The 144,179-nt window shown below is 43.7% G+C and overlaps 2 protein-coding genes across 3 annotated transcripts in view; both read right to left on the bottom strand.

Annotated features, from left to right (window-relative positions):
* Positions 1-36,249: 36,249 nt before the first annotated feature.
* On the bottom strand, positions 36,250-116,166 carry LOC135526085 (protein quaking-A-like). The gene is given in 9 exon segments (XM_064954177.1): positions 36,250-39,841; positions 40,872-40,946; positions 44,910-45,129; positions 45,132-45,187; positions 46,807-46,894; positions 70,778-70,921; positions 79,288-79,404; positions 94,556-94,698; positions 115,730-116,166. Coding segments are annotated over 9 exon segments (1,005 nt in total). The 5' UTR covers positions 115,875-116,166; the 3' UTR covers positions 36,250-39,824.
* An 11,981-nt stretch (positions 116,167-128,147) lies between these two features.
* LOC135526084 (parkin coregulated gene protein) overlaps positions 128,148-144,179 on the bottom strand; it is a 239,007-nt gene continuing 222,975 nt past the window's right edge. For both annotated transcript variants that reach the window (XM_064954176.1, XM_064954175.1), the window contains one exon: positions 128,148-128,633. In XM_064954176.1, the coding sequence (XP_064810248.1) occupies positions 128,473-128,633 (161 nt within the window). In that variant the 3' untranslated portion in view covers positions 128,148-128,472. The remainder of the gene's footprint in view (positions 128,634-144,179) is intronic.

The following is a 144,179-nucleotide window of genomic DNA, read 5'->3' as shown; positions in this document are numbered from 1 at the left end:
AAAATCCTGCAGCGCACGCAAGGTCCCCTGCTCAAGCCAGCAAATGTCCAGGCCCGTCTGAAGTTTGCCAATGACCATCTGGATGATCCAGAGGAGGAATGGGAAAAGGTCATGTGGTCTGATGAGACAAAAATAGAGCTTTTTGGTCTAAACTCCAATCGCCGTGTTTGGAGGAAGAAGGAGGAGTACAACCCCAAGAACACCATCCCAACCGTGAAGCATGGAGGTGGAAACATCATTCTTTGGGGATGCTTTTCTGCAAAGGGTACAGGATGACTGCACTGTATTGAGGGGAGGATGGATGGGGCCATGTATCGCGAGATCTTTGCCAACAACCTCCTTCCCTCAGTAAGGGCATTGAAGATAGGTCGTGGCTGGGTCTTCCAGCATGACAATGACCCGAAACGCACAGCCAGGGCAACTAAGGAGTGGCTCCGTAAGAAGCATCTCAAGGTCCTGGAGTGGCCTAGCCTGTTTCCAGACCTGAACCCAATAGAAAATCTTTGGAGGGAGCTGAAAGTCCGTATTTCCCAGCGACAGCCCCGAAACCTGAAGGTCTGTATGAAGGAATGGGCCAAAATCCCTGCTGCAGTGTGCAAACCTGGTCAAGAACTACAGGAAATGTATGATCTCTGTAATTGCAAACAAAGGTTTCTGTACCAAATATTAAGTTCTGCTTTTCTGATGTAATCAAATACTTATGTCATGCAATAAAATGCAAATTAATTACTTAAAACCTCTTGATACTCCCCATCCCGGATCCGGGATCGTGAATAAAGCCTCAGGCTCATTAGCATAACGCAACTTTAACGATTTCTGAAAATCGCAAATAAAATGAAAATAATATGCCTGCTCTCAAGCTTAGCCTTTTCTTAACAACACAGTCATCTCAGATTTTCAAAATATGCTTTTGAACCATAGCAAATCACTAATTTGTGTAAGAGTATGCTAAGCTAGCTTAGCATTTTGAGTAGCATTTAGCACGCAACATTTTCACAAAAACCAGATAACCAAATAAATAAAATCATTTACCTTTGAAGAGCTTCCGATGTTTTCAATGAGGAGACTCTCAGTTACATAGCAAATGTTCAGTTTTTCCTGAAAGAATCTTTGTGTAGGAGAAATCGCTCCGTTTTGTACATCACATTTGGCTACCGAAACGAACCGAAAATTCAGTCACCAAAACGTCAAACTTTTTCCGAATTAACTCCATAATATCGACCGAAACATGGCAAACGTTGTTTGGAATCAATCCTCAAGGTGTTTTTTCACATATCTCTTCATTGATATGCAGTTCGTGGAAGCCTGCTTTCCCCTCAGAATCGCATGGAAAAATACCAGCAGCTGAAAAAGACGCACCAATTTCGACGGAGGACACCGGGCGGACACCTGGAAAATGTAGTCTCTTATGGTCAATCTTCCAATGATATGCCTACAAATACGTCACAATGCTACAGACACCTTGGGGAAACGACAGAAAGGGCAGGCTCATTCCTCTCGCATTCACAGCCATATAAGGAGACAATGGAAAACGGAGCCTCAAAAATCCTGTTGGTTTCCTGGTTGCCGTTTCATCTTGGTTTTGCCTGTAGCTCCCATTCTAGGGCACCCACAGAGAATATCTTTGCAGTTCTGGAAAATTCAGAGTGTTTTCTTTCCAAAGCTATCATTATATGCATAGTCAAGCATCTTTTTGTGACAAAATATCTTGTTAAAAACGGGAACGTTTTTCATCCAAAAATGAAATTGCGCCCCTAGAGTTTCAAGAGGTTAAAAATCATACAATGTGATTTTCTGGAGTTTTGTTTTAGATTCCGTCTCTCACAATTGAATTGTACCTATGATAAAAATTACAGACCTCTACATTCTTTGTAAGTAGGAAACACTGCCGAATTTGCAGGTTATCAAATACTTGTTGTTCCCACTGTATATATGTTGAATATTGATATTGCGTATATGAGGAATAGACTACATAAGAAATTAGGTTTGTAACTATTACTCATCACATTAGGGCCTAAGTGGTCCTAATATGGATATTGAATAATAATAATAATAATAATATTAATAAGGGACGCTATGGTGACACATAAGCAACATGGCTTGTATGCTCCTGGATATTTCAGAGGAACACACACCAAAATATGTGGTCAAAACCCCAGACAGCCCCTCTTCCCAGTTTCAAAGTGGAAAACAAGTGTTTTACAGGCACGCCACGCGCACAACCTGACTGACAGTAAATCATTCATAACCCCGAGAAGAAATGATGAGCAGTTGATTAAAGACAAGGAGGGAAGGCCTCCAATGTTAAATCAGTCAAAACCCAAAGACTGATTGCTCAACAATTTTCAATCATAGAATCATTGAAATGAATGAACGAACGTAACACTTTTACTGGCGCACAGCATTTTGTTCCTGTAAAGAATATTGTATGCTCTAACGTTATATATTATACGAACACTGATTTTAGCTCCCCTGCCCTGACTATCGTTGCAAAATGAATCCAAGATGTGGTAAGGAAAAAGTAGACCAACGACAACACCAACATACAATACACTGTACATACTGTATAAGTCGTTTCTAATAATGAGCTCCCCAAAACTCATTTAAAAAAAAAATGTAAGCCGGAATCTCTTTTATTGCAATACCATACAGGAACATTTCACTTTAAGCTCATGAATTCATAACACACTGTGTATGCCAAGCTAGGCGGTGTAACATGACAGCCGCTTTGACAGCTCCCATACACAGGCGTTATTTTCTATATATATTTGAAACTTATGAAAAAAAGGATACATGAATAAATAAAATCAAACATTCTCCGGCGGTGGTTTTGGCACTTTGAGTGGAGATATGGGGAGAGTGTCAGCCACATGGTTACAGGGTTTGACAACGGGGGCGCCACCACCGACAGACGCTGTCAGCCCGCAAGGTGATGATGCGTGAATTGGGGCCTAGTGAGGAGCTGCTACTCGGCACCCGAATTCATAGTTGCCGCAGGGGGCCGGTGATTGACGAAACTTTCGAGAAGGGGGTGGTTCACACACATACTGTCCACCTGTTAGAGCTTTGGCCAAGCTTCGGACACTCACACGTACACACATCGCTGGGAGCCAGGTCAGGCCTCGATATCAGTATGGATGTTGAAATTCAGATCAGCAATAGCAAAACAGAAACGGTTGTTGTTGGTGATGCTTTTGTTGTCTGGGCACCTGTTGTTGTCTTTTGACAGCGAATCTACATACTACTACATATGAAATGTTACATTTTTTATTTATTAGATTGTAATCTTTTTAACATCTTAGACTACTTAAGCCAATGTCAAATATCATATACCTCTTTGTGAAATTCCTTAATAATGGTCATGACGGGTTGACGAAAGCAATGCTCTACTGGCTATTCAGTTCCTCTAAGACTTTGGCTCTGTATACTGTATGTCTTTACCCATTGCAGTCTCCTCATCACTCCACATGTAAATGGCTCTGTGAATACCGAGACATATTTTGTCCGTTTCCTGTTCTTTGTGACCACTTGTTTACAGGCCCAAGTTGGGTTGAGGTTCTCTCTCTCTCTCTCTCTCTCTCTCTCTCTCTCTCCTCTCCTCTCCTCTCCCCTCTCCCCTCTCCCCTCTCCCTCTCCCTCTCCCTCTCCCCTCTCTCTCTCCCCTCTCTCTCTCCCCTCTCTCTCTCCCCTCTCTCTCTCCCCTCTCTAATTATGTCTGTCTGTGTCTCTTTGGATTTCCTGTGGGAAAAGGTGGACAGTGGGGAGAGTGTTTAGAAAGAGGAATGTGGCAGGCGAAGAAAAGCACCATTCAAAGCCCCCATAATACACTATTCATAACGTCCATGTGCTTTTATCATTTAAACATTCTCCCAAGAGCACAAAAATCTCCTCCATTATTGTGAAGTCATCTTCTGAAGAAGCCATTTCCCAGAAGCAGAAAATAGCCCTACTTATAAAATACTGCTTATCTGCAATGGAACCCTTGGCCAGTCAATGGAGTTAGATGTGTTTAGTGTGCAGTTATTCATATCCCAACTGGTGGGAGAAGGCTATTTCAGAGGGGTTGGGTTAAATGCGGAATTTCAGTTGAAGGCATTCAGTTGTATAACTGACTAGGTATCACCCTTTCCCTTTATTTTTGCTCTACTTACTCTGACTTCATTTAAGTCCTGGAGAACAACCTTCAGCGTAAATACTGTACGGGAGCCTTGGCTATAAACTGACAAAGAAAATACAGAATTGTCATTCCATTATCATCTTGCATATATAATTATGCAGAAATCCGAGAAGTGCTCAAGGCTAAACTGAGGTAATGTTTCTTATGTGAACGGTAATCTTGAGACATTCAGTGGTACTTGAAAGAACATGCAGATTTGCTGGTTTTGTCACCACTTTGCTCGAAAACCACCACATCGACGCAAAAACATGAAAAGCAGCCGGTTTAATTAATTTATGATTGTTTTTTTGTATCCATTGTTTGTTTCGCTAATTTTCTCCTCGTTCGCTAGTTTGCCACCCGGCCCTATTGTTGCAAAATCAGAACCACATCAAAGACGGTTTAATTGAACATGCGATGATCCGGCGTTCACAGTGAGCACCGCCCTCTGAAGTTCTCTCTTCGCAACCCCGGAACTGTCAGCACTTGCCATCAACCCGATGACTGGAGCGCCGCTTCTATTATAAATAGAATGCGAAGGCGCTTTCCAGGCACCACGCGAGCAATCAGTGATGGGAGAGAAATAGAGAGGGCTGTGGAGAGAGAAAATTATGAGAAATACCTGTCACGTGCTAGGCTGATCAAGGCAAAGTCGCTAAATACTGGCAATCAAGGCAAATTCATCCGTTTTTTTCTTCCTGGCTGGGAGAACGAAATGGGAGACGGCAGCACTGTAATTACAGAGACATCAGGCTCAGCGACAGGCACCCATGCTGTAATTTTGGCCAATTTAGGTAGGAGGCTTCGAGGGGCCTATCATTTTAATCCCTTCAGCTTTATGCAAATGCTTTGGCAATGATTGTGACACAACGACGCATGATGTGGTGGCTGGCGGGAGGAAGGTGGCCATATTTATTTGTCCTCATTTCTCTCCCAAATCTTTCTGCCCGCTAGATGCTTTAGAGTGTCGTCATGTTTGTACGGTCAGGTTGTTTAAGGTAAAGTCCAGTAGTTTGAGAAACTCAGAATAGCTCATAGTCATGGAAGGAGAGACTCTCAAGGTTGTCCAGTCTCACAAAGACATACATTATAGCTGTACCCAAGCTACTTGAGTTCTCAATCACTTATATACTTTCTCAATTAGCCAGTGAAAAATAGTGAGACTGTCTTTTTCTGTACGTGGGTAGTAGGAGTAAGTTCATGTTGTTGTTAACATGCCTGCTTGTCTGTGTGTCATTACTGAGTGTAACAACATCAAATCTCTCCGGTCAGAGGTCAAGAAGGCGCAGGTCACCAGCCTTAAAGAACCCTTTGAAATCCACACAATGGCTTACATTCACCGTCAAAGCAGGAAGTGAAACAACCAATCTGTGCGACCAAGACAACATGCTAAACCAGGTCAAAGGTTAGAAAGGTCAGTCAGCCTCACCATGCATCTGATGTGTAATGGCCGGGGATTAACGAGCCTAGCATCCTCTCTCTAAGGCTACCTCTTACTGACTAAAACATAATGGATTAGCATCGCTCCCTATTTCACACTACCATTTACACAGTCGTTTTCATCTTTGGCCGCCGATAAGTGTCGTCTTCTCCATTTTGGTCTCATCAAAGCCCTCATCTCTTTTCTCCCCAGTTTGCGCTCGTTAGGACATCTCAGTTAATCTCAGTAGAATCCTAATAAATGGAGCAGCCGAATGAGTATTGTTCCCTGGAGGGGCTGAGGTTAGATTAGACGTTGATTTGAAAGGCTAATTTGATGCCACATTACAGCTGTGAAATTCCAGTATGCATTGCGTCACTGGCCACACACTGGTTGAATCAACATGGTTTCCACATAATTTCAATGAAATTAGACATTGTATTGGTGTCTGTGCCCAGTGGGATGTTGCAGCCCAACCACTCAATCCTCTCAATCCAACTTGGGGAGAAAAAAAAATCCAGCAACAACACGGCTAACGGTTTGTGTGAGAGTGGTTCGAGTGACTGTGATTTGCTACAGCGTGCTACCACACTAGGCAGTATACTCCTGTGTACATACTGAAGTTGTTAATTACCTTTTATTGCCGTTCCGTCACCAGGGGAAATATAAGGAAACCAAACATGCCAATTGTTTTTAAGAACAGCTATTGAGTTGATCAGTCTTGCACATATCATCATTGTCAGATCTATATTTCAAGCGTAACACCAGCTTGTATACAATATTGTAACAGTCATCCACCTGATACAATGTAATAAATATGTAATAAGCATGCATTAGGCATTTTATAACCAGTCCGTTTATCTAGGGCTGTTATATACAGTCATGAACAGGGTTCTCTAATGGCAGTATTATGTGGAGGATTGTGGGTATTGTATTTTGCCCAAATATCAATCTGTAGCTGAAGCTTTAAGGCGTTTCCAAGGTTACTTTGCCCTAGTTGAACACTGAGAGAGATGCCGGTACAGTTATAAGACACTTCCCGTCTCTCTGATCCTGATCCATGGAACAGAGAACACACAATGGAGTGTGTGAGTGAAATCCCCCCCCCCCCCAAACACACACACACACGCGTGCACTCACTCCCGCAGGCGCCCGCCTACACACACACACACACCACACACACGCATCCATTGTAAAGTGCTCTCTGACTCTCTTGCATGCCCCAGCGATCTCTCTCTCTTTCTCTCTGATTCCCTCTTCCTCTCTCCCTCCCTCTCTTCCCCTCTTTCTGTTTGCGATTTATTCTCCAGGATTAGGCTAGGGGGCATGTGTGTGTGCCTCCATGGTTGGCTGTATTAAAGATAAGCAGCTTTTCTTGATAGGGCTCTGTCCAGCTTTAATTACCACAACTCAGAGTCTGTGGACAGCGCTAGCTCCCACCGTTTGCAAGAACAAAGGGGGAAAAGCCACTCTGCTGTAATCCCGGGACTAGTAGAGAGAGGAAGAGGGGAAGAGAGGCCTGTTTCCGACTGTAGGGAGAGAGTTGTCACTCAGAGTAAACCCTATACACTACTGCTACGGCTCCACTAGAGATGGGTATACTTGTAACATCCGTTACCATGAAAACAATTAAATAGTGTGTTAAGCAGTAACAACCTGCCATTCAGGGCAGAGCCCCACCCGTTTTGGATGTTATTTTGGCATTAATACGTGCCACATATCAGTTTGCAAACAATGTTTCAGCCTAGCTCAGTGGTGATGGTGCAGCCAGCGGAAAATATCGAGCATAGGGTTTAGTAATGTTCTCTAGTTGCGCCGTGATTGGCTCAGTGTTCTGTCACTCATGGGGACACTACGTCACCGCACGCAAAATCTACGGGGAGAGCTCAAAAATTCAAGCCCCCTGGGTGCTTCCACAGAGTTACATTAGAAGTGCCCATCCAAGAAGGCTCAGGGTCATTGGCCACAGATAAAATGATGTCAAATTATGTTATATCTACCACAGGTTTGATTGGACTGATCATGTCAACATCATACTTTCAAAATCTTCGCTAGATAGCTAGACAAGCAGTTATCATCATGAATCATGTCAACAATCTACTTGCAAATCCTTTTCAGTCCTTGTCATCTGAAGAGAAATTATAGATGAAACATATCGGTGCTCATCGGCCATTGGACATAAACATTACACAACAAGTTGGAAATTGCAAATTTAACAATGAGTGGTTTGGAAGGAATCAGTGGCTAACTCCAAGTGTCACAAAGCAATCACTAGCCTGCTATTCAGTGGAGTGGGTGTGTGGTCCAAGTCTGGGTTTAAGGGTCTCGTTTCCAAGCTTAAAAGGATAAACATTCAACACCATCATCCAGAAAAGGTTGAATACTTTGGCTATGCTGTCAATCCAGCATGACTTCTGCCGTGTTCAAAACAACTGGAAACTCGGAACTGGGAAATTCAGAATTCAGTGAGTTCAAGACAACTGGGAACTCTGAAACAAATGAGCTCCGACTGGGAAAACACGTTTTGAACGGACATCCAACTCAGAATTCCAAGTCGGGAACTCGGGCCTCTTCCTAGAGCTCTGACCTAAAGATGTCTTGATTCGACCTGTTGTCTTGAAATAAATCCATAGAATGCCAGACTGATGACCAAGTTTGATGACAATGTTCCCACAAGGACCGCCACACCACCTTCCTGTTCAAGTGAGCACAGCACAACAAGGTGAGTCCAAAAATGTCTTGTATGCTGCCGCATAAATGATGTATTATGCCATGGAGATATGTATACTGTAGCTAAGAAAGTAATACTAAGTGTACGTTGTGTAGTAAGCTGTTAGTAGCCCATGTGCCTCACCCTCCTAATAATTTGGTCCCTTTCCCCCTCATAACTTAGCCTACTGTTCACTTGGTGGTGCACATGAAGCCTATAGTCTTTTTTAGAGAAATGTAATCATTGAATATTGTAAGAGATTTCATTGTCTGCTTATATGGATGGTTCTGGCTTGGTGTACAGGGAGAATACTGTAAGAATGGCCCATGTTCTGAATTATGTCGCTGTAGACTTCAAAAGTGCTGAACAAATAGCTAAACTGACCACGTCCATCCTAGCTCGCTCATTAATGTCTTATCGAAATTACGGATGGCCTGTTATCCACTCGTCGTCCCCTTATACCATAGTTTGTACATCTCAATTGTCAGTAGAAAGCACATTTGTTTAAAACTTTTTGGGGACAGGGGCAGCATTTGGAATTTTAGATGAAAAGTGTGCCCAAAGTAAAGTACATGCTACTCAGGCCCAGAAGCTAGGATATTCATATAATTGATCGATTTGGATAGAAAACCCTCTAAAGTTTCCAAAACTGTTAAAATACTCTGTGAGTATAACAGAACTGAAATGGCAGGTGAAAACCTGAGGAAAATCCATCCAGGAAGTGCTATTATTTTGAAATGGGTGTTTTTCCATTGAAAGCATATCCACTATTTAAAGGGATAGGACCCAGATTCCGTTCCCTATGGCTTCCACTAGCTGTGAACAGTCGTTAGACATTGTTTCAGGCCTTTAGTCTGAAAAATGAGGGAGAATGAGCAGTTTCAATGAGAGGCCAGTGGAAAGTCCCCAACCTATTTGGTGCACAATCCCGAGAGCGTGTCTTTCTTGTTTTTCTTTTATATTGATGACGCTATATTCTGGTTGAAATATTATCGATTTATTTTGAGGATTGATTCTAAACATCGTTTGACATGTTTCTATGAACTTTACGGATACTATTTGGAATTTTTGTCTGCCTCTTGTGACCACATTTGAGCCATTGGATTACTGAACAAAATGTGTCAACAAAATTGAGGTTTCTGGATATAAAGAGGAACTGTATTGAACAAAACTAACATTTATTGTGTAACTGGGAGTCTTGTGAGTGCAACCATATGAAGATCATCAAAGATAAGAGATACATTTTATTGCTATTTCTGACTTTCGTGATTAATTTACTTTGCTGCTAACTGTTTGTAATGTTTTGTGTGCTGAGCGCTGTCCTCAGATAATCGCATCGTTTGCTTTCGCCATAAAGCCTTTTTGAAATCTGACACGGCAGCTGGATTAACAACAAGTTAAGTTAATACTTTGTAGCGCCACCTTTTGCTGCGATTACAGCTGTAAGTCGCTTGGGATATGTCTCTATCAGTTTTGCACATCGAGAGACTGAAATTTCTTCCCATTCCTCCTTGCAAAACAGCTCGAGCTCAGTGAGGTTGGTTGGAGAGCATTTATGAACAGCAGTTTTCAGTTCTTTCCACAGATTCTCGATTGGATTCAGGTCTGGACTTTGACTTGGCCATTCTAACACCTGGATATGCTTATTTTTGAACCATTCCATTGTAGATTTTGCTTTATGTTTTGGGTCATTGTCTTGTTGGAAGACAAATCTCCATCCCAGTCTCAGGTCTTTTGCAGACTCCATCAGGTTTTCTTCCAGAATGGTCCTGTATTTGGCTCCATCCATCTTCCCATCAATTTTAACCATCTTCCCTGTCCCTGCTGAAGAAAAGCAGGCCCAAACCATGATGCTGCCACCACCATGTTTGACAGTGGGTATGGTGTGTTCATGGTGATGAGCTGTGTTGCTTTTACGCCAAACATAACGTTTTGCATTGTTGCCAAAAAGTTCAATTTTGGTTTCATCTGACCAGACACCAAACATGTGGAAGAAGGTGCTGTCTCCCAGGTGGCTTGTGGCAAAACTTTAAACAACACTTTTTATGGATATCTTGAAGAAATGGCTTTCTTCTTGCCACTCTTCCATAAAGGCCAGATTTGTGCAATATACGACTGATTGTTGTCCTATGGACAGAGTCTCCCACCTCAGCTGTAGATCTCTGCAGTTCATCCAGAGTGATCATGGGCCTCTTGGCTGCATCTCTGATCAGTCTTCTCCTTGCACGAGCTGAAAGTTTAGAGGGATGGCCAGGTCTTGGTAGATTTGCAGTGGTCTGATACTCCTTCCATTTCAATATTATCGCTTGCATAGTGCTCCTTGTGATGTTTAAAGCTTGGGAAATCTTTTTGTATCCAAATCCGGCTTTAAACTTCTTCACAACAGTATCTCGGACCTGCCTGGTGTGTTCCTTGTTCTTCATGATGCTCTCTGCGCTTTTAACGGACCTCTGATAATAATAAATAATAATAATAATATATCCCATTTAGCAGACGCTTTTGTCCAAAGCGACTTACAAGTCGGCTGGGGCCACTACTTTTGCATATGGGTGGTCCCAGCGGGAATTGAACCCACGACGCTTGGCGTTGCAAGCGCCATGCTCTACCGACTGAGCCACACAGGACCCCTATCACAGTGCACGTGCATTTATACAGAGACTTGATTACACACAGGTGGATTGTATTTATCATCATTAGTCATTTAGGTCAACATTGGATCATTCAGAGATCCTCACTGAACTTCTGGAGAGAGTTTTCTGCACTGAAAGTAAAGGGGCTGAATAATTTTGCACGCCCAATTTTTCAGTTTTTGATTTGTTAAAAAAGTTTGAAATATCCAATAAATGTCGTTCCACTTCATGATTGTGTCCCACTTGTTGTTGACTCTTCACAAAAAAATACAGTTTTATATCTTTGTTTGAAGCCTGAAATGTGGCAAAAGGTCGCAAAGTTCAAGGGGGCCGAATACTTTCGCAAGGCACTGTATATACACACAGGAGTGTGCCTTTCCAAATCATGTCCAATCAACTGAATTTATCACAGGTCGATTCCAATCAAGTTGTAAAAACATCTCAAAGATGATCAATGGAAACAGGATGCACCTGAGCTCAATTTCAAGTCTAATTGCAAAGGGTCTGAAAACATATATAAATAAGGTATCTATATTATTTTCTTTTTTAAATACTTTTGCAAAAAATTCTAAAAACTTGTTTTCACTTTGTCATTATGGGCTATTGTGTGTCGATTGCTGAGGATGTTGTATTTTATTTATCAATTTTAGAATAAGGCTGCAACGTAACAAAATGTGAATACTTTCCAAAGGCACTGTATAACCCTTTCCACAGAGGGTTCTACATGGCACTAAAATAATACTTCAAAGAAATTGCCTAAGCAATTAACTTTTTGTAACGGCTTTCGTCTGGTGAAGGAGAAGCGGACCAAAATGCAGCGTGGTGGTTATTCATGTTCTTTAATAAAAAAGGAACTCGACATGAAATAACTAACAATACAATAAATGAACGAAAACCTAAACAATCCTATCTGGTGTAGACACAGAGACAGGAACAATCACCCACAAACACACATCGAAACCCAGGCTACCTAAATATGGTTCCCAATCAGAGACAATGACTAACACCTGCCTCTGATTGAGAACCATATCAGGCCAGACATAGAAATAGACAAACAAGACATCCAACATAGAATGCCCACTCAGATCACACCCTGACCAACCAAAACATATAAACATACAAAGCAAACTATGGTCAGGGTGTGACACTTTTGGTCCTGAATAGAAAGTGTTATGTTTGGGGCAAATCTAATACAACATATTACAGAGTACCAGTCTCCATATTTTCAAGCAGTGTGGTTGAAAAGTGGTGACTGCATCATGTTATGGGTATGCTTGTAATCGTTAAGAACTGGAGAGGTTCAGGATAAAAACTAAACGGAATGGAGCTAAGCACAGGCAAAATCCGAGAGAAAAACCTGGTTCCTTTCTACCAGATACAGAGACAGCAATTTTCAAGCCTTGCCATAGAGTTTCAAGCAGATTTAAGTCAAAACTATAACTTGGACACATTCACGGTCTTCTGGTAAGCAACTCCAGTTTAGATTTGGCCTTGTGTTGAAGATTATTGTCTTGCTGAAAGGTAAATTCCTCTCCCATTGTCTGGTGGAAAGTAGACTAAAGCAGGTTTTCCTGTAGGATTTTGCCTGTGCCCGTTTTGTTTTTGCCAATGTCTTTGCCGATGTCAAGCATACCCATACCATGATGCTGCAACCACCAACATGCTTGAAAATAAAGAGGCAGTTACTCAGTGATGTGTTGTGTTATATTTGCCCCAAACATAATTAGCATTTAGGCCAAAAATTGTATTCCTTTGCCGTGTTGTTGTTGTTGAATATGTGCTTGAAATTCAATACTTGACAGAGGAATGGATAGTCATTAAAAAAAGAATGTCAACTCCTATTTTTTTCCACACAAAGTGAGTCCATGTAACTTATGTGATTTATTAAGTACATTTTTATTCCTGACTTAATATGGTTGTTACTACATTTGTATTCATTTGTTAATCTATATAATTTTCTTTTAGCTTTGGCATTCTGGAATATTTTCTGTAGATCATTGGCAAAACAACACAACTCAATCCACTTCAATCCCACTTTGTCACGTCACAAAATGTGGAAAAAAATCCAAGGGGGGTCAATACTATTATAGGCCAAGACTTCTCTGTGGTTGTGAACCAATTCAATTGACAATTGCCTTTTCACAATTCCTATTTCACAGAGGTGAAATAACACACATATACACTGATATCGAAATGACAAATGTCTTCATATAAAGCATCGCACAAATAGGAAAATGGAGTGAGAATTGAATTGGAATGAATTTGGATGGCAATATCAGGCTATATCATTAAAGAGGCAGTGCAGTTTAAAACGTATATATATATATATATATGCGAGGTGAAAATAAAACTCTGAAATTGTGAAAATTATAATAACGCCCTTTTTTTGTGAAAGAGCTGTTTAATAAAAAAATGCCTGGAATTTCAGCCTGTTCAGGTGGGATGACCCAGATCATGATATAATAATGTGTTCTGATTATAACAATTTGTTATCAATAAAACTTCATAATAAGGTGCAGAGCATTCGATTTGCCTAATGTGGGGCAAGGAGACCCCCAGCTCCGCTAAAACATGACAGGCTACATTGATTGATGGACCCCGTCAAATTGCCTAGCTAGCGAATAACGGATCATGTCAATATGGCTAGTTAACAAGCTAACTTTCAGTGGGTAAACAAGATGTCTATATCCAAATATTTGATTTGCTTGCCATCTATAGTGCTGAAGACAGTAGTCTGACTGACAACTTTTACCAGGACAATGTCAAGCTCTTTCCATGATCGAGCTAAATGGAATAATCAGAAATGTGTAGTTCTAACTATTCTCTTCAAGAGGTGATGATATTAAACCAAATAGTGAAACATTTATTTAAAAATCCATTAAAAACACCATGTAGTTTATGGTTTTAGCGGAGCTGGGTGTCTCCTTGCCCCCTAGCTGCCAAATCGAACGCTATTGTGACATGTTATTGATAGCGACCAAATGACCAGGGATGGCCAACTCCAGTCTTCGGGGGCCTGAGTCCTCCCCCAGCCCTATTGTTAGCACACCTGAATAAACTAATTGCATGTACACATTAGGAGCTATTTTTTATGAAATAAAACACAGTGATTTATATAGTGAGGATTTGAAAATGAAAAAGACTGCATGGGAGGGGGGGGGGGGCTTTAACCAATTGGGGGCTTTAACCAAACTGTTACAGACCTATATCCATCCTGCCCTGCCTATCTAAGGTCTTCGAAAGCCAAGTCAACAAACAGGTCACTGACCATCTCGAATCCCACCGTACCTTCTCCGCTGTGCAAACTGGTTTCCGAGCCGGTCACGGGTGCACCTCAGCCACACTCAAGGTACTAAACGATATCATAACCGCCATCGATAAAAGACAGTACTGTGCAGCAGTCTTCATCGACCTTGCCAAGGCTTTCGACTCTGTCAATCACCAGACTCAGTAGCCTCGGTTTTTCGGATGACTGCCTTGCCTGGTTCATCAATTACTTTGCAGACAGAGTTCAGTGTGTCAAATCGGAGGGCATGCTGTCCGGTCCTCTGGCAGTCTCTATGGGGGTGCCACAGGGTTCAATTCTCGGGCCGACTCTTTTCTCTGTATATATCAATGATGTTGCTCTTGCTGCTGGCGATTCCCTGATCCACTTCTACGCAGACGACACCATTCTATATACTTCCGGCCCGTCCTTGGACACTGTGCTATCTAACCTCCAAACGAGCTTCAATGCCATACAACACTCCTTCCGTGGCCTCCAACTGCTCTTAAACGCTAGTAAAACCAAATGCATACTTTTCAACCGATCGCTGCCTGCACCCGCATGCCCGACGAGCATCACCACCCTGGATGGTTCCGACCTTGAATATGTGGACACCTATAAGTACCTAGGTGTCTGGCTAGACTGTAAACTCTCCTTCCAGACTCATATCAAACATCTCCAATCGAAAATCAAATCAAGAGTCGGCTTTCTATTCCGCAACAAAGCCTCCTTCACTCAAGCCGCCAAACTTACCCTAGTAAAACTGACTATCCTACCGATCCTCGACTTCGGCGACGTCATCTACAAAATTGCTTCCAACACTCTACTCAGCAAACTGGATGCAGTTTATCACAGTGCCATCCGTTTTGTCACTAAAGCACCTTATACCACCCACCACTGCGACTTGTATGCTCTAGTCGGCTGGCCCTCGCTACATATTCGTCGCCAGACCCACTGGCTCCAGGTCATCTACAAGTCCATGCTAGGTAAAGCTCCGCCTTATCTCAGTTCACTGGTCACGATGGCAACACCCATCCGTAGCACGCGCTCCAGCAGGTGTATCTCACTGATCATCCCTAAAGCCAACACCTCATTTGGCCGCCTTTCGTTCCAGTACTCTGCTGCCTGTGACTGGAACGAATTGCAAAAATCCCTGAAGTTGGAGACTTTTATCTCCCTCACCAACTTCAAACATGTGCTATCTGAGCAGCTAACCGATTGCTGCAGCTGTACATAGTCTATTGGTAAATAGCCCACGCATTTTCACCTACCTCATCCCCACACTGTTTTTATTTATTTACTTTTCTGCTCTTTTGCACACCAGTATCTCTACCTGTACATGACCATCTGATCATTTATCACTCCCGTGCTAATCTGCAAAATTGTAATTATTCGCCTACCTCCTCATGCCTTTTGCACACAATGTATATAGGCTCTTTTTTTTCTTTTTTATCTACTGTGTTATTGACTTGTTAATTGTTTACTCCATGTGTAACTCTGTGTTGTCTGTTCACACTGCTATGCTTTATCTTGGCCAGGTCGCTGTTGCAAATGAGAACTTGTTCTCAACTAGCCTACCTGGTTAAATAAAGGTGAAATAAAAAATATAAAAAATAAAAAAAAATTTAAGAACTAGACGAGTGTGTGTGGTTTTCTACCAGCAGACTATTCTAGACTGGCAGAATATAGTCATATATGTATTATGCATATCTGTTGCAGCCATTGTTGCATGTATATTGGATGAATGGGCAGGAGTCAGGACTGGGAAGAGACATTTGCAGGCCAGCAGCATTTAAAGTGCTCTGGTGGTGTTATGTCTTAAAGCCTCTCCCTCATTTACCAATCCTCATCTCTTATCCATGGACTCTACATCAAATGAAATAATCCCATCTTGGCCTGAGTAAAGGAAGTACACTTGGAACTTGGGCTGCTGCTGTGACCATATTACCGCCACACCGGCGGTCACGAGTCATGAAGGCAGTCAAATGCCATGTGACCATTTAGTCACCGGTAATTAGGCTTCGCCAAGCCCTGATGTTGCTGCTGGTCATTAGTAGCCTACCAAACTTGCTAACTGCTTGGTACTCAGCACTCGATTATCACTCTGACATCAAGGCAAATGTATTTGAAAATCAAATCAAACAATTATTGAGAGCACATGAGCTCATGTTGCGCAACATTTCAAAAGGCTATGCAATTGCGTGAGACAACAGTGTGATGGTCTCGACTGAAAAGACATGTTCATACAAATATTTACACAACAAGATTCAACAACTGAGACATAAACTGAACAAGTTCCACAGACGTGTGACTAACGGAATTGGAATAATGTGTCCATGAACAAAGGGGGGGTCAAAATCTAAATTAACAGTCAGTATCTGGTTTAAGAACTACAGTGCATCTCCTCCTCATGGACTGCACCAGATTTGCTGTGAGATGTTACCCCATTCTTCCACCAAGGCACCTGCAAGTTCCCGGACATTTCTGGTGGGAATGGCCCGAGCCCTCACCCTCCGATCCAACAGGTCCCAGACGTGTTCAATGTGATTGAGATCTGGGCTCTTTGCTGGTCAATGCAGAACACTGACATTCCTGCCAAATCGATCCCGCACTGAGTACAGGACTCAGTGTAACGCTCATTCCTTCAACGATAAACGCGAATCTGACCATCACCCCTGGTGAGACAAAACTGCGACTCGTCAGTGAAGAGCACTTTTAGCCAGTCCTGTCTGGTCTCGCGACGGTGGGTTTGTGCCCATAGGTGATGTGGTTGCCGGTGATGTCTGGTGAGGACCTGCCTTACAACAGGCCTACAAGCCTCAGTCCAGCCTCTCTCGGCCTATTGCGGACAGTCTGAGCACTGATGGATGGATTGGGCATTCCTGGTGTAACTCGGGCAGCTGTTGTTGCCATCCTGTACCTGTCCCACAGGTGTGATGTTCGGATGTATCGATACTGTGCACCTCTTCTGCCACTGTGAGGATGATCACCTGTCGGTCTTATCTCCCTGTAGTGCTGTCTTAGGCGCCTCACAGTATGGACATTGCAATTTATTGCCCTTGCCACATCTGCAGTCCTCATGCCTCCTTGCAGCATGCCTAAGGCACGTTCAAGCAGATGAGCAGGGACCCTGGGCATCTTTCTTTTGGTGTTTTTCAGTAGAAAGGCCTCTTTAGCGTCCTAAGTTTTCATAACTGTGGCCTTAATTGCCTACCGTCTGTAAGCTGTTAGTGTCTTAACGACCGTTCCACGGGTGCATGTTCATTAATGGTTTAAGGTTCATTGATCAAGCATGGAAAACAGTGTTTAAACCCTTTACAATGAAGATCTGTGAAGTTATTTGGATTTTTATTAATTATCTTCAAAAGACAAGGTCCTGAAAAAGGGATGTTTCTTTTTTTGCTGAGTTTACTAAGCACATTGCTTATATTTACAACATGAGTATAGCCTACCTCGCTGGCATGAAAATGAACCACAGGAAAAGCGTCCTCCATTTGCTATTTAAGTGCATAGATGACATGTATATTTTCCCGCTGCCCCCGTTTCAATACACGTGCATGATAATGGTCCATTCTAAATCAAAACAAATTTGACACATACATTATTTAGCATATGTAAAGACTAGATTAAATCAAGAATAGTCTGATGGGTGACAATATTAGCCAACACTTATCTCCCTCACTAGCTTTAAGCACCAACCTTCAGAGCAGCTCACAGATTACTGCACCTGTACATAGCCCACCTATAATTTAGCCCAAACAACTACCTCTTTCCCTACTGTATTTAATGTATTTATTTATTTTGCTCCTTTGCACCCCACTATTTCTACTTTGCACATTCTTCCATTGCAAATCTACCATTCCAGTGTTTTACTTGCTATATTGTATTTACTTTGCCACCATGGCCTTTTTTTGCCTTTACCTCCCTTATCTCACCTCATTTGCTCACATCGTATATAGACTTGTTTATACTGCATTATTGACTGTATGTTTGTTTTACTCCATGTGCAACTCTGTGTCGTTGTATGTGTCGAACTGCTTTGCTTTATCTTGGCCAGGTCGCAATTGTAAATGAGAACTTGTTCTCAACTTGCCTACCTGGTTAAATAAAGGTGAAATAAAAATAAAATAATGATATATTATCACTTGTGAATGATGCCCAGCATAAGAAACAAAGCCTTTTTTTGGGCGAATTTTATAGAATCATAGTTGTTTTAATAAGATTTGTATCACAATTAAAGTGGCCAAATAACTTAATTAATCAGCACATTACAGTGCCTTGCGAAAGTATTCGCCCCCCTTGAACTTTGCGACCTTTTGCCACATTTCAGGCTTCAAACATAAAAATATAAAACTGTATTTTTTTGTGAAGAATCAACAACAAGTGGGACACAATCATAAAGTGGAACGACATTTATTGGATATTTCAAACTTTTTTAACAAATCAAAAACTGAAAAATTGGGCGTGCAAAATTATTCAGCCCCTTTACTTTCAGTGCAGCAAAATCTCTCCAGAAGTTCAGTGAGGATCTCCGAATGATCCAATGTTGACCTAAATGACTAATGATGATAAATACAATCCACCTGTGTGTAATCAAGTCTCCGTATAAATGCACGTGCACTGTGATAGTCTCAGAGGTCCGTTAAAAGCGCAGAGAGCATCATGAAGAACAAGGAACACACCAGGCAGGACCGAGATACTGTTGTGAAGAAGTTTAAAGCCGGATTTGGATACAAAAAGATTTCCCAAGCTTTAAACATCCCAAGGAGCACTGTGCAAGCGATAATATTGAAATGGAAGGAGTATCAGACCACTGCAAATCTACCAAGACCTGGCCGTCCTTCTAAACTTTCAGCTCATACAAGGAGCAGACTGATCAGAGATGCAGCCAAGAGGCCCATGATCACTCTGGATGAACTGCAGAGATCTACAGCTGAGGTGGGAGACTCTGTCCATAGGACAACAATCAGTCATATATTGCACAAATCTGGCCTTTATGGAAGAGTGGCAAGAAGAAAGCCATTTCTTAAAGATATCCATAAAAAGTGTCATTTAAAGTTTGCCACAAGCCACCTGGGAGACACACCAAACATGTGGAAGAAGGTGCTCTAGTCAGATGAAACCAAAATTGAACTTTTTGGCAACAATGCAAAACGTTATGTTTGGCGTAAAAGCAACACAGCTCATCACCCTGAACACACCATCCCCACTGTCAAACATGGTGGTGGCAGCATCATGGTTAGGGCCTGCTTTTCTCCAGCAGGGACAGGGAAGATGGTTCAAATTGATGGGAAGATGGATGGAGCCAAATACAGGACCATTCTGGAAGAAAACCTGATGGAGTCTGCAAAAGACCTGAGACTGGGACAGAGATTTGTCTTCCAAAAAGACAATGATCCAAAACATAAAGCAAAATCTACAATGGAATGGTTCAAAAATAAACATATCCAGGTGTTAGAATGGCCAAGTCAAAGTCCGGACCTGAATCCAATCGAGAATCTGTGGAAAGAACTGAAAACTGCTGTTCACAAATGCTCTCCATCCAACCTCACTGAGCTCGAGCTGTTTTGCGAGGAAGAATGGGAAAAAATTTCAGTCTCTCGATGTGCAAAACTGATAGAGACATACCCCAAGCAACTTACAGCTGTAATCACAGCAAAAGGTGGCGCTACAAAGTATTAACTTAAGGGGGCTGAATAATTTTGCACGCCCAATTTTTCAGTTTTTGATTTGTTAAAAAAGTTTGAAATATGCAATAAATGTCGTTCCACTTCATGATTGTGTCCCACTTGTTGTTGATTCTTCACAAAAAAATACAGTTTTATATCTTTTTGTTTGAAACCTGAAATGTGGTAAAAGGTCGCAAAGTTCATGGGGGCCGAATACTTTCGCAAGGCACTGTAATCAGCTTTACAAGGGGCATATATACATGTAAGCAGCACGTGAGTTTCAAGTTTGGGGAAGAGAATTTACCATAAAATGCACTTTTATAATAAAAGCATTGCATGGATAATTGCATTTGTGGTCACTTTTGATAATGGTGTTTTCCTGCTAATGGAACAAACACACTTATAGTGTGAGCATTGCTGTGCTTATAATTTGAAGAAATAGCCTAATGGTTTATCAACATTTTAAGCTAAAAGCTTGGATCTGTTGCATCAGTCTCATTGCGTAAAAACATTTTTTTGGCACTAGTGGTTGTATTAATTTGGGATCTATCACATCCCACAGCTGTCCCAGACTATGTTTGGAATACTTATTTCTTGCACAGAAATGTCTTGCAACTTTTGTACTATGGGGGATAGTAGGTTGACATAGGCTTGTGCTTTTGTTGTTCGTTAGACCTACTCATCTTGTTGGCTGACGAAAAGTAAATGTGGACGGTTCTTCCAATATCTTGGACACGTGCAGTTGCGTCCCGGATGTGTCCGTCTTCACTTGTGGCCTTTGAGAAAGACCCGATCAAGTGATGGAGGACTGCCTGAGTGAGATGAGAGGTGCTTCAGAGCGGGCAGCATTTAGAGGAAAGGGCTGCAAAAGGAATGGGCACACAAAGGGGATGCCGCCCTGGAAATTCAAGGTATTATCAAGTGCTTCTCAAATTGTGAATGAGAGACTGATGAAGTGGGTACAGCCTGAGCAAAAAAAAACAAAGCAGAGCTAATGCCTTTCAAGCAACTATTTTCAAATCATCATTAGAGTTGGATCATGTAGCCTTACAATGTATAAAACAAAATCTAAATATATAGCCCAACGTTTGTAGAACAACTAAAGTTACATTAATAACTCTAAATGAAGCATATAGGAGTACCTATTTATTTGTTAACCGCTCAACACAGAATAGCTGCATGTGCGCACTCCCTCAAATGATTTGGAGAAAATATCCTTTCCATTTTATTCAGCTTTGTTCAATTGTGTTCTTCATACTATAAAATAATATAAAATAATGCCACGGAATTCTAAGCAAATCTTGTCTGCTAAATTAACTAGTGTAGCCCACAGCCATTTGGCATAGCCAGATCAGGACCAAACCTAAGGACAACTCACAGTATGCTATTCTGTTCTTCTGAATAGACTACATTTTCTTCATATCATGCTTCTTTAGACCTGTCTAAAATAATGGATTTATTGTGAACGTGTAGGCTATATTACATGGATTTATACAATTTTTTTCAACTGTAGATGTTCCAAAGGTCAGCATCAGTGGCTAAATGTGTTTATGTTCATTAATGGTCAATTACCGTTAGACCAACAGTTATTTTCTTGACAATCACCGGCTGACGAAATTTCCTGACCGCCACAGCTCTACTTGGAACTCCTGAAATAAGCGTGGGAATCAGAGGAGAGGGACACTGCCTTTATCGTCGCCTATTAAGTTGAGAAATCACTCTTATATTATGCCTCCTCTTTCACATGCTCTTATTGGTCATCAATGCAACACAACACATGCACCAACGTGCACACACAGAGCATCCATACCTTCTTAGCATGTCAGACAGCCTGCATGATGAGAAGGCTAATAGCTGTTCTGAATGATAAATTGATCAGATCTTGGGCGTCACACCGCGGAAATAGATGAGCTGGGGAGAAAAGAGACAACAATGGCGTCTGATGATGATAACTTGATGTTTGTTTTGCACAGACCTCTGGTGGCTTCAAAAAGGACTGAGGTCAAAACTATAGACAAGATAGCCAATTGGAATCAGTGACTCTAATTCTGTGTAGGGTGAAAAGTTAAAACGGCTTATTTTTAAATGGGTAACAGTAACAACAAAAGGGAATAATGAACATCTGAACGGGTAGGGGGACGGATTGGAGGTGTGAGGTTGGGGAGAGGGGGGGGCTTGGCAGCTTTAAATTAGACGGGACTTTGCGGCACAGTTCAATAATTTTATTAAGACTCTTTATATCTTCCGCCTTAATCTGCTGCGATCAGCATAATCCCCGCCCAAACAACAGATAATGAATATTCTCTTTTGGCGAAGAAGATACATTGAGAAAGGCATGACGCTGATCTGGGGAGGGAGATGTGAGCAAATTATTGGATTGAGATTAAGAGGAGCTTTTTTTAATGGGTTTAATGGGTTTAGGAGGAGGCTTCTGATGTTGACATTCAAGAAACCAAGATTTTTTCAATCATAGAAGTCAACAATTGAGGGTGCCTGGAGACGCGCAGAGCCTGGGTTTACCTCCACATCACCCGAGGAACAGAGGGGCAGTAGGATGAGGGTTCGACTTATAACCCAACACAACTCCACCAATCAGAGATGAGAGTGAAATACCATGAACTGTTACTGCTTCTACGGTGAGTGCTGAGTATATAGAAACTTGCCAGTGTAGAAAATGCACAATGGACATTTAGTGTTTTAAATTTTAGCAAATGTATAACAAATAAAAACACATAAATACCTTATTTACATAAGTATTCAGACCCCTTGCTATGAGACTCGAAATTGTGCTCGGGTGCATCCTTGCATTTCCATTGATAATCCTTGAGATGTTTCTACAACTTGATTGGAGTCCACATGTGGTAAATTAAATACATTGGACATGATTTGGGAAGGAACACAGTTGACAGTGCATGTCAGAGCAAAAACCAAGCCATGAGGTCGAAGGAATTGTCTGTAGTACTCCGAGGCAGGATTGTGTCAAGGCACAGATCTGGGGAAGGGTACCAAAAAAATTCTGCAGAATTGAAGGTCCCCCAAAACACAGTGGCCTTCATCATTATTAAATGGAAGTAGTTTGGAACCACCAATACTCTTCCTAGAGCTGTCCGCCTGCCCAAACTAAGCAATCGAGGAGAAGGGTCATCGTCAGGGAGGTGACTAAGAAGGACAACCATCTCTGCAGCACTCCACCAATCAGGCCTTTATGGTAGACAGGCCCAACGGAAGCCACTCCTCAGTAAAAGGCACATGACAGTCAGCTCAGCTCAAGGTTTGCCAAAGGCACCTAAAGGACTCTCATACCATGAGAAACAAGATTCTCTGGTCTGATGAAACCAAGATTGAACTATTTGACCTGAATGCCAAGTGTCACAACTGTAGGAAACCTGGCACCCTCCCTATGGTGAAGCATGGTGGTGGTAGCATCATGCTCTGGGGATGTTATTCTGTGGCAGGGACTGGGAAACTAGTCAGGATTGATGGAAAGACGAACGGAGCAAAGTACAGAGAGATACATGATGAAAAACTGCTCCAGAGAAATCAGGACGTCAGACTGGGGCGAAGCTTCACCTTCCAACAGGACAATGACCACAGTCTCACAGCCAAGACAACGCAAGAGTGGCTTGGGGATAAGTCTCTGAATGTCCTTGAGCGGCCCAGCCAGAGCCCGGAATTGAACCCGATCGAACATCTCTGAAGAGACCTAAAAATAGCTGTGCAGCGATGCTCCCCATCCAACCTGACAGAGCATGAGAGGATCTACAGAGAAGAATGGGAGAAATTCCCCAAATACAAGTGTGCCAAGCTTGTAGCATCATACACAAGAAGACATGAGACTTTAACCACTGCCATAAGTACTGAGTAAAGGGTCTGAATACTTCTGTAAATGTGATATTTCATTTTATACATTTGCAACAATTAAAAAACAACATTTCTTTGCTTGGTCATTATGGGATATTGTGTGTACAGTAGATTTATGAGAGGAAAAAACAATTTAATCCATTTCAGAGTAAGGCTGTAACGTAACAAAATGTGGAAAGAGTCGAGGGGTCTGAATACTTGCCAAATGCTTTGTACAGTGCCTTCAAAAAGTATTCATACCCCTTGACTTATTACACATTTTGTTGTGTTACAGCCTGAATTCAAAATGTATTATATATTTTTTTCTATTCACCCAACTACACACAATACTCCATAATGACAGTGAAAACATGTTTTGGATTTTTTTGTTAATAAAAAAAAAATGAAATACAGAAATATACTTTGTAGAAACACCTTTGGCAGCGATTACAGTTAAGTCTTTCTGGGTAAGTCTCTAAGAGCTTTCCACACTTGGATTGCCCATTATTCCTTTCCAAATTCTTCAAGCTCTCTCAAATAGGTTGTTGATCATGGAAAACCAGTTGTTGATCATTGCTAGACAACCATTTTCAGGTCTTGCCATAAAAGTCAAAAGTGTAACTCGCCACTCAGGAACATTCACGGTTTTCTTGTTAAGCAACTAAAAAGTGTAGATTTGGCCTTGTGTTTTAGGTTGTCTTGCTGAAAAGGGGAATTCATCTCTGTGTCTGGGGAAAGCAGACTGAACCAGACTGAAGAGGTTTTCCTCTAGGATTTTGCCTGTACACAGCTCCATTCAGTTTTGTTGTCATCCTGAAAAACTCCCCAGTCTTGAAAAATGACAAGCATACCCATGACATGATGCAGCGACTACTATGCTTGAAAATAGGAGAAGTACTCAGAAATGTGTGGATTTTTTGGATTTGCCACAAACATAACACATTGTATTCAGGACAAATGTAAATTGCTTTGCAGTATTATTTTAGTGCCTTGTTGCAAACAGGACGCACGTCTTGAAATGTTTTATTATGTACACTTAGAAAGAAAGGGTTCTAAATGGGATCTTCGACTGTCCCAAACTTCTTCGGTTGTCCTCTGTGGAAAGGGTTTTACATGGAACCAAAAATGATCAATTTTCATGTTAAACACGATTATTGCTATCCATGCAACTTATGTGACTTGATAAAACAATAAAGAGGTTGAATAATTGACTCAAGACATTTCAGCTTTGAATTTTTAATTAATTTGTAAACATTTCAAAAAACATAATTCCACTTTGACATTAAAGGGTATTATGTTTAAGCCAGTAACAAAAAAATATGTCTGTAACACAACAAAATGTGGAAAATATCAAAGGACACATGTATGGCATACTGCATAATGGAATAACAGACTGGTTAAATTATCTTCCATCTCCCCACTGCTACACCTATACCCCTTTCACAGTATCAGGCGAATCTGGGATGTTTCTACGTCCCACCACTGACTGAGAAACTCCCCTTTCCGCTGTCCCCACCTTGAATTTCCAATAGGATGCCTGACGGGGCCCTGGAGAAAGAGTGAGCTGAGCTATGGCAATAGGATGGGGAGAAAGCCCTCAGCAGTTTTGGGTGAGAGAACTCTAAACTACTTATTCCTCATTCCGTGTCGTAGGCCTACTGACCTTAAAACATTTTCCAGAAATCACAAAAATAGGACTCAATCCAAAACTTCTTACTTCCCTTGGTTTCCCTCAGGAACTTAGACAGTTTTACTATAAAATATCTCTCACCTCACTGCTGTATGCTGAGTTGAGCAGTCTGACAAAGAGGCCTCTTCATCCTCCTCCCCCTCTGACTCCCCTTCCTCCTCCATTGGCACGGTAACCTCCTCCCTCTCCCTCGTACACTTCCCCCGTGCCAACCCCCCCCCCCCGAAATTTGACGTTTGAAACATGGATGAACATCTAATTCTGACAAAGCTAGTTGCTGTGAGTGGGTGACGGTGCTGGAAGGTCAAAGTTTAATTCATTAAATCGGGGTGTGGTATGTTATATATCTTAAAATGTATGCCTTCATTCAGATATAGATCTGTTCAATATTACTTACCCTTCCATTTCTTTACCAGTTGTCTGGGACTGGAGGTTGTTTCGATGTGCCAATTTGTAGGCAAGTTCAGGGCCGGCGTTATGGAAAGAGGGAGGTGTTAAAGTTCCAGGGTCCCGAGCTTGGTGACGAGCTTGGAAATGACTATGGTGTTGAAAGCTGAGCTATATTCTATGAACAGCATTCTCAGTTATTTCCCCTGTTGTCCAGGTGGGAGAGGGCAGTGTCAAGTGCAATTGAGATTGCGTCATCAGTGGATCTATAGGGGCGTTATGCGAATTGCAGTGGGTTCAGGGTGTCTTGGATGATGTGTGTCCCCAGCTAGCATATTTGGTTTCTTGGATGTTGTAGGAACGTCCATTTTTGGTTTCCCAATGCTTCTTAAAACAAAGCCATAAGTTTCCTGGGAACATTCATTTAAGTCTATTCAAGCAGACCCCATTTCAAAGGAAACAAGCACTCATTAAGATCAGGTCTGGCCAATTAGTGGGCACGGCCCACACACCTGAACACACTTAGCAAGATGGAGAATGGAGAGTTTAGTTGATGCTGCGAACGAAAGTATATAAGAACATGACTATAAATACAACATTGAGGAAACGTTATGCTTAAGTACTGAAATTCCCACAGAAGAATGTTGTTTCTTAACATTCTCCAAATGGTCTGAGAACATGACTTTAAATAGAACCATGAGGAAACCCTTTAAAAAAACGTTACACTGAAGTATTGAAATTCCCACCGAATATTGTTCTCGGAACAATTTGAGAACATTACTTTAAATAGAACCATGGAAACGTTATTTTGAAGTACTAAAATCCCCACCGACGAAACATATGGTTCTCAGAAGAGTATGTGCTATCTGGGCTATGACCACCCTTTCAAATCACTTCATAATTACATATATGAGTGCTACATGGTGATAGTCATCTAGGCAGGTTACCTTGGAGTTCTTGGGAACAGGGACAATGGTGGTCAGCTTGAAACATGTTAGGATTACCAACTGGGACAAGGAGAGATTGAAAATGTCTGTGAAGACACTTGCCAGCTGGTCTGCGCATGCTCTGAAAACACTCCCTGGTATTCCATCTGGCCTGGCACATCGGCCACGGGGAGTGAGATCACACAGTCATCTGAAACAGTGGCTTTCATGCAGGACTTGTTTTCCTCAACGCAAGCATAAAAGGCATTTAACTCATTTGGGAGTTATGCGTCACTGGGCGTCTATGCACTTACTGAAGCCTGTGACTGATGTGGTAAACTTCTCAATTAACATATCCCAGTCTATACTAGCAAAACAGTCTTGTAGCCTTACGTCTGCTTTATCAGACCACTCCGGTCTTGAGCGTGTCACTGGTACTCCCTGTTTGAGCTTGCGTTTGTAAACAGGAAGCAGGAAGATAGTCATGGTCTTATTTGCCGAAAGGAGGATGGGGGCGGAACTTGTATGTGTTCAGTGGGTAGAATTAAAGTTAGCCCCACCCCTGTGGCGCAGGAGACGTGTTTGTAGAAGTGAAGTAGAACGGTTATGTCTCCCTGCTTTAAATCTCCACCCATCAAAAACGCTGCCTCTGGGTGTGCGTTCTCATGTTTATGGTCCCATACAGTTTGGCACTCAACAAAGTGTTGTTGGCTTGTGGAGGGATGTAGACAGCCGTGATAATTATGGAGAAGAACTTTCTTGGTAGATAAAAAGGTCTGCAGCTTACCATGGGGTATTCTATATCAGGTGAACAAAAGCTCAAGATTTCCTTCACACTTGAAGCAGAGCACCAGTTGTTGTTTATGAAGAGGCACACACCTCCCCCTTTGGACTTGCCTGAGGCTGCTATTGTCCGATCGTGCCGCTTCATGGAGAAACCACTGAGTTCTATCTTCATAGATTGAGCCAGCCAAGTTTCTGCAAGTCATATAATATTGCAGTTTTTCCAAGTCTCTCCGATAGGTGACTCTCGAACGAAGCTCATCCATCTTATTCTCGAGTGACTGGACCTTTTCCAATAAAACGTAGGGGAGTGCTGGTCGATTTTCTCCACGTCTCGGTCTCACAAGGAAGCCAGACCGTCTACCGCATCTACGCCTGTAGCGTTTTGGTAGCCCATAAAACAAAAAAACAGTGTCCGGTGTGAAGGGAACAGCTGAGTTGGAGTTGAAGTCGAGGTTAGTAACTATTGATCTGATGTCCAAAAGTGCTTGGTAGTCATATGTAATAACAGTATTTCTGTACAAAAAAAGTAAAAGATAAACATGAAAAAAAGTTGGGTGGGAACTCATAAAATTTCGGCCTTCTCCGTTGGCGCCAGGCTTTTATTGTCCAGATGGCATGACTGGTCCAACGTTAAGCTATATTCGGAATAGGGTGTTATTTCCGACATGCCCCAAGTTGTTCTGTCTAGCGGCTAGTCTATCTTATGGCCTGGCCTAGCTGAAGTGTGAGCGATGGGACAGGTTTTTCCTCTGTTACTGGGTGTCGGCAACGTCAGCGGCTGAGCTCTCCGTGTTATCGTGTGTCTCTCTGCTGACTGCAGCAATGACTCAGAGGGACCCCGCCGCACTACGTCGTGATTTAGCACGGGATGTAAATCTGACAGGAAAGATTTATCGGAGACAAAAGCGCGTCTTAATGTTTACACCCGCTGCGCCAAGATTAATTACACCCAAAGAAGAAGTACACATCCAGGGAAAATGTAGGGTTGGAAGGAAAACAAAAGGGTTGTACACATCCACGCTAATGCGGAAACTAGGGCCTTTTCTAATTTGGGCAAAAGTCTGTCCTCTACCCTCTCTCCTCCTTTACCTGGAAACCAATAAGTGGTGGAGGAGTGTTAATTTGTTTTTATAATTGTATACATTTATTTTGGGATTCCGGCCTGTAAACTCCATTTGCCTGATGACTCCTCCAATTGCGCGTCATTTCATATAAGCACATTGTCGTTCACCTTCCCTCGCCGCCCCTTCTCGATTAACCTTTGACCTCTTTCAAAAGGATGCCAGGGTGGATGGAGGATGCAGGAGTTGAGCAAATCCAATTGAGAAAAGGCTCATCTCCATTTGATGTGACACGGTGTTAATTGTGGAGAAGCGGATTAGCACCGCACTGCCCTTTTCGCCATGGCAACCCACTTTATCCTAGCCAAGCCAAAATCCCCCCTGGATATGTCACTGGAGCCTCAGATGTCATGGAAGATGTACTATAACTCTCATGATTCACCTGAATGTGGGATGCTAAATCTTAGTAAGAAATATTGGAGTAAATATTACTTGAGTGAAATTGGTAACACAACAAATGCGTAGGTGTGATTGTCAAATAAACAAAAGAACATTTGTGATCTTCATACTCCATGTGGAATCTACTTTTAGACTGCTGTGGAGGGCTGTTCTCCTATATACTGTAGATGGTGTGAAATGTGTGTGAATGAGAGAGGGGCAGAGTGCATGGAGACAGGTGTATTAAATTGGATCAGCTCTCTCGCACTCACTGAGATCAGCCATTCAGTTACTGTGTAGACAAGCAGTAAGTATAAAGGTCACTCAGCTGGCATCTAGACAAGGTTGAAATGAACAGAGCAGCAAAATAAAATGGGAGGGGGTGAGGTGATTGCGGAGTTGCATTGGGCTGGTCTCATCTGAAGTAACTGAGCTTGATTAAAGTGTCGCTCCTGTGAGGGACAAAGCCCTCCACCCACCTGCTCGGGTTAACTATCGCTCACTAGTTAGCATTAGCACACAGTCGGCCTATCCTTTCTACAGCTTCCCCAATCAGTCAACCCCTGGAACAATGAGCATTTGTGAGCAGACCCAACCCATGACGACATTGGATCATCATGGAAAACTGATTAACAAGGGCTTTTTTTTTTTTTTAAGTCTGTGTTCGCCGTTTGTCTTTGTAAATCGCTGTTGTTCCATCAACTGATAACAGTAAAATGTGATTGTTTGATTGGTTAGCATTACCATCACATATAGGTGTCATTCAGAAGTGATGCATAAATACATTGATCTTATCTGAAAATATCAATTGTATATTATTTACTCTAACCATCACAAAGCAGTGGTACTTTTTAAAGGTTGGACAAAACAAAGCATGGTATTAATAAAGGAAGTTGGCTACATCTAAATGATACTTTTGGTCATGTAGAGTATGTGGACACCTGCTCGAACATCTCATTCCAAAATCATGGGTATTAATATGGAGTTGTCCTCCTTTTTTCAACTCTTCTGGGATGGATTTCCACTAGGATGTTGGAACATTGCTGCGGGGACTTGCTTGCTTCCATTCAGCCACGAGAGCATTAGTGAGGTTGGCACTGACGTTGGGCGATAAGGCCTGGCTTGTAGTCGGCGTTCCAATTAATCACAAAGGTGTTCGATGGGGTTGAGGTCAGGGCTCTGTGCAGACCAGTTCTTCCACACCGATCTCGTCAAACCATGCTGAAACAGGAAAGGGCCTTCTCCAAACTGTTGCAACAAAGTTGGAAGAATGTCATTGTATGCTGTAGCATTAAGATTTCCCTTCACTGGAACTAAGAGGCCTAGCCTGAACCATGAAAAACAGCCCCAGGCCATTATTCCTCCTACACCAAACTTTACAGTTGGCACTATGCAGGTAGTGTTCTCCTGGCATCTGCCAAACACAGATTAGTCCGTCGGACTGCCAGATGGTGAAGCGTGATTCATCACTTCAGAGAACGCGTTTCTACTACTCCAGAGTCTTAAGATCATCGTGCACAATGTTAGCTCGAGTGATGTAAAGCTAGCCGCCATTGTGCATGGTGATCTTAAACTTGTGTGCGTGCGGCTGCTCAGCCATAGAAACCCATTTCATGAAGTTCCCGACAAACAGTTCTTGTTCCACCGATGACAGAAGCGCGCGACGCACTTCAGTACTCGGCAGCCTCGTTTTGTGAGCTTGTGTGGCCTTCCACTTTGCGGCTGAGCCATTGATGCTTCCAGATGTTTCCACTTCACAATAACAGCACTTACAGTTGACGGGGGCAGCTCCAGCTGGGCAGAAATTTGACAAACTGACTTGTTGGAAAGATGGCATCCTATGATGGTGCCACATTGAAAGTCACTGAGCTCTTCAGTAAGGCCATTCTACTGCCATTGTCTATGGAGATTGCATGGCTGTGTGTTCGTCAGCAACGGGTGTGGCTGAAATAGACAAATCCACTCATTTGAAGGGGTGGCCACATACTTTTGTACATATAGTGTTTCACATACATGATACAAAAGTTACGTTACAGGCCGACATGATTCTGCGTGAATGAAACTCATAGCTTTGACAGTTTTCTCAGTAACAATTGAAACACAGACCTACATACACTCACACTCCAGCTGCTAGATTGTGTCACAAGGCCCACATTCCCAGAGAACTAGAGGGCTTCATTCATCAAACTGGACTTGAAACCCACAACAACTGTGTACTCAACAACTGTGAAACAACTCTCTCACAGCTAAAAAAAACAGCTGCACTGTTGATGAATGCCCCACATTCATTCCACAGAAACTGGGATCATCTGTCACTCCTGACGCAACCCTTCCCCTCTACCCCCTTCCCTCTCTGATTGTACTCCCAGCTGGTCCTGACAACTGCTTCTTTGATGCATCTTACCAGCAACCAACCCCCACCCCCCTTTCTGCAAGACACATAAGTCACTTCAACAAGCCCCGCCATGAGACAACTCCCCACTGCCCTATTAAAGAGCTCCATCTCCATCCTTTTCTACAGAGATGGCTTCGAGCTCTAATCCTTTAAATTTGGCCCTTATACATACTTACTTCCCATTGTCCATTTGTCTGAATGAGTCTAATTGAGTGGCCTTTAAAAAAAAAAGTTGTCTAATGAAGGTTAAAAGGAACACCACACTGTTTTAATTGACTTTACAATAGTACAAGGCTGCTGCCAGCATGATAAGCAATGGGCCCTGATAACCTGCTAGCACATAGTAATGACTAATCAAAAGCCTCATGGGGACACACACCAACTCTATGTCAATGGGCTGTACTTGCAATGTTTCATAAAGGTGCTCAACACAATATGTTAATTACCCAGACAGGTAGAAATAGCATCATGAACTCCAAAGGCTTACGGCACATTTAGTCTAAATGCCCATCTCAACCAGTAGCAAGTGGGTTGCTATGCTTTTAGTCAGTGGTCAGGGTGGGATCACTGATTTCTGTACTGATGATGATTAATTCATGGCACAGAAAATACAACTCAGTAAAATATATGTATGATTGGAATTGCCGTTGTGTTGGACTTGATAACTATCGAAAGTCGGAACAAATTAGGGTTATGAGAAGATGAGTATCCATTTTTCGATGTTATATTCTGTCATGAAACACATTCAGAAGAAAAGATATTAAACCCGAGTCGCACCACACAGTAGAGGCAGCTAAAATGTAAAAACTACCCCTGTCGGAAAGGATTTTTGATCGATTGATTTGACCTTCAAAATGCCATCTATGGAATTTACTGTAAATTGACCCTTTCCAAATGTCAACCACTTCCATTTCCAGACTTCTTGCTTCGAGAGATTATACTTTTGTATGTCATTTGTGTTCCTTTGTGCTAAACGTACCTTGAAATGCTGGCCCAGAATTCCAGGATGACATCGACAGAGCAGAAAGAAGGCAGACGGCCAGGTAGAGCAGTCAAAAAGGCCATTTGTAAATGCGGTACTTTATTACACACATGACATCTTCCATTTTTGGTGTGAGCAACATAACTGCCAATACATGTTTTATATCCTACTTAGATTCCCATTAGTCCTCAAAAACAAAGTAACAAAAACTACTTCACAAAATCGTACATCACAAAACAAAATCTTAGATTTAGTGCACCCTTATTTGTCCAAGAAACATCTATGGTAGATCACTTTGAATTTTTTATATATTTTATTTTTTATTCTTAGTTTTCAATGCACAGTGGTGACAAACAAAGAAGAAAAAACTCCAGTGGGGCTGTCATTACAATTCTTGGTAGCATTGCCCTTTAATCCCAAATGCTACATCATTGAGAACACGTTAATTGGTTGACTTGCCATCGGAATGTAAAAAAAAAAAAAAAAAAAAAAAGATACTTGACAATACAGGCAAAGGGTAGTACTTAGATACCAGGTCGAACACAGGGCATTACAATTCAGACCACATATGACTACTTCCCTTCACAGCTATTATATGAATATTGTAGTCCAATTACATAACAGAGAAAGGGAAGGGTTAGAACGATGTAGGCCTTTACTTCGTACAAACTAATCCAGAGTTGCAGCCATTAAAACATGATTTAAATGGGGGAGAAATATATTTTAAAAAACAAAATAGGTAAGTCAAATATTCTAGTTAAAAAAATAAAAATAGCAATCTACAGTGTGCAGGAATTTAAATTTTTAGTGCTCAACAAAAAGGCATTGGGCTAGAGAGATAGTAGTAATTGGTACTTCAAAGTAGAAGTGCATACATACATACATACATACATACATAGGCACTTATTTCCAGGTGCAATCTGCCAGGCAGTGTTTGCAATGCATTGTGCACCAGACAAATAACATGCCACTTGCCAAATTCTTTTCATCCGCTCAACTCCGGAAACAAGCCAATACAAGAGAAAAATAAAAGCATCACTTACACTTCAGACAGCATAAAGATACCCACAGGTAAAATATAGATTCCAGTTATGGCAATTTTTTCGTGGCACAGAGTAAGGTTCTAAGACCCAACACAAGAACTACTTAAACATTGCTCCTAATAGAAATATGCCACATTCTTCGATTGAAAATCTCTTTACTCGCCTGTTTGGTATGCCGAAATTATGGAATTAGGTGGATAATGCCGAAGTTGTTTGTGCAGAAACACTTTGAAATCTTGGAGGCAACAAAGTGGGTTAAAGTATAGTCATCAAAAGATATTAATAAAGTTAATCTTGGCTCGTGTGTCAGTCTGAACATCTAAAATTAGTGAAGAGCACAAAAACAAGAGGAAAGAACTGCGGGAGAACACCCAGACAGAAATGAGACGTTAGTACTGTGCGTAGTCGGATTTCAAAGCGACAAATAAAAGCTAACACATCTATTCCTGAAGAATTCATCAAATTTAACCCCAAAGTGTTTGCATTGTCAACACCCAAGATTACACTTTTGGGAAAAGGCAGAATACTTTGTATCAGCATTACGGGTACTCCCTTCTAGTATTACGTCATGTCTGATCTAGTCTATGAATCTACAATTCACACTGGTAATACCCAACAATGGTCAAAAGGCACAATGACCCTAATAAAGCAAACTAATGAGTTTACCCTATGGAGAATGGCTGGTGCCGAGTGAAACAGCCCTATGCAAGCATTAGAATCAATAGAATAATTATAGTATAGAAACCCTGTTATTTTTATATTAATGCATAGCCTTTTCCAAGGATTGTATAGTGACTCTGCATCAGATGACAGTCCAATTAAACAGTCGCATGCAGGAACAGTTCAGATTGAATGGGTTGTAATAACACGTTTTAAGTTTTATGAATATGTGCATTCGTATCTCCTGCTCTACAGTGTGTATATATAAATATATACACACAGTACATATAAATATACACACACACAGTAACAGTCTGAACACCCCTACTCATTAAAGGGCTTCTTTATTTTTACTATTTTCTACATTGTAGAATAGTGAAGATATCAAGTGTTTTAAAGTGTTAAATAAATATATATTTTACATTTGAGATCCTTCAAAGTTGCCACACTTTGCCTTGACTGCTTTGCACACTTGGCATTCTCTCAACCAGCTTCAACTGGAATGCTTTTCCAACAGTCTTGCAGGAGTTCCCACATATACTGAGCACTTGCTGGCTGCTTTTCCTTTGTTCTGTGGTCCAACTCACCCCAAACCATCTCAATTGGGTTGAGGTCAGGTGATTGTGGAGGCCAGGTGATTGTGGAGGCCAGATCTGATGCAGCACTCCATCACGCTCCTTGGTCAAATAGCCCTTACACAGCCTGGAGGTGTGTTGGGTCATTGTCCTGTTGGAAAACAAATGACAGTGGGACTAAGCACAAACCAGATGGGATGCCGTATAGCTGCAGAATGCTGTGGTAGCCATGCTGGTTAAGTGTGCTTTGAATTCTAAATGAGTCACCAGCAAAGCTCCATCACACCTCCTCCATGCTTCATGATGGGAACCACACATGCAGAGATCCGTTCACCTACTCAGCATCACAAAGACATGGCGTTTGGAACCAAAAATCTCAAATTTGGACTCCTCAGATTTCCACTGGTCTAATGTCCATTGCTCATGTTTCTTGGCCCTTCTTATTGGTGTCATTTTGTGGTGGTTTCTTTGCAGCAAATCGACAGTGAAGGCCTGATTCACGCAGTCTCTGAACAGTTGATGTTGAGATGTGTCTGTTACTTGAACTCTGAAGAATTTTTTGAGCTGCAATTTCTGAGGCTGGTTACTCCTCTGCAGCAGAGGCGACTCAGACTTCATTTCCTGTGGCGGTCCTCATGAGAGCCAGTTTCATCATAGTGCTTGGTTTTTGTGACTGCGCTTGACAAAACAGTCTTATTTTCCAGATGGACTGACCTTCATGACTGTTTCTCTTGGCTTATTTGAGCTGTTCTTGCCATATGGCCCAAATAGGGCTCTCCTCTGTATCCCATCCTTTCCTTGTCACAACATAACAGATTGGCTAAAATGCATTAAGGACATTTTTGGATTAATTTAAGGCACACCTGTTAATTTAAAAGAATTCCAGGTGACTACCTCTTGAAGCTGTCAAGGAAAAGGGTGGCTACTTTGAAGAATAACAAAAAAAAAATAGACGTTTGACTTTTTTGGTTACTACATTATTCCATGTGTTATTTCGTAGTTGTCACCACCATTATACTACGACGTAGAAATTAGTATATATATATATAAAAAAAAAAAATCACTGGCAGGAGTAGCTGCGTCCAAACCTGACTGGTGCTGTATACCTCCATCGCTGATGTAGGGTGATCATTTTACAGACCACATTGGTAGTGAATCAGATGAGCGACTCCTTGACAAGGCATAGTACTGTATGATGAGCTGCCTACTAGGTTGGAGTTGTACCTTTGTTTTGGACCCTAGTGTTTCACCTGCAGCCGGCCCTTCCAGTTACACCTACAGAAGGCTGCTCCCGGGGTTCTCCAACACCACGCGTAACCACAACAAGAGTAGCGATAAACAGAAAGGACGGACGAGACAGAGCAGCAGTGTTGGAATTGTGAGCATGAAGAGTATAGCAGGTGCACAGGTTCCAGTTAGACAGTGTTTTTTGGATGAGTATTCACCTTGTGTATGTGCGTGCAAATATGAATGCTGCAGTGTACAAATATGCATGTGTGCACGTGTTGTGGCCAGACACCAGTTTTAATTGTGTTAGTCCGTGAACCAGACCAAGGTAGTACATTCATAAAACTGGTTAAAAACAAGACAACAAAACAAAAAAATCAGCAAGTTAGTAAAATTCTTACTAAGAATGTTTTATTAAAATAAATGCCAAGGGGTTAATAAGAAAAATAACAGCATACACCATCAAAACTAAATGCAAGCATGTAAAAATACTTATGACAAGAAAAACGAATAGTCGCTAATGAGTTAAACAAGCTAGGATTTGGCAAGAAAACCAAACTTAACTCTAGTAAAGTCAACACTCCCCACTAGAGACAGATTTCAAGATGGGGGGGTGGGGGGGTGGGGGTGGGGGTTAAAAAACAAGTTGCAGTGGGCGTCAAAAGAAAAAGTCAGAAAAAAGATTGTATAATATACATATAAAATGAGATTAGAAAAATACATTATAAACCTGTAACAATGGCTGTAAATTACATTATCATACATGTAGTAGGCAGGCCAGAGTGAATACGGTACAGTTCACCATACATATGATGGACTAAACCAACCTTACACGATGACACAGCGTAACATTGCAGAGGGAATATGTCTTAATACTGTCAAAATTCTGAATTGTCATCTCTTGCTCCACTTTAATATTGCATTTTTTAATAGAAGAATTCATAACACTGAAAACAAATGCATTAACATGTTCTGTGTGACAGCATGTATGAGAAAAATAAAGTGTGCCAGGGAAGGTGAAATATTTAATAATCCATAATGTCTCGATTTTATATACTTTATTTTCTTTGTAATTAGATATACCCCGTTTAGTTTGAGTAACTGAAAACTGCTTAGTTGTGAAGTCAAATGTGTTAGCCATAAAGGCCCCTTTTCTAGTCTGTATACTGCATGCATGTTGATCACTTCCAGAATTGGCACGGACGCACATTGTGGCGGGAACATTTGACTAAGACCTAATAAAAAATAAACTTCACCCACTCAAGCCCCATCATCATCAGTGCCTCCTCTTCCAATACAAAACACCTCTGGACTACTATCTGGAAAAAGCATCTTGAGGATTGAAGTCATGACTTTGCTTCATTACCGAACTGTAGTGGGAAAGCATTAGCATGTTTTGTGTGTTTTTTTTTTTAAAACAAATTGGTATACACGCAAATGCCTCTTCTCCTGTTACTCACTCATTTTATATGTCCCTCATTTATTTCGCATTAATAAGATGTCCTGGCAGACTTCTGCATTGCTATTGGCAGTTTGTTCTTGGTAGAATAATCACAGTAACCAGAAATCAATGCAACAATAGCGATAACTTAATTCAAAACGAAGAGAAATAAGAAATACAACTTGTTCGGATGGCAGAAGGTAAAAAATTATCATAAAACAAAAACCTTAACTTATACTTGGGAAGACGAACCATGGCACATATTTTAGCTGGTCATATACGACTGCTATTCTTTTTGCATAGAATAACTTCAGTAGCTCAGCAATAATGACAGGAGCTACCCTGCGCAACTCTTAAGAGCTCATCACAGAAGCCGTTCCTCTCTGCGCATTCCTCGTTGGTGCTGGATATTATCGAACAGAATGTTAACACTCGGAAAAAGAAACGACCGTCGATAAGGCACTTTTTCTATCTTCTCTGAATGTCTCTCCCTCGCTTCGTAACCCTTACATCCTTGCAACGTTTGTAGGTATGACTATTTTGGTCTTTATTTTCCTAGCCAATAATATCCAAAGTAACAGCATCTTCATCACCACCTTTTTTCTCTACACTATTTTTTGTTGCATTTTTTATATTTTGTAACTGCAAGTGAAGTATAAAAAGCTAAAATCGCCAAAAATATATTTCTCTTCTCCAGCACCCTGTAAAAGTATCCAATTGTGTTCTCTATCTTTAATATGCAATGACAGGTATCTACATATATAACAGGTATGTAAATAAAGCAATCTGAACAGGCAGGCATGGCTTTCACATCCTATTTTTTTTTTCTTCTCTTGAGAAAGAATGAGAAACTGTCATGGGCTAAGGATCTGGACCATACCTTTATGGAGACACATTGTGGATGTGCTAATTGGGGGACTTCAAAATGGTATGGTGAGAGTTAGAAATAAATACACCCCCCTCCCCTAATCAAATAGATACTTATTTGCATGAGAGCAAGTATCATGACCCCATAAAGAATTGATTGGTATCAAATTTGAAAGAGATTAAAGAAAACTACAAAATATTCTAGCAAAGAGAATTGGCCAAATGCTGATACACAATATGAAAATGTTTTTTTTTTTTGGCAGGGGTGTAAATATAACCAAAAATAAAAGGCAAAATCAAAGAAATTGAAAACTTCATTGATTTTTTTTAAATTACAAAACTTCACTATAAAGGACCCCCCCCCCCCCAACCAGAAGCCCTCTTTAGTGTCAATCGGCTTCTCTTCATGGGAAACTAGAGCTTTGTGTGATAAACAACCGTGATCTTTTTTGATTGGCTGTCAACTCGCACTTAAACATGCACGAAATCACATCCTTTCAAGCTCTAAAATTACAGCACGCTCTCTGCAGTTAGATACATATTTATATAGATATAATTCAACTGGAACCCCTTTGGCTAATTACACAAAACACACTTAATACTTTTTTTTTGTCTTTTAGATCACAGCTCGTATAATTCAATGGGATTCTCCAAATGCATCAGGCACTGTACATACACAAGTGTAGAGGAGCATAGTTAAGGTCAGTAGCTAGTTAACTATACATCCATTGCTCCACTGTGCCCTAACCCTCAACACATCCTACTTTCATTATAGTAATACAAAAGACCTCTCCTCATCCCAATTCCTCCCCAGCACCCCTCCTAGCTTCCGCTAACTGCCCATGATAGGCCTGCCACCACAAAAGCGGCATTTTGAGTTCTTACACCCTGCTTCGTCTGGCTAGTTCTTCAGAGCTAATAAGTGTATTAACGAGAAAACAAAATCAAGTAAAATCCAAATCAAATAAACAAAATTATAATAAGCTCAATTCGCAATCAATGTAGCCATGGTTTTAACAGAGAGCTGTTCAGGGCACACCCAGAATGTGTCAGCATACCATTAAGTCTCAGTTTCAAAATACAGGACTACATGAACAAGTTGGAGTGTAGCTTCTCTTTCCTTTCATGTCTTTCATTGCCAGCAAGTAGGTGTGGAATGGGTGGGTGGGGTTAAGGGAATGAGGGACTTGGCATTGCATGTTGGATGGAGAATGAGGCCATGTTTTGGAGAGACAGCCTGGGTTCAGTTCCCATTTAGCGTCGTTTAGTGAATACTAGTGAGATCACCGAATCAGAGCAGGTATGGGTGGGGTTGTGGACACGGAAGGTGGGATCTTTATTGCTATATAAATTCAGTGCAGATTCATTAGTAACAATACATACACATCCACCCAGTTTGTGATTCATGAAGAAAAAGAAATGGGAATTCAACTCAATGAACAGAAAGAAATAAAAACCAACTGTTGGGTTTGTTTGATAGATAGTTAAAAACCAAATGGTTTTTATCAAAAACATGTTAGGGTAACTGTACGGATAGGAGCCCCTCTCACTGCATCCGAGAAGCTAGCAAAAGGCAATTACCAGTTAACTGATCAGCAGGCAGGCTTGGGGCGGCTCGTCATTGGGTGAAGAGTTCAGAGGTCAGAAGGTCATGTGTTAGTTGCCGGTGGCGGCTAGGTGGTTAGAAACAAAAAACAAAAGAAAAAAAAAAGATAGAAAGGATATTAGTGTCAGCAAGAAGAGACTAATGACATCATTTTAACAATAAAATGAATGCAATCTTTTATTCCCCCTAATTTCCCGCCAAGAAACCCAGCTAATGTTGTTATAATCATGACGTTGTTACATCATGATCACAACTACTAAGCCCCCAACCTAAATCAAAACGCAACATTGACCCCAGTCCCCACAAACAGAAGCAAAGAAAACATACGCTTACAAAGTAAACAAATAAAATAAGTGTTTTAGTTTTCACAGTTGGAATGCAAGTTAAACAGTGTGATTAGTGGTAAGAAGACTTAACACTAGTTTATGTAATGAATCGATGAATCACTGTTTCCGATCCCTTCTCTTTATTTATATACAGCAGCCATAAACACATTTGTTATATAAAAATAATATAAAATTACAGTACCTCGTGTACAACTGAAATTTTATTTTTTAAATTTTATTTCAATAATTAAAATACACTGGAGAAAGAACGTAAACTAGCTTAGATTAAGGTCAGTGTTACATAAACAAGATAAATCAAGACAATTCAAGAGGGAAAAAAATGGTGCATGGTAGCAACGAGGATACTTGTAGTGTTGTCTACTTTTCCCAGTTACCGTTTAGTCACTTTCCACTGTTCCTCACAAGTAGAACATAAATTGGTATGTATGGAACAAGTCTGACCGATTTTAGGATCTAATCTCAGAGGAATGTTAAGAAAATGTAACTTGAACACTGCGTGTACTACTTGTTCTGTCACCAAGGGTCACAGTTCATGTAAACCAAAGCAATCAAGATCGCTTTTGCCTGAGCATTGAAATAGTTCTCACAGTACTCCATAACTATGTAAACAATGTGCATACCACAGTCAACCATTTAGGTGGTGTGTGTACGTGTGTAGTAAGGAAAGTGGTGGAAAAAAAACAAAAAAAAACAACTCAATTTCAGCAATGCAATCAACAGTCAAAGTTAAGTATCTTAGACTAAACTAACCTCTGTCTGCGGTCACAATCCTTTGGTAAGGACGGACCCGCGAGTCATGCCGTCTCACTTTAGTAGCCATTGCACCTAGATTGCAACAGGTCCACAAGGTTAGAAAACAAGTCTTACAGTAACACATATACATATATATAAAATATACAGACATGTATAAAAAAATACATTTGCTTTAACTTGATATCTATAAAAAAGTACAACTTAGGTAATACAATTCCATAGCACACAGTGTTAGAGGATTCTTTGAAACCGATAGGCAGGGGGACAGGGGACTAAGGCTATCTAGAAGATAATCCACCTCCTGGGCCATGTTTGAGAAAAATGGAGTGATTTTTGTCAGGTGTGAAAATCCAAAGCAGCTCAGATCCTAACTGGATAGTGCTAGACACTACCTGGCTCTCTCACGTCACAAATGAAGACAGACCTTTCAATTATCCCAGTGCATGGTTGGTCTGGATATCATGCATGGAAATATAGTAAAATAATATGTCTCAGTAAGGTTGTTGTATGGTTGCATAGGAACTGTGACCGTGCATAAAGATCATTTTGTGTGTGAAAGGTAAATCCTTATGTTGCTATAAAAGCCTAGCTAGAGCGAGGTGCAGTCAGCAAAACACAATTTCAGGACTCAGGGGTCGTATTTCTTGGGCTTTTATCTGACTGTCAATATTTCTGATTTAGTTTGAGCCGGGGAAGGATGGCCTCCCAGATTTCAGGGGCGAGAGAGAAACAGCGTGATGCTGGGGTGGCCATATTTCTCTGCTCTTCATTACCCAGAGAGCGTTTAAAGAGATTTGTGACAGAGGCCTTCATTGGCTAAATGGTGGCCGTCCCCACAGAATGGGTCACCATGACAACCACCTGGGCATCCAGTCAAATCGCATACTACTAAACGCTCTTAGCCGCAGTCATCAAGTGAACACTAAAGGAGACTTAACTCAGAATGTTATCTCTAGGATCAGAAGGCTTGGGGAGGTTTCGATGCTGGAATGGGCCAGTGATGGTTACATCACATTTGAAAACAGCCAAACAGCCCTGGCAGGTAGGAAAACGGCAATGGTTCACAGGGATGGTTGATGGCTATGCCAGCCCGCCCACATTCCAATCTGTAGCACCAGATGTTCTGAGGTTTCCTAACGCTAAGGCCTGAGCAGCGCTTGTAGAGAGAATTGGTGGTGTTCCAATGGGTCTCCTTTGAAGGCACCGATCAATACGGCAAGTAAATAAAAACACACTAAGCTGCTGTGTCCTCCAAGTTAAAGAAAAGCCAGTATCCCTTATTTACCCCTTATAGTCAAATTTAAGATGCATTAAAAATCCAACAAAATCAGTCAGTTGAAGCGAAATATATATTTTTCGGCATTAAATACGTTGCACTTCCGCATCAGCCAGTGTCGCACTTCCACATCTGGAAAAGGTGTGCGTGTCAGACCATGAGACATCCCGAAAATAAGTGTTCTTACGTCTGTAGCTTCCGAATGGTTTGACTATTATGATCACTATGGAAAGGGGAGAGATTATACATTTTGCTTTACGGCCTCCACAATTGTCACAGGACTTGTCTGAAGTTAACCGGTACCAGTTTTTTTTTAATTAATGGAAGTATGAAGGTATTTTTTAAACACATCTTGTTGATTTAGGGCAGACAATTTATTTATTATTTTTTCTATGGACTTAGTTATGGCCAAAAATCCATATTTTATCAAATAATTAAATTGATACCTAAAGGGGGTCCTGAAATCCTAAATTAAATAGCTAAATAATCCATGGTATGACCATCTTAAAATAATTCCAGATGTCCGTTTAGCACCTCCCCCGACATCTTAGATTAATGAATTAAAGCAGCGGCACAAACGGGAAAGTCCTGTCGAAACTCAATGATGTACTCATTATTTGGACGAATTCAGAGTTTAACGGCCTCCATAAAATATGACTTCAGGAAACTAGGCGTATGTCGCACGTCACTACTTCACAGGAGAGGCATTTTAACGTCAACTAAAATACATGTTTGTGCAGAAATGCATTCTGGGGAATGTGAACTTTCACGTGCCTTAATAAAAAACGATATATATATATATTTTTTAATTGTTAAATTATGAGCAAGTTAATGGTTTGTCTGCCGTGAAGCGTTCATCCATGTATACGGGTAAGAGTCTAGCTAGATTGATGACTTTGACCAAATTAGAAACTTGTTTCTTGAAAAATGTGATCTGTGTAATAATATTATTCTAATCAGAAATCCATGTGCATTCTTAGTTATAGCCTAATGTTCGCTAGCTAACATCAAACCTGGTAAGCTACCTGTAGATTTATACTACAGCTATGATAATGTTTGTATTGGTTGGTAGTTTGAGTTGGGATTATAGCTGTTCATTGTATAGCCAGCTAGCGAGAGAGAATAATAATAATAATAATAATAAATATATATACACACATACACTTCGCCAGATGTGTGCATTACATGACCCAGCAAGTTAGCCAGGTGTGTCTGGAGGTGATTACGGCCACCAATCGTACTTCATGAACATGTCTAGACAATAGTGACCCATTTAATTAGCGAGATGTAGCTGGGGGTTGGTCATAGCATTTCATTCACATGACCCAATTTAGACTAATCTAACAATTAAAAATATTTTGTATCTGAATTCTTTGTCGATTAGGGCAGCCCCCCGCACCTCCGATTCAGATGGGTTGGGTTAATTGCGGAAGACATTTCAGTTGAAGGCATTCAGTTGTTCAACTGACTAGGTATCCCGTTTGTCTATTTTTTATAATATTGTTACTTGTAACCATTTCACTAATGTTTACACCTGTATCCTGTGCATGTGACAAAAATCAACATTGATATAGCGTGTGTATACCACACATGGTAATGTGAAGAATATTACCTGCACCAAAGTCAGATTAGTATATAGGCCAAGGACTAGTTAGTGTATTTCTACCTGCACTTTTCCCTTATTGTAGGCTACTACTTTCATCACTGTCTTGAAATCTTTGGTTGTTTACTAAACTAAATCACTCTGTTCAGCTAATGCCTCATGTAAATCCCTAAAAGAGATGTGTGGGGCTAAGGCTTAAGAGGGTGTGAACAACACAATGGGTGTAGACAAAGAACTCTCCAGTAGGTATACCGCAATATTCAAAGACCATTTTCTCAAAAGGTGGGATTACAAGTTAGTCAACTTTCAAAGCAGAATTACTCTCTCATTGTTCTTCAACTGATGATATACAATGTTCTAGCTCTGAGTCTACTTTTATACAATGTAAGAATAATAATTTTAAAAAGTTTTAAAAAATTGCTACATAAGACCGAATCAAGGCGGTTAGTTACAAATGTTAGTCATTATCGTCTATTTTGTTGAAAATGTTTCTTTGGCAGCATATTGCATACACACCCGCACCTACAGAATGTAATTCCCACAGCTGACGTAATGACTGGGGAATGTCTGTGGCTTGTACTAAATTGAAGTTCAAGAAGGTGAAAACAGACAAATGGAAAAATGAGAACAGTAAATTTAATGAACTTCCCCGCCGGGACAAAGGGGACTTTCTACTGGCATCAAGGCCAGAGCTGCAGAGTTAGCTGGGGAAAAACTGAATTATTTCAAAAGCTGTTGAAATCCAGGGGGAGCCACCGCCAGACTGAATCTGCCTCTTGCGAGTGCGTAAAAAGGCAAGAACGCGGGTGTGTGCAATCATGCATGTCCCTGTCAGAGAGTGTGTGTGTGTGTGTGTGGTGTATTCTCAGACAAGGCAACAAAACTTGAGCCAGGAAAAGGATTGTGGAGAGATATGAAAAATGTCTAACTGGAAAAAAATCCCTGTCCCCCTTGCCCTTTAATTAGCCGTGTACAGCCATTAGGTCATAAGGTCACACCAATAACAACCCTATTTTCTTTCAGCTGGATACGACATATTTACCTTTTAAGTCCTGACTGTGGCTCATCGAAGCCGCGTCCAAAAACCCAGGGTAAAACAAGCTGCCTTCCTGTCCGGGGCTAAAGGGGCCGCCGCCCAGGCCCCAGGGTCGCTTACCTAGAACCCCACTGTGGTCGATAGGGTACTCCAGCAGGGAGGTGGGTGCCAGGGCGTACGGGTAGTCGTACGGGGAGGCGTAGATGATGCCGCCGTCCGGTGAGGGAGGCACCAGGGTGGGGGTGCCATTGTGCAACATGCCCTGCATTTGGGGTTGTCGGATGATGTTCATGATGGGGGTGCCTCCCGGTGTGGGGGGCCTCATTTGCTGATGGGGGCCATCATATGCCCCTGGGGTGCCTGTATTAGGCGGGGGCCCTGAGCGGCGGCTGCCGCCGCTGCAAGAGAGAACGCAAGGGGGTCTGCCATAAGCAAAAAGAGTGAAAGACAGAAAGATAGAGAGATAGAGATACAAGACAAGGGGGTAAAGATGTGGTGTGGGTGACCAATCACAGGTCGAGAAGCAGGTTGGAAAATATAAAACAGCAGGAAAAGGGGGTAGGGGGGGAGGAGGGGAGGGGCAAAAAAAAGGAAAATTAGTCCATGCAATGATCAGGGTGAACCAGCACACCAAAAATTGAGTAAAGAAAATAAGAAACCCATAACAAAATAAAAAGATACGCTGCTAAAATGATGCCATTACCCCAATGCACAGAGCATATTAAGCATACCAATCACCATGACAACCACAAATTAATGTACTGCGGACAGCACAAGTGATCAAAACAAACACACAAAGCAACAGAAATTAAGCCACTGGCAACAGAGGAGACTAGGCGTGCCAGTTTCTGATATGGACCAATAGGATTAGGTCAATCACCAGAAAAGACAATTGAGACTATTGGACGACTCTGGGTCTATGAGGCCTTGAGTGGGACCGACGAGTTGATATTGGCCAATACTGGATATATAAGTACAGTTCAGATTCACTCCACTCCTCTACATGACCCTGAGACCATTTTGGTTGGCTGACAAAACCAATAAAAGAGTGTCCAAATGGCTTGGCATATGTTCAAACGTCATACCACACAACCGTTAAATCACTGGGGCGACTGAATGACGGCTGGGGCGACTGAATCAATGTTTTACATGTAGCTCTTTGGCCCGTGATTTGGTGGCTGTCTAGGCTAATTCACACTAAGTAGCACTAGTCTGGTTATTTCCATTGGTTTAACAAACCAATGTCAAATGCCAGGTCAAATGTATATATATATATTTTTCAACACTTCAAGCCTTTTGGACTGACCAAATGTGCAAAACAAACACATGTATCGCCATTACTAATATCATTCAGTAACAAATGATAATGTAAACAGTAAATGGTCAATTGAAAGCAGCCCCCCCCCCCCCCAACTTAAAAAGTAAATAAAAACATTGCAATGCATTTATTTAAAATCACAGGCATGAAAGTGCAGAAACTGCAAGAGCACTGGGTGGGATGAACTCCACAGAAAGTAACACTGGTGATTGGAAATCAAAACTGTAACAGACGCGTGAACTTCATCATGCAGAGATGACTGAGTGATTTCTGTGATGCGCTGAAGGCATATAGAAACCACCTCGAGATTGCAACAAATTGTGATTGCATCCATATTGGGAGGGAGGGAAAGGAGCACAGAGGGGGGAGCGGCGAGAGGGAGGGGTGGAGGGGACATTGCTCTACTTTGATACAGGTGGTTTGTGAGGTAGGTAGACACTGGTTGGACAACACTTCAGAGGAAAAGTGCAGTCTACAAAAGAAATTTGGTCAAGACCCATGACACTGCAATGACAACATACGTGAACCTAGTAGAGGCACACAGTATATCATGAGCATGTTACATTTCTTCTTCACCGTGGTCATTAAGAGATTCTTACACGCCAATAAAATAAAGATTGATTATGATCAACTTTGCGTGTCACGTTAGTCAATGTGGATCAAAACAGGACCTTTAGTGAATGTGGTTGTAACGCTTACGTGTCTTGATGTTGGTGTCACGGTACGTCCCGTTGAGAATGGCCAGCTCCATCAGCTGCATCTTCTTCAGATTATCCTCTCCTTCCGCCTGGAACAAACAAATCGAGTCATTTCAAGTGACAAGTCACTTCACTGTGCCACTATTGCAAGAGGGACATGGGGACAGAAAAACCACTTGGGTCACAAAATCATTAGTGCACACTGTAGCAATCTGTAAAAGTAACACTGGTTTGCAATGAAAACGAGTTATTGGACAAACTCAGGCAGGTCCCTTCCTGTTTTGTTTGCTTCCTAGTGAATTACGCCCCAGTTCGTTCTCCATAAGCACAAGTTGCATGGGGTGGAAGGCACAGATGAGCTACAACACCATTGTGACGTTGCTGCATCTCACACTTTACTTAAAATCGCTGACAGACATTAGGCAGGGAAAACGTACGCATAAACCACCACCCTATCAGCAAGATAATTACTGGATTTTTTGGGGTTCTCGTGCGCACTCAAATGCACAATAACAGCCCAGTTAATGTCAGTCCTGTCAATTAATGTTTGGATAAATAAATACAAAAGCGCTGCCTCTGTCATTATCACCCAAATTAGTCAAGTGAAATTATTCATGTAGAGCAATTAAGTTAGCGCACCCCCCCCCCCTCCCCGAGCCTGCCATTTCCCCCCTGAAGTGACTAAACCCTTCATAACCATGAAAATGCAGTGATTCACCAGGTAGTGGGGTGTAATAAAAGTAGGACCAGTGTGATTTCAGCAGACAGACAAGATATCTAAGGCTGCAGACAGGAAAGCCCCCCCCCCCCAGACTTCACATCTGCTCTACACTTTAGAAAGACAGGTGCTTCATGGATGCACCTGTACCGGAATACTCGAGACCCGATCTCAGACCCGTGCTGGTCCGGATCCAGAACTAAATGTCACGGGTCTGGGTCGGATCTGATTGGCATGGTTGTGTAATTAACGGACTTGTCCGAAAGGAACATTTCAGATGCAACCGTGACTGCTGCAGTAGAGAAATTGTATAAGTTATGCTGCTGTGCTTGCTTTCACAAGAGTGGGGTGTGTAGCTTGTTGGCCAATCATAAGTCAAAGTGGCAATAGGCTACAGTTGGAGACACCATGTGTGGCCAAAGTTAATATAATAAAAAATATATCCCATTTAGCAGACGCTTTTGTCCAAAGCGACTTACAAGTCGGCTGGGGCCACTACTTTTACATATGGGTGGCCCCAGCGGGAATCGAACCCACGACGCTTGGCGTTGCAAGCGCCATGCTCTACCGACTGAGCCACACAGGACTTGTTAAGATACCAAATCAATGGAAGATAGAATGAAAAAAGAGGATAGGTTACAATGACCAAGAGACAACAGGTAGGCTGCTACTTAAAATTTTAATGGAGTTGTTTGGCAGCAGGTAGCCCAGTGGTTAGAGCATTGGGCCAGTAACTGAAAGGTTGGTGGATCGAATCCCTGGGCTGCTGAGGTCAAAAATCTGTACTTCTGCCCATGAAGACAGTTTAATCCACTGTTTCTAGGCAGTCATTGTAATTAAGAACTTGTTCTTAACCGACTTGCCTATTTAAATACATTTTTTTTTAAAAGTTTAAAGTGTAGGACGAGAAAGTGCATGCCTAGAGTAGCCTAGCTAGCTTCTCCCAGTTTGACGCAGTCAAGACCGGTACTACGTAATCATATTGGATGATAAACGAGCTGTTAATCTACTATAGCGTGAGCCGGCTTGGTTGGTTGCCGTCTCTCCTTCACCATGTCACTTGCTCACACTAGCCCACAGACAGCCCCTGCTAGAACGTCACTTCTCTACCTCCCCTCCCACAAGCTTTATCAGCTCCGGTTAATAAAGTAGCTTAAACACGCATTTCTGCTGCTTCCCTCACTCGGATCGGGTCTGGATACAACCAGGTCTATACGGAATGGGTCTAGTTGTCCTCTGGTCCGTTTGGAACGGGTCTATTTAAAAAAAAAAAGTATTTACGCATATTGGGTCCGGGTGGGATAGCCCCATGTCCCTTTTGGAACAGGTCCAACTTTGACCCGCGAAGCCCTCTACTTCTCAGAAAGCAGACTCGAGAGCTCCATTGTCATGACAGGATTACATTTTGGCCGGGTTGTTCAGAATCGATAAAAGGAGGACAAGGCTGTTAACGGCAGAGCAATAAAGACGGGGGCCTGACTGACATGTACCATTCAATATCACACGCTTTTTTTTTGGAGTAAATAGCCAGTTGAAAAATCAGGCTACGGTGGGGAGAGGAAGTCTTTCTCCCTTTGTGCCTCGTTCTCTTCCACTCGCTCTGACAGTGGAGTGGTGAACTGGGAGTGCCAGAGTACCAATTCAGTCCTGGAAAGCCATAGTGCTGATGTCAGATTGAACTGCTGTACATAAATATAATTTGTACAATATCTGATTATACTATTACACATCAGAAAGGGAACTGGAGCTCATAAATGAGAAAATGTGACAATGCAACAGCTTTTCGCCAACAGGCACATTTTCATGGAAGGTGGACAAATAACACGACGAGTACCATGTATAAGGGCGGCAGGTAGCCTTGTGGTTAGAGCGTTGGGCCAGTAACCAAAAGGTTGCTAGATCGAATCCCCGAGCAGACAAGGTAAAAATCTGTCGTTCAGGGCAGTTAACCCACTGTTCCTAGGCCGTCATTGTAAATAAGAGTGTTCTTAATTGACTTCCCTAAATAAATAAAAAATCAATTGGTGAATAGGCCTACAGTGCATTTGGAAAGTATTCAGACCTCTTCACTTTACACGTTTTGTTACGTTACAGCCTTATTTTAAAATGGATAAAAAATATCCTCGATCTACACAATGAAAGTAAAAAACAGGTTAAAAATGGCATTACATATACAAAACTGAAATGCCTTATTTACATAGGTATTCAGACACTGCTATGAAACTCGAAATTGAGCTCTGGTGCTTCCGGTTTCCAGAGATGTTTCTACAACTTGGAGTCCACCTGTGGTAATTTCAATTGTTTGGACATGATTTGGAAAGGCACACCTGACTATATAAAGGTCCAACAGTTGACAGTGCATGTCAGAGCAAAAACCCAGCAGAGGTTGAATAAATTGTCAGTAGAGTGTCGAGACAGGATTGAGTCGAGGCACAGATTTGGGGAAGGGTACCAATAACTGTCTGCAGCATTGAAGGTCCCCAAGAACACAGTGGCCTTCATTCTTAAATGGAAGAAATTTGGAACCACCAAGACTCCCAAATATGGCCGCCCGGCCAAACTACGCATGTGGGGGAGGAGGGCCTGGTCAGGGAGGTGTGACCAAGAACCCGATGGTGACTGACAGAGCACCAGAACTCATCTGTGGAGATGGGAGAGCCTTCCAGAAGAACAACTATCAGGCCTTTATGGTAGAGTTGCCAGACAGAAGCCACTCCTTAGTAAGTCACGACAGGCCAATTGGAGGAGTTTGCCAGAAGTCACCTAAAGGACTCTCAAGCCATAAGAAACAAGATTCTCTGGTCTGATGAAACCAAGATTGAACTATTTTGCCTGAATGCCAAGCGTCACGTCTGGAGGAAACCTGGCACCATCCCTATGTATTTCAGCGGCAGGGAGAGGGAGACTAGTCAGGATCGGGGGAAATATGAAAGGAGAAAAGTACATAGAGATCCTTGCTGAAAACCTGCTCCAGAGCCTCGCCCTTATGGGGTATTGGATGTAGATTGATGAGGGGGGGGGGGGAACTCATTTAATTCATTTTAGAATAAGGCTGAAACATGTTGAAAAGTCAAGGGGTCCAAATACTTTCCCGAACGCACTGCATATCATTCCCAACCTTCTGTACTGTATATTTCTAAAACATAAGAGGGAGCAGCTAGCGCTAAACAAGAACATTCTAGGCAACTGAAAGCATAAAAAAGGCACAAGAACCACATTGAGCCTAGAAGGATCCGAGCCCATTTCAACAACCTCAGAGTGGGGGAGCGAGAGGCTACTTCACATTTTCTACACCAGGCCTGCTGGCCTAATTAGACACATTCACATGGAATGGCTAACGCTAACCCTTCAACCTGGAAATTACCTAAAATCACTGCTAAATAGCTGTTAAATCACCACAGTGCCCAGTCAGAGGGCCCAGTTTGCCCATTTTTAGTTGCCAATCAAAGGTGGTTGCGGTAGCGTGGACATCTTTATCTACCCATTCTGTTAAGATTCTCCGTCGTCTGCCTCCTTTCCCTTTTTACCATCACAGATTAAATCAAGCTGTGACCCCCGCTGACCTTCTACACAGCTTCTCCAATCCGGAAGAATTTTCATAAATGAGTCCCAGGAACGAGACAGCTCGTTTTCTTTCTCTGCTCCTTTTTTGGCCTCAAACTGTGTCAGCCTGTTTGGATCTGAGCCAATGGTGATTAAGACAAAACTAAATGAGCCCTCCCCCAAAAAACTGAGAAGCAGTCATGGCGAGGTTGAGTGTGTTCAGTTGCACATGTGGTTTTCGGTGACAAAAACGTGGCATGAATCAAGATGGCTCTTCTGATTCTCTTTTGAGAGAAAAATAGTTCAAAAGCCTTTACACAGAGCAAGACTGGCAGTAGACTCTGACCGTGGTTAGAGAACGGAGTCAGTGTTGAGACCGACAAAAGTCTCCGCCTCAGGTGTCTGCAAGGTCACTAAGTCTTTACTCTACCCTCTGTCCCAAACATAAAGTCCTACTGTGAGTTGCCAGTAACGCATTTGGAACACTGCTACAATGTTCTGTTTAATGTGCAAACTGGAGAGCGGACAGATGTTGGAGCGTGAGATTGAATAACCATTGGGTGGTTTCCCCTCACAGCACACCTGAATGCTCGCTGACGCGGTTAACCTTTTAAAATGCAGGGCGACATAATGAGCGTTAGAAAGTCGTTTTCCCTTTCAGGGGGGGCCTGGCTGGTTTTAGGCGTGTGTAGTTGGGAGGGGGGTGTGAAAGTTTCAGGCAGACAGGGACAGGAAAGAGCCAACGGATGATTGATCTGAAGGTTGGGAGAGTTAAAAAGGCTACCGGGGCAGGGGTGTCACCATCCTCATCCATCCAGCTCTGCATAGCATTGCAGGTGGAGGTGCTGTTTTGAGGGGCGCAAAGGAAAATAGAGGGCAGCAGAGGCAAGGGTATACAGATCCTGCTTGGGAAGGGTGTGTGTGCATGTGTGGCAGAGAGGAAAACGAAGTATGCATAGTGTGTGTGCGCGCCGAGAGCAGAGGCAAACAGAATGTAAAAAACTCTGGACGGGCGGGCACACCTCAGGAATCCTGCTGGCACAGCTTTCGTCATACCACAGCAGGCTGTTACTAAAAATGCCCTAATGGCCACAAGGAAACAGATACATGTACGCCACTGCATTAGTCAACATAACAAGGCTATTATAAATATGACTTACTACTATAACACTGGTTGTATGGAGTGATTTGTGAGTTGGAACTTGGTCACACTAAAGCTACAGAAAGTGGGTGTCTACTGGCTGCTCCTATCTAGCAGTGGGTCGACTAAGAAAGCACTCAGTTTCCTGAATGAATGTTTCATGTGCCAGGCTGAAGGACTATGTGTTTGCTGTCCTTGTGACCGTAGTGCCGTCACAATACACGCTCTTGAGTGGGCACTCCACACTCCTGTCTCCTCAAACATTCAGGACAGGAGATGCAGAGTGTGGGGGAAATCTCGGAGAGGCAATGGGCTGCCAATTCCTGGGAGAAATGTGGCCTGGATTACAAGCCTTGAGGACAAGGAGTGAAGGTTTCCCCCTTTACCGTCACACAGTCTGTCAGCGAAAGCCACTCAATAAAACTGCTCTATCCATAGGAATCAGATTCAATCAATAAGACCTGTTTGTGAAATCAGTGGAGCAGTAATAGCTATCAGAGGGGAAGGGTGGTGGTGGGGGAAGCAAAGAGGTTGTCCCTCTGCCTACCTGACAGCCCTACGGATGAGGTCACACGAGGCATCTGCCGTGCTGATGCGAAAATGTTTGCTCAAGTCTGGCAGGGGCCCCTGCTTTTGTACCATAGAGGAGGGGGGGAGCGAGAGGGGAGAGCGAGACACAGGGAATGTAGGGAGAACAATCCCCAGTGGCCTGACATGCTGTTTCCTCTGTTTTTCTTCACTGGTCTAAGCTGCCAGTCATAACAAGAGGGGAGGGGCTGGGAGCAGGTCAGGTTGCTTTCCAAATGACTCAGACTGGTCGGCACAGCCATGAGGCAGAGAATGTAAGGGGTGAGGAATGAAAGGGGAAATAAAGTAGAGGAACAGTAAAGGGTGTGGTAAAAGACTGATGACTTCACGTTGAGCAACAAGGGGGTGGGGGTGCCTGAATACAGCCAGCTGTTGTTCTCATCACTCTCCTCCCTTAGTTTAGGAGGGAAACTAACATCTGGAGAAAAGTGATTACCCGCCACCGTGCCAAGACGTATGAAGAACTCGCCAGGGAGAGAGTGGGGGAGGATGTGAAAATTACATGTTAAAAGTTGAACACCCAAAAAGTATCTACACTGAACAAAAAACAAACATGCAACAATTTCAAAGATTTTACAGAGTTACAGTTCATACGGAAATCAGTCACTTAAAATAAATTAACTAGACCTAAACTATAGATTTCACATGACTAGGAACACAGACTGGGGCGGCAGGGTAGCCTAGTGGTTAGAGCGTTGGACTAGTAACCGGAAGGTTGCAAGTTCAAATCCCCCAGCTGACAAGGTACAAATCTGTCATTCTGCCCCTGAACAGGTAGTTAAACCCACTGTTTGAAAATAAGAATTTGTTCTTAACTGACTTGCCTAGTTAAATAAAAAGGTAAAATAAAATACAAATAAATCTGTTAGTTAGTCACAGGGCCTGGATCAGAAAACCATTAAGTATCTGGTGTGCAGCACAACCAGGGCTGTGGCGGCCATGACATTTTGTCAGCTGGTGATCAGTGCGCTATGCATCATTCACAAGTGAATGCGTCTCGCGGAAATTGACCGTTAATTAACAAACACGTTTAGCATCTGTGGGCTACACTAGTTCAATTAGCAGGGAAGCTTTGCGAATAAATACCGTGGAATTTTGTATGTTATAGTAAGAACAATACAATTTAACATAGCTGTTTTCGCCAAATGATTTGAGTGGCCACATGCGGCTTAACAAAAAAATGTATGCTATTGTACAGTTATTTACGCAACTTTGTGATAAACGTTAGAATATTGCAAATCAAAATACATATGACGCAACGAATAATGATTTGAAAAACGTTACATGAAAAGGGAAGCACTCTGCTCCGTTTCTTGCGCAGGCTGCACATACTTCAGTCTCATTCACAATTTGACAAGCACTTGATAATATTCTCACGCAGTATTCCCAATTTAATCTGGTCTTTACATCGCCTGCTAACGTGTTAATTTAACAGTTTTTAGAATGGCCCACAATGTTTGGTTTATATAATCCCATAGCCTGCACTGGAATAGCGAATCGAGGTTCCGTGCAGTTACTTTGTTTAAATGCCAGGTAGGCTACAGCGGATGTGCTTCATTTTTAAGAATTGAACAATAAGAGGCATGAGAAAGCTGGGATCGTCTTTTAAAGTGGCAAGTAAAACACTTTTCTCACACGCAATTGTGCAATGACTGGGCTTATAAGAACACGTTTCACTAGGCTTTGTCGGCCAAGATTTCCCTAACTCAGCCATGGGGCCCTCCCTGGGTGAACTTTGTTTTGCCTTAGCACCACACAGCAGATTCAAATAATCAATGCATCAAGAATTGATTTGAATCCGCTGTGTGGTGCTAGGGAAAAAACAAAATGTGTAGTTTGTGGGGAACCCTGCTGTAGGCTATGGGCTTTCCAACCACGTTCCAGGAGTCTTGGGCCTATAGGCTACATTGAGTTATTTGGCTACTTTTGTGATGCAAAACATATCGGCATGTCATTTGAAAATGTTGCAAAGAAAAATGCATGAACTATGCATCATTCACAAGTGATTATGTTCACACCATTCAGACAATTTTCTATTTAATCACATCTTTACCAGTGCTTAATTTGAGCCAGATCCCACCGGAACAGGACCTGACACCTCTCCCGTTTCGGACTTTCATTCCAGGCCCTATTTGGCCGGATCCGGTACCTCATGGCATGAAAAATATTCACATTTTACAATACAGAATTCCTAATAAAAGCGATTAAAGTTCCTTTGACTTGCCTCTTTGTTAACTTCCTCCCAGGGCACACTGCCTCAATGCTAACAATATAACATTGGTTCATAAGCACATGATTACTGCATAAAATAGCTGTAACAGAGGCATTCAGGGAAGGACATACCAAATTTGTCACAATCATGAAGTTCAGCCCCCTTTAAAACTTCTACTTCCAATTCTTTGAAAGCATAGTAGAGAGCAAGTGCAGTAGTCATTTCAAATCTCGCCACACTTTGCGAAGGCAACTGTCTTTTGTTTTCACCGTCTGGAGAATCAGCAGCAGCCTCCACCAAGCACTGTTCATCTCCCAGTAGACTTAAAAACGCAATCTCCTGCAACACTACACAAGCCTGTCTAAACCAAACCCTCCCTTCACTCCCAGAAAGCTCCCTCACTTAAGACATGTCAGTTAACTAGCCTAGCGTTATCCTCATTAGCCATGCTAAACCCCCTCAGACATCAGCGTCGACCCAAACCAGCCACAGTCAGATTAGGAACTCAAACCAGAGGTGTTCCACCCCTCGGCTGACAATGCAGACTCCAGTCACATATTTTGGCATAGGTTACAGTGGTGACTAACTTTGTAGGGAAAGTTGTGGTGGAGTAGAATTAGCATAGCAGGGCCTGACACTGTGCTGGCTGGCTGTATGGGGCTTGTTAGGAGCTTTTATTGGGCCTGAGTGGGCAGCCTTGGTGCTCAGCAGTAGCCCTATCAATATTCTGCCGTGCTCAGGGCTGCCAGAAAGACAGCGGGTCATTACTGAGGAAGAATTTGATGCGAGAAAATGTGTTTCTCCCTTTACTGTCCTTCCTAAACTCACGAGACAGCATTTCTCACATGGCCTCGGCCACTAGCAACACTCCCAATGTGGGTACCATTAAAGTACACACTGGATAGGAAACAAAAGTTTGGCTATGTCCGAATACACAGCATGTGTTAATTAAAAGGGAACATAAAAGAAAAACAAAACTAGGAAAACAGATTTAATACGGGGCAATTGAATGTATGTGTATTTGCCTGTGCTAGCCTTGACGAACAAGATATTACCGCCTAACAGCAGGATGTATTGAAAAAGATACCTAAAAACAAGAACAGAGCGAACATTAAAGCGATCTACAGTTGTCACTGGCATAACATGCTGTAAACCCCCTTGAGACAGCTGGCAGAGTATGATTCTCTCGCTCTTCCCATTAACAGGCGTTGTATTGTTCTGTCCCTGTGATCCTTTAATGCTGTCCAATCGAGCCCGGACTATCTTGAAGGGATTTGGCCACGGCTGATTTGGGGAGGTTTAAATAATGTCGGATTTGCATCAGATTCCGAGATTGAGTCAAAGCTGATCAGAGCCCTCCCCTAACCCGCAACCCCATGACAGGCTTCTGCCCTCTCAACTGGGGAAGATGGGGCAGATGCTTCAGTGGGGGGGAATTGTGATGGTGGATCGGGGTGAACAGTGGTCACATGACAAGGGTGGAAAAGACATCAGCAACTGTTTGATCTGTTGGGCTGAGCCTCGACCATGAGCCAAAGGGGATCAGCTGGTAGCACACGTTTCAGCAGGGAGGCTGGTTGCCAGGCAAAATCCCCCCATCAAAGGAATGACTCAGGAACGAACCACCGAGGCAGGGATCCCTCAACAGTCAAGGGGGAAGGCTGTGAGTCAATGTATTGAACATTACCACAGTCAGTCACTGTTTCAATGGCTGATGCTAATGTTTACACCGGATTCTCCTCCTGAAATGCTAAGAGTCACTCAGACCAAAATAAATGGTGTAAAACAGCTTGAGACAACGAGAAGTGGAACACTTGGTTTATTACCCAGAGGAGCGGGATTTGCAGAATATATTACGCAGTTACAATTAGAGGTCGACCGATTAATCGGAATGGACGATTAATTAGGGCTGATTTCAAGTTTCCATAACAATCGGAAATCGGTATTTTTGGACACCGTTATTTAACTAGGCAAGTCAGTGAAGAACACATTTTCAATGACTGCCTAGGAATGGTGGGTTAACTGTCTTGTTCAGGGGCAGAACGACAGATTTTCACCTTGTCAGCTCAGGGATTCAATCGAGCAAACTTACAGTTAACTGTTCCAACACTAACCACCTGCCTTGCACTCCGCGGGGAGCCTGCCTGTTACACGAATGCAGTAAGAAGTCAAGTTGGTAGCTAGCATTAAACTTATCTTATAAAAAAAATCAATCATAATCACTAGTTAACCACTCATGGTTGATGATATTACTAGTTTATGTAGCGTGTCCGGCGTTGCATATAATCGATGGGGTGCACATTCGCGAAAAAGAATGTGTGCCTAACCATAATGCCTTTCTTAAAATCAATATACAAGTATATATTTTTAAACCTGCATATTTAGTTAGGGAAATGGTGTCACTTCTCTTGCAACAGTCAGGGTATATGCAGCAGTTTGGGCCACCTGGCTCGTTGCGAACTAATTTGACGTAATTATGAATTAACATTGAAGGTTGTGCAATGTAACAGGAATATTTAGATTTATGGATGCCACCCGTTAGATAAAATACAGAACGGTTCTGTATTTAAGTGAAAGAATAAACTGTTTGAGATGATAGTTTCCGGATTCGACCATATTAATGACCCAAGGCTCGTATTTCTGTGTGTCATGTTAGAATTAAGTTTATGATTTGATAGAGCAGTCTGACTAAGCGATGGAAGGCACCAGCAGGCATTCATTCAAACAGCACTTCCGTGCGTGTTGCCAGCAGCTCTTCGCAATGCTTCAAGCATTGCGCTGTTAATGACTTCAAGCCTATCAACTCCTGAGTTTAGGCTGGTGTAACCGATGTGAAATGGCTAGCTAGTTAGCGGGGTGCGCGCTAATAGCGTTTCAATCGATGACGTCACTCGCTCTGAGACTGGTAGTTGTTCCCCTTGCTCTGCATGGGTAATGCTGCTTCGAGGGTGGCTGTTGATGGGTTGCTGGTTCGAGCCCAGGTAGGAGCGAGGAGAGGGACGGAAGCTATACTGTTACACTGGCACTACTAAAGTGCCTATAAGAACATCCAATAGTCAAAGGTATATGAAATACAAATGGTAGAGAGAGAAATAGTCCTATAACAACAACCTGAAACTTTTTACCTGAGAATATTGAAGACTCATGTTAAAAGGAACCACCAGCTTTCATACGTTTCATGTTCTGAGCAAGGAACTGAAACGTTAGCTTTCTTACATGGCACATATTGCACTTCTACTTTCTACTCCAACACTTCGTTTTTGCATTATTTAAACCAAATTGAACATGTTTCATTATTTATTTGAGGCTAAATTGATTTTATTGATGTAATATATTAAATTCAAATAAGTTCATTCAGTATTGTTGTAATTGTCATTAAAAATAAATAGGCCGAATAATTGGTATCGGCTTTTTTTGGTCATCCAATTGGTATCGGCGTTGAAAAATCATAATCGGGCGACCTCAAGTCACAATACCAAGCCAAATTTTCAAATGGGCAGCGCAACATGATGCATTGCCAGGCATCGATGTGAACGAGGGGGAGAGAGCTCGAGACTGAAGGGGAGGATGAGAGGGACTGCGCTGGGAAGCTGCATGGTGTTGAAGCGGTTGTGAAGCGTAAGCTGGCAAAGTGAGGCGTCATGTATGGTGGATGAAATTTAGGAAACGGGGGAACACGCCAAACCCTGCAACACAACCCCAAAGGATGTGGTACGCAATCAGATTGATTAAGAAAGCCTTTTTTTTTTAGGTCAATGGGGTTCATGTGGGACCAAACTTCTCACTAGACCTAAATGCAAAGGGTACAGTTGGTGACCTGTAGACAAATTGGGCCGGTGCATGCTAACTTTTCAAAGTTGCAGTTTGTGATTTTTATACCGTTTCCATCAGACTGGGGACTGAGTGACTGGGGACGGAGCCTGGACTGGGGCCTTTCAGTCACTTTCAAGCCTTTCCAGTTGGCCCGGCGGCAGCACCGCCTCACGCTTAATTGACTACAGAGCTGCCTTTTCACTGCACTCCATCCCTCAGTTTTAGCAGGTTGGTGGAACGCTCACATGAAAGACACCGCAAAGCCACGTTATTATTGCGATATGAATCTTTCCCCAACGTTGCATTCTTTTCCTCTCTCCCTTTCACTCAGAGTTCGTGACCAGAATCCCAACAATGCGGGAACAGCGGGGAGGGTGGAAATGAAGGCTGCTCTGTCTCTTCCATTGCATAAAATGTCTCAGATTCACAGGCTCAATCATGTAAATACCAGCAGCTCCTCAAACACCTTGTCTGCAGTTTAGAAAATCTCCAGTAAGAGAAGGAACCATCACAACACTGATACGGGTAGAAAAACAGGTTATGCTCATAACCGATGCCTCAGAATAATAAAAAAAAAAATCAGAATTAAATCTGGACTGGGTCAAATAATGCTGTGTACATTTCCAATCTGGCCATTATCGGAATATTTGCGGAAAGAAAAAGACACTACTACTCCATCCCCCCCCAAAAAATAGACTCCACACAAGCACACTCCGGGATACCGAGGAAAATTTGGCTGTTAGCCCCAGAAACGTCAACCCTATGACCGTACCGCACCATATGCCAATGTCTGGGTCAATGAGACACGAAGTATGTGGACCCCAGCTCGTCGATCTCCTCATTCCAAAATCCTGGGCATTAATATGATGTTGGTCTCCCCTTTGCTGCTATAACAGCCTCCACTCATCTGGGAAGGCTTTCCATTATATATTGGAACATTGCTGCGAGGACTTTCTTCCATTGAGAAACAAGAGCATTAGTGAGGTTGGGCAATGAGGTTGGGCGATTAGGCCTGGCCCACAGTCGGCTTTCCAATTCATTCCAACGGTGTTCTATGGGATTGAGGTCAGGGCTCTGTAGAGGCCAGTCAAGTTCCTCCATACCGATCTCAAACCATTTCAGTATGGACCTCGCTTTGTGCACGGGGACATTGCCATGCTGAAACTGGAAAGGGTTTTCCCCAAACTGTTGCCACAAAGTTGAAAGCACAGAATCATCGAGAATGTCATTTTATGCTGTGGCGTTAAGATTTCCCTTCACTGGTACTAAAGGGTCCTAGACTGAACCATAAAAATAAAGTTAAAAGTTTAAACCAACCCCAGAACATTATTCTCTCCTCCAGCAAACTGTACAGTTGGCACCATACATTGGGGCAGGTAGTGTTCTTCTGGCATCCTCCAACCCCAGATTAGTCCGTTGGACTGCCAGATGGTGAAGCGAAATTTATCACTCCAGAGAACGCATTTCCACTGCTACAGTCCAATGGGGAGAGCTTTAAAACACTCCAGCTGACGCTTGGCATAGCGCATGGTGAGCTAAGGCTCGTGTGTGGCTGCTCAGCCATGGAATCCCACTTCATGAAGTCGCCGACAAACAGTCTTTGTGCTGACGTTGCGCTCAGAGGCAGTTTGAACTCGGTAGCAACCGGGGACAGACAATTTTTATGAGCTACGTGCTTCAATACTTGGCAGTGATGTTCTGAGCTTCTGTGGCCTATCACTTTGCGGTTGAGCTGTTGCTTCTAGAGGTTTACGCTCCACAATAACAGCACTTAGTTGACCGTGGCCGATAAAGCAGGGCAGAAATGTTACAAAAACTGGCTTGAAAAGGTGGCATCTTGTCACACATTGAAAGTCACAGCTCTTCACTCAGACCATTCTGACAATGTTGGTCTATAGAGATGGCATGGCAGTGTGACGCCACCTACACCGTTTCTTGCGATATGTAACAAGTTGCATAGCGTTAGTAATGTTATCCATGCTCCAATAAGGTTAGACAAAGGTTAGGCTAAATTTCACATGGAAATCAAATTTAACCCTAACCGATAAAGAGGATCATAAAAATCTTCGAGGACCTCGTGTGGTATCAAAGGTGTGATGAACTGAAAGCTGAAGTGTCTGGGCCACAGAGACAAGGTACTTCAATGGAGGATACAGTGGTGAAAGGCAGGCTTTTTAAACCCCAGAGAGTGAGATGGAACGTTGAGTGAACGAGCAGGCATGTTTGCCAGCCAAGATAAGTCCCATTAAAACCAAAGCACAGTAAACAAACAAAGAGAAGTCTGTCGTTATACATTATGCATCGACATTGTACAAATGTTATCCTGGCACCCTAGCTAACGTGATAAAATGGAGCTGCACGGGAATATATATATTTTCCTCTATGCTCCGCTTGGAGAGGCAATACTAATTAAGGTCGGAAAAAAACACACGTGCAAATTTGAGAGAAAGGAGCGCAACATATGCTACTCCCCTATTTTAGTTTAGACCAGTGATCAACTGATCGATCTTCAATGCATTCCTATGTCTCGTGCTGTTGGTATTAGGTGCACCAGATTCAGCTGCCCTGTGTGCCGGGTAGGCGATGTGTTCCCATTTTGAACCATTTCATGTGTCTGAAGGTTCAAACTGACTTCCCAGCAGGCCCGGAGAGCAAATCAAGTGCACTATAGGCCTACCGCTGTCCAATCGGATGGCATAGACTACCGTGTCTGCAGTAACATAGCAGGGTTAAAAAGCAAGCTAAAGCAAAATTGATACTGAGAAGCTTTTAAAACAATGACTAGAGACTTAAAATACAGCAGAGAGATACTGTAAAATAAAATGATTTAAACATATGCTCACTCGGCTGTGCCTCAAGTAATACAACTGATTTAATATCAGTGTGATCAAGTAAATGTAAACTAAAATTTGCTTGAATTGGCAGGGCAATTCAAACCAAGCCAAGATGCAGTGGTGATGTATAGGGACTATAGCCAACTGCACAAAACTCATTGCTACAGTACTATTTTTATCAGGTTAACATTGCATAGGCTGAGCGGTACTGATCTAGAGTTTAAAAAAAAAGGTTGGTGACCGATTTAGACCCACAGAAGGGAGGTTGTGTCTATTCTGTAGTGATAAATGCTGCACATTCGTGATAAGCAGAGATCATCAACACAGTTCCTCCCTCTTCCCTGCCATCTACCAATCCCAGTGAACGGAAGCAGAGGGCCAGGTAAAGTGTGGACAGAATCCCTGGCTAATCGGGGAACGCATTTTTCACGCTGTTCTCTCTCTCTCTCTACTGGTGTGAAGAGACTCCAAACAGGGGCCTTGAGCCGGCGTCCATCGTGCGTTTGAAGTCTCTGCCAGCAAGCGACAGATTAGCATCTAGTCCAGAGAAATGGGCTCTTTCAATTGTTACCTCCTTTTGTTTGCTTTAGGGCTGCAGTGCCAGAAATCTCTATAATAAGGTTGGGCAGAGTGTGAGAGTTGAACAGCTGCTGGGGATAAATGGCAGAGCCCACTGGGGGAAATTAGAGATTTAAAGGGTAACTACTCACCTGATGTGATTGACCACTGTTTACCATTACTCAAGAAACTCAGATCCACAGTCAATGATATTGGCAGACTTGTCAAAAGGGGCCAGCGGTTTCCTCTGGTAAAATGGAAAACAATCCATTCCTATTACCCTAGTGGTTAGAGTTAATTAACAAGGATGTTTCATACTTCAAACAGCTACTTAGTGGAATGTGCTTAATGCCAAGTGTGGCACGGTAAGTCTCGAATTGCTAACTAGGACTAGTGAGCAGGGTGCAAGAACTGATAAACTGCTGGAACCAGCAGGATGATAACGGGATCCAGAGAGTCAGTGGAGGAGAGGGCAGGCCTTTCCCCAGGGCAGCTCTGTCCAGTCACAGATGTCAGTTTTTAGAACCTTGTTTGATGCTTCAACTGTGACTTGGGGCCGAATGAGGGAATTGAGGTAGGCGTATGGCAGATTGCCACGAGCTCGTGACGCACGGTCATGTGAAAGTTAGCTTGCATAAATGTAAATGTAATTCCATTGCTTTTATACAGACAAAGGAATTCTGGTTGGAACTTTATTGAAGATTTATGATAAAAGCATCCTAAAGATTAATTCTATACTTCGTTTGACATGTTTCTACGGCCTGTAATATAACTTCTTGTCCGACCTTTCGGCTGGACTTGCACGCGCGTTTGGATTTGTTTACCAAACGCCCTAACAAAAAAGGAGGTATTTGGACAAATGAACTTTATCGAACAAATCAAAAATTTGTGAAATTGGGATTCCTAGGAGTGCATTGTGATGAAGATCAAAGGTAAGTGAATATTTATAATACTATTTCTGACGAATGTTGACTCCACAATATGGCGGATATCTCTTTGGCTGTTTTGGTCTCTGAGCGCCGTACTCAGATTATTGCCTGGTATGCTTTTTCCATAAAGTCTTTTTGAAATCTGACACAGCGGTTGCATTAAGAGCCAGGGTGGAAGGTGGAATTGAAAATCTACTTGGCAATAGAGCTTTAAGCCACACTTGAGACATATACACTGTGTCCCCTTATACAAGATGTTGTCATGGGCAGACCTGGAGAAAACACATTTAGCTGCTTCCTTCGGTCAGGCGAATATCGTGTCATCAGCCACTAAGTGGGGGCTTACAGGCTGGGGAACTAGAAGGCTCTCATTTCCCATGATCCTTTTTCTCCAAGCCCTGAGGCAGCAGTTTGAGTCGGGGTGACACGCCGCTCTAAAACTGGGGTGGTTTTGACCTGTGCTCCGGCCAGTTACCAGGAGAGGCCAGACGGGTACATTACTGGGCCTTCTCAAACCATTATAGTTCCAAACACACAAATAAACACCACTAGACTATGCGTACCGCATGAATGCCAGCCGCCATGTTCTTGCGGGCTACATCCCATACAAGGCAGGGAATTATTTTTATTTGACCCAAAAGACAATACTTTTATGCAAGTAAACATCATTAATAGGAGAGGCACAGTGGATTGGAAACAGCCAGATGGCATTTGATACTCATTTGTCATACAATGGCTTATGTGGAGGTGCGAACAATGATGCACTAGAAGGAAGAAAAGGTGTTTATTCGATCACGGAGAACTGAGCTGGCCGTGAACAGGCTCCACTAGACCGACCTGTGCTGCGTGTTCCTGGCCGAGCTGCTGGAGGCGAGAACTTGGCGGACGTGGCACACGACAACCCGCTGACCACACCGCCTGGCGTACATTACAGACCATCTGTCACCCAAGCAATACGTCCCCGATCTTTCCTCAATGGAAAGACTGAAGGCAGACTCAAATCTGGCACTGGGGTCTGGAGCTAGTGCGACTGTGCAATTCTCAGTCTCCTACTGTGAAGAGAAACTGCAGAAGCGTGCTATCACGCAAGACAACATGGCCTCTGAAGATAGCGGTTAACAATAAAATAATCTGACACAAAACAATGTACAAGGCCAAAAGACCAACAAAGAGGGGGACAGAGAAGAGGCAGCAAGAAGACAGTCACTGCCATGAAGCAAATGTAGAATAAGGTTGGGGCTGCTCTGTTCAAGTTGCTAATACAGTCACTTTGTTCAGGGAGCGACGCCGCAAGCTTTGTGGGGGCGCAGTGCATTGTCTCCCTCTCCTCCACCCCTCCTTTCCTGGCCTTTCATGGTTTTCCAGAGGATCCAGGAGGACAGGGGAGAGAGTGCAGCCGGCTGACTCTCTTAAAACTTGTGCCTCCGAGCAGCGGCAGAATTGAAACAAAAAACAACGAGGCGCTAACAATGATGGCAGCTAACCGCGCCTACGCAATGGATTGAACTTTGCTGAGCTCCCAAGTCACAACTTCAAATGAAAACTCCTAACCCTCTCGTGCTTTATCTCAAATGCCCGAGGACAAGGGTCCTCACAACAAACAGACAAATAAACTGAAATGCAAATGAGGATGCAAAATAACTATCCCAGACGCTTCCCTTCAAGCTCAAAGACACTGAACAATGCAGTGCAATGTGCTAACAAGTGTAGCCCATTTCTCTCTTAATACCATACAAGTAGGTAGGGCAGCGAGGGTTGCCTACAGTTGCACCGACTTTGAGGTATGATAAATAAATGACATACTAGCAAACATTTCTTTATGGGAAAATTATCTGTGGTGTGCTAAGCTATGAAGAGAAGCCCTTCAAATAGACACCAGCGGTTTGGGGAGCCAATGAGGATTAATTAGACCCATAACAATGTCCAGCAGACAGCTCTGTCAATCACTCAACCCGCCGCCTGTGCCAGTGTCTCCTTGGCTTCCATCATCTGCCAACCCTTCCTTTCCAGTAAAAGAGGATCTACAATAGATCTAAATGAGTTGCCTGTCAACCAACACAGTAAACACCACTACTGCTGTTTGCGAGTGGCTAAGGGGAAGGGGTGTTGGTTTGTACTGTATGATGGGGTTGATGGCACAGAGGACAGAAGAAAAAAAGAAGAAAAGTTTCCCGCAACGTATCAGGTTATTAACAGATGTTACTATTACTGTGCTGGAAAGAATCCGAGACGCTACCTATTCTCTCCCTCCATCTCGGTCTCTGGAATATTCAGACCAACATGGGCTCCTGGATTCAATTAGCAAGAAGTCGTTTAGACTCATCTCCCACAGCCATCGTTACTACCGGAGATTAACCAAGTGTGTTGCCAGTGGCACCAAAGTAATCGACACGGGGCTTTGGCCTTTGCCGCAGTTAGACTCACGCAATATTCAAAAAAGCCCAGGGACCATCTTCAGTTGGGCGATGGCCACACTGACAGCCGTGGCCATTTCTGAACATACAACAAAACAGAAACAGGAAAATGACACTACGCCACCCCTACCTATGCTGTATTAAACATGAAGGTCCTGCTGAAAGAAACATCAGAAACTGTGTGTGTGTGTGGGGGGGTGTAACTAAAATAGACCATTGTAGTCAAAAATCACCAGTCTAGAAATAGACAAGCTCAGCTTTAGCCCAAAAATGTGTAAACCTACGAATCATTGCCGTCCCTGAGCGGTAAGAAAATAACCTCTGCTAATATCCAATACTGGGGAGCTGATTTTCCATGGGACATTACGTGCGTGGGTCTTACCATGGGAGGCAGATGGCCAGAGTGCTGGGGGACCGGGAGAAACATTAATTGATCGTCACGGTCGGGCATCTGAGCAGACGATTTGAGAGCGAAGCCTCCAGTCTTTTACAGCGAGGGTACAGCGAGGAGAGGGTCGTTAAGGGGCTGAGCGCCATCCATCAATTAAGCAAACAAATATAACAGTCAAGTAAAGCAAACTGATAAAATTAGGCCATTACATGGCAGTAGCTTAATGTGAATGCATGCATTCTTCTGTACTGCCCTCCAATTCAAACCATAGCTTTTCAATGTGGTTCAAGTCCAGAGACCGAGATTACCATTGCAAAATGCTAATTTTGCAGTCAATTAACAATTTCTTTGTGGATTTTGATGTCCTCTGGGTTATTTTCTTGCTGGAAAATCCACATGCGGCCAACTGTCAGCCTCCTGGGCTGGCACAAGTTTAGCACATCCGGTCGGAGTGCAGAGGCATCTGCGGTCCTGCCCTCGATTGCGCTCTGAACCCTCAGCAGATACAACCTCGTATTGGCATCTCGCTATAAATCTAATCTTTAACCTGAACACGAGTTGGCAGCCAGCGGGCGACAATGTTTAAAGACCCCTCCGCAAGAAAACACCATGGCCAATAAATTCTGCACAATGCATTCGTATAAAAACAAAACCTGTGTAAGTGCAACCCAATTAGAATGCATTGGATTGCAGGCCCTGTGTTTAACCTGCTGAGGACCGATCTGAAAAGGCGCTGCATCTGCATTGGCCGTGCAGCATTTGCGGTGATACCTCTGCAGAAATCAGCTGTCGCCAAGGGAGGAAATTTGTGTTTATACAGGACCTCCCACCCTCAACCGTCGCTCGGTGAGGCGGAAACGGAGCACGAGTCGGCCTCTGCAGTTGAGTCACACCCTCCATATAAAGCCACCGACCACATTTCTGGATCAAGCTAAAAAAAAAAAAAAAAATTGGCTTTAGGTTCTCTCTCAGCGAATGGAGAATCTGTTTCTCTGATCTCTTTTGGGCAACAGTGCTTTGATCATCCCCTGCCCGCTTTTAGGTACTCACCCCAACCTTCATCCCGAGTGCCAATTAATCTATTCCTCGGTCACTGGGGCAGGAGGATCACAGTGAATCTAACCAGGTAGCCTTCGACTAGGGTGGCACACAGGACTAGCGCTGAAGCTCTGCAGGGTTAGCAAGTGCAGCAGGCAGTGTTTATGGCCTTATACCCAGTAGTCATGACATGAAAGCAAGGCTCTGTGGCACTTCAGCATCAATATGGGGTGGAGGGGAGAGACGGGGGGGGGGGGGGGGGGCTGGATCAGTGGTATAAATCCACACTTGAAAGAGCAGCTCAATGAAGCTCCACCTCCCATCGTTTGTAGTCTCATCTCCTCAGAGTTTGCAGGATGTTGAAAAGTTCTCAGGATCAGGGAGCTGCCGCAAGGCAGAATCACTGAACCTTTGCCACTTCCCATCAGCACCCTCTCCTTGCCATTAGGCAAGGTATCTGGCGCGTGGGGTGGTCTAGAGACAAGGGACGGGGTCATAAGAGACATACACCCGTAACACCTTTTCAATATCAGCCAACTAGAAGTGGGGTTTGGATATCATTTAAATGTAAAACTACCATAAAAAAAATATATAGCATACATTTCACCACTAACAAGACAAGGCTAAAATAGCTATTGGCTCAAGGTCAAACTGACAACTGTGGTCTGCGTCTCATCCTTCTGTCAGGACAAGGACCCCAGGCCGGCCTGATGTGGAGCGAAAAGCTTTTCCTTAAAGGAGGACGTCAAAAAGATTGTGACCCCATTTGTTTCCCAAGCGATTTAATAAAGACAATTTCACACTGTCAAATGTGGAGAAGTTGCCGTTCATTAAAAAGTGAGTCGCAGGATTGAGATTGCCATAGCTTTAATCCAATTAAGGGTAGCACGATAAAGGGAATTTACTGCCAGCCAAGGCTGCCCACCCACCCACAGTAACAATGACAACACTAGAGAGGAGGAGAGCGCGAGCCCCTGGGAGACTTCATGGGGAGATAAACCCCAATGAGCCTGGGAAGCCAGAAGGGGCTATAAAACCTGCTACTAGAACTTTGCTCGCTTACACATGAGAGCATAACGTAGGATACATTTCTGTAGAATCATATTTCTGGTGACACTCTGCTAGACTATAAGCGTGGCTCTTCGCAGCTGATGACTTCAGAGGGGAAGTTAGGGGTGAGCAGCGCATGCAGGTGTTTATTAATCTGCCTCAAACTTTGGCTGACCGTGACTTATGCTGAATCACCCATATCACAGTTAGTGCCATCACTCGCCGCAATATCCTCTGGTGGCGTATGCTGGGGAGAGAGGTTTAAAAGCCCCTTCGAAACAGAAACAACTGGAGGATAAAGGATTAATCTCAAAACAAGGGAGAAAGTTATTGAGCCGAGGCTTTATTCGCTGTTGCCATTTTGGACTGAAGCGATTCAAGTGATGCCAGGGCTCTGGTAGAGAGTGCAATCAAACTGCACCAGAGGGCCCCTGCGTGGTGGCGTGTCCATCCTCTGAAATAAACCAGATTACGATTGAGCAGGCCAGGCCTTCTCAGCCTTGGCCCAGTTTCAGGGGGTCAGCGCCCCAGCCACCTCGCCTCCTGACCAGGGGGAAATCGGGAGGTGCAGCTGTCCGGCCGGTCTGTTCACCGCAGGCAACCAGGCACTGCGGCCACGCAGTCCCCACCTCCCTGACGGCCATCTCCGGACACATGGGAGGAAGTGAACACGGGGAAATATGGTGCTCACACTCACAGGTCACTTTCTGTTGTCTGTTTTTACTACTGGTTTGAGATTAAGTGACACGCCTTGTTCTAGTCATATCCAGGCAAACCGGCTATAAAAGACACGCTTCAGTTTGTTCTAAGTTAATGTTTACAGCTACCTCATTGTAATACAGACCATACATACAATGAACACAAATATAAAAAAGCAACATGTAAAGTGGTTGTCCCATGTTTCATGAGGGGGAAGGAAAAAAACGATAGCAGCTTATTTTGCAACAATTTTGCACACAAATTGTTTACATCCCCGCTAGTGAGCATTTCTTCTTTGCCAAGATCATCCATCCACCTGACTCGTGTGGCATATCAAGAGGCTGATTAAACAGCATGATCCTTACAGGTGAACCGTGTGCTGGGGAAGATCGAAGGCCACTAAAATTTGCAATTTTGTCACAACTATGCCACAGATGTCACAAGTTGAGGGAGCGCGCAATTGTTAACCGCAAGAATATCCACCAGAGCTGTTACCTTAGAATTTAAATGTTAATTTCTCTACCATAAGCCACCTCAAGTCATTTTATAGAATTTGGCAGTATTTGGCTTCTCAACCGCAGAGCACGAATAACCACTGCAGCGTAAGACCTCCATATCCGGCTTCTTCACCTGCAGAATCGTCTGAGACCAGCCACACGGACAGCGGCTGAAACTGCGGGTTTGCACAATCGAAGAATTTCTGTACAAACTGTCAGAAACAGTTTCAAGGGAAGCTCATCTGCATGTTCACCAGAGTCTTAACTGGACTGCAGTTCAACATTTGCCCTCCCAAATTGGTTGTTGATCATTGCTAGACAACCATTTTCAGATCTTGCCATAGATTTAAGTCAAAAGTAACTCGGCCACTCAGGAACATTAAGTCTTCTTGGTAAGCAAAACCAGTGTAGATTTGGCCTTGTGTTTTAGGTTATTGTCCTGCTGAAAAGGTGAATTTAACTCCTCCCAGTGTCTGGTGGAAAGCAGACAACTATGTTCTCCTCCCAGATTTTGCCTGTGCTTAGCTTCAATCCGTTTATTTTTTAGCCTGAAGCTCCCTAGTCCTTAAAGATTACAAGCCACCACCACGTTTGAAATGGATATTTGTGATATTCAGTAATGTGATGAATTGCATTTTCTCCAAACATAACACTCTGCGTTGAGGACAAAAAGTTAATTCCTCTGCCACATTTTTTTGCAGTATTACTTTAGTGCCTTGTTGCAAACAGGATGCCCATCTCTATTAGGTTACGATTGCACAGTAACTACAATTTAGTTACCATCCTCAGCTCTAGCAAAGCCAATACATTCTGTAATGTTTTAGCCTCGGTGAAATCCATGCGAGATTGCCTCTCCGGCAACTGAACTGGGAAGGATGCCTGTATCTTTGTGGTGACTTGGTGTATCCAAAGTGTAATTAATAACTTCACCATGATCAAAGGGACATTCAATGTCTGCTTTTCAAATTATTACCCATCTACCAATAGGTGCCCTTCTTTGGGAGGCAATTGGAAAATCTCCTTTGTCTTTGAATCAGTGTTTTAAATTCACTACGCGACTGAGGGACCTTACAATTATCAGTATGTGTGGAGTACAGATATAAGTATTATATCAGGCAGTAATTCAAAAATCATGTTACTCGGTGAGCAATCAGTGTTTGAGTCCATGAAACTTATTAAGCACATTTTCCCTGAACGTATTTATGCTTGCATTGACAAAGCGGTTGAATACTTGACAAGACATTTCAGCTTTTACTTAAAATGTCAACATAATTTTTTTTATCAATTTTGACATTATGGGGTATTGTTTGTAGGCCAGTGGGGGGGGGGGGGAAATATACAAATTTAATCCATAAATTCAGGCTGTAACAACAAAAAGTAGAATAAGTCAAAGGGTGCGAATACTTTCCGTAGGGACTGTATAGACATATGAAAATATATTGCATCCTTTCCCCTTTTGGAGAAAGCTAGGACTATTCAAATCATGTACACACTGACTGTGGGTGGAGGTCAGTCAACTGATTAACCCTCGTGGCAGTACTACTCACCGCGGGTACCAGAAGCTTCTTGACCTCCTCCAAGGCTCTCTTCATCTTGATCTCGGAGCGAGTCTGTGTGTCCTCCACCGTGATCAGGACGTGAAGCTCCTCGTTTAGATGCTCCCAGTTGGGCTTGCCTCTGTTCTGTTCCTCCTGTGAAACAAAGAGAAGAGGGAGAGAAGAGCGACATGAGTGGATGTGACAAGCTCGGTTAGAGCACTGCCGTTTTACATGACATAAAATTTTGCATGCGTTGAAGAAACCGACATGGCGGGACACTAGGCAGCAGCGACATGCCCTTTTTTCCAGGACAACCCCCTTTATTTGATGCCGACGTCCCTGTAGCAATTAATATCCGATGATTATGTACAGTTGAAGTCGGAAGTTTACATACCCCAGTTTCACAATTCGACATTTAATCACAGTAAAGATACCCCATCTTAGGTCAGTTAGGATCACCACTTTATTTTAAGTTTTGATTTTATTTTGGTTGAAAGATGAGTTAATGACTCCAATCTAAAGTGTATGTAAACTTCTGACATCAACTGTATGTACACAGCAGGAGTTAATCTGACCAACCTACCCAAAAGGAGACCTACCGTGCTATCAAACAAAAAAATAACATGGTTTTAACAAAGGGCCCGAGAGAGCCATTTTACCCCTCTCCGAAAGGGGGCCGCTAAGCACTTTGAGGTGCTAAATTGAGACGCTGGTGAGCTTAGAAATGTCAGAATGGCCTTTATTCAAAAACCGCCGATCAAGTCGCGAGGAGACCTTCAACACGGCTAAATAGAGGGCCATTTTAAAGTGCACACAATGGGGCCCAGTATGACTGGCGAGGCCGAGTGGGGAAATGGAATAGGTCAATTCAAAATGTAAGTCTTCAGACCTGGCTCAAAACCCCCGCACACCTAGCATTTTGAGAGAAGGGAGAGTGGAATATGTCGGAGTAAAATGCAAGGCTCTCCATTCTGACACGCTCTCCCCCATTACCTGGCTTCTTTTGAGACGTTTTCCGACAGCACTGCACCGCACGGAGGGCTCTTAAAAGCTTTGGGTCACACCACCATGGCAGCTTACTGTCGTGTGTGCTTATATGTAGACGTGTCTGAGCTCACCATTTCCTCTGTGGCTATGAATTGAGGTTCACAATTCGATTCAAACAAAGACTAGACTAACCTCAAACCGCAGACAATAGAGCCTCAGTAGGAATATGAAACACTATAGCTTCAAATCATGTTATGACAAAAGCAGCAGCAGTCTTAAGCTCTCAGAGAACCATCTCTCCCCGAGCTCTATCATGACAACACATGTCAGCATTAAAACACCACCGCCAAATCTCCAAGGCATTTAGGTCACGGTACAAGGAAAAGGGAAAAATCTAGCTTCCAGCTTTGCTTTTCTCTGACTAAAAGCTTAAATTAGGCAGTGTGTTTTAATGCTGTGTCGTCAGTTTCCCCCCTCCAACACACACGTTACGTTTTCCCTGGTGCTCCTCCGATCACTGCTCATTTGTGAACTAGGCATGGTAATTGAGGTGTCTAATTGCTACCCATGCATTGTGAGGCACTGCAGGAGGTCCACCTGACACTTACTAAGATGGGGCTCGGCGCGCGCCGTGCCAAGCCAGAGTCGAGTGGCTTGCCGCCGCTTGCCCGCCTCCTCTGCCGAGAGAGACGTTGCCATGACTTTCCCACACAATCTTTTGTCTCTCAAACAAACAGTGGGAAAATTAAGTTTATATTCCTCTCGTGTCCTTCAATTTCACAAGAGAAGAAGGGCATAGTTTTAACAGGCAGTGGCCAAAATTATTTCACAATGGGCTGTTTACTTGTGGCCTATTTTGCAGGCAGCGTGGAGGTGAGTGAAGAGTTTGTGGAGAAACAGACAGGAGCTAACTGTCAGTTGAACCGCCACAACCTCCTCAGAACACCCTGTGGAACTGCACCTGCCACAAACATAATCACCCATTTCTGAGCACTGGTCATTTTGAGGAGCGTGTGTGTGACTGTGGCAGAGAGGAGATGGTGAGCAAGTGAACACTACACAGAGAGACAGCCAGAGAGAGCTCCAGTACCGTGGGGATTCACAGTCACACCTCAGGAAGGGCGGAAGCAAGGAAGGCTGGGAGCGGTGCGGAGTGCCACTCTCCCACTGTGGCTTGCTCTGAACAAGGTCACAGTGTCCTCAAGAGGAAAAAGTGACAGCATGACAAACGGGGGAGGAAGAGTGGTGGGACGGAGGGGGCAGGGCATGTTGGGAAGGCCTTGAAAGGTGACTATGTTTACTGACATCGGAAACCGGCTGAGAGAACGGCCAAGTAATCGAGTTGGCCAAAATATTAATGTTAAAAGGGAATGAAAAAAACAATTACTTGCTTGTGTGGTGCCCCGAACCTCAAGCTTAGCGGGGCTAAGCTTGAACTCAATAAATCCTCGACCAAGGTTATACTCTCAACACTGAAAACGCCACATGGAAAAAAGGCCACAGAAATAGCTGACCATATGTCCAGTGTAATTCGACCTGCCCCTTCTTGTTTGTTATATTGGAAGAGGAAAGTTCCACAGCCCTCGACAGGGGTAGCTCGCGTGGTCAGCTGGTGCTAGAGTTAAATCGGGGCGAGTCTACAATTACTATTTATATCAACACTGTGCCAGAATGCACATTTCACTGCTAAGCGACTGTCTCAAACCAGCTGTCCCTCTCTCGCCCAGTCCCCAAGGGCTCCTCGATGGCACCTCTTAGCCATAGGGTGGATGCACTTCAGTCGCAAATGCCACCGGGCCAAAAGGGACTTGGAAACAGGGGGCAAGACAGAAGAAAGTAAGGCTAGCTATGCCTGGAACAAATGAGTTGGGTTGTTCCACGAAATGGGATATTACATTTTAAGTACAAATTGTGCACCAATACTGAATTTTAAAAGTCTGTTAAATAAAATGACATTTAATATAGACCACATGGAGAATTCTATAAACTTTTTTTATATGAATAAAGGCTTAGTAAGTGCCAACTTTCTGCATTTTGTCATCCCTCTCACTTCTAGGTCATTTTCACCCATTTAATCCCAACATTTCTTCAAGTTTCACCACCATTTAGTGTTGTGCTGTATACTGAAACTTCTTCCGATACTCGAGCATGAAAAACTGCTTGGTACAAGAATGCGTGTCTCAAAGATCAAGTCTCAGCCCAGCCGATGTCCCCCTTTATAGCATGAGTGGACCGTGCCCGCCTCACTTAGCCTGCACGGGGAGCCTGGGTCTGGGCTGCATCATGTTCACTCCCCATTCATGCTGAACGTGTTAAAACACTAATAATGAGACATGGCATGTAGAATCTGCTCGCTAAACAAAATATCCATACAGGCTAGAACACTAAATGTAAGAAGGTACCAGTAGCTTCCAGATTTGTATGCCACCTTTTCCATGCTCGCTTACAGCTGAAGCTTGATTCAATTCACTACCCTAGAACTTTGTTAAAGAAACAAAATTAATGCAGTTTTGGTGACCGTCTCACGTCTCTCCCCTCAGCGAACTTTGCTCATGTACTACATCCTTACTGGTTAACTTCTTTGGGATAGAGGGCAGTATTTATCACGCCCGGATGAAAAGCGTGCCCAGAGTAAACTGCCTGTTACTCGGGCCCAGAAGCTGGGACATGCATATTATTAAAATATTTGGATAGAAAACTCTGAAGTTTCTAAAACTGGTTGAATAATGTCTGAGTATAAGATAAATCATATGGCAGGTGAAAACATGAGAAAAATCCAACCAGGAAGTGGGAAATCTGAGGTTTGTAGTTTAAGTGATTGCCTATAAAATATACAGTGTGAATGGGGTCAGATTGCACTTCATATGGCTTCCACTAGATGTCAACAGTCTTTAGAACATTGTTTCAGGCTTCTATTGTGAAGGGGGGGCCGAACAATACCAGTCACGGTAGATGCCTCAGCTGAAAGCCTTTAGTTGACCGCGTGCGGCCGTGAGCTCCGTTCCCGTTCCTTTCTAAACAAAGGAATTGTCCGGTTGGAATATTGAAGGTTTGATAAAAACATCCCAAAGTTTGATTATATACATTGTTTGACATGTTTCCACAAACTGTGCTGGAACTATTTTGACTTTGTCTGGACTTAGTGCATGTGGATTGGTGAACGAAACACGCAAACAAAAAGTAGGTATTTGGACATAAATATGGACTTTAATCGAACAAAACATTTGTGGAACTGGGATTCCATTCCGATGAAGATCAAAGGTAAGTGAATATTTATAATGCTATTTCTGACTTTTGTTTACTCCACAACATGGCGGGTATCTGTATGGCTTGTTTTGGTGGCTGAGCGCTGTACTCAGATTAATAGCATGGTGTGCTTTTGCCGTAAAGCTTTCTTGAAATCCGACAAAGCAGTTGCATTAAGGAGAAGTTTCTTTAACTTCTTGGTGACAGGGGGCAGTATTTTCCCATCCGGATGAAATGCACGCCCAAATTCAACTGCCTGCTTCTCATTCCCAGAAGATTACGATTTTGTATTTCGCTCTGCAATTCCACTGGATGTTGTCGTAGGCGAGGTCAGTACAGGTGCATCAAAGCTGGGACCGAGAGACTGAAAAACAGCTTCCATCTCACGGCCATCAGACTGTTAAACAGCAACCACTAACATTGAGTGGCTGCTGCCAACACACTGACACTGACTCAACTCCAGCCACTTTAATAATGGGAATTGATGGGAAATGTAAAATATATCACTAGCCACTTTAAACAATGCTACCTAATATAATGTTTACATACCCTACATTATTCATCTCATATGTATACGTATATACTGTACTCTATATCATCGGCTGCATCTTTACGTAATACATGTATCACTAGCCACTTTAACTATGCCACTTTGTTTACATACTCATCTCATATGTATATACTGTACTCAATACCATCTACTGTATCTTGCCTATGCTGCTCTGTACCATCACTCATTCATATATCTTTATGTACATATTCTTTATCCCCCTTATACACACAAGTGTAAGACAGTAGTTTTGGAATTGTTAGCGAGATTACTTGTTGGTTATTACTGCATTGTCGGAACTAGAAGCACAAGCATTTCGCTACACTCGCATTAACATCTGCTAACCATGTGTATGTGACAAATAAAATTTGATTTGAGGTGTCCCGCTAGCGGTTCATGCGCCCTAACAGGTTTAAGGAGCCCTCTTAAATACCTGTCAAAAGGGGAACTAAGTTGAAGCACTTATAAATTATATCACAGTCCCAACTGCTTTTGCCATGTCCAAGTACTTTGAATTCCACCTCCATCTTTTCCAAGATGGACATTTCTCCACAGTTCCTAAAGCACTAGAAGGAACTGCAGTCTAAAAGCTCTCATACAAGCTTCATAAAGCATGAGCAAGCATTGGTTGAATCAAGATGTATCTGGGAAGAGTCACCTCAAAGTCTGTACAACAATCCAAGTGTGCTTGCAGTGCCAAATGTCCAATCATATCAATTGCCAACCCAGGCGTTGAAATTCTGCCAATGAAATTCTGGGCATTGCACTGACGTTTTTCCCAACTTCGAACTCAATAGCATTCTGCTGAGAATTGCAACACCTCCTACAAAAAGGCCATTGCAGTGAGCCGCATCTGAAGACATGGTTAAAGGCAATTACAAACGAAACACCTGAAATTTTATTTTGAACACAAAGTTGGTATTTTCACAACCACCTTCAAAAAAGGCACAGTTCTTCAGGAGTTGGGTTGTGATCATAGTAGCGTGAACACATTGTCTCCAGTGGTTGATGTCTCCGGCGCATAAGATCTTTTTTTCACTGTGTTTGCAGAGGTCCCCCGTGATTTAGGCCTTGTTTGATCAGAGGACAGAGCGTCGCCCGAGGGACAGGTTATTATCCTGTGTCTCCCCTGTCTGCACTGCCACATCAAGGCTCAGAGACATGGAGGTGGGGGGGGGGACGACAGGGTTGTGACTTAAGACGGCTGACAGAGGCGTCTCATTATTGTGAATGGGCGATAAACTTTGCATTGCCTTTTTAAAAGGTTTGAGCTATCAAGTGCACAATTACCCAATCTGTACAATTTCTAACATCAGAGGCCTGTGTGTTTGGACCGAACAGAGTGGAAGTCAATATGCATGGAGCTCAGAATTTTGGATAGTTGGTGCACATGTCTAATTGACTTTAGTGGTATTTATGTGGTATTGTAGTGGTTGTCATTTGAACAACTTTAAATAGATGTTGACCTATGTGCATAGGCATCCACCAGAACCGGAGTTTCTTGAATAAGCCCCAGCGACAACCTGCCACCTCAAACAGCCCAGCGGCATCTCTGGGGCTCCAGTCTCCTGCATCCATGGCTCAATTTCTTTCACATTAACACACACACACACACACACACAGCTCTGTCACATACTGCCCCCCATTGCTCCAGCCACTGGTGGGCTGGGCCTGCCCCTGGAGGAAGCTGCAAACTGAATTATTGAGAGCTGAAAATGGCAGAGGTAATGGCTCCTGAATAAACAGACTGCATTATCCCCTGCTGCCTCTGTTTCCAGGGAAGTTTGGGAGAACACAGGGCAGTTCAGGGAGGGGATACTACAGCTGGCTGACAGAGGGAAGGTGTCCTTGGTTATGAGGGAAGAATGCTCTCCCGTGTGGTACTGTTAGTGGTAGTGCTAGGGGTGACAAGAGATGGAGATGGTCTAATTAATTTAAACACTTATTATCAGGTAAGTTGATTGAAAACACATTCATATAGTTAAACCAAGGGGAAGTGTTGCCTTCTCTGCCTCACATACCTACTACCCCATCCCCACCCGTGTGAGCCCCAGTCAATTTTTACCTCTGAAATTGTCCATTTCTGGGGGACAGAAATAAAATCAAACTTACGAGGTATAATCTATATTAATATTTTGTTACTCCATTTTATATTACACTCTTAAAAGCATCACCCTTGTCTTTTCCAGAAACATATTTATTAGAGGCAGTTAAAACTGCTGGTCGTTTATAGGCCTGTAATTGCAGCGAGCATCACAGGTCTCAGGGCCATAGAAAGACAAATGAAGTGAGATAAGGTTTGATGACCCATGGTAGCTTAAGATTATAAAAGTAATCAGATGAGCTGCGAGGAGCAGTCATCTAAATGAGGTGTGCGTTGGCATTTGCGTGTAAAACCTCTAATGCACAAATCGAATTCTGAAAAAAGATCAGAATTAGCACACAAAAACTAACCAGCGCTGTGATAATGAACAGACGCCAAGGGAGATTAAAATAAATGGAAAACAAGCCAAGAATGAGGGGGGTGTTAAAGAAAGATGCAAGTTAACCACCCCTAGAGCTGTAAACTGGAGCTTCTAGGAGTGAGGCTCCAGTGGGAATCCTTGTGCATTCTCCCTTTGTTGCTTTCTGCTGCTGCCCCTCTTCTAGCGAAGCGGCAGAGCCCCGAGGCAGGCAAGGGGGGGGGGTTCCTTTGTGGAGGGGATAAAGGACACTTCTCCCACCTTACTTATGCAAATGCATGTAATGTAGCACTGCTGCCTAACAAATTAACTACACTGAGGTGGCAGATGAAGAGCGGGGGGAAAGGAACCAAACCAGCCAAAAGAACACATCTGGCTACAAAATAATGTGCTGTTGCATTGTCAATGTTGTGAAAGGTGTCATAGAAATGTTTGGTATTTGCTTTCAAAATATCTCAGAAAAGTCTCAGACTATAAGGAGGTAGCTAAGTCAAGTCACGTATGAAAAGTGAAGAATTCCACAGTGGTTATATCAAAACTAAGTAGTAACCGTGAGATCAGTCTAACGTTGTGTTTGACCCCTCTAGTTGGGTTGCCGCCATATAGCCATGATATAGCAGATCAACTATATTCAGGCGAGGGCCAAATTCGCAAGTGGATGATCAGGGGGCAGAAACAAAACAGATATATTTGACAAATATTTTTAAACCTTGCTTACATTTGTTTACGGTCACCTCTTGTGCGCAGGAATACTTTAGAACAGATTTCCACAACAAAGCCAATTTACTGGTGTTTTTACAGTCTTAAGTCCAACAAATTAAAAAATATGATTTTGTTTGTCAGAAAACTTGCGGGAGGTGGGTAAATAAAATCAGTTGGGCAAACCTGGTTTTTGAGAAGAGGACACATGACGTTGGTGCCCTTTCAGAAATCCAAACAGCTCTGAACCACACCATGGCCAAGCCCAGAATAGACCCAGCACTTTGCCCGGGCCTACCCTCGTCACTTTAGAGGGCACTTTCAATCGAGAAGCCTTTCCATAACCTAGAGTCAAGTATCTTTTACGCTTTATGTAGGCTGTATCGTTAGCTTGAGGGCTATAGCTTAAAATTACTGGGGGGGCATGGCTAACCACCGCACGCGTTGAGTAACTAATCAAAATCGCTGTTCTACAACAAGCCGGTTGGAAGTGAGTCTTAAATCCGAGTCTGTTCTTGCAAAAAAAAAAGTTAAGTGGGGAAAGGGGGGGAGCAAATAAACCAATGAGAGCTCACCTTCTTTCTGTCTCTCATGGAGCTCTTTCCTCGCACCATGATTTTGCATCCAGTTTCTGCTTCCAGTTGTTTGGCGGTGAGTCCGCGAGGCCCCAGGATTCTGCCCACAAAGTTGTACTGCAGAGAGGGGGAAGAAAAAACGTTACAGGTACAAAGAGTATTTCACATTTAGACTGCAGTGTAGATAATCACTTGCGCACTATAAATCATGTGTCATGTGACAGCCTACTTATCTGAAATCATGTGATACTTAGGACTCATAGGCCGCAGAGTAAAAATGTTTTACCCCCTCAGCCCTTGCACTATCCACTTTCCCTTGGGGGAATCCCTGTCGAAAACGGTGCAGTTTTCTTGGCATCTTAAGTGGAGGTTCAATTCACCAATGTTGCCCCCCTCAGCCCACAATTACGCTTAAAGGAGCGAACAACTTGTCACTTGCGGGGCAGATATGACCCACAATTCAATGCAAACTGTAGTGACATGTCAAACACAGGGCTGCATTTTCAGCATGTCAGAAAAGTATGAAGCTAGCTTCCTAAACAAAAAATTAAAATCTACAGATTTTAGCATTGGCAAATTGGCTTAGTCTCGTAGTGAAGAGCCTATACAACATTGCTAGGTTCATAAACATTTTTTGCAATAAATCACCAAACTATCAAGCTAACTGACAGGAGTGCTAGCTAGATACTTTAGCTTACTAGGTACATTAATAGCTTTTGGTTGGTTGTTTTTAAGCTCAGATTCAAGATTTCCACCAAGGACGTTTCCTCTCCGATCACTCCCCCTCGCTCGGGCAAGGATGTGACTATGTAAAACGTCATTCATGGGCTGAGGGTTTATGGCCAAGGGTCATCTACTTTCGAGTTGGAAACGCAGACAGAATTGTTCAAACCTTCATTTAATAAGCTTCAGTCAATCTCTTTTGCTCTGCTCTTCCAGAGCACTCAACATGTGATATCAGTTCATTGCTACCATGACAGCAGTTTCCAGACAACAAGTAAACAGTGTGACCATAAGGGGCCCCTTCTTTTCCTGGCCTAATATAAAAACTGAATAAATTCAAGAGCACAGGTACAAGTCTTACGTTCCCGATGGTGCGCCCTGCTGCCTCGCAAATATTACGGAACCACACTGGGCTCGCCAGAAAGCAGGCTGAAAATGAATTATTTGAGGGGAAAATAGAAATGAAACTACTTTCAGGGAATTAGGGGGGGGGGGTGAAGGCTCTGCTCGACAATTTTCTTATCGAGGCCCTTTCACTCGTGAGTGGCTTTGCGGCTTTGTACCAAAGGGAGCGTATTTACAGACGTAATCCTCTCCACTTGAAACTGGTTTCCACTAGGATAAAGGAACAATGTCAAAAATAATCCACAACAATTTTTTGCCGAAACAAAAACAGAATGGGTAGAGCAGGCAAGACAGTTGAAAAGGTAAACAAACTGGGCATGTTTACCACATGCAGTGCTAAGCTGAGAAAGTGACGGGTATGAGATCCATAACTCTATTCATAGGGGCATTTATCAAACAAAAGTCCTAGATCTGTTCAATGGTCCTATCAGCACTAAGTTATGGTTGGCACAATTTTATTAGGTATGAAATCCATGCTTACTAATTCCTAAAATCAAATGAAGTCCACAAGGCCAGCATTGTGCACATACGAGAGACATGTTGTAGTCATTCTAGGAGTTGCTTACTAACAAAGGCCCAACCTTTCCTTACCAGACCCTTTGCTTCCCTGTGGATTACGTTACTGTGGAGCTGACGAAGACAAGCGGGCAGGCTAGGCCAAAGTCTGTTTGTCAACTCTAGTCACTAGACTGGTGGGGGTGGTGACGGCAGGGCACCGGTTCTCCTGCTCCCTCTAGTCACCCAGTAAAGAATATAGCGATAGACTCTGGCTGTGTTCCGATCCCCCTGCCCCTTTAGGCAGCGGAGGAGCGAAATGTCGGTCTGCATCACGCGGGAAGCAGAAGGCGACAAGAGGACTAGCACCCAGGCACAGCCTCGACCCACGGTCGACCACCAACGGCCTTCCGCCATCAGTCTAGCATCAGGAGCACACGCTCATAGACAAGAGGCGACAGGACCAAGGTCCCTGGGTGAAGCATAACCTTTAAAAGCTAGCTAGTGCGCCCAAGCTTACTCTGTCATAAGATAAGAAAATAACTAGAGCTAATGTCTTTGACAGTGCACACTGCATGATAATTCACACCGCCTGTCAGCATGGCTATGGATATTTAAGGTCAGACGAGCTCTGTGTTTATCAAACCCCAGCCAGTGACACAAATAATGCTTGCGTGGTATACTATAAATTACTGGCCAATTACTCTGCTATATGTTTATTTGAAGACATAGCCAGAGAAACCCACACGAGCAGCTCTAATCCCCATGTGAGGAGAGTCGGTTATGAAAGGAGTTCCTATACTGATAGGAAATATCCTTTTTGCCATGGATCGCTCTGCAACTGCTCTCAAGATAGAAGTGAATTCTCCCTTGCTATGAATATGTTGATGCTGATTCTACATGACAGAGCAGGGGCTTGCTGGAAAGTGGCGGAATTGCTCACTTTGAATACTGGGACAAGACAGAAATTACCACAAGGGGCAGGGCAGGTCCCAGCCAAAGTTGAGCCAGTTTATCTAATGGCTTTAAAAAATAAAATAGACACCCCTTTGACATGCATGATAAGTGGTTCAAGGACATAGGGTTGTGGAGGGGGTTGGGGGACAGATCTATTCTTGAGGGATGGGGTCTTTTCAGTATCCCCCCAGCAGCAGCCATGTTTGGTGATGGCAACCGTTGTGACCGAGAAAGGAGGGAGCAGGCGTCTGGCCAAGCTGTTAACGCACCCTCCACTCCAGGTAAATTCAGCACTGCACATAAACACAGGGCCACAAACGTCTAGGACAGAAATACGATACGCAGCACATAATTCAACAGCAGCGAGGAAAAAGCAGTGCTTTGACAAACAGGGGACTTGATATCAAAAGTCCACATGTGCAAGAATTGTCCCCATATGGCATTGTAAACAACCCTCTTTTTAAATCACCCCTTATTGCTCATCGTGGAACAGATTCTATGCTGCAGCAAAGATTTGACATTTTCCCCTCAGGTGGTAACATTTAAAAATGTCGTCATTTTGCAGACTTATCCAGAGCGACTTACAATAATGAATGCATACATCTTTATATTGGTCCCCCGTGGGAATCGAACCCATTGCAAGTGCCACGCTCTACCAACTGAGGTAACCACCCTCATAAGCCATTGGAATGTATAAAATACAAAAAGCTAAATGTGTGACCTATCAGAGAGGCGGTTACAGTTCCAAGACCTGCCAGGAAGTCACTAACCGCCCTTCCCTTCTAAAATAAAGCGGTTGTGTTCTAAAATGAGTCAGAGGCTGTGCCAGGAAATCTGTCCATTCTAAACCAAAAGACACATGCGAGTGAGCATGTATGTGGGGGAGGGGGGGGGGTCATGTTGGCTAAAGGTCACGCTACCAGCTTCATCCCCCTGTCCGCTTGAATTATGAGAAAGGGGCACTTAACTCTGGTGAAGGTTTGGTGGCATGTAAGGAACGTTTGGCTAAACAAGTTAGTATGTGTGCAGGTGTCACGTCATCCCTTTCAACAATCAAACATGGCTGACAACTGGTAGCTATGGCCACAGGGCGGTACTATAACAAGACAACGTCCATCTAGTTAAAACCTGTTAAGGCTAGGCATAATTACTGCCCCCTTTGGATAAATTGCGTGCCCATAGTAAACTGAAAAAAAATCTGTCCAAAATTGCTAATATATGCATATAATAATTATTGGATAGAAAACTCTAAAGCTTCTAAAACCGTTTGAATTATGTCTGTAAGTATAGCAGAACTCACAGGGCAGGCAATCTCCCAAACTAGTTTTGGCATCCAGAAAGTTGGGGCAACTTTGACGTCATCGCCCCCACCCTTCCCAACCAGCTATGAATCTGGAAAACCTTTGTCTTCCACTAGATGCCCTCATTCAGTAGAGCGTTTAATTGTGCAAATCCCACGAACTTTGACCCTTTGAGACGAAAAAGAGTGGGTGTCGCGAGAAAATACATGTGCATTAGGGCGCGAATTGGACACAGACCTTCCTGTTCCAGCTTGCCTGAGATGAAGTACGATTGGCATTACAACCAGACAATCGTTTTGTACGTTTATAACATCCTAAAGCTTGATTCTGCACTTAGTTTGACCAGTCAAGTCGACATATAATATGTAATTTTAAAGTTGATGCGCAACTGTTCTGGACCAGAAGTCATTTTTGGTGCATTTGAGCTGAAAGTGGTAGCATATGCTACTATATGGACACCCGAACTGAAACGATGTATTGGGTAAGTATGACTCCTTCCACTACATTCTGATCGAAGACCAAAAGGTAAGGGAATATGTATGTTGTACTTTTGCATTTCTGTTGACTCCAACATAGCGCAGAAATATTGCTAAAGTCTGGACGCCGTCTCAGATTATTGCATAGTGAACTAATTCCGTAACGTTAAAAATAAATGTGACACAGCGGTTGCATTAAGAAGCAGTGTATCTTTCTAACTATATGTAGAACATGTATATTTAGTCAAAGTTTATGATGTGTATTTCAGTTGTCTATAATTTCTCCTGACATTTGAGCATTTTCTGAACATGGCCTCAATGTAAACTGAGATTTATGGATATAAATAGCATATTATTGAGAAAAAAAACAAATGTACTGTGTAACATGTCCTATTACTGTCATCTGATGAAGATTTTCAAAAGGTTGGTGAATTATTATTTTTTTATCCTGCGTTTGTGATTGCATCTTTTGTTTGACAAAATGGCTGCATATCGTCTGTCTGTGGTGGTTTGACATAAATGTGTGCTGTTTTCGCCGTAAAGCATTTTGGAAATCTGACACGCTGGGTAGATGAACAAGGTGTTTCTTTCATTTGAGCTATTGGACTTGTTAATGTGTGGAGGTTAAATATTTCTAAGAATATTTTTGCATTCTGTGCACCACCGTTTGAGTTGAGCGGGGGCGTGGTTCCCGCTGGGGAACCTGTACCGTTAACAAGTTAATATGAGCAGCTCCAACAGCCAGGCTGACTAACCAACCATATGATCAGCATCCATCAATTCTGTCAATCACTGGAGAGAAACCGATTTGATTTCCAGCAGTGACTGTACAAATTGCAAATGCAGGCTATGAACCTCCATCCCGCCACCTCCTCATCTCTTTTTTGTATCTGTTGAATGAAATGCATGCATAAGCAATCTATTTATTTTGCAAACTCAACAAGAACTCCGCTGGCTCTCTGCGGAGGCCGTTCTCAGAGCAGCCAATTCCCTTCCCTAATTTAAGGCATTAGGAGATTAGAGACACTGGGACCTTTCGCCACCAGTTTCTCTCCCTGACTTTCATCTCAGTCTCCTCCAGCCCCTGCGAATCAACACTCACAAGGCCCCTGCCTGGGCCCCCACTTACGAGGGCCTCCCAGGACAGGGGCTTAGAGTGACATTAAAAGGGGCTTTGTTTACCCCACCTTATCGGCACTCGGCAGGCGGAGGGGGTGACCGGGGGCGAGGAGAGAAACTCCTTGCCTACGCCCCGCTCTTCAGTTGTCTGGCTCCCCCGGGCCCCAAAGCAGGGAGCAGGCGGGTTACCAATTTATGGACGTATACAATGTAAAAAATATTTGCCAGCCTCAACCGCAGCTCTGGATAAGGAAGTTTAAAATTATCATTTTATTTTTTTACTTGTTAGTGGCGATGTGACTCACTGAGTTTATTTGGGGGGGGGGGGGTTAGCAAGGATGAGAACAAATAATTATCTTAGGCCAATTGTGTAAATGAGCGACGCTTTTTATACAGTGAGTGCAACAAGAATGCCTACCTAAGGCGCCGCACAGAGTTGCGACACCCTGGGTTATTGTGCCACATATCCATATTGCCCGGTTCTTTTTACCAGGGGAGATGAGTATGGTCTGTTGGAACACATTTACATTGCAGAACATGACTGCAACCTCTCCCCATGCACTGTAGACATGTCTCTCAGCGGCATGACTGGCAAACTCAGAGCAGAAGTGACCTTCAAACCACAGAGGATACACCCCCCCCCGCTGCTCTCCTAATAACACTCCTTGTACATAGGAGCCCTACCAAGCAGAGGTCGTGCAGGTACACACACTGTTTGCTGCACATATATGGCAGCACACCACAGACAGGGCTGTATACTTTCACCTCTACTCAACCCCAACAAAGTCCACTCCCACCTGCTGTTCTGACAGCGTCTGCAACTCAGACCTTTCTTCCCTGTGCTGCAATCACATCCAGACCTCCCTTTGCATTTCTGTCTCCCCCCCCCCCCAAATCCCTCACTAGAATAAATCAATACTCTTACTACTGTACATGCTGTCTCCCAGGTGACATTTGGGGTTTATCATTAATTCATCAGTGGCTGAAGACTAGCTGGCGTATCGTTCAATTAATCCGTTTCTCACCTTTGCTATGCTCTGTGCCACCCCCCAATCAGACAGACAGGAGATGGGGAGAACAAGCGATTGGAGCACTGCGCTGCCCCTGCCCATTACTAATTAACCTCCGTCAAATAGCAGTGCCTGGGAACATCTGGAGGGTTCTCGTTCTCCAACCCAGACCCAGGGCATGTCTCACACGGGACTGGTGCCACCAGGGCTAACAAATTAGCCCCCTCTGCTCTACCTGGGTCATGTTCAGTAGGGCACAAAAATAGAAAGTTCTCACTGCTTTTGGAAAGTTATCTGAACTTGTCCAATGACTGATTGGTTGTAGAAAGTTTTGCTACCACATGCTTTAAATGAACACAACCCTGGGCAAGGGGGACTAGGATGGGATGGGTAATTGTACTGGGATAGCAGTTGCAGTGGTCCGAGATTAATTCTCAGAATAAGATTGTACCCTTAGTCTGGAGGGAGGATGGCTGGAGAAGCAAGCAAGAGGGAAAATGTGACCAGGTACTCGACTTGTGAAATTCTCACATCAAAGCACACATTTAGCACCTAATCAGCTTGCCTTTGATACATTTGTTTGGGGGGGAAATATGCAAAGAGGCAGAAAAATCTCAATAACTGTTCATCAGAGCATCGAGTTAATCAGCACAAGTCAATCACGAACCCCAGACGAGGCTGATCACACGCGCATCAAGTCACAGAGCAGAGCATATACTGTTCAGACGATACAGCCCAATCGCCGTCAGCAAATCACATATTCAAATAAGTTTAGTCCGTTCCTTTAATTGGGGTTACACTAAATTCACAGACTGCTTGCGGAGCTAAACAGGATCAGAAAAAAAAAAAAAAAAAAACACCTCTGGGATGTCCCTGAATGGATTTCAAACTTTTTCCAGAAGACAAAAACCACTGACAGTCAATGCAATATTACACTGTACAAGCATATTGCACTAGCATGATTTCTGTATGTAGATTGTTAGACAGGCTGGGTGTGAATGGAACATATAAGGCCAAGTGTGCGCGCACACACACACACACACACACGTGCCGGCCAAGGGTAAGTGAATGAGTGTGCTGCTTGCTGATCGCCTTCCGACAGCAGTCGCGGTTCGGATGTTTAATCCACCCGCCACAGGTCAATTACTGATGTTTGATCCCTCATGAAGAACCTGCTTGTTTTACACTTCATTCTCACTAGTCTACACCACAGGGAAAATGCATACACAGATCTGGATCCACATTCATCGCAACATCCTTTGACTCTTCCCTCTTTTCATCAGGCCTTCTCTGATCAACAAACACTAATCCACTCCAGCCAGACTTAAATCATGTTTGGGCTGTGACAGATCATAAGATTTTAGGTAGAGTACAGAAATCCTCAATCATTTCCATCCTCATCAGAAAAAAAACAGCCCATCTCCATTAATGTGGTGTGTGGCCATGTCTAATGACATGTTTCCCACAGGGCCTGCTTAATTACGTTCTCTGTGGAGGGACCCGGCCCAGGGTCAGTGCACTAGACCGTCTACAACACGCTCCCTTCTTTACCTCTGATGAAATCACCTTCACACACACGGTGGCTAAGACTCAAATAAACGTCTAAGTGAAAAGGTCGCCTTCAGACCCTATACTACAGCTAAGACGTTACACATTTTATGAACAAAAAAAATACCCACCGGTCAAAAATCGGGGTGAGCGTAATACAATCCCACTAGCCCCTGCTGGGTTGTAGAGAAGACAACGGAGCCGAAATGGCAGTGGGACCTCGACTGATCATTATGGCTGACGGGGAGAGTGGTACGCCAGAAGAACGCATTTCCTTTTACCCTCATCACTCTGGGTAAAAAAGGACGCCTACTTGTCACAGCGCTCACCCAATGACACACGGGTGGGTGTTGCTGCAGGCTTCTTGCCCACCTGCCAAAAGAATGTGTCCACAGTGGCCTCTAATGTCCCTAGCAGCGGCGATCGCTGAGGTGTAAAAAAATAAATAAATCAGCTCTGCACCCAGAAATTAACTAGATATGACACTGGTACTCTATTTTGCATTATTTCACTCAGGCTCACTCAGAGCCTTTCCCTCTAGCCCACAGAATGATTTATGCTGAACGGGAGCGGTTTTCTATTGAGGCAGATCAATTGTGACACGTTTATAAAAAATAAACATTTTAGACTACTTTTCACGACACGGTTGCTTACTGTAAAGTCACTGTTGTTACAGGGAGGGGAGGTGTCATCTCCACAAATAGGTTAGGAAAATCAAAACAGACCCTAACCATCCGCAACGCAATTTAAGTGTTTCATTTTTTCAGATGTAATCTTACATTTGGTGGCAGCGGTCTAAAATCTTCAATGACTTCCAAATGAGGGATAATAAGAAATCCTACCAAAAATATACATGAACTGACTAACACGAAAGTGACAAAATAATCTGAGGAAACTGGGAGTAAATAAACACCTTCCACTTTCTAAACGGGTTAATAAGAGCCCACAGCAATTGTTTTTTTTTAAAGCACCGATTTATCAACAAACACTGGGAAGTCATTTGAGACGCTCAATTGGAGTCATTTTGCTTCAGAATCCCCAGTAATAACCTGCAAATTAAGACTGGGAGAAGGGGGTTCAAAACAGCTGTTACTGTGCCAACAGGTTCCGTTGCAGCTGCGGAGACTGAGGCCTAATACAATTATTTGTAAACCCACAACAGTCGAGGTAGACTACAGTAAAGTTAGGGACAGTCACGCCAGACAGCACATTCTAGTGGTGGTGGGGAAGAGATGAGGCCTATTTGAATACAGAATAATAAAAAAACAGACCTCAAACATCATAGAATTAAGTTGGCAGCACAGAAGAACATTACTGAATATGAAGACGGCACAATGGACTAACAATCCGTCAACTAATGTTGGATGGAATCTAGCCTAGTCATTCAACTTTATGCACAGCCAAAGCATGCTTAGGCAACACAGCCAGAAGACCTATAGGTGGCCAACGGCTCCTTCAAAAAAAAAAGAACCCTTTCCAGTTTGACCCGTTTTCCAGACCAGTTGCGCAACAGCCTACGTCTAACAGGGTGTCCCATTTCATACACTCGGCAGGCAGTCTCAGGCAGGTGGGGGCTAGGCTTACCTCAGCCTAGAAAGACACCCAATCCCTTACACTACACACAACGCATTGGGGATCTTCAGGGGTGTGGAAGGGAGACAAAAATGTGGTGAGTAAAGGAACAAGGGAGTGAAGTGACTCCATTTGGAGGTCAGAGGAAGAAATTAGTGTGAGGGTTTCTGCAGCCCATCCCAGGCTGCAAGGGAGCAAAACTGAATTTGATGGACAATCACTCCCCTCCGGTCACAACCTGCAGTCGCCTCCACGAGTGATGGGATGCCAGGCTTCGAAGGTGCCGTGCTGATGACATCAGCAAACATCTGTGTGTGCAAACACACATACTCTAGAGAGCTCACACCTCAGCGTGCACATTCCATGCAAAGGGAATTATAACACGGTCGTCTTGGCAGGACAAGTTATTTCGGTGAAATTGACATGCTGCACTGCAGCAAGGGACCAAGACAATCTAATTACTTGGTATTGGGGCTGAGTGTTCGAGAGGAAGAAAATGGCTGAGAGAAAGATGTAACGAGACAGATGAAGGGAGGGCATGCATGAGGGAAGTGGCAGACAGAAGGCATGGAAAGAGGGGAAGGGAAGGAGTGGCAGAGGACAAAAAGGGACAGAAGTGGAAACCGGGAAAGAGGATGTGAAAATGGGGGGGGGGAAAGGGGGGGGATAAGAAGATTGAGGAGAGGTAAGGATTATAAAGATAAATCTTCAGTGGCAGCTGTGTCATGCCAAGAGCTCAATGTGGACTTGGAAAGCAGAACCATTGTCTTGGGAGCTCGGCGCACTCTACAAGTGGCACCCTATTCCCTCTACAGTGCACTACTTTTGACTAGAGCCTGATGGGCTCTGGTCAAAAGTAGTGCACTATGAAGGGAATGGGTTGCCATTTGAGACACAGTAAGTATGCATCCTGCGGCAAATCACTCAAACGTGAGGAAGAAAATTCCCCTCAGCTAATAATCATTACAGTAACCTCAGAACAGCGAAGGTCTGTTTTTATTATTCTGTACCTAAGAACAGCTGGGATGTCTGAATGCTGACTGATCGTTTAGACAGGAGTGGGATTGCTCGTCAGACCTAGGAGAAAGTAGGCCCCCTTTTTCCAGGACCTCGCATCACAGAAGGCAACCCAGCTTTCCCCTCTTCTTTTTAGCTGCTAAGCTAAAAGCAAGGCTAAAATACCCACTGTTTCTCTATGAAAAGATTATTGGTTCGGCAAAACAATGAATATCTACTGACTGGGAAACTGCGGTGGTGGTCATAAAAAAAAAAAATAGCTGGCTACACTTTAGGCTTCAGGATATTTTAATATTTCTGCTTTTGTTTGACGTCAGCAAGTGACTAAGGCCATGTGCTGTTCTGTTTACTACCATTGGTTTAGTTTTCCCCAGAAACACTCGGATACAGAGGGATGAACGGAACAAGTGGTCGAGCAGTGCTCCTCAGACCACACGGTGACTCATCCTATTCACAAGGGAGAACTCAAATTTAATTTAGCCCTGGCATTGCCGTGCTCGGACTAAGCGCAACAATGGCATGCCCAAGAAAACAGGGGGGGGGGGGGGTAACATTGCTGTGTACGGGTGTCTTTGAGGCATGTCCCACCATTTGACGGGTCTCGGTACCAAAGGCAGTGCTGCCACTCAGTCTACCCACGTCAGCTTGCATAGGTGTTATAGGCGGTGCAGTCCACCAATACCTATAGCGCTGTGACACACAACCGATGGGTATGCAATGTATGCAGGTACCGGTTAAACCTAAGGTGAACATACACACAGTTGAAGTCGGAAGTCTACATACACCTTAGCCAAGTTCATTTAAACTCAGCCGCACAAATCCTGACAAAGTAACAATTCCCTGTTTTAGGTCAGTTAGGATCACCACTATTTTAAGAACGTGAAATGTCAATAGTAGAGAATTATTTCAGCTTTTATTTATTTCATCACACGTGCTTTTCTTTTCTGCCCACACATGTTCTATAGGATTGAGGTCAAGGGTTTGTGATGGCCACTCCAATACCTTGCCTTTGTTGTCCTTAAGCCATTTTGCCACAACTTTGGAAGTATGCTTGGGATACTTGTTAATTTGGAAGACCCATTTGCAACGAAGCTTTAAATTCCTGACTGATGTCTTGATTAGAGGTCGACCGATTATGGTTTTGACGTTGATACCGATTATTGGGGGACCAAAAATGCCGATACAGATTAAAATCGTCCGATTGTCATTATTACAAATATAAAATAATTACAATACTGAATTAACACTTATTTTAAATTAATATATATAATATTGGTTTAAATAATGCAAAAACAAAGTGTTGGAGAAGAAAGTAATATGTGCCATGTAAGAAAGCTAACATTTAAGTTCCTTACTCAGAACATATGAAAGTTGGTGGTTCCTTTTAACACGAGACTTCAATATTCCAAGGTAAGAAGTTTTAGGTTGTAGTTATAGTATTTATTGGACTATTTCTCTATACCATTTGTATTTCATATACCTTTGACTATTGGATGTTCTCATAGGCACTATAGTATTGCCAGTGTAATAGTATAGCTTCCGTCCCCCTCCACGCCACTACCTGGGCTCGAACCAGGAACACAGCGACAGCCACACTCGAAGCATCATTACCCATCGCGCCACAAAAGCCGCGGCCCTTGCAGCACAAGGGGAATAACTACTCCAAATCTAAAAGCGAGTGACGTTTTATTAGCGCACACCCAGCTAACTAGCTATCCATTTCACATTGGTTACACCAGCCAATAGGCTGATAGGCTTGAAGTCATAAACAGCGCTGTGCTGGCGAAGAGCTGCTGGCAAAAACGCACAAAAGTGCTGTTTGAATGAATGCTTACGGGCCTGCTGCTGCTCAGTCAGACTGCTCTATCAAATCAGACTTAATTATAACACAGAAATACGAGCCTTTGGTCATTAATATGATTGAATCCGGAAACTATCATTTCGAAAACAAAAACGTTTATTATTTCAGTGAAATACGGAACCGTTCAGTATTTTATCTAACAGGTGGCATCCCTAAGTCTAAATATTCTTGTTACATTGCACAACCTTCAATGTACGTTATAATTACGTAAAATTCGGGCAAACTAGTTCGCAATGAGCCAGGCAGCCCAAACTGTTGCATATATCCTGACTGTGTACAATGAACGCAAGAGAAATGACAATTTCACCTGGTTAATATTGCCTGCTAAACTGGATTAGTTATAACTAGTGATTATGATTGATTGTTTTTTTTAAAGATAAGTTTAATGCTACTCGTGGAGTGCAATGGTTAGAGCATTGGACTAGTTAACTGCGCGGTTGCAAGATTGGAACCCCTGAGCTGAAAAGGTAAAAATCTGTCGTTGTGCCCCTGAACAAGGCAGTTAACCCACATTTCCTAGGCAGTCATTGAAAATAAGAATTTGTTCTTAACTGACTTGCCTAGTTAAATAAGGTATAAAAAAAAATATGTTTTTTAAATAGTAAATCGGCGCCCACAAATACCGTTTTCCGATTGTTATGAAAACTTGAAATCAGCCCTAATTTTAAAATAAATAAAATCTGCCGACCTCTACTTGAGATGTTGCTTTAATATATCCACAATTTCCCTCTCTTATGATGCCATCTATTTTATGCAGTGCACCAGACCCTCCTGCAGCAAAGCACCCCCACAACCTGATGCTGCCACCCCCGTGCTTCACAGTTGGGATGGTGTTCTTCGGCTTGCAAGCATCCCCCTTTTTCCTCCAAACATAACGATGGTCATTATGGCCAAACAACTCCATTTGTTTTTCATCAGACCAGAGAACATTTCTCAAAAAACTACAATCTTTGTCCCCATATGCAGTTGCAAACTGTTGTCTGGCTTTATGGCAGTTTTGGAGCAGTGGCTTCTCCTTGCAGAGTAGCCTTTCAGGTTGTCATTACAGGACTCGTTCTACTGTGAATATAGATACTTTTGTACCTGTTTCTGACAGCATCTCCACAAGGTCCTTGCTGTTGTTCTGAGAATGATTTGCACTTTGACACCAAAGTACATTCATCTCTTGGAGACCGAACACGTCTCCTTCCTGAGCGGTCCTATGGTGTTTATACTTCCGTACTATTGTGTGTACAGATGAACGTGGTACCTTCAGGCGTTTGGAAATTGCGCCCAAAACTGTCAAAATATTGTCTGCGAGTATAACAGAACTCATATTGCAGGCAAAACATGAGGAAAATCAAACCAGGAAGTGGCTTCTATTTTGAAAGCTCCATGTTCCATAGCCTGCCTTCGCTCCATTTAAAAGGGATATCAACCAGATTCCTTTTCCTATCGCTTCCTCAAAGTCTTCAGACATAGCCCCAGGCTTTTATTTTGAAAAATGAGCGAGAAAGATAACATCGCGTCGGTGGATATCTGGGTGTTCGCATGAGTTTTGCAGCCATTGACTCCCTCTCCTGAAAAAGAGACTGTGCCGGTTGATACATTATCGATGATATATTTTAAAAACCCGAGGATTGATTATAAAAAAAATGTTTGACATGTTTCTGTGGACATTACGGACACTATTTGGAATTTGTTTGAGTTGTCGTAACCTCTCGAGCCTGTGGATTTCTCAACATGGCAAGACAGTATGTCACGGCGCCAGTTTTTCCTAGAAGAAGCAATTCAATTTAGGAGGATCGGCTAATGGCTTTAGGAATCATATTTAGGGCTGTTGTGGGGCCTGGATTTTAGGCCGAGCCAGAGAGGTTTGTAGGGACTGGTGGGACTAGCAGGAAGACTGGGTTAGAACAGTTTGGGGTGCGGGAAGAGTGGGTCCCTTTATCAGCTCTGTCAGGGGGAAAATGCATTTCACGCCTGGCTGGGCCTCTCCGCTGCCTGTCCCTCCCAATCCGTGCGACTGGGGGGGGGGGGAAGAGAAGAGAAATGTTGCTCTTAGAGACGTGACACGGGCATCCTTTCTTTTGTGCCACCCAGTACGATTAGTACCGGGCACCGGTAGATGGTGGCTGACCGGAGAAAGGTACGCACACCCACCCACATCTCATGACCCCACTTGTCAAACTCCTCACAGTCAGTGTACACACAAGCACACATCTCCGACATCTTCACCGTGCCCCCCCCCCCCATGACGTCTGCAGCTAGAGTAACAGTGCCAGTCTGCTCCTATCCAGACCGGTCTTTGCAGTGCCCTCTATCCAGCTATAACCATCCTCTCCACCCCGTACAGTCTCAATGCTGGACGCTGCCAGGGGCTCTTCAGGGCTCAGGTGGTAAGCCGTCAATTTAACTTCACGTGTATTTTTTAGAAAGGTAGTCTAACACCCCCCCCTCCTCCTGACCCACTCCTCTCTCTACCCATTTGGGTAACTAACTCTAAACAGCTGGGAGTGTGCTTTTCCTTTTGGAGGCAGCCTTTAATGATACCGCAACATCAAACAGGCTACTAGTGGAGCGAAAATGTGGCATTCGAGTAGTTCAACGCTACGAGGCAAAGTAGCATTCAATGGTATTCTGTGTAACGAAGGATAGTAGGGAGTCATAGTTGGAAGAAGCCTCCTTTGTTCTTCAGTGTCGTCACTGATGGGGCTAAATCCAAAACTGCACGTGTACAAGTTGCCTGTGTGATCACGTAGTGTTTAAGTGTGCATGCAGATATATTATTGTGTCATCACTTACGTCAGGGTAGTCTTTTACAGGCACAAAGAGCTTCTCCTGCAGGTGAATGATCGGTCCCAGGGCCTCAGGTAAATCCAGAGGGTGTTTCTCTACCAGGCCGTTCGCGGTGTCACTGTACATTTCTTTCCTCACTCTGTTGATCTCTGAAAGACAAAAGCAACATGCAGTTTGAGGATTGCACGCAGAACAAAACTAAAGCTATAGAAAATAGTAGTCAAGACAATAGTCAACGAGTCGGTCCAGAGCGGAGTGACATGGGAAAGTTACCATCAGAACTCGTTTTCATTTTCCACTGCACAACTTTTGGAAATGTTTCACTACAGTGTACACTATTGAGTACGACCCATTGCTGTGTGTGTTCGATCAAACCATTAAGGACTTGTTAGATGAGGTCTTGGGAGTTGTGGCTTGTGAGGGGTTAAAGCTAGCTTAGACAGCATGCTGGTGGTACATCTAGTGAAATAGTGAGTTTGAACTCACTATTTCACTAGATGTACCACCAGCATGCAGCAGCAGAGAACAGGGAATAGGAGAGCCAATCATTCAAGGGGAGATGTGCCTTCAGTTTAGATCAGCCTGTCCAGTAAAACAAATGGACCAAAGGCAGGGACCAACCCACAGCGAGACAATTCCAGTCACACATACACCATTACTGCCTACATAGTGCAAATACAGGCTCAGAAATACTAGAATCCCATATACACCAAGTCACACACAGCTGAGACATGCAGTCTGTCTCCCCAGGGGGGTGTTGAGACATGGGATTAATTTATGATGTTCAGTTGGGCCAGATATGGAAGGACTGGGCTGCACAGTGTTCTGTAGCTTAACTACAGGGTGGACAACCATTGGTCACGCTGCATCCCACATCCCTGACCACACGGCCCCTTAAAACCATGACAGTGTATTCGGCAACCACCAGTTGATGTTCACAAACCATCCCTCAACCAAAGTGTCTGTTATGTTCGAGCCTGGTCCTGACAAATTAGATAGGCCTATGTCCTCTTTCAGATTTAGGCACCCCCCCCATTATGGACCACACAGCATTTCAATAAATGTTTAGCTTTCACGGAATGCCTAATTCAATTGATGTAAAATCCCAAAGCGCACCTTGTAGGAGGTTTATCCAAACTGTGGTTCGGAAAGAGTTTATTTTAGACTAATGGAGGTGGGGGGGTGACTGCAATGGGAGATCACAACAACGACCGAGGCGGAGGAAACAGAGGCCATCTGAGGGAGAGTGGTAGAAAGAAACCTGAGGTGGGCCTCAAAGGGCCACCCTTCAATTAAACTGTCTGCATCATAGAAATCAATACAAGATCCCGAATGACAGGGGAGAGGGGGGGGAAATCACCTCTACAGCCAAAGTACCCCTGAGTGCTAACACCAAATGCCAGTCCCTCAAGTGTTGTAGCATCACCCAGAGCAGCAGGGCTTGTGAAGAGAGGGTGTTACAAAACACACGTATAGGACCTGAAAAAACCCCAACAAAAAACAGGGTGGCTGTTGAAAAGGGATTTCCTGACCATAGACAAAGGCACATCTGGTAAACAGCTCAGGAGAATCTCAGATCTGTTTGATCCATACCTTCAAGGGTTACAGAGCAGACCACTGATGACATAAGTCCTCCCCATTAGGGTGACATCTATTCAGCTGTCGAGCAATGAATTAAGTGGGATGGGGAGTGCAGACAATATCGCTTAGTAGCTAGGTCCTTCCCTGGATAAAGGACTGAAAGCTTCTTAGGCCAGACCAAAATCAATTAATAATTAAACATTGACTTTTTTTGGGCCAGGACTTAGTTGAACTATGCAATTCTCACAGATCTGTTTGAGTAGAAAAGGGTGTATGTGGTTTAGTGGAAAGTATTGGGCTCAAATAGATAGAAAACTAACCAAAACAGGGAGGGACAGGAATTTGTCCAATAAGAAAAGGTAAACTTTTGTTTTCCGTTGTGAAACGTTTGGCTACGGTGTGACCTAATGAATTTGGCCTGGCTAGGACCATGGGGATGACTTCGGTTGGCTATTGCAGCCGTATGGTCACAGGACTTAGTGGTGATGAAATGCTAAAAGGTAAGCTGTGGAGAGGCGGTTCATACTGCCTAGAACATAGGTTGTGTGTGTGGACTCAAGCCTCCCAGGGTGGGATTCGTAGGAGGGCCAGGCACGGGGGTTCATCAGGTTTGAAAGGCTTAGAAACTGGCAACACAGCCAACAACTTGTAACGTTCCTCCCTCTACACTGACAAGCACGGTCTCTTTACAAAAGGCTCCCCCCCGGCCTAATTTTATTTCCTGCTGCTAAAATGTCACATTAACATAGAGGCCGGGCATCAGCCTGAGAAGCACAACACTTGACATCTAATTTCACCGGTATCGAAATCCTCGCACCAACTCTTTTCCCAACCACTGGGCTAACCTAAAAATGACCCGGGCCTGGGCACTTGCGATGAAATAATTTGTGTTTGTCCACCCTGGCGACGTGTGGCTAGTCAAAAAAAAAAAAAAAAAAGGGTAGAGACTAAGGATCATTCAATCCAAAATGGAGAAAGAACAGCTGGATAACTTGGGCAGTAACAGAGTAGAACTGAAGGAGAACTGACAGCAATTCAGGTGATGCAACTTCATCCCGTGCTGTTTGAAGCACACAGCCATCTGAAACTACTTTGATGTCAGCATAGAAGTTCTAGGAGACCATGGATGAATGGAGAGGAAAAGGTATGGCGGTCCATGCATCACGTCTGTGTGTGTGTGTAAGGTTAAATGAGGTAGTAATAGATCCCCCCCCCCCCCCGGCCTCCCTTCACCCACCCCACTCAGCTTAGTTTGTGTTTCAAAGTGCCAGAGTCAGCATTCGGTCTGCTGCACACACCGAATCGCCAAGTCTGCCTATTGCATAACAGAGAAATGAACTCTGCTCGACTCCCGATATGAACAAAAAACAAAAGTGTCAGGAGGACAGTCAGTGTGAGACGGCTAGAGATCACCTGCACTGTGCTGAAAGGCAGAACAGACACACAGCATTTGACTTGACACTTCACCCCTTCCAAAACACCCTTGGCTCAGAACAGTCTCATCTCTTTCCTACCTTCTAGTTCCTGCACTTGTTTTTATTTTATGTAACTAGCAGTCATTGTAAATTCTTATTTACAATGACTGCCTACCCCGGCCAATTGTGCACCACCCTATGGGACTCCCAATCACAGCCGGATGTGATGCAGCTTGGATTCGAATTAGGGACTGCGGTGACGCACGCCTCTTGCACCGAGGTGGTGCCTTAGACCGCTGCACCACTCCAGAGCCCAGTTGGTGTCAAGAAAATGTCAGTCCGAGTCTTAGCACAGGCAGCCCTCCATGAACTAAAATAAAAAATAAAGTTGGATTTCTACTGTTATAGGGAAGGAAAACAGTTTGAGAACTCTGCCTAAAAACGCAGTGACAAAGCAGTTCAACAGCATTAGGATAGCGCCATTTAGAATGAGAGCATACAGACAACTAGGCTTGGTCGGTATCCAGATTGTCACGACTTTGGGCTGTTCTGCAATACCAGCACTGAACACAAGGGGGACTGTTTCAAAACCCCACTGATGCTCTGTAATCCGAAGGTTTGCAATGCTAACATGTACAACTACATTGAGAATGCTAACGAGCACATTGTGAACATCTTGTAGTTGGGCCTAAACTATAGAAGAAGAAAAAAGAAGTTTGCTGCATGCACAAAACAAATAGTCAGCAAGGCTCTTGAGCCAGGAGGGGATAACCAACCGAATGCATGATTTTGGAATACACCGACTAGCTACTAAATTAGCAAACCAAATGCCCAACTTCAGAGCATTTAGCACATTGTAGACAATTAACTTAGATTTCTTATAACTGCCAAATATTTGTGAATTTCATACTGTAATTATCACCTGGAGCATGCTGCACAACAGTGAGTGACTCAAGTAAACCATATGACTGGGATGACAATAAGCTACACAATAATGTGACTGCTGAAATGAACGCAATGTTCTTTATCTAAGACAAACGAGTTGACTATAGGTATTTACTTAAGTAGCTACAAATATTTAAACTTAAAGAAATAGTTAAGGATATTGAAAACCCATCCCAGGACTTTCCAAATACCCCAGTATACCGCTCAAGCCTACTATCATCACTGACGGTCAAGCATAGCCCAGCTCATGCTTAACCATCAATACTGTGAAATCAATAACTAGGCCAATATATACTAACCCTGTTTTCAAGCGCATTAGGCCAACACAGAACTGGTCAAGCAAAGGCAAAAAAATTCAGACCATCTAGAAACAGTTCTAAATCAAGTCCTTGGTCTGGCTGCCTTCCTTCCAACTCCCTCTTCTTTAACATAGAGGCATAGAAATAGCCTACATAACAGAGTAAGTACTGTATCCATCTCTATGAATGGATTCAGCTAGATCAGGTATTCCAAACTGTGGTACACAACGGTGTCGGGGTACACCAAAAATAATTCACATTTTTTAAACAGTCCATTTATATTTTCCAACGTGGCTATACATTTGGGTGAGTCCCCCAGTCTGACAAGCCTCTTCACTGGCAAAAATACAATTAAGCCATTAGTGTTCAGCGAAATAACAATGTCAAATACAGGTAGCCTAGTCAAATAATTAACATTCAATCACACTAACCGTTAATCTCTCATGGGAATTCCACTAACAGTCCGTATGTAGCTGCTGCTCATGTTGACATCTGTACTGATGGCACAAAAGCCATGACAGGGAGACAGTGGAGTGGTAATGCGCATACAAACAGTTGCTCCCGACGCCACTTGGGTACACTGCAGCACCCACCAAGAGGCTCTTGCTGCCAAGGGAATGCCTGACAGCTTGAAAGACTTGACACTACAGTGAAAATGGTTAATGTTGTCAACGCAAGGCCTCTGAACTGACTGACGTGTATTTTCTTCACTATGCAATGATATGGGCAGTAACCATGTAATGCTTTCACAACATACAGAAGTGCACTGTTAAAGGGGCAAAGTATTTACACTTTTTTTTGAGGCGAGCTTAAAGTTGTTTTTACTTGTCTGACCTCTCACAACTGGCCTACCTGGGTGATGTTTTTTCTCCCCTGAATGATCTGAATCTAGGATTACAGGGACTCTGCAACTATATACAATGTGCAGGACAAAATTGAGGCTATTAAGAACGTGGAGCTCTTCTGTCTGTATTAACAAGGACACAGGTCTTTCCATCATTATATGATTTTGTGTGCAAATTAACTCAAGCTTACGGACAATGTCAAATGTGATTTAGCGAAGCACCGGAGTGAGTTGGGTGCGCCATTACACAGGTACTTTCCCGAAACAGATGGCAAACTAGATTTGTTATCCCTTTAATGCCCTGCCTCCAGTCCACTTACCGATATCTGAACAAGAGAGCCTCATCGAAATTGCAGCAAGCGGTTCTGTGAAAATTTAATTTAAAATCAGAAGCCACTGCCAGCGCATATCGCGCTGTTAAGACACCGATGCCCTTTGCAACCACGTACCTATGTGAGAGTGGATTCTCTGACCTCACTAGCATGAAAACTAAATACAGGCACAAACTGTGTGGAAAATAATTTAAGACTGACTCTCCAATAGAAAATTGCAGAGTTATGTGCATCCCTTACATAAAATACATTTATGTAAGATGGCTAAATAAAGAGCTAAATTGATTTTCACTTGTCCTATAAGAGGACCAGGGCACTCCTCCAAAATCCCCATCCCAGTGACTCAGAGCTGATGCTTTTCTCCCTATGCCGTCTTTGGATTCTAGCAGGCCAATTCCTCACGTCAACCAGAGCTAAAAATCAGCAGCAAGAGATCAAATTACCACCTACAAGGCTGTACACCCCTGGGGTGTAGATCCTGGAAAGGTAGGCTTTTACTAAAGGGCTCTGATGGCGGGAGCGTGCATTTCTGCGCACAGAGCAGACCGCGGTGACGTATTCATCTACTCGGTGTAAACAATCAAGTTATAGTAGTCATGTTCTAGGGTAGGCGAGACTCAGGCTTGAAGGAGGGGGGACGATTCAGGCATGGAAAGGAGAAGAGATGGAAGGAACATTTTATTTGGTAGCGATGCAAAGATGATACGGCTGCAGTTAAACATGATTTCACAGTCAACTGCGAAGAGTCATGGGTCTCCAATTGCCCTAGAAAGGAACCAGTGGAAACAGCAGAGGGGAATAATCTAATCAGGTTTAAGGGCAGAGAGCGGCAATCTAAACAAGATCCATGAGGTCTGGGACAATGGATCATTAGTAAGTCTAAAAATAAAGAGATCCGTAGAGACATTAACTGCTTCGTCCTCGTCCTGCTGCAGCGCTCTGGAAGAGGCCGTCCTCTTGACAACCCTGAGCCCTTACGTCAGGGAATAAAAACTGTGTCCAGCACACCACATAACAGGAGAAAGGATAAGAAAGAACTGGGACAGGCGAATGCCAAGCCAAATCCAGGTAGGGATTCAGTCCGCCATAATGCTGTTCTCCATCCCATGACGTCAGATGAGGAAAGGGTAAGAAGGACGGTCGCTTAAAAATAATTGTTAAATTAAAAAAAAAAAAAAAAAAAAAAAAAAAACACCCCCGCGGTGGTGGTGAAGAGCATTCGCAAAAGGTACACGTTTATCCACTTTGTAGCGGCGCACTTTAGCTATCACAAAGCTCATGAGCGAACATATTTGGGCTTAATGCATTCCCTTCCAGTCCCAGACGATTTTATCCAAAGCGACACTCCACTTCAACAGTTAAGGCTTTGCGGCAGAAGGTATGAGAAAAGGGCTCTTAAAAAGGTCAACAAATATCTCATATGCGGGCGATTGAGCCATGAAAATTCATTTCTGCTCTTGGAGGACAAACAGCAGTCTCTTCAATTAAAATACCTGAGTTTCAGCGTTAGCTTCTCTATAATCGGAGTTAGCGGCCAAGACGTTCATTGACCAGTGAGATGGATGATGACTGTGGCAAATCCTAGGCAGGCCTCAATATTCTCAGGGGCCAATGTAATTGCTGGGCCAAAACAAAATGAAAACACTAAACTGCCATTGAAAGGAATGACACTGCGGTTTCCAAGGCGAGCCAGTGAACGATTTATGTTTGCAGGACTCTGCTAAGCAGACGGAGTAAAAACCTCTGGCACCAGTTCTTTGAGCAGATCTGCTACTCAATAAACGACTGGAGTAACAAGGCCTCTCAATCCTCCATCTCTCCACTGGGCCTGATGTAAGCCAAGATAGGAAATACAACAGTACAAATTTGGTTTGGTCGTTCGATGCTTCACAGTACTTCCCAGACACAGCTGCATAAATTGGGTAGGGAAAAAGTGTAAGGCTGCATGGTGTAGAGAACACATTTCTGAAAAGCAGCACGGTCTGCTCGATAGCAGTCAATGAGCGGGCGCAGAGCTGCTTCTAATGGCAGGAAAAGGATATCGAAATGACCGCTGCATGCACTGTGCAGGTCCTTTGTGGATAATTTCCACAACAATAAAAATACATTTTTAAAAGGGGTGAATCGCCTCAGCGCAGAAACAGCACAAATAGACCCTTTCCCAGTATCAAGCCAAACTTGATTATATAGCTTTCTGGTTGAGGGGAATTATTTTAAAATCCATTTCTCTGATCGCTACAAACGTCTTCCCTGCCTGCTAGTTGAAGCATTCCGGCAGTTAGCCATAGATTCAGTGTGTTGGTGTTCTGACGGAAGCCAACATTTGTCAGCGAGAGACAATAATAGCAGTGCTTCTGAGGTTGCCGGCGCTAGCAGCCGAAAATCTGACAAACATGGCTTAATGTGCCTCTTGGCAGCGGGTTGCGGCAGCATGACGACTCAAATAGGATGTGTCATAGCTGGTCAGCGTGTCAATTAGACAATGAAAACAGACATTCACACAGGAGGAACACAGTCATGCATTTGGGTCCCACAGCTTTGGCGAATCTCTGGGTCCGTGTGTACAGTGCCACAGACCAAAGCAGGCTGCTGTAGTCATCATTTCCTATACTGTTGGCAAGAAAATAACAGGCAGTGAAATGGAAATTCGGCATGGTTGTGGAAGTCTGACTGGACAGCCAGTGAGTAGAAGGTAGGCGTATAGGCCTGACTCAACTGACCAATGCAGAACTGAAGTGCTAAGGGAGGAGCCCCCCCCCATTCAAAATTATTGAGCAAAAAAAGTGAAACCTGAACATTTGCGAGCATTCCCAAAGACTAGCTCTCCTAGTGCTAAAGCCTCCTAACCATTATCAGATCTGAAAACGAAGAGACCTCGGGATCTCTGCAGAGCTATTAAGCCATGCTACTAAAATTAGAACAGGGGATCACCACATGTGGAACTGCTTTATGGTCTGGGTGCGAACGGTATCAGCTCAATGAGGCATGGGAGTGCTTGTTTGCTGCACAGGGAGAGGTCTACTGTTGGACAGCGCACTCACGAGGGCCTGGCCAATTCAGAGCCATAATGGCTTCCCTCTTAATGGCCGCCGCGGGGCTCTCAGTACTCTACACGTGGAGGTACATTAGGAAGACACCCCCAGGGTGCTCACTAGCCATGTTGCCCTTAGCACCACAAGCCGGCGACACAGGGTAAAGGAAAATACAAACTCACGCTGTTCTTAACACCATTGGATCCCTCCCATTGGCAACCACATGCCAACATTCATGTAGCATAACAGTAATGTAAGGAGAAAAGGGTAGTGCTTGATACCAATGGTCCACTCAGCAAATCCTGCAAATGATGCAATTCACCAACTAGTAATTCTAATGCACCCACCAGTTTAAAAAAACAAAATAAAGATACATTATTGCTGCTTTTCTACCATCACAAAAAGGGATGGGTTATGTAGTGTTAAATTGGAAAGTGCTTTAAAATGTTTCCATCCATCTTTGGGGATACTTCTTGGAAAGAGGATTGGGGCCTAGGAGGATAAAGAAACTCCCAAAAAATGCCTACATTTGGCTGCGGTGTTAAGGAAACTCCACCCTTCAGCAGCATAACAAAAGAGCCAACAGACCACTCTGTAGAGACAAACTGGTAAGATTGTGTCTCTGCAGACTTAAAGTGGGGTATTAATCTCACACACCCTTTTATTCTCCCTTTTCAAGGGAGCTCAGACTTCACATACCATGGAATGTGAGCAAATAAAATACAAAAAAATAAATAAACACGTGCTGTGTGCTCGACTCTCCAGACTCACCCCCTGTTTATGTTAACCCACTTCCTCATCGCGATGGCTGATCCAGCAGGAGAAGCAAGCACCAGCCACCTTCAGTCTGGCCCTTAGGCGCTCACCCACACTGCTTTAGAGAATACAAGCCATCTGCTAAGCATTCTAGGATGTGAGTTAACAGGGGGGAATAACAGGAAAGGACTAGGATGTTGGGCTGATTATGTATCTGTTGAGGGGAACACAGGCAGACAGAGGCCATGGCCACAAGGCCTGTAACGATAGCCAGAGGAAGCATTACCTTTCGGTGCTTGCCAGGGCAGAGTAGCAGGCTGAAAACAAACACAGAACAAGGAAGACAGCAGCCACACCACAATGACAGGAAGTGTCCAGCTGTCAGAAGAGGAAGGAATGTGTTAAGAAACGATAACCGTCCTGCTTCCACCGAGCCTGAAGCGCCCTCATAACATCCTACGGGGGGGGGGGGGGGGTTTATGCAATCCTGTCATTCAGATGGCTAATTATTCCTGGAACCCAAAAAAATATTACACAAGACCTCCCCGTAACCCATCCTTCATATTACCCTAGAGTGAAGGATGCTTGCACCTTGTAGTGTTACAAACCTTCAAAGGCAGCACTATAGAAAAAAAAAACGAGGTCACTCAGAGGTCAGAGCAGGGCACGTATTGTCACTGTCTCGATGGGGCTTTCCCCCTGCCATAGAGCCGGGCAAAAGCAATCTGTGCCTTTCCCATTGGATGTCATTAGTCAAACGGTCATTAAGGCGGCCTTGTGACTTACTGTTATGGTGAAGGGGAGAGGAGCAGAGGGCTCTCTCCATCACATCCATTGGTGGGAAGGGTAAGAGGCAATGACGCACAACAGCATTTCTTTGGCTTCAATTAGCAGGGATAGAGGTCATGCTATGACAGGGAGCGTTTACACCAGGGCCAGGGCCGGAGAGAAACAGACTAAATGCCGGTAGTGACATAATGGCCGCAATGTGATATGTGATGATGCCTTGGGGCATGGAGCGGCTAGACAACTTCACATAGAATAACATGCTGCGTGCAAGGTGGTAACATCACCGTGCAGCTCTGGTTGAACCTGCCAAAACTTGTGGCTCAACAGTGGCTGTATATGAACAGGCGATGGGGGATGGAAAACCATCCCCTAGTAAGCATAACTACCAGTTCGTGTTGACGCTGAAACAAGGCGCTCATCAGGTTTTGGAGGGGGGTGCAGAAGTGGGTCAGGATATCATAGCATCAAGCAAACAATCTCCGCCCTGATCGGTCAGCAGTGAGTCTGGAAAGCCATCAAAGTCCCTGGGCATGCTTAAGGGTTTAGGCATTGATTGTTTTCAGAGTGCTGGCTGTCTGATGAGGATGGGAGGGATGAGAGAGGAGCAGGGCAGTCTGGTTTGTCTAGAGAAACCCAGAGCAGGGGAGGCTGGTTTGAAGAATGGGTGACCCAGGGCTAATGCAAATAGACAGGCCCCGTAACAGGCCTTTAATGTCAGCACTGGTCTTCAGATAAGAGGAAATGTACCCCTCAGGCAGAATTACTGCCATGCAAGAGACAGGAGAAAACAGAGAGGGAGAGAGAGCACTCGGAGGAAATAGCAAGCAGCCATAGAATGTGCCAGACTTCGACAGAGCGAAAAAGGTAGGCTGGAAAGTTGTGTTACGGACTTCTCCCCACGCCGATGTAAAGCGGCTCAGGACAGCGTCAAGGACATGGGAGTCATTCACAATTCCCATGGAAAACTAGACACTGGTCTGAGCATTCGTAAATGCTGATCACGCCGCCCGCGTTGTGCCCATTTATTTTGCAGGGCACACAAATGTTCTCCAATCATTTCATCCAAACCTGTTGCGCACGTCAAAGGGCATATCCATGGCCAGGCACTAACCTAGAAGTTGGTTCTATTTGACACGCTCTGCAAGTCCCTACTCCTCATTGTTTTTTTTGTTTTTTTGGAGTAGATACCCATGTGGGTGATTGAAAGATGAACCGAGGTCCACACTCGAGTCCAGTTAGCGACAGTAACGCACCTTAAACTTAGTTGCCAACCGTCATATAAAGTCCACAGAAGGCTGGAGGAGAGATCACTGGAAACTAACTAGGTTTCCTTTTATCGGTGGATTAATGGTCCGTAAAGAAAAATTGTGCAACTCAATTCTAGAAAGATTTAGAAAAAAATAAAAAAAAGTATGCATTTTTGGTAAAATAACGTAATGTCTATATCCCAGAACAAATTAACAGCAAGCTAGCTAACTAAATGTCTGTGAATGTTTGTTTTGACCCGTCCCCAAATTAATAGATGCTTCAGAGTTCATTTTGACATTTCAACCAGCGTGTCATTATCACATCTGGTGTGGATGGACAAAAATCAACATGCACATGGCCAGTGTAGTCAGCATGTTAGTGTTTTGCACAATAAGAAATCAGTGTATGATACATTCATGTTATGCCTTAGAGAGGGAAAAAAAAGTGCATAACTTACCAGATCACAAAACAAAACGATGCAATAATACTCATTCTAGCAGAGGCATGTGGTGAGGGAGAGGAGGAAAAAGGAACCAGAGCCGCTCATCGAGTGTGTCAGATGGTCAATAAAAATTTAAGGAAAAGGGTTGAGGAAATGCTCACGCCACCGACAGTTTGAACCAGTGTCAGGCGCAATCCGTGAACTTCCGAGAGGAGAAAATTAAGGTGGAAGGGAAAAAAAAAAAAAGGCTACCAGGCGAGCTGGAGAAACGGGGAGCAGTCCATCGCTGCAGATTAGGGCCCCGAGACAATACCTCACCTGAATGTGACAGAACAGCCAGAGCACCGTATACAGATATCCCATTATAGTAATCTTAACACATTTCCCCTCCCCTCCTCCCTAGTAATCTTTATGAAGGGCCACTGCTTTTATCGGCCCCTACTTAGAGTGGACAACGGTTGTAGTGGGTACTAGCACGGTAGTACCATTGGTGACAGTGGGTTGTTGGCCCTACAACACAAGGGATCATTGTGTGGAACTGAGGGGGGAGGGAGGGCAACTGACCTTCCCCTCAGCCTGGGAGAAGACCTCATTCAGAGCACATATGCATTCTCTTTATCGCCCACACCCTCTCGGCCTTGCTCCCCTTTCCATTCAGTGCACACAATCAATCAATTCTCTGTGCCTAGAAAACACACTAACCCTTTCATTAGGGCCACAATGATTTCCCATTATTTTCCCCCTGGGAATGTTGTTTATGCTTTCATTTTGTGTAATGGTGTTAAATAAGCTTTTGTTTCCCCAATTAAAACCTAAAAACAAAAACAGCCATTGTGTTTGCTTGTAATCTTGTCAAATCTCAAACTGATAAATCAGGCTAATCCTTCAGCAAAACAAACTAGCAGCAAAATATCAGAACAAATACTCCTAGAAAAAGAGCCATCATTCAACCTGCCCATATGCAAGTCTATAATTTCATACAGGCGCTCACGGCCCTACTGTAGTTGTTAGTCGGCAACATTGAGAGCAGAGGAATACAAACTTGCAGAACACTGCTACCGTCAACCTCCTGGTGCTCTGCCAGTATCACCGGATGCTGTGACGCAACCACTGGTTTGAGGGGGGTTCAGGGTAGGAGACGGGACAAGGATGCACTGACTTGAGCAACTGCAGTGTGGAATTCAGCAACTATCACCACAAATTACATCAAGGTACCCTGACCGTTTGCATTTACCCTCAACCGCAAGTCTCAATTTACACAAACCTGTTTTTCGGAATTAAAAAAAAACCCCCACCTTTGTCAGCTGAGCAGAGGTCTACACTCACTGCCAGGGTGAAACTAGGCTAAGGCTTACAGATTGAGAGGACTAAGCCACATTCGTACTCAACCACCAAGGTAAAGTCAGCCTTTACAAGACAGGCACACCCTTCCACAGACAATAGAAAGGAGAATGTTAACAGGTTGCTGGAGCTGTTTGGCAAGAGAAACAGATGAAGGAGCATCCTTTGCAGGGGTAAACAGGCAGAGCTTTGGGATCTGAATGGCACTACCCTATACATATTTGATGGTGTAGTGCTAATGGTCTCATACGCCCAGAGGGGAGGGTAATGCTCAGCTACAGAAGCGTTAGAGAAACAAGTTTGAGACCAGTACATGATTCATTGTTGATTTTTTTTAATGTAAAAATAAAATAAAAAAAAATTAAAAAATTGCAGCTTGTGCCTTGCAAGGAGAAGTCGAAGGTTGCAAACTGCCTGAAAAATGGATCTGTTGTAGCATTTATGGAGGAGATGAGCGGGAGCTAGAAAGCTTTCAGGGCTTTATTCCAGGACTAAACGCTCCAAAAATAAGTCCTGCATGATATGCACAAGGCCGATTGGGGTCGTCTACAGTTAATGTAATGTAGATCAAATGGAGTTAAAATTCACTAACAGTAGGCATTTGCAAAAACTAAGCGCACTTCAAGCTACCCTAAATTCCTCAGCTAGCCGCTAATGCTTGCCATTCCTCTCAGAAGAGAGGGAAAGAATGCAAGCAGAGAGAACGAGAATCAGCTAATTTCTCCACCTTCCTGCTCTGTGTGTCAAAAAACTAAAAGATGAAGGGGGAAACGCTGACAAATAAAACAGCAACTCCCATCGAGCCGAATTGTTAGGCCCCATCCGCAGCAACAGCCAGCCCTGAGACGCAATTGACTCAGACTAGAGCAAAAACAAATGAGACAAAGAGAGTGTTGGAAGGAGTTGGATGGGAGCTATTCGAAAGAGTCGTGTGGACGAGGGTGAATGGAGATATTTTTTAGCAGTCGCAGGTGGACTCTTACAACTCACAGGAAACGGGAGACACAGAAGCACCTTGAGAAACAATACTGAGCAAAAACAACATGTAAAGTGTTGGTTCCAAGTTCCATGAATTGAAAAAGATCACAAATGATATGCACAAAAAAAAAAAAAAAAACTTGTGAAATTTTGTCACATCCCAATTAGTGAGCATTTCTCCTTTGCCAAGAATCCATCCACCTGACAGGTTTGGCATATTGAGAAGCTGATTAAGGGTTAATCTAGAATTTCCGCAACCCCCCCGGATATCAAATTAACATAGCTAGAGTTTTTGCATGGGCTGCGTCTCAACCCCCCGCATCTGCAGATGTCAACCCCCTGCATCTGCAGTGAAAGGTGGCAGAGCTCGAGCCGTATTTGTCAGACCATGAGACATCCCTAGAACAAGAAGGCATTCACAAAAATGTCTAGTGTCTCAACGGTTTGGCCAGCAAAGTATTACGACCATTCTACTGAAAGATGACTCATGAACAATGCCGTTCTCGATTCTGCTCTAGGGTTCTTCTCAAGGTTCCCAGTAACAGTTTATTTCTATGAAAGTATGGAGACGTCCCTTTTAGACACTAAACTAGGCAAAAAAAAAAACTGTTTACTGATCTCAGATATAGGACACACACTAGGACAGATTTTGTTTTGGCCAGCTGGTTGTACCATGTGGTGAATCTGTTATTCCATGCATCCCTTGGTTAATAGCAGAAATGCCTCTATTTTGATGCCTCCGGGGGTCTTAAAATTCAAAATAGCTAAATGATTCTTGGTCATTCCATCTTAAAACAATTCCATGTCTTAGCTTAGAACCCCCCTCCCTGGCTCTAGAGGGTGAAACAGCATGATCATAACAGGTACACCTTGTGCTAGGGACAAAAAAAACACTAAAATGTGTTGTCAACACACAATGCCCCAGATGTCTCAAGTTGAGGGACAATCGTTTTAGACAATTTGGCTGTTATTGTCCAACGGGCCTCACAACCTCAGACCACACGTAACCAGCCCAGGACTTCTACATCCGGCTTCTTCACCTGCGGGATCGTCTGCGGGGGCGTGCTGAGTATTTCTGTCTGTAATAAAGCCCTCGTGGGAGCTCCCCTGTGGGTGGGCCTATGCCCTCCTATTGCTGCTCCCCTAACCAGTCAAGTACTTGTCAGTGTTCCAAACAGGACAGTATCTGTCTTTACCTAACATGCACACGCCATCTGATTGAATTCATAGCTAGCAGTGCACTGGGTTAGTCAGTTGATGAAATAACAGAACAGGGTAACTGGAAAGACATTGACACTCACCTTACGGATGGCCAAAAATATACTAAATGACACACCCCCAGTGCACTGCCTGCTATGAATTCTGATGGTGTATTAGGGTCCTATCAAATCAGTTTGATTTATTTTGCCCGATTCAGTTCTGTTACATTTTATCGGGTGTCCTTTCTAAAAAATTTCCAGGTTCACACTAAACTTTTTTTAAAAATAAACTCTAAACAAAGTGAAGACCAGACATACGCGCACACAGAGGCATTCCTGTTTCGTTTCAGGAAAGATGAATAAACATCACCGATGCATATTGTTAATGTCTTATGATCACATTTGGCAAATTAAGTTCAAAACACTTAGTGGTTATCCAACTAAATTAAATGTAAAAATAGTTGCATTCTGCTTTAAATGTCTGGAATCCGCCTGCACTTTCCACAACAGGGATTTTATTAGGGCCCTAGTGTATGCACGCCTTTGGAACAGTAAACTCTGTGCTATTCAGATCATTTGAAATATAGTTTAAGACCATAGCCATTTACATTCTAAAAAAATATGGTCCTCAAAAATCAGGTTAATGGTTTGAGTACGATCAAGTAGCGCAGTGCAATAGTAAAGTAGCCTATGCATTTAATGATAAATCATTAAATTGCGTGGTCCAAATTTCCAAACACACAACGAACTTGGCTATATTACAGATTACAACGTCTCTAAACTGTCATGTCCTGTTCGCACCATGCATAATTTGTTATCCAGTGTTTCAAATGCTGTGCCATTTCCCTTCTGAAAAGAAGCACCGTGACCTCGCTTGTGGAACTTGGAGTTGCTCAAGTTCAGAGAACAGCTAAACTGAACTCAATTTTAAATTAAAGAGAAAATAAAAATGTAAGATCCCATAAATGGCTGCTTGTAAGCAGCCAAAATGCAGAGTGGCTTGGGTGAAAGAAAAAGCCAGACAACTGGGGCAGAGGCGGTTGTGATAAGACCGCCCCAGCACTCACGGGATTGTGGCCCGAGATAACAGGGCAGGCAGGGCCTGTTGGAGGATGACTTCATCAGCTGTTGCAGGGCCGGCCTGCACAGGGCCGTGGGCCAGGCTGAGCTCACACAGACAACAGCATGCGGGCATCAGAGTCCCGGGAAGGGGGGGGGGGTGAGACACTATGATTCTGGGACAGCCTTGCACTCACCCTGTCAGCCTCCTCTGGCTGCCCATTTTATTACCCACGGAGAGCACAAGGGAGCAATTGAGAAAAATCAGGCCTGCAACACAGCTTTACAACTGGTCGCTCAGTGAATGGTCTTGTTAATTAAATTCTATCTTATAAAGTGGTGCCTTGGGAGGGAATCAGAGGCAGGGGTGTGGAGGGGAGGGTGACAGAGACCCATAAAAGGTTTCAGCCTGCACAACAACCATGCCCTGATCCCCCTCCCCAGTTGAGAGCTTTTGTCTCTGAAAGCCCCAGGCACCGTCTTACTTTGCGAGTGGCACTCAATCTTGTTTGATGGCAAATTGATTGCGTGTCGAAGGTTAGTGCAGATCTAGCCCTGCCCCGTGCTTGCAAAGGGTCACCCTACGGCAGGAAATGAAGTGCCTCGGCAACAGGTAGGGACTGGGTATAGACCGACAGAACCGCATACTCTTCTGTAATCTTTATTAAGGGTCAACTCTAAACCCCAACTGTCCCAAGGGACTTCCAGTGCCTAAACAGATTCCCTCTAAAAAACATGACAAATCACAAGGAAGCATCTGATTAAACACCAGCAACAAACCGTAAATACAAAACTCTATCCATTGTGCTTCGGTTAGCGGGGAATCAGTCTGCTCTAACGTGTGACTTGAGCAACAAGGGTTAGATGGAGATTGTAGAGAGACGGCCTTTGAACAAAACCGATTCGGTTTGAGTAAAAAGTCATCGGGTTTGGCACCCAAAGAGATGACTAAACAGTCTATACTGATTTAGTGCTTACCCTTCAACCAATTGCCTGCACTTCAGCTGCCTTAGAAAATGTAATAGGATCTCCACGCCAACAGAAATCACTGTGATTTGTTTAAACAAGTTTGCTTGTTGGGGTGATGACAATGTAATGTAAAAATGATAATAAAAAAGACAAAAACATGGCATGTGTCACCACGGAAAGATGACCTGCTTTCAAAAATGCCTGTCAAGTGACCTTGACTGGCTCAATACACACCAGCAATACAAAAGGGCCTAGGCAACACACGCATCCTGGTGCCGAGCTAAACCACAGAACCGGGAGTGGTTGTTACACAAGGGGGTCACAGGGGCTAATGCTCATGATGTTGGCTTTCCCTCGCCATGGAAACAGCTGCGCACACACACCAAGTTGAATGCACCGGAATGTGTGTTGTATACGAGTGTGTCCGCAGCTGTCAGCAGAGCTCTGAAGGAGAGAACCTCAACTTCCTTCCCCTTCCAGCCGACTTTGCTTCAGCTGTTCAATTTAGACAGAGGGCATCTTGTCATGTGTTCACGGTGCATTTGTATGTGAGATGAGGCAGTGTTGAGTAGCGCCACCATACCAGAATGACTTCAATACCAGGTTTCGTATCATGGTAAAACAAAGCATATTAGCAAGTCACAATGGCACTTAATACAGACAAACTCAGCTACTGTGCTATTCAATCACCAGACATCTTTGAAGTTTAACATCACGACGTTCAAAAAATTATTCATTATGCAGTCTAATTGATTCATGCATACATTGCTTCTACCAATCTAAAGCTACATTTATGTTAGAGATTTACCATTCAAATAAATTATTTTGCTAGACTGAGTAAATCAAGATGTAGCCAAGGCCCATTGCATTGTAATGTTCTAGCCCATTCTTCCGCAGCTCCCTACTCATGTTTCACAAAAGTTAACATGCAGCCTAGACTCCCAGTGCAGGTTAATTGGAGCAGACATGGTGCACTTGCGCTATAAAGAGTACGTCGGCTGCTCTAATATAAAGAGTACGTCGGCTGCTCTAATAGACTCGATCAGCGAGACAAATTTGACAAAAGTATAGCAAAATTCTACAACAGAACCATTTTACATGTTCTTGCATTCAAAAAGTACATATGTTTGAGCATACCATGCAACACTACCTGTGAGTAAATTATTATTCTCAATATGAGAACTTTCCAGTGTACTTCTCCATAACAAGTCTTGACAAAGACAATGCTGCTGAAACATAAAACAAATGTAATGTTTGTTTTAAGGGTATTTCCTTCAGCCAACTCCTGTTGTCATTCAGTCACTCATCAGCAGGTACCAGGGTCACCTTGACTAAATGTACTACAGGTGTGATTCCTATAGTGCCACTTCCTATGCAACCTAAATAGAATCCCAGGCTGTAAACTACTTTCTGGAAAAATCTGCTGACACCTCATTGGAATCAAATTACTCACACAATAACCCAAGATTAAATAAACAAAATCACTGCAGTCTGCATGCTGTCCTCTCAGACAGAAATCATAATGAACTGCAACGTTTAACCTCGCCAACTACTGAAACCGTGGTCTGTATTTGCATAACCTGAATGGCACGCAAATATACCCCACACGACTAACTTCCCACTGTGATTAATAGCAGCAGTCTACTTTACAAACATCATGCTATGGCATGGTAATGCTTTTCCCTACACTCAGGTGACATTTGTACTCAATATTACAGCAGTGCACTGTAAATGGGGATGGGCTCACGCCAGAAAGTGCAAGTCCAAAGAGTGAGCAAAGAGGGCTGCTCCTAGACAGCCTCCTGCTCTGGGGTGATTTTCCTCACACACACTCAACATTTGACAGTGGGGTAAAGTTTGGGTGGCTGCTTTGGTAAGCCCAGTAAATTGTAGAGCTGTAAAGAGACAAAGGCAGGCAACATACAAATTGTGAAACCTCATGTGCAGCCAGGGAAGGGGGGCTCAGCCCCAGTCTCTTAAACCTCCCCCCAATGCTTTTGAGTAACAAGCCCAGGGTGGTGCAGCCACATTGGGCTGCTAGGTAAGCGTTCACAGGCTTCCAGAGCTGGTTGGGTAAACCGATTCAGCAAGAGAGAAACACTGGTGCCTGGTCCCTTTTCCTCTTTTCTGGAGGAGTTTGTGTACAATATAGTGGGGGTAGGGAGGCAGGATGAAATTCAGGAGAAAAAAAAATGCCCCACAGTTTCCTGTCTCCCTTGAAAAAAACAGCAGAGGGGGAAGGAAAGGGTTGAGTGAGCAGGGTTTAAAGCAACAAAAATCCCATATATGTATATATTATTTTTTGTTGTTGGTAGAACAGACAGCCTAATACATACAAACATGTCTCATCTCCAACCACTCCCCCTGTTTTTTTCCTCCCCCCAAAACAACCTCTCCAGAATTCAGTTTAGCAATGCTTAGTGGAAGATGTGAGTTTATCTAAACTGACTTTATGGTAGACTGGAGAGGTAGAAGCTGGCTGGGGAGGTATTTCAGATGTCACAGTGCAAACAACTTGTTTTACAGGTGACAACACTTTGATTGAACTGGTTGGTAAAGATGTGCCCAATGACATAAACATGACACATTTTGGTTCTATATTTTGGAATAAAACTCAAGTCTTCAAAAAAGTACTTCACCAGACTAGATCCAATTGAATAATTTTCGCATTACCAACGCACGACAGCGACACTAATCTTAATTTCCAGAAAAGTGACGAGACGTCAGCTGTCCATATCAGATAGATAAGGGCAGGGCAGTGAGGGGGAAGTGGCGCTCTCTAGCGGCACCTACTCAATTACATAAAACACACACGACTCCCGTTATGAATAGTACATTGGAGGGTTTCCCAAACTCGGTCTTGCACGTTGTTTTTTTGCTACACAGCCGATTCAAATGAGATGGTTATTTGAGTCAGCAGTGTAGTTAGGGCAAAACTGCATGATTGTATATAACAGAAATAGGCCGCAATAGCAGTAGATAGTTATGTAAACTATGCATCTGAAGTGGCAGACTAGAAAAAAAATCATGCGACAACGTGGCTGAGATGATGGCACTGACAAAGAAAGGCATGTAACAAAACACGACCATAGAATGAACAAACGACAATTCCTACCTAGGCAGTCGATATTTTTTCGCGGTTAATAAAACCATTTTTTTTTTAGCGTAAAGACCACAATTAGCTGCAAATCTAAAGAAGCTAGAAATATTTTCACGGGAAAACAACCACTGCCGAGCCATTGTTTCGAAATCCGAACCGCAACAGTGGAGGAACATTCCGATGTGGCGCAATTCCATCAGGCAGTTGATAATAAACAAGTAGTGTATGCGTGTTTATCCCAACAAAAACTAGCTGTGGAGCGAATACAGGCAGATGCATTGTGTTTGATAGGCAACTTTTATCGTAAGGTTGTCCACGAAGGCTGGCACGTTTTATCCGGACTTTTTTTTAACCAATCCATTTCACACGAGTTCGATGAAACGTGGAGACTGGCTCTCTAAAAAAATATATATATATATAAAATAAAATCTTATTCACCCGTAAATCAAACTTGACAGGATAGGCTACAATAGAATAAAATATACAATGGTAAGGAAAATGTCGAGCTAGTTGTGTCGGTCCTGGCTAGCTAGTTAGCGGGCTAAAAACTTTTACTTCGTCGTCACATGTATAGCCAAACGACATGTTTAGCTACAAATAAATTGAGGTTTGGTTGGAGAGAAAAACCCCGGTTGAATGGTGCACGAAACTAGTTTCACTTCCTCGAAGTTATCAATTTGTAAAGTTAAAAGAAGAAGTTGTGGCGCTCTGCGATACTGTAACTGGCTAGCCTGCCATGTTAGCCGGGCTATGTAGCTAGCGACCATGCCTGCGCTCTTTGTAGCAATGCCCAACCGAGCTCGAGAAATACGCTTTCCCTCCCAACCTCCATTTCTCAAGGCGGCATTTACCTTCATCGAGAAGCCTCTCAAGGTGTGTAAAGATGCCGCACAGATTTGGCAAGCTGGTCATCAACTTCTTTTCGTTCAACAATTGCATCAAATAGTCGGGACTCGGCCTCGGCCTCTCCTTCACTTCGATCTCCCCGACCATCATATTTGCGTCGAGAGTACGAGCGAGCCTCCAACAGAATCCTTTCTTATGAAAATGTTTAAAAAATAAAAAAAGGCTCAAGAGGGAAAAAAAAACTTGCAGATCAAATCCTTTGGTCCCCCCCAAGTTTCGATCGCTGTAGTTTGACGACCCTGTGTGCAATAGCTGAATGAAGTTGTTGTTGTTGTTCGAGGGAGGAAAAAATAACCACTATCTCCTCCCAAAGAGTTCGTTCGCGATGTACTCTCCTCTACTCTGTTCGCCCAGGGACGTACCAATTTAACCACTGTCAGAGCTAGCGAGTATTAACCGAAAGCGTTCGTCCTCCTCTTCACCTATTGGTCAGAATCGCTTTCAAGGGACTGGTGATATAACCAATAATGACAAGGTACTGCACCATGAAGGCGGTGACGTGCCAATAGGTATCACGAGCTACACAGAGATTAGAACCAATACAGTACATGCAATACAGTGGACGTTTATTTACATATTTCATACACAGGTTGTACCTTGTCGTTTCTCTTTAACGTTTCTCTGTAACTACCGATATGTGCTATTCAGAGCCCTAAATAGTATATTTCGGTTGTTTACAGCTAAATCAAAAGCATAGTAATGCTTTTATTTTATTTTATATATTGCAAATTAAGCATTGTCACATCTAATCACTTAGATAATGATTACTGTTTTAATTTGATGGAGATAATTATATTCAATATTATGGTACACCTCCCTTGCATCTTCAACTGTGATATGATATAAATATAATTATTCATATTGGACATACAACCAACAGTTGTATTATTAGTTGTGTGACCAAAATAGACACGGGTCATGACATTTAAAATCGAATACAGCTCCCTAAAATACCTCTCAAGGTCCCCTTTGGATGAATTAATCAATGTGACAATAATCAGTATATGACTAGGCTATTATAACAGGCCTGCCCCTTCCTTGGACAGACCTTTCCATATCCATTGAAGCTGAACTCAATGCAGATGATCAATAGCCCACACAATGGAGCCACCTGGGTCGTTCCCTAATTGTCTAATTCAAAGAAACCCTGTCATGTTCTAATTTTGGCAGCTGTCGACTGAGCGGGGCCCACCTAAATCTGCCAATTTGACCTGGGCCCCTATTCAATTGGTTCACTGTAGTCTATCGGCCTTTGTGGAAGTAGTCCCTCTGCTTTGGCATATGAATAGTAACCAGCTGCACTGTGACCTGCTTTAGCCATCGTGTCAGCCCTCAGTGATACACTTCCTTCCAGGGCCACGTTCAGTTGTTAAACGTTGTCAAACGTTGCAGATAGAAATGCAGTGAATAGCACCAACATAATTCCTTGTTCTACATGTTGGAGAGCATTGTTTGTTCTACATTACATATTTCTATATGAATGTTCCAAAACGTGTCCTGTAATTCTAAAACATTGTGTTGTTGTTATATCTGTCCCTCACACTAAGCTGCTACAATTAGCCATCTCAAGCTGTGGTACATCGAAGAAGACAACAAAGTAGAAATATCATTAACACTGACATACCAGATCTTAAGACATTTATCCACATGATTGTGTTGCCATCCGTCAGAGGGAAAAAAAGCCTCCACCATGCAATTTACGCCTGGGGTAAGATATGTGTGCCCACTCTCTTCCAATTACCAAAGAACTGCTGTGAATGTACGCAATACCGGCGGTGAAAACACATCACAAATATCTGGATTTTTATTTTTAAAGGATAGATAACTGGATCAGGTCCCTTTTACTTAAAGGAGAGATAACACACTGAGCAATACAGGGGGGGAAACTAGGAAGATAGAAAAAGAAACCCTTATTTTCTGTGACTCAGAGATAGCCAAATTGTTAATGGTGTTTGCTTTATGTTTCCCTTTTTCACCCCCTCCCCTATTTGAACATAAGTGATCGAGAAAAGTCACAGATTTCAGGAATCAAAAAGATCTGGCATTTATTTCAAGCTTTGAAAATGTGTTTATTTTTTTATCTCCACTGGCGCGCATGGTAATTTGTACCTTGCGCCTGGCTTTGTTTCTAAGTTGGGTCACATGCTCGTGGTGTGGATGTGTGTGTGTGTGTGTGTGTGTGTGTGTATGAGAGAGATTGACTGTCTTGGCAGCGAGCTAGTGTAGAGCTGAGATATAGTGTTAATCACCCCCATTGCACCCCCAACCCCTGTGTTTTTGTATTTTATTTAATAACACAGGCTCCTTTTAACAATTAATCCAATTATTGAGGCTCCGGATTATTTTGTGAACATGCGTTCATTTAGCTCCTTTTGAAGAGGGTGTTAAAGGGCCACTGAGGGGCCACAGTTCCTGGCATCAGAGGCCACTGCCACAAGCAAGTCAAGGAAATTATTCCAGCTAGGTTGAGATAACACTGTGATAAAGCTGTTGTAACATTCTCTATCACAGCAGTAGTGATGCTGAGGCCCAAAGGCTCTGTTAACAAACATAAACACAGCACAAAATGTGCGTAACAAAACCCATTTTCTTTCCCATTTGTGTTCTTGTGTTCTATAGCCTACTACTGGATACCTACAGGCAAATATGCTCCCGGAATCTGGGTCAATTACAGACAAATCCATGGGAGAGAGAGAGAGGGTGAAATAGAAAAGAGAAGTGAGCACATTGTTTGAGAGGCTGACGGTGGTTTAAACAAGGCATACTGTACATAACACACACACACACAAATTAACCCCAGAAGACCTCTGAGTACCTGAGATGATTATAAGTGTGTGCCTGTGTAGTTGTATGTTTGGTGGGGAGGGGGTTAGATGTAGTGTGTGTGTGTTAGTGCATGGGGGTCAATAGTATTCCTCCATTCTCCACAGATCGGGGGGGGGGGGCTCAAAGCGGCTCCTTTCCTTTCTTTTTTATCCTCTCGTTTTTTACCCATCCTCAGCAATCAGCAGCTCCGTCAGCCTGGGTGGTGGTGGATTAGGACTCTAATCCAGTCAGCAGCGTGGCGACAGATATCACATGATGGATGTGGCTACCCCGGCACCAATGCAGCGCTCTAATCAAGCCCCCGGGCAGGCGCTGTCTGTCCGTAAATGCCACAGGCCACAGGTCACAGGCGCAGCTGGTCGCTGAGAGTGGAGGGGTGAAGCCAAGGACTGTTTATTTTGTTTTCTAAGGCAAGATTTGCCATAACCTCCTTGGCACCTTCTCAATGATATATTTTAGTCTTTTCACCTTTTCACCCTAAAGCAGGGCTGATCCCGAAATGGCATTGGATGAATGGATGGATTTGGTGAAGAGATGGCAAGCTTGGTTTGCAAGTGTAACAAGTGTTATTGTTCCAAAGTCCTCAGATGTTACATGGAATAGCGCTTCTGTTGAAGGTCACCTTGGCGCAGTGCCTTTTTCTATTAGTGGTTCGTCCACTCGGTGGAATGGCATGCGTGGCTGTTGTCACAGGGGGAGGAGGGAGGGAGGTTGATAGAACTAGAACAGCTGCAGCCACCTCTGAGGGACAGCATTGATAGGACAAATTTCCCCCCAACCTGCCTGCCATTCATCAGTCAACGGGACAAAAGTCAGCCCAATGCCACTCCAATGACCTACAGCGTCCTAAACCATGGGTCACTCTGACAAACTGGGGACAAACCTTGAGAAACACTTACAACTTTTCGTTGCACATCTGAAAAGTCTTCAAGTGGCTAGAGCTCAGGTGGAAATCCTGGCAATGCTACAATTGTAAGCATGATTGTATACAGGGTGGCGGTACTCCTAGCCCCATAGCAGATAAGAAAGAGAGAGAGTGTGTGCTTGTGTATATATGTTGTCCATGCATGTACGTGTGTGTGCGTGCGTGCGTGAATGCATGCATGCATGCATGCATGCGTGTGTGTGTTTGTATGAGGCACAGGAGTATGGAGAATGCTTGTGAGTCATATCAAAATGTATTAGTCGCGTACACATATTTTGCAGATGTTATCGTAGGTGCAGCAAAAAGCTTATGTTTCTAACTCCAACCGTGCAGCAATACCAAACAATACAAAATAATACAGACAGTTCCACAGTCCGGAACCTACGGCGACAGTTCCACAGTCCGGAACCTCCAACGACGGTCCCCAGTTCGAAGCCTGCAACGACGGACCCCAGTCCAGGGTTTGCCAGCAACGGTCCCCAGTCCGGGGCCTCCAGCGACGAGCTGCAGTCCAGAGTCTTCAGCGATGAGCTGCAGTCCAGATCCTCCAGCGGTGGTTCCCAGTTCTGAGCCTCCGGCGATGTTCCACGGTCCGGTTCCTCCGACAACGATCCACGGTCCAGTTTCACAGAAGCGGAGGGATCAGTGTCGGTAGCGGGGACTGCGTCCAGAACCGGAGCCACCAACGAGGGTGGATGCCCACCTGGACCCTCCCCTATAGGTTCAGGTTTGCGACCGGGAGTCCGCACCTTTGGGGGGGGGGTGGTACTGTCACGCCCTGATCTTAGATATCTATCTTTTATATATTTTGGTTAGGGCAGGGTGTGACTAGGGTGGGTACTCTAGGTTTTTTGTATGTCTAAGGGTTTTGTATGTCTATGTTGGCCTGATATGGTTCCCAATCGGAGACAGACGTTTATCGTTGTCTCTGATTGGGGATCATATTTAGGCAGCCCTTTTTCCCTCTTTCTAGTTTGGGATCTTGTCTAAATTGAGTTGCCTGAGTGCACACCTGTAGCTTCACGTTTCGTTTGGTTGTTGATTTTGTTAGGTGAGTTTCAGTTGATTAAAATTATGTGGAACTCTACCCACGCTGCGCCTTGGTCTCGTCTTTACGACGATCGTGACATCTCAAATACATTTTGATGTGTTTAAAACTTTTTGGGATACTACATGATTCCTTATATTTCATTTCATAGTTTTGATGTCTTCACAATTATTCTACAATGTAGAAAATAGTAAAACTAAAGAACCCCTTGAATGAGTAGGTGTGTTCTAACTATTGACTGGTACTCTATGTACAGTTGAAGTCGGAGGTTTACATATACTTATGTTGGAGTCATTAAACCATCACCCACTCCACAAATTTCTAGTTATCAAACTATTATTTTGGCAAGTCGGTTAGGACATCTTCTTTGTGCATGACACACAAAAAAATGTGTAGACCTCCACAAAGATCGTAGTTTTTGGAGAAATGTCCTCTGGTCTGATGAAACAAAAATTGAACTGGCCATAATGACCATCGTTAAGTTTGGAGGAAAAAGGGAGGAGGCTTGCATGCCGAATAACATCATCCCAACCGTGAAGCATGGGGGTGGCAGCATCATGTTGTGGGGGTGCTTTGCTGCAGGAGGGACTGGTGCACTTCACGAAATAGATGGCATCATGAGGTAGGAAAATTATGTGGATATATTGAAGCAACATCTCAAGACATCAGTCAGGAAGTTAAATCTTGGTCGCAAATGGGTCTTCCAAATGGACAATGACTCCAAGCATACTTCCAAAGTTGTGGCAAAATGGCTTAAGGACAACAAAGGCAAGGTATTGGAGTGGCCATCACAAAGCCCTGACCTCAATCCTATAGAAAATGTGTGGGCAGAACTGAAAAAGCGTGTTCGAGCAAGGAGGCCTACACCAGCTCTGTCAGGAGGAATGGGCCAAAATTCACCCAAGTTAAACAATTTAAAGGCAATGCTACCAAATACTAATTGAGTGGATGTAAACTTCTGACCCACTGGGAATGTGATGAAAGAAATAAAAGCTGAAATAAATCATTCTCTCTACTATTATGCTGACATTTCACTTTCTATAAATAAAGTGGTGATCCTAACTGACCTAAAACAGGGAATTTTTACTAGGATTAAATGCCAGAAATGGTGAAAAACTGAGTTTAAATGTATTTGGCTGAGGTGTATGTAAACTTCTGACTTCAACTGTATGTTTTTGTATATAGTGGTGTGTATAAACATTATGGACAGTATATGAATAGAAAAGGTGTACATCTTGAAGAACAATCTAGCCTTAATGGCCTTAATCTCCACCTGGCACAGCCAGAAGAGGACTGGCAACTCATCAGAGGCTAGATTTCAAGGTTTCTTCCTAGGCTCCTGCCTTTCTAGGGAGTTTTTTCTAGCCACTGTTTTCTACATCTGCAACGCTTGTTGTTTAGGGTTTTAGGCTGGGTTTCTGTATCAGCATTTTGTGACATCTGCTGATGTAAAAAGTGCTATATATACATGTACATTTGATTTGTACAGCAGTAGTTATATAGGATGATGCTTGACTAGAATACAGTATATACATATGAAGTGGTTAAAACAATATGTAAACATTGTTGAAGTGACCCATGTTCAATGGCTATGTACATAGGGCAGCAGTCTCTCAGCTGCAGGGTAGAATACCTGGTGGTAACAGTGGCTAAGTTCAGGGCAGGGTACTAGCTGCAGGCCGGCTAGTGGTGACTATTAAACAGTCTGATGGCCTGGAGAAAGAAGCTGTTTTCTCGTCTCTTCGTCCCAGCTTTGATGCACCGATGTTGTCTCCGCCTTCTCGATGGTAGCAGGGTGAACAGACTGTGGTTCGGGTGGCTGAGGTCCTTGATGATCTTCTTGGCCTTCCTGTGACACCAGGTGCTGATGTTCTGGATGGCAGGCAGTGTGCCCCCGGTGATGCGCTAGGCTGAACCCACCACCCTCTGGAGAGCCCTGTGGTTGCGGACAGAGCAATTGCCGTACCAAGCGGTAATACAGCCCGACAGGATGCTCTCAATGGTGCATCTGTAGAAGTTCATGAGAGTCTTAGGGGCCAAGGCCAAGGCGCCAAATTTAACAAGACCGGGTGAGGGAGAGGGCACCTGGAGTGAGAGCCTCCTCATTTTGCACGTCCTTCCAAGGAGAAGAAGATTTGAACGTGTAGTAAAGTCTCCTGTGAGATTTGCATACAGACTGTTCTACACCGATAAGAAAAACACACTATATTGCTACACACGTAGGTCAAAAAATAAATAGGATGGAGAGATTGTATTGGTTATAGTGGCGTCTCTGTTTATTAATATTTAGGAGGCATTTCAGAAAGTACTAGGAGGCGAACGTAATACGAGCCTCCTTTGAAAGTGTTCCCCCTTATCCTACTCTTGAATTGAATTAAACCGCAGATCTGACACCTGGTGCATTGGCACCGGAGATAAATAAATCTCCATTGTGCCCCCGAAAAAACATCCACGTGCTCAGAGGCTCTGCTCATAGCATGTGGCCTCTGCCAGACTTACTTGAACAAGATGAATTGTTCCCAGTGGGCCGTTTATTTCAATTGCGCCGCCCTCCCCTTCCGTCATTGTTACTTCTATCTGCCTTTTGAGACCAGCTTTCTGAGACACATTGCTGCACTGAACTGCATTAAGGAGGTCAGTGGGTTTTGAGTGTGCCACAACTGGCTAGGACCACCACAATACCAGCCAGTAGTCATTGTAGGTAAACCTTTGTAAGCACAACAAAACATTTTTTTATTTAACTAGGCAAGTCAGTTAACAACATATTCTTATTTACAATGACAGCCTACTAGGGAACAGTGGGTTAACTGCCTTGTTCAGGGGCAGAAGACAGATTTTTACCTTGTCAGCTCAGGGATTCAAGCCAGCAACCTTTCAGTTACTGGCCCAACGCTCTAACCACTAGGCTACCTGTCTCCTAGCGATATTGCAAAAATGTTTCTATAATATGGTGTAGAACAAACAATGAGATGAATAGAGAGAGGGAGAAAGATACAGACAGAAACAGGTTCAATCACACACAGTTTGTTTGTACAGAGAAGTGAGCCACAGTTCGTGTCGTAAAGGTCCAGTTGTCAGCGATCCTCTACCTTTGTTCTTTTTTCCCGTCTGGTTGAGTGTGTGAGAGGAGCTGGCCGGGCGCAACCTGCGGTCCTATTCTGCAGCTGACTGACTAGACAGCTCACTCCCCACCAGGTGACACAACAGACCCTGTCCCCCTCTTTCGGGATCCATTTCTCTCTTTCCAGGAGTCCTCCTCGCCACTGTCTCTATACCTCTGCCTTTAAAAACACACACACACACACACACACACACACACACACACACACACACACACACACACACACACACACACTCTGCCGCAATCTCTCTGTCTCTCTCGCTCTTTCCCTCACGCTTTCTTTGTCTCTCTATCTGTTTCTCCCCCTCTCATTCTTTCGCTCTCTTCTTTCCATATATTGCGCTCTCTTCCCCCCCTCTTTCTCTCTCTCAGACACTGCTATTCGTTCACAGTGCACAACTGGGCTATTTCCATCGCCTTTGTATTGCTGTGTTGACTCACCGTTACAAAAGCCTTTGTTCGCCTGCCACCGCTATGATGCGGCAAGACAGAGACACACCAAGGACACACTTGAGCTCTGTGAAAGTGACCTTCTGCAGCAGAGCGGCCAGCGAGCTAATGGAACAAGCGCTAACAGAAGGGCTAGCGTAGCATGTCATTAGCTCTAGCTGGGCCAGTTGTAGAGAGGGTTTATTGCCACTCAGTGATCCGCGGAGGCAGCTGTCCAGGGCAAAGTTGGTAGCGCTGAGTGACTGCACCCACCAGGAATGCCCAGGGTCTGGGGTGACCCTCCAGGGGCTCACATTGCAGCACAGAGTAAGGATAAGGCCAGGTTGGGGATTAGGGAAAGCACTTTTTTTTTTTTACTTGCTATATTGTATTTACTTCACCGCCATGGCCTTTTTTTGCCTTTACCTCCCTTATCTCACCTCATTTGCTCATATTGTATATAGACTAATTTTCTACTGTATTATTGACTGTATGTTTGTTTTACTCCATGTGTAACTCTGTGTTGTTGTACGTGTCGAACTGCTTTGCTTTATCTTGGCCAGGTCGCATTGTAAATGAGAACTTGTTCTCAACTTGCCTACCTGGTTAAATAAAGGTTAAATAAAAAATAAAAATAAATAAAAAACGTCCCTCTTCCATTAACAACCCTGTCCCAAAGGTGGAAGAGGGCCAGAGAGCAGAAATGGCGGGGCACTCATTGGGCAATGGGCATGCCTATAGTGGGTTGTTGTAGGACTCGGGGGAAGGTTACATTAGGACCCAATGGGAAGGCTTCACTCACTTTGCATAGGTGTCAGATCCTTGCTCTGAATTCTTTCCATGGTTGTGCTGAATGTTTGTACACATAAATCATAAATATTGAAGTCTGTCAAACCAGATCAGTGCTTTCTTTACAGTACTGTACTTTCTTTACAGTACTGTAGTTTCTCTCCCACATTTTTCAGTGTTTCTTTTCTTGCACACACACACACACACACACACACACACACACACACACACACACACACACACACACACACACACACACACACACACACACACACACACACACACACACACACACACACACACACACACACACACACACACACACACACATCTTTACAATGCTAACATTATAGGAAACCTTACACGGTACAAATACTATCAGAAACTTCATACCTTGGATTTGGGGCTTGTGCTATTTTAGCAAAGCCAGAGAATTTCCTTAATATTCTCAACACACATATAGGGTATCAGGAAAATCTGAACACCCAAATACAGAGATATTGCAAAACGTTTGAATGAAGTGTGATCAATATTAAACTTCAAAACACCCAACAGACCGAAATTTCACAATAGGCAGTGAGTGAATCAAACGAACCCTCTAAAATCATCTGTAATAAAAAACATTCAAATCCTTTTTTTCTATCAGTTGTAGAGGACAAAGTCTTGCAGCTTCAAACGATTTTCTCAGTTTTGGGAACAAAGCGCTTCTAGGTTTTTGGATTGGCACACAGGGTGACAAAGTGAAAAATAGCTCATTATACTTCAAGAGGGAAGTTAGACTATGATCAGCAGCAGTGGTCTCGGAAATGAATGTTGCTCTTTTAAGGTGACCCATTTCATTTCGAGAACACAAAAACAAAAATTCAACTCATTTCATTTCACGCTGGGCCTTCCACACCAGTGATCCGGTCTGAGGTAAATCAGACGCGGTCTAGTGCAAAGCTTCAGATGAGGCCAAATAATGCCTTATATGCTCTCTTTTCGTGCTCGTTTCAGTTTGCACTCCCCTAGCATGAACAGCTCCTGCTCTGTTGCTTGGCTCTAACGTTGTCACGACTTCCGCCGAGGTTGGCTCCTCTCCTTGTTTGGGCGGAATTCAGTGGTCGATGTCTCCGGCTTTCTAGCCATCACCGCTCCATTTTTCATCAATCTATTTGTTTTGTCTTGTTCCCTGCACACCTGGTTTTCATTCCCCAATCACACTGCATGTATTTATTCCTCTGTTCCCCCTCATGTGTTTGTGTGAAATTGTTTGTGTTACGTGTTAATTGTTGACAAGCCAGACTGGTTTGCTTATACCGTGTTGTTCACGAAGGTGTTTATTGTTAAACATATAATTATTGTGACTGTTTTGCGCGTTTTGCACTTTTGCCTGTGGGCTGAAGGTTTTGACGCAGTGGCGTCTGTCTGTTGGATTCTCCTGCCTAAATAAAGTGTGTGCCTGTTCACAAATCTCTGCTCTCCTGCACCTGACTCCGCTCCCAGTACGCACACACCTGACAGACGTTTGGATGTAGAAGGCCAATAGACTGCCTAGATTTGATGCTAGTAGGGTTTATGTGTGTGTTACTACTCTGATCTATTGGATGCCAGTGTGTGTGTGTGTGTGTGTGTGTGTGTGTGTGTGTGTGTGTGTGTGTGTGTGTGTGTGTGTGTGTGTGTGTGTGTGTGTGTGTGTGTGTGCATGTGTGTGTGTGTGTGTGTGTGTGTGTCTACATTACTGATCAGCCCAGCTGGAGGCCAATGTCAATTTCCGCTTCTGCACTCTCACCTACCTAAATGAGCATTGGTCCAGAGTGATCGACACACAATACAGACTCTATTTGACACAGATTAGTTCCTTTGATGTGACCTAATCGAGCTCAAAACAGACCCTTTGTGTGGAGAACAGAAGTGGAGTCGGACTCAAATTAAGAAGTTGTAGCACTGAGCTGCAGGGTACACAGTGAATTGATCCAGTCATGCAGTAGTGGAGAAAACATACTGTTATGGGAAGGGATATATTTTTAAACCATGAATGATAGACTTACTATATTAAGCATCAACAACATATACACCTTTGGCAGAGACACACAAAGCACCCAAACACATGAGCAATAAGGTGTTATGAAGTTGTCTCGTGTCAAACGTATTTTCTCTGTGCAGCTGTAAAGATGCTTGGTGGTGGACGTTAGTTACAACGAGAGCTGGGGCGAGTGTCTTTGTGAGTGTCTTTCTCCGGTGAGTCGGCGTGGTGTGATGTGAGCAGCAGTCGGACTAATTCGGCCATTGTTGTCGGGGAGAGGCTCTGATTGAATGAGCTATCTAATTAAGTACTGTACTCTAGGCTACAACAAGGCAAGCCTTAGAGAGAGCACTGACGAGACACAATGGTGTGACTGGGTTGGTGTGAGAGGCAAGGCTGTAGAATAAAGGGACTTGTGTTGCTTCCCTAACAGGTCACGGCGGAGTGTGTCGGAGGTAATCACCATGCACACGTACGTGCACATGTACACACAGGTATGAGTACACGCATGCATAAGTACGCATTCACACAGTCTCACACTCACAGAAACACACATACGGGATACGGTTCAAAGGCACAAAAAAAGCAGGTTACTGTGTTCTGTGACAACGAGTGAGCGGCACCAAGGAATGCTGCTAGCCCTCATTCCACCAGGCATTTCCCAACATGTTTGGGCACGCTCCAGCATGGGAAGGAGGGCGGAGATTTTCCAGCAGCTGTCGTAGTAGGGGTCCGTCTGCCTTCCGTTCTACACAATAACACCATTATTAGAAGTATTACTATTATTAGTGTTATTACATTCATAACCCGTTGCTATGATATATGGCAGGGGTATTCAAATCTTACCGTACAAAGTCCGGACTACCCCTGGTTTTCTGTTCTACCTGATAATTAATTGCAACCACCTGGGGGTGGGGGGAGGGGGGTGGGGGGTGGGGAAGCTGTGGAACTGGTTTTGAGGTTCGGATTTGAATTCCAGGGATATATTGTAAGATTATTTTGTAATAATTGGGTCCAGCTGCATATTATTTCAGAAGCTGTTATGTAAAGGAATTTTTGAGTTGTGCCCAAAGGGTCAAATGTACATGTACATAGAGGTACTCTCATTCACAGGAACATAACAAAAACCAGTAGCTGGAACTAGTAGAAAAGAGTAGGTCGTTTAGTGTCTAGTCTACACCAACGAGAAACCCATTCAAATACAGCAACACGTAGGAAGATGCATCTGACAATATTGCTTTTAATGAGAATTCATTTGAGCGAGTGTTCTTTTGTTCCGTTTTCGTACCTGAACCCCCGTTCACAAGTGAAGTGACAAAGAAACGGACAAAAGAAGCGTATGACAGTTGTAGAAATATACAGTGCACATTCCCAAATGACACAGACAGGTGAAAAATAATAACGACTTGCGGTTAGTCATTTAATGGGCCAAAAAAAGGTAGCGTAGAGAGAGGTTGGCTCAAGTTAGGATGAGTTGGGGAGGGGGAAGAAAGGGTTGGGGGGGTGAGTTAGGGATGTTGGGTCTTCGCGGCGGTGTCCATCCAGCTAGTTGAGCATGCAGGACTCGTAGGTGGGCACCATGTATTTGATGTTGATGAAGGCGTCCTCACCCCCGTAGCGCTCAAACACCTCCAAGGTCTCCTGGATCAGGTCTCCGATGTTCTCCCTCTTCTGCTGGCTGTAGTCGATGCCGTCTCCTGAGTTGACTGTGGAGATAGAGAGGGAGGCGAGGTGTTAGGTCATTGCCTGAGATCTATGCATGTACACACACACACACACGCACGCACGCACGCACGCACGCACGCACGCACGCACGCACACACACACACACACACACACACACACACACACACACACACACACACACACACACACACACACACACACACACACACACACACACACACACACGCACACTCTCTCTTCTCTCTCCTGCGCTGGCTCTCTAGCACAAATGTAACACCATGACCAAAAGCATGATGAACCTGTAGCGTACAGCAATGTAAATCACATGTGCGTGATGTTTTCGCATACCAATTGTCCTTTGATAAAGGTTATTTACGTATCGTGGTTTTGTTCCAAACTGGGCATGCTCAGTGACCTGAGGCATAGTGGTGTTCCCAAGGCAGCCGAGCGCGCGTGTGTGTGTGAATATAAGGTGAGCCTGCATTGCCTGTATGTCTGTTTATCTCTCTCTCTCTGTCTCTGTCAGATTCAACTGGGAGTCAGCAGAGGAGCGACAGTACTACCACAATCTCTCACCCTCCTTGTATATATGTAAGGCCCATTGTGGTCCAGTGACAAGGAGGCCATAGAGCACAGCCATAAAACTGTCCCTGAGGAAGATGTGTGTGTGTGTGTTGTGTGGTCGTGGTAGACAGGGATAGAGAATATAAAACACATGCAGCCCACTGACACAAAAAAACAGGGACTAGCTACAGTACATTACACTGGAGCCTGAATGCTATTACTGCGAATGGTAGAGCCACACACACACACACACACACACACACACACACACACACACACACACACACACACACACACACACACACACACACACACACACACACACACACACACACACACACACACACACACACACACACACACACACACACACACACACACACCTTGCTGTCTACCAGAAAAGAGCGGAAACTTGTTGTCAAAAAACCTTCCTGAAGTGTCCTTCCACCCCCAGATGCTCCCATCCCTCCCGCCCCCTCCCCTCCCCCCAAAACAGCCTCTGATTGATACTGTAACTTTATCAGGCCACTGCAAACTGCCAATCTCCTGCTGCCGCATGAGACACTGAGCAGAGCTTTTCTAAGGAAGTTCAATCAGGAAGGAATGAAACCCACACAGACAGATACAATCAGCCTCTGGTGGTTGGTTGTAGGCAAATGATGTGGTACAAGGATTCACAAACATTTTACATTTTACTTGCCAAAAAGACATTTGGAGAGTTGTTCTTTAACACGCAAGTATGCACTCACAAAGGCCAACACACAGTCTCACACACACACACACACACACACACACACACACACACACACACACACACACACACACACACACACACACACACACACACACACACACACACACACACACACACACACACACACACACACACACACTGTGCAGGTATCCCTCCCTTTGTCGTGGCAGAAGGGAGAGTTTCAGTATTTGATGTAGACAGGGGTGATTTGTGATTCAGAACATATAGAAATATCATGGGAACACATTGACCTCACACTAGACACTGAAAGAGATAGGCACTCCACCTGAGAGTGAGAGAGAGAACGAAAACAAGAAAGAGAGAGAGAAGAAGCCTACCTGCCTGTTCTTCCCGTTTCAAGTGGGACCCCTCGTGCCCCTCGCTCACAAGCCCAATTAGGACTGAAGAGAAGCTCTGAAAAGCCTTCTCTCACTCCCTCTCTCCCCCTTTTCTTTCTACTCAATCTTTCTGTTCTCACCTCTCTGCTAGCTGCTCGTTAAAACCCAAATAGGGCTAGTCACATAGAAAGAAGCCTGATAAGCAATAACTGTTTGGCAAACTTAGAACTCCGTAGCCTGATAGGCTGATAGGACTCTGTGTTCTGTGTGTTTCTCTAAAGGTTTGGGCTCATTCCTCATCTCTCTTTCTCCCCTCTTTTTATAAACTTTTAGTTTGATACATTTTTAATACATGATGCAGTAAGTAGGCTGCATGTGGTACAGGTTGTGGATGGTGCCAAAGGGAGAAAACAGTATAGTATAGCCTAAAACCCTTTTAATTAACAGAGGCTAGAGTAGCGGTTTCCCAGTCTAGCTAGGAAAAATTGCTTCGCTGCCATTCTATCCAAGTCCACGCATTCAGCTTTGCAAAGACGATGGAACAAAATGACTAAGGAGGAAGCGTCTCCTGCCAAAGTCCGGAGACGCTTGTGCAACTGATTGATGGCCAATAGTACTGGACAAGGTTATAGCCTACTAGAGGCAACAGAGGCAGAATACGGAGCCATAATATCCCTCCTTGTGTGTGTGTGTGTGTGTGTGTGTGTGTGTGTGTGTGTGTGTATGAAACTGTGTGTGTGTCAGAGGCCTAACAGCCGAGCCGGTCTCTCGCACTTTATAAAGTAATTCTAAGGGCTCAAGCTGGGCCGGAGGACCATAAAAGCTTAATAGGATGCAAAACTGGAAAATGGGAGCAAAGCACTGCAGTAAAATCTGTCCCCAAAGCCCATGAGACCGGTAAAGGAAGTGTATGGATGAACAACCGATAGAATGTGTGTGTGTGTATGTGTATGTGTGTGTGTGTGCGTGCATCCGTGCATGCATGCTGGGTTGGAGAGTAATGGATTACATGTGAGGGATCAGAACAACAAAAAACAGTAACTGTAATCCATTACGTTACCAGCAAAAATAATTGATTACTTCGAAGGATTACTTTTAAAATGATCTTTGACACTTCTCTGTCTTCTCAATGACATTCAAATCAGCATTGAAAAAAAGGCACAAGTTTAAGTTTGTTCCATCTGAGTGAGTCTAACCACAAGTCAGAGACCACTATGATGACACACCAAATGTGTTTGATGGATCGCGGGAAAAGAGCAGGAATAGGCTTTTGTAGGCTACAGTCCAGGCTATGTCTTCCAATGGTACGACTGCTGTCGGCATCCAAAGATTATCCAACTTGAATAAACACTTGGAGGTAAGGATGACAGCGGTGGTGTAGTCTACGACAATACGGATATCACTTATTAATGATATCTATATTGCGCTTTGATGTGAATCACACTACTGCTCTCATTGAGCTATTTGCACCTTACGGATTGTGTTTGTTGTGGATGGCTGTGTGGATATATATTGAAGCAACATCTCAAGACATTAAAGCTTGGTCGCAAATGGGTCTTCCAAATGGACAATGATCCCAAGCATACTTCCAAAGTTGTGGGATAATTGCTTAAGGACAACAAAGTCAAGGTATTGGAGTGGCCGTCACAAGGCCCTGACCTCAATCCTATAGAAAATTTGTGGGCAGAACTGAAAAAGCGTGTGCGAGCAAGGAGGCCTACAAACCTGACTCAGTTACACCAGCTCTGTCAGGAGGAATGGGCCAAAATTCCCCCAACTTATTGTGGGAAGCTTGTGGAAGGCCACCCAGAACGTTTGACCCAAGTTAAACAATTTAAAGGCAATGCTACCTAATACTTATTGAGAGTATGTAAACTTCTGACCCACTGGGAATGTGATAATATAAATAAAAGCTATTCTGACATTTCAAATTCTTAAAATAAAGTGGTGATCCTAACAGACATAAGACAGGGAATATTTACTAGGAATAAATATCAGGAATTGTGAAAAACTGAGTTTAAATGTATTTGGCTAAGGTGTATGTAAACCTCTGTCTTCAAATCAAATCAAATCAAATTTTATTTGTCACATACACATGGTTAGCAGATGTTAATGCGAGTGTAGCGAAATGCTTGTGCTTCTAGTTCCGACAATGCAGTAATAACCAACAAGTAATCTAACTAACAATTCCTAAACTACTGTCTTATACACAGTGTAAGGGGATAAAGAATATGTACATAAGGATATAGTAGTATACAGTAGATGGTATCGAGTACAGTATATACATATGAGATGAGTATGTAAACAAAGTGGCATAGTTAAAGTGGCTAGTGATACATGTATTACATAAGGATGCAGTCGATGATATAGAGTACAGTATATACGTATGCATATGAGATGAATATGTAGGGTAAGTAACATTATATAATGTAGCATTGTTTAAAGTGGCTAGTGATATATTTACATAATTTCCCATCAATTCCCATTATTAAAGTGGCTGGATTTGAGTCAGTGTCAGTGTGTTGGCAGCAGCCACTCAATGTTAGTGGTGGCTGTTTAACAGTCTGATGGCCTTGAGATAGAAGCTGTTTTTTAGTCTCTCGGTCCCAGCTTTGATGCACCTGTACTGACCTCGCCTTCTGGATGATAGCGGGGTGAACAGGCAGTGGCTCGGGTGGTTGATGTCCTTGATGATCTTTATGGCCTTCCTGTAACATCGGGTGGTGTAGGTGTCCTGGAGAGCAGGTAGTTTGCCCCCGGTGATGCGTTGTGCAGACCTCACTACCCTCTGGAGAGCCTTGCGGTTGAGGGCGGAGCAGTTGCCGTACCAGGCGGTGATACAGCCCGCCAGGATGCTCTCGATTGTGCATCTGTAGAAGTTTGTGAGTGCTTTTGGTGACAAGCCAAATTTCTTCAGCCTCCTGAGGTTGAAGAGGCGCTGCTGCGCCTTCTTCACGATGCTGTCTGTGTGAGTGGACCAATTCAGTTTGTCTGTGATGTGTATGCCGAGGAACTTAAAACTTGCTACTCTCTCCACTACTGTTCCATCGATGTGGATAGGGGGGTGTTCCCTCTGCTGTTTCCTGAAGTCCACAATCATCTCCTTAGTTTTGTTGCTGTTGAGTGTGAGGTTATTTTCCTGACACCACACTCCGAGGGCCCTCACCTCCTCCCTGTAGGCCGTCTCGTCGTTGTTGGTAATCAAGCCTACCACTGTTGTGTCGTCCGCAAACTTGATGATTGAGTTGGAGGCGTGCGTGGCCACGCAGTCGTGGGTGAACAGGGAGTACAGGAGAGGGCTCAGAACGCACCCTTGTGGGGCCCCAGTGTTGAGAATCAGCGGGGAGGAGATGTTGTTACCTACCCTCACCACCTGGGGGCGGCCCGTCAGGAAGTCCAGTACCCAGTTGCACAGGGCGGGGTCGAGACCCAGGGTCTCAAGCTTGATGACGAGCTTGGAGGGTATTATGGTGTTGAATGCCGAGCTGTAGTCAATGAACAGCAATCTCACATAGGTATTCCTCTTGTCCAGATGGGTTAGGGCAGTGTGCAGTGTGGTTGAGATTGCATCGTCTGTGGACCTATTTGGGCGGTAAGCAAATTGGAGTGGGTCTAGGGTGTCAGATATGGTCCTTGACTAGTCTCTCAAAGCACTTCATGATGACGGAAGTGAGTGCTACGGGGCGGTAGTCATTTAGCTCAGTTACCCTAGCTTTCTTGGGAACAGGAACAATGGTGGCCCTCTTGAAGCATGTGGGAACAGTAGACTGGTATAGGGATTGATTGAATATGTCCGTAAACACACCAGCCAGCTGGTCTGCGCATGCTCTGAGGACGCGGCTGGGGATGCCGTCTGGGCCTGCAGCCTTGCGAGGGTTAACACGTTTAAATGTTTTACTCACCTCGGCTGCAGTGAAGGAGAGACCGCATGTTTCCGTTGCAGGCCGTGTCAGTGGCACTGTATTGTCCTCAAAGCGGGCAAAAAAGTTATTTAGTCTGCCTGGGAGCAAGACATCCTGGTCCGTGACTGGGCTGGATTTCTTCCTGTAGTCCGTGATTGACTGTAGACCCTGCCACATGCCTCTTGTGTCTGAGCCGTTGAATTGAGATTCTACTTTGTCTCTATACTGACGCTTAGCTTGTTTGATAGCCTTACGGAGGGAATAGCTGCACTGTTTGTATTCAGTCATGTTACCAGACACCTTGCCCTGATTGAAAGCAGTGGTTCGGCTTTCAGTTTGACGCGAATGCTGCCATCAATCCACGGTTTCTGGTTAGGGAATGTTTTAATCGTTGCTATGGGAATGACATCTTCAACGCACGTTCTAATGAACTCGCACACCGAATCAGCGTATTCGTCAATGTTGTTATCTGACGCAATACGAAACATGTCCCAGTCCACGTGATGGAAGCAGTCTTGGAGTGTGGAGTCAGCTTGGTCGGACCAGCGTTGGACAGACCTCAGCGTGGGAGCTTCTTTTTTTAGTTTTTGTCTGTAGGCAGGTATCATCAAAACGGAGTCGTGGTCAGCTTTTCCGAAAGGGGGGTGGGGCAGGGCCTTATATGCGTCGCGGAAGTTAGAGTAACAGTGATCCAAGGTTTTTCCGCCCCTGGTTGCGCAATCGATATGCTGATAAAATTTAGGGAGTCTTGTTTTCAGATTAGCCTTGTTAAAATCCCCAGCAACAATGAATGCAGCCTCCGGATAAATGGTTTCCAGTTTGCAAAGAGTTAAATAAAGTTCGTTCAGAGCGTGGGCGGGGATATATATTCGGCTGTGATTATAATCGAAGAGAATTCTCTTGGTAGATAATGCGGTCTACATTTTATTGTGAGGAATTCTAAATCAGGTGAACAGAAGGATTTGAGTTCCTGTATGTTTCTTTCATCGCAGTTTGTTTCTGTCGGCGCGATGCATGGAGAAACCCGTTGGCTGCACCGCTTCGGATAGCTTCTCTCTAGTGAGCCATGTTTCCGTGAAGCACAGAACGTTACAGTCTCTGATGTCCCTCTGGAATGCTACCCTTGCTCGGATTTCATCAACCTTGTTGTCAAGAGACTGGACATTGGCAAGAAGAATGCTAGGAAGTGGGGCACGATGTGCCCGTCTCCGTAGTCTGACCAGAAGACCGCCTCGTTTCCCTCTTTTTCGGAGTCGTTTTTTTTGGGTCGCTGCATGCGATCCATTCCGTTGTCCTGTTTGTAAGGCAGAACACAGGATCCGCGTCGCGAAAAACATATTCTTGGTCGTACTGATGGCGAGTTGACGCTGATCTTATATACAGTAGTTCTTCTCGACTGTATGTAATGAAACCTAAGATGACCTGGGGTACTAATGTAAGAAATAACACGTAAAAAAAAACAAAAAACTGCATAGTTTCCTAGGAACGCGAAGCGAGGCGGCCATCTCTGTCGGCGCCGGAAGTTACCAGTGTAACTGTACATACTGAGATCATGTGACAAATCATGTGACACTTAGATTGCACACAGGTGGACTTTATTTAACATAATTACGTGACTTCTGAAGGTAATTGGTTGCACCAGATCTTATTTAGGGGCTTCATAGCAAAGGGGTGAATACTGTACAGTACATACAGTATGTGTCACATTCTGACCTTAGTTCTTTTGTTATGTCTTTGTTTTAGTATGGTCAGGGCGTGAGTTGGTGGGTTGTCTAGGTTAGCTTTTCTATGATTTGCTATTTCTGTGTTTGGCCTGGTATGGTTCTCAATCAGAGGCAGCTGTCAATCGTTGTCCCTGATTGAGAACCATATTTAGGGAGCCTGTTTTCTATTGTGTTTCGTGGGTGATTGTTTTCTGTTGTGTGTCTGCACCAGCCAGAACTGTTTTCGGTCGTTCTCGTTGGTATTTTTGTTATTTCCGTGTTCATTTAATAAATATGGACACATACCACGCTGCGCATTGGTCCTCCTCTTCTCCTTCATACGCCAACCGTTACAATATGCACGCAACCCATTTCCGTTTAGAATTTTTAGAATTTCTTGAAACAAGTTATTATTTTAATTTCACTTCACCAATTTGGACTATTTTGTGCATGTCCATTACATGAAATCCAAATAAAAATACATTTAAATTACAGGTTGTAATGAAACAAAATAGGAAAAACGCCAAAGGGGGTGAATACTTTTGCAAGGCACCGTAAATAGCACTTTTCCGTAGTGCTCGGTGACTGCCATTCCATGAGCACAGCATTTATTTTTCAACTCGAATCAATGAGCCCAATCAGTCCTCCGTGACAAGAACATCAATCAACAGAGTAAGGCTGGCCTATAAATCCTTAGTTTTGGGGTTATGCTCAGGTAAAACAATTTGGCTGATCTATACTTCCATATGTCTTGAAGATCAAGGGGTATAACATTTATTGGAATGACTGGAATCCTGATAGACTTTGGTTTTAAATGTAAAGACATCATTTAATCGTATTATTATATGTAGTAGAAAGTGATGGGTTAGAAGAAGCATACATAACCAACCCATAAAGTAAATTTTACATTAATAGGGACAGCTATGTAAACTTTAACATTAATTTAGCCTTTAATAGATGTCGTTCAATTGGTAACATACATTGTGTCTTCTTCCAATGCCTCTTAAGGGGAAAATCTTCTAAAAGTAACTGAATGTAATCAGACTACGTTACTGAGTTTGGGTAATCCAAAAGTTACGTTAGTGATTACAATTTTGGACAGGTAACTAGTAACTGTAACGGATTACATTTAGAAAGTAACCTACCAACCCTGCATGCATGTGTGTGCTCGTGTGCGCAAGAGCATTTCTGACACTGATCAGAGCCAGACCGCTCTGCAGATTACAGAGGGAAAGTCCAATGCTTTGGCCCATGTTAGCAACAATTTACATATTCTCCAACAACCATATGCACTCAGCAACACACTCAGAGAAAATGTTCTATATTCATGTTGTAGGCCTATATCTCTGACTCTTGAACTCATAATTGTATTTTTTTAACGCCACCCACCATACAGGCTCTCCCCACCTACCAGCTAACCCACATCTTCTATAGCAATACAAAAAAGAAAAAGAAACATACAGGCATTTGAGCAATACAATTACATAAAAAGCCAGACTTATCCCTGTAAAAGAGAAAGGCTAAAGAGAACAACATGCAGTGTGATCTACTCGAGTGGGGCCTGTGCTGTGTGAATATAGTGTTCAGCACTAAAAGCAGAGGAGGGTGAGGAGAGAGTACTATGTTGTTGTGGCGTAGTTTGCGAGGTGGACTCTCTCTCTCTGCAGCTGTGGCATGTGTGTGGAGGCTAGTAGGGGGCCAAAGGGCCAGAGGCCAGGCCCAGAGAGGGACTCTCTATTAGTGGAGACATTTTCCAGCTGACATGGAGGAGGGGGTGGTGGCAGCCTGAGTGACACAATGGGGAGCGGGGGAGGCTGTCCCCTGGCACAGACACAAGGGATCCTGGGTAATAAGACAAGTCTACGGCGCAACAACTGAGGTTCATGTATATTTCAGCCATGGTCCACTTATATGTTACGTCCCAAACGGCACCCTATTCCCTTTATGGTGCACTATATTTAACCAGGCCCCATAGGGCTCTGGTCGAAAGAAGTGCACAACAGTGCACTATAAATGGAATAGGGTGCCATTTGGGATGCAGACCCGTCACAAAGGTGTTTGGAGGCATGCAGCATCAAAGGGGGCGAAGGAGGAATTTGAAATGATTCTCAATATTTAAAGAGGTAAAAAGAGTGTGTTTAGCGACGGGCGGGGGGGGGTGGTGGGGTGTTAAAGCTCTTTGTGCAAATGTCCTTCAGGAAAACTTTTACTTTCTCCCCTCTCTAGGCAGACAAAAAATCTTTAAAAACAATACCTATATATAAGAAAAGAAAGGAATAAAAGAGAAAAGCGGGAGTTGGCTTGGCAGTGCTTTGAGGGAGATGGGCGGTCGATACGGAGTGCCATGGCAACTCCCACACAGCCTGCGTCCCCATTGGCACCCTTTTCCTTTTATAGTGCACTACTTATGACCAAGGCCCACAGACAGGGCTCTAGTCATAAGTAGTGCACTATAGAAGGAATGGGGTGCCATTTGGTATGCATCCACAATCTGGGGGGATTTCAAGGGGAGTGTCATTTGACAAATCAGCTTGATGGTAAAAAGAGGTGGAGAGAAAATGTGTCCTTCTGTTTCTGTCCTTCATGTCAAATCCCTGGGATTGGGCGCACAGGAGTTTGGTGGCACCTTAATTGGGGAGGACAGGCTTGTGGTAATGGCTGGAGCGGAATGTATCAAATACATCAAACACATGGTTTCCAGGTGTTTGATGCCATTCCATTTGAGCCGTTCCAGCCATTACTATGAGCCGTTCTCCCCTCAGCAGCATCCTGTGATTGAGTGGTTCTTAGCAGACAGGGACTAGGTGAGGAGGTGAAGAGGTGGGAAGATGTGGTGGCTGTGAGGCTAGCTCTCTCCACCTCTCTCCCCTCTCTTCACCAGCCAGATCGCTCAAGATTGACTTCGGAATTGTCCTGGAAATTCCTTCAAAATCAGCCACTAGGGGCAACGGTGAAAGCTATTACCATCAAGTAGGCTTGGGTTTTGCTGTGGCTTTATAGACGGGGGTGGCAGATAAGTGTAATCCCATGACTATGGATCTAAAACTTGCGTATTCAATCCCAGTGATAAACATGTGTTTGTAAAATTTAAATTTAAACCCTATCTGATACTTTAACCATTAAATTAATCATTCATAATGAATGCCTAAACTTAATGTTGTAACCATATCCAGAAACTTGAATCCTTCATTTAACCATTCGGATTGTAATCCCATGACTCTGGATTTGAAAGTTGCATGTTCAATCCCAGTGGTATTCACTCGATGATTTTTTAATATTGATTTTTACCAGAGGTCGGAAGCTAAATTATTTCCCAATTGTTTCGTTCTGAACAGAACCATTATTTTTTTTTAGTTCTGGTCCACTTTTCCGAGCAGCAAAATACAATTCTGAACCGGTTCGAACAAAAAAAAAGGTACTGGTTTTATTGCTCCTTTCTGTTTCTTTTTTAATCAACACTTTTTCACATTTAGCTCATTAAATTAATACACCAATCAGTACGGATAGAGCAGGCAAGCTAGTTTTTTACATGCGTGATGGACAGATAATTGTAGCCTATGGTGCAAGATGGGACTACAGTATGGATCACTTTCGACCCCGGTTCTGTTCCTTGAAAAATGTTGTTATTTTCCGGTTTTTGGTTCTGTTCCAACCCTTGGTTTTAACCTTATCCCAAGCCTTAACTTAGCCATTTGAGAAACTTAATGTTTTAACCCAAAAACTTTAACCCTTAACTTAAAAAAATCACACAAACAGCTATGAATAAACTCTGTCAGAATCAAATCAGGACAGTCATTATTAACACTAACTGACTTTATTGTCCCCATGGGGACATTTTGTCTTGTTATGACATGCATTATCTGAATTAGGTCCACAGAATTATACCTAGGAGAAGCAGCTGCTATGGAGCAACATTGAATGTCCTTTGAGCTAGCTAGCTAAGAAGCTTGAGCTAGCTAACGTTAGCTAACAAGCCTGTGTGTGCAGAGCGGCACTCAAATTAAAAACACACAAGTTAATCCATTCTTCTCGAGCAAATAAAAAATATCTCCCTATCTTCTGAATCACGCTTTTAATGTCAGCACAGTAGCCTATGTTTCTGGAGGGGTAGGTGCAGGTAGCCTAAACACAAACAGAAAAAAAGGCCTGGAACGTAAAATAACGTTATTAACCAGTTCCCCATGCTTTTAAAATAACGGTTCTGTTCCGATACAGTATGGATCACTTTTGACCCCGGTTCTGTTCCTTGAAAAATGATGTTATTTTCAGTTTTTTGGTTCTGTTCCAACCCCTGGTTTTAACCTTATCCCAAGCCTTAACTTTGCCATTTGGGAAACTTAATGTTTTAACCCAAAAACTTTAACCCTTAACTTAAAGGCCAAGTAGAGTCAAAATTCAGTTTCCCTCACTGCTTCGCAGTGCTAGCTGTGCCACCAGAGACTGTAGGTTCGCGCCCGGGCTCTGTCGCAGCCGGCAGCGCCTGGGAGGTCCATGGGGCGACACACAATTGGCCTAGCGTAGGGATATCCTTGTCTCATCGCGCACTAGCGACTCCTGTGACGCTCACCAGGTCGCCAGGTGCACGGTGTTTCCTCCGACACATTGGTGCGGCTGGCTTTAAGGTTGGAAACGTGCTGTGTTAAGAAGCAGTGCGGCATGGTTGGGTTGTGTTTCGGGGGACAAATGGCTTTCAACCTTCGTCTCTCACGAGCCCATACGGGAGTTGTAGAGATGAGACAAGATAGTAACTACTAACAATTGGATACCACGAAATTGGGGAGAAAAGGGGGTAAAATTAAAATAAAAAAATAATTAAGTTTTCCTGTTTTTTTAATGTCATATTGTACAACAGCTGAGAAAACTAACACTGTAAAAGTGTGAAAACATTTGATCAGTTTATATCTTGATAGTTGCTGGTTGAAAATACAATATACACAGGATCTCCTAAACAGCAGGTTTGCAGTGGTAGACACATTTTTTTTTACCCTATCCCAAAACCTTAAAGGAGAAGTTTACCCAAAATACAAGAAATTCCCAAGTAATTCCATAAATTGAAACTAGTCCAGCAGAGTTTGCCCTCTTCCCCTGTAGTGCTGTACTGAAACAGCTGCAAAAATGGGTCACGTGACTCGTGACGTTTGCTGGACGCATGCCTCGCTCTGCTCCGCTGACAAACGAAACCCCACAAATTCTGACAAACTCCAAGCATTGATTATGCAAGAATGGGCTGCCATCAGTCAGGATGTGGCTCAGAAGTTAATTGACAGTATGCCAGGGCGGATTGCAGAGGTCTTGAAAAAGAAGGGTCAACACTGAAAATATTGACTCTTTACATCAACTTCACGTAATTGTCAATAAAAGCCTTTGAAATGAAATGCTTGTAATTATACTTCAGTATTTCATAGTAGCATCTGACAAACATATCTAAAGACAATGAAGCAGCAAACTTTGTGAGAATCAATATTTGTGTCATTCTCAAAACTTTTGGCCACGTATGTAACTGTATGTAAACTTCCGACTTCAACTGTAGAAATAGGCAGGGATAGAAATTAAACTAGCAGGCTAGCCTGTGGCTAGTAGAAAATGTGCCAAACTAGCCTACATAATGAAATGTTCTCTTTTCAAATATTGCATGGCACAAATTTTGGACACAGGCTAGTAAAAATTGCAGTCTACTACCCAGCTGGCCAGTGTCCAAAATCCTTGCATATACTGTAGGCCTCGGTGATGTACAGGATAACGTATCTTCCCTATGCATTTATGACAAGGGGGTTGAAGAGACAATAGTGTCACCTTACATTGCAGAATAGATTAAAACAAAAAAGTTTTGCGGAATTCTGCTCGCTATTCTTCATAATCCTAATTCCCCATGACTGATGTGTTGGCTAGACATGGTTAATTAGCATGACAACATTTCAGGCTGTGAACTGCTGTATAACAATGATTGAAACAAGTTAAACAAGTTAAATAAAGGTTAAATATATATATATATATATATATATATTTTAAATAAAAAAACCTGGCCCCTGGAACCACAGGGTATATGATTGACCATTGTCTGGTCTATTGTGTAGCTTATTTGTAAACTCTCCCCCTATAATTAATTTTAGCACCATGAAAATGTATTAGATGTTAAACAAATGGTATAACATGACTTGTGTGTTAGGATGGAAGTTTTTATTTGTCAATACACAACACAATAATGGGCATGTATCCAATACTAGATCAACTTCCTCTCCCTTTCACAATTCATAGTGTATGTATCATGAACTTCCATTGTGTCACAAGTAACTGAGGTAAGTTTCCCTATCCGAATCACAGGTTCTGGCCTCAATTGATTGGTCTTCAAAGGACCAAACAACAGCAAGCTCATCTGGCACCCATGTAAATAATGGATATTTTCACACCTTTTCCCAATGTCTGATGTGTTGGCTTGCCATGGTTAATTAGTATGACCACGTTTCAACCCGTGAACTGCCTGTCTCTCCTAGAACCACCTGGAGTAATTGAATATCTATTGTGCATTCGGCATTCGGCCTGTCCGGCAGCACCAGACAGGCCGGAGACTCCTGCAGCTCGGAAGTGAAAGGCGATTCCGGCAGCGCCGGAGTGACGGGCGATTCCGGCAGCTCCGGAGGGAAGGGCGATTCCGGCAGCACCGGAGTAACGGATGGCTCAGGACAGACGGGAGACTCTGGCAGCTCAGGACAGGAGGGAGACTCTGGCAGCTCAGGACAGGAGGGAGACTCTGGCAGCTCAGGACAGGAGGGAGACTCTGGCAGCTCAGGACAGGAGGGAGACTCTGGCAGCGCTGGACAGGAGGGAGCACCTGGAGGAAGGAGACGGAGAGACAGCCTAGTGCGAGGGGCTGCCACCGGAGGCCTGGTGCGTGGAGGAGGCACCGGGATAGACCGGACCGTGGAGACGCACTGGAGGTCTCGAGCCCCGAGCCTGCACAACCTTACCTGGCTGGATACTCCCCGTAGCCAGGCCAGTGCGGCGAGGTGGAACAGACCGCACTGGGCTGTGCTGGCGAACCGGGGATACCGTGCGCAGGGCTGGTGTCATGTACCCCGGGCCGAGGAGACGCACTGGAGACCAGATGCGCTGAGCAGGCTTCATGGCACCTGGCTCGATGCCCACTCTAGCCCGGGCCGATACGAGGCGCTGCGATGTAACGCGCCGGGCTATGCCTGCGCACCGGGGACACCGTGCGCCTCACGGCATAACACGGTGCCTGCCCGGTCCACCTCTCTCCACGGTAAGCACGGGGAGTTGGCTCAGGTCTCCTACCTGACTTAGCCACACTACCTTTGTGCCTCCCCCCAATACATTTTTGGGGCTGCCTCTCGTCCCTGTTGCGCTGCCGTGCTAGCTCCTCATAATGCCGCCTCTCGGCTTTCGCTGCCTCCAGCTCTGCCTTGGTGCGGCGATATTCCCCAGCCTGCGCCCAGGGTCCCTTGCCTTCTAATATCTCCTCCCAAGTCCAGTTCTCCAGGTATCGCTGCCTCTCTTCACCACGCTGCTTGGTCCTTTCTTGGTGGGTGATTCTGTAACGGTTGTCGGTGGAAGAAGGTGAGGACCAAAGCACAGCGTGGTACTTGTTCATATTATTAATTTAAACTGAACAGGATCATACAAAGAAGCAAAAAGCACAACCGAAACAGCTCCGTCAGGTGCAAAACACACTAAACATAAAGTATAATCACCCACAACTCAAGGGTGAAAACAGGCTGCCTAAGTATGGTTCTCAATCAGGGACAACGATTGACAGCTGCCTCTGATTGAGAACCATACCAGGCCAAACACAGAAATACCAAATCATAGAAAAAAGAACATAGACTGCTCACCCAACTCACGACCTGACCATACTAAAACAAAGACATCACAAAGGAACTAAGGTCAGAACATGACAGGTGAATACTTTCTCAATCCACTGTATAGGTCATTATAATTACTATCATAATAAAGAGTTTAAGAAGTTTTGCAAATTATTGGTGAAAAAAAGGGAAGAAAATTGACAACATTTCTCAATTATCTTTCTGCCAAAGAATGGGTTCTCAACTTGAGATGCAAATCAATCATTAATGTATTAATTAATTTGTTCATACAGCTACATGGATGACAGGGCCAATAAAGTAATTGAAGCTGATGTGATCCAGGTAGGTGTATTGTAGGCTGTCATTATAAACTTGACTTGAAGTGAAGCTCTGTAAGGCTATACATGCCACTAACAAAGACAACAGCCCACAAATGAGAAAAGAAAAAAGGCTGTCGAAGTATGATTTCCAATCAGAAACAACGA

Source organism: Oncorhynchus masou, chromosome 32 (assembly GCF_036934945.1).
Source record: "Oncorhynchus masou masou isolate Uvic2021 chromosome 32, UVic_Omas_1.1, whole genome shotgun sequence".
Classification (NCBI taxonomy): Eukaryota; Metazoa; Chordata; class Actinopteri; order Salmoniformes; family Salmonidae; genus Oncorhynchus; species Oncorhynchus masou.
This window is presented reverse-complemented; position numbering and strand designations above follow the sequence as displayed.